Genomic DNA, 115,863 nt, shown 5'->3' on the forward strand with positions numbered 1-115,863 from the left:
TATCTATGTACAATTAATGCAATGCGCTTGCTTGCATTACCAGAGTGTGGAGTATGAAGAGACTGTTTTCCCCAAAAATATATCTAAATTCCCAAAAATTTATTTTCCAGTGGAAATTAGACTTAATTCCCAGACAATTAATTTAATGCCATGAAACCAACACAGCAGTAAAAGTCAAAACATCATTATACACGTGATTTAAGTGTCATTAAGTCGTGTTAATAATGTTGATGGCATTTGAAAAGAGTGACTATTTTAATGGATTTGTCCTTCCTGGAGGGATGCCTTAACAGTCCCCTGAAGGGTAGATTAAAATGAGTTTATGAAGGTCATTTTTTGATCCTAGTCTGGCTTTAGGTCCAACTGGCTGAGTGTGGAGACCCGAAAGTATATTTGAAATCAACCACTTGGAGGAGGGTGGCTGGTAGCTTCCCGTGTAAATGGATTTTGCGTGAAAGGCTAAAGCAGAAGACAAGCTGCACTGTTGTAGCAAACCTCCAGTGCTCAGAGGAGTGCTTATTTCAAAGCTAAAATCTCACATTAAATCAGAGAGGTGGAGCGTTCACTTTAAGCTCATAAGCAAAAACTCATGGACCCTTTAAGCTCAGCTGCTATAAGTGGTAAACATGCTTCACTGGCGAAGAGGAATGACAACAAAATGCTTATTAGGTTTAAAGGAATTACAGTCACCAGGACTCTCTTTTAATTGCCTTTTTTTTTTTTTTTACATGGACATTTTGCAATGAACGTATGAAATAAAGATTCGCTTGCCCATGGCAACGCTAACCCCCACCGTTATTAAAGCAACAAGCGTGACATTTGGTGAAACGGGACTTGTACAGCAGCACAGTCTGTTTCTCACTGCCTACAGTGATTGAATAATAAAGGTTGAAGCTATGCAAGAGAAACAAATGCAAATACACTGTTGGTAATAGATTCAGATTTTCCACATGCCTGCCTGTATCTCCTCCGTCTGGCCTGCTGACCTGAGTTTTTTGTTTTTTTTAAATGATGTGAAACCGAGATGCCTGCCTTTCCTCCGAATGCAAATTCAAACCCTTCATTGCACATTTCATGAAGCACACAGGCTCTCTGCAGAGATTCACTTCACCTCTGCAGCACTGATAATTACATTCAGCATTTCTAACCCCGGCAGATTTTGGTCCATCCTGCACACTGTCTGGAAACAAAGATGTCAAGTCAATTTGTTTTTTGTGGACCAAACTCATGCTCGCTGTTATTACTGAGCTTATTAGGGAGGCATTATTTCCAGCTGGCCTGTCCTCCATCTGAACTTATTTTTGTACAGACAAATTGCTCATTTTGGTTCATATCCTATGGGTCTTGACATGGCATCCTCTTTAAGGAGTTTTCTTTCTTAAATTATTGATGCGCTTAACATTTGGCTCCACTTTTAATTTGTTGTTCTGCTCAAGATGTTGTTACAAACTGATGACCATGGCTGGAATTTGCATTTCAAATAAACATTGCTGTACAGCAATATAAATTCATTCTGGGCATGACTGATGAGCCTAAAATTACTTGTTTTGTCTTGGAGGGGTTCGCAGATTGCAAACACAAACTATATTTTTAGTATTAGATGAGGGGGGAAAATATACCCTCAGAATATTCACAGCAAACAAACGGAGGAACTTCTGGAAGCACAACAGAATGGTTTCCCACAAGAGGCAGGTAAACACTACCCGTTAATTTATGAGAAGCAGTTGCAATTTTACAGCAACACAAAATATGTAGACTAAAAAATTATTATATCTGTAACACAGTTTTACTCCAAACCACTAATGATTGTTCAATTATCATATAGATTGTACACATTGTTTAATCATAATAAAAGCACCTTGCTTTGAATGATTTCTATTCATGGTCTTACAGTCAAATCAAACAAGAATTTCAAGACTCATCCTGAGGTTTATTAATTTTCCTAGTTAAATTTGAACTGTAATGTCTTGTTGAACTGTGTTAACAGAACTTTGTCCTGGGGGAAACCCAGGACTATACATACATACATACACACACAGACACACACACATATATATATATATATATATATATATATATATATATATATATATATATATATATATATATATATATATATATATATATATATATATATATATATATATATATATATATGTGTGTGTGTGTGTGTGTGTGTGTGTGTGTGTGTGTGTATATGTATATATGTATATATACATATATACATATATATATATAAATCTAGACACCTTCCTTCTTACTTAAACTTGCGTCATGTAGCTAAACCAGCCACATTGCTCCAACATAGCTTTTACTAAAACAAACAAATGTCAGAAGAATAGCCTGCATCACTGTCACACAACTGCCACTCATCAGCATCTCTGTTTAGGTGAATAAAGCTCCCCTTGGGAACGTATTCATTTTGGTCCATTTTTGGTGAATAACTGGAGTATATTTCTGATGAGTGGGGTTTTAGGATTTCAAAAATAAAATGTCTCTCCTGTGTTTCAACAGGAAGGTCAGAGTACAAATTTGACTGCCAACTGAAGACCTGCTGGGCATTCAGGAGCTTTCTCAAGCACACTCTCACAGGAGCTCATGTGCAGGAGCGAGTTCTTGGTGCTTGAGCATGGATGTCCATGCTCATGGCTGCTCGCTGGCTTGTGTGCCACTGGGCCAGTTAATGAGCAAAGGGGAAGTCCAGCCAAGCTCTCGATCTGCTGCCCACAACATCACAGCAGAGTCTGGGCAGAAAGCCAGTTCTCTAACAAAGTGCTGGACAGCCACAGACACCCTGTGTGTACGCTCTCTGGCTGCAGGCAATGGGTGGGCTCTCTGTCATCCCTTTAAGCGCAAGAATATGAACAGGCATGAGCGACATTTGTGTGTTTATGTTTGGAGTGTACCAACAAGTGTACTGAAGAAATCTTTTGTGAATTTGTCAGTGGATAAATAAGAGGGCGTGAGCTATTGATTACTTTTTTTGATCTGGATACTGGTGCCCTTCACTGTGTGAGTCTAACTAAGTCTAAATGTAGATGTATGTGCGTGCGAGTGTGCGTGCGTACATACGCCTGCACTTAAGAGGCGCCATCTGTTCCAGTCTATAGATTTAATGTATTATTCAATCTTACTGTCAACACTGGAGCCTTGTAAATTCGGATTGTGCAAAGTTATACTGTGTGCAACAGTGCCGATAAAAGCAACTGACTTGAATGTAAATGGTTGTGTGTGCAGGTGCATGTATGGGTCCATGCGTGCTTGTGTACGTGTATTTTATAACTGGTAGAATGCTCTATGCACGTCTTATAGGAGGTCGTTCTTGGTTAAATATCCTCCTGCTGAAACAAAGTGTAAAAATAAAATTGTTGTATTTCAGAGGGAGTTCACACAAACAGGCCATTTTTGCACTCAGCAGGCAAGACTGTTCTCATCTTATCAGACAGGAATGACTGACCTGTCTGTAGCTCGTCACCCAGAGAAAGACACACTTCAGCCTTCATTAATTCACCTTTCTTTCTTTCTGTTCCATTAATCTGGACTCAGGGCCAGCCTGTCTGTGTTGTCTTCAATTGGAGCAAATGAACTGTCCATTTCTTCAAGAGTAGAAAAAAGATTGGAAAGCTCAGAGTGTCAGAGTCTGCTATTGATGAATCTCTGAAGGAAAGCAGAGAGCGAAGAGGAAAACAGAGATATCAGCAGGGAGAGTCAGAGGGAAAAAAGCACCTTTCTTTTTTTCTTGCTTGAAGCTGGCCGGCAGTAAAAGTGAGCACGGTGGAAGAACGGTGTGGAAAATGTGATCACAGTTTCAATTTGAAGCTGTCAGGAGTAAATAAGTGTATGTGGCTTGCAGGCGCACAGGGCGGGATTAGTGAGCTCCAGCCCTGCTGCAGATCATTTCCACCTTGACTGCACAAAACCCAAAGAGTGAGAGACTTTAAATTGCTTAATGCCAGCAGGCGTAGGGATCAGCCCACTAAAAAATGTATAGATCCTCCATATAAAATTGCAAATAAACCACAGTTGAAACTAATGAGCAAAATGTGGAATATTATGGAGAGAATTGCACATCTTTTGAAGCCTGTGCATCTGTGTTTTCCCTTTCAGAGAATCAGCTGCAGACGTGATGTCATTCTCCGCAATTTCTTAGCAGAGACAAAAATAACTTCAACTGCAATGTAAAATATGCATCCTGTGGAACATGTCAGGGAGGATTATGGAAGCTCGGTCATACTGAGCAGTAAGTTAGAAATCTCTGAAATGCTTAGCAATGGAGAAAAAACTGGTTAAAGTTGGCGTAGCAGTAGCTCTTTTCCTCTCAGCACTTTTCTGGCTTATATTTGAATGAATGAGGTCAGGCATGACAAACAAGCACACATTGAAAATCGGACATTACCATAGCGCTTGCACATAGCTGTGGGTCACAACTGCTCATGAAGTCTCCTCTGGGCTTTTTGTGGCATCTGTGTATGCATATTGAGATAGATAAGCTGCATTAAAATAAAAACCGAGCAGATATTGTTTTGCAAACTGAATTACAGTCCATCAATATCCCAGGAGTCTCATCCGCCTCTGGCTATATTTGCTTCACATGTGCCATAACAACAAAAGCTTTTGATTGTCGGAAAGCTGGGAAATGCTTATGTGCAAAAAAAAAAAAAAAGTGTAGGTGGTGAAAACAGAACTAACTGTGCAAAAGCATGTTAAACATGCAAAAATGAGACTGTATTTTACATTTGGGGCCACCGTTCAGATACTTATCGCTCACCCTTTGTAAGTCATAAGTGGGTTTGCCTGTGAGATGTGTGTGTGCTGCCCATTTTTAATGTGGCATCAGCTCAGTGAGTTCACACAATAGCCTCCCACATCGTATGCATATTGAAAGGGAGTAGAGGATAGTGGGTGGATTAGAAAGCTCTGGGGTTATGTTCTCTTTTACTGTGGTTTCCAGCCAGTTTTAACAGCTCAGACAAGAAGAATCTGAATCACTCCACATGATACAAGTGAATGAGCCCGGGATGATACAATAAAAACCAATTAGATATACACAAAAGAAGACATTTTCCATGATTGGGGTCTAAAGAAGCTGTTATCAGTAAGTGTATGTTACAGAAATTGGACTTTTTCAAAAATACTTTGAGAGCAGAGATCATGTTCTTTCATTGGCCTTACTGCTCTTTTTAACACCCACACAATGCACTGCTGCTGCTGATATGTATATACATCTATTTATATGCACCATGTCTTGAATCCATAAACACACAAAGGAATTCATGAGCTTACTGTTTGCAAACCGAATACAACATGCAGCACCAGTGGTCAACCTCAAGACGAGCTGATATTTTCTTGCTGACCAATGCTCCATTTTGCCTTAAGCTTGTTAGTGATCAGGCCAGGAGAGCCGATTAGGATGGGTGGCCAGTTGAGTTTAATCCGAGCGCTGCAAAGCTCACATGAACGCCGCAAATGTCAGGAAGTGAACGGGAGAGACAGAGAACGCGCACAGAGACTGGAACCCACTCCTGTAAATCAAACGTTACACAATCACTGGAGGTACAATAGTTTGCATCGCAGCAGGCTGCCGCAACAAACTAAACTCAGCCCGATGACTCAACAGAAGCCGGTGTGGTCTCCTTTTGGCCCCTTATTACACTTCAAAGAGATGCCAAACACGACAAAATAAAAGGTGTTCTTATTGTTCCTCTTCCCTCTTTCCGTCACCACATTGTTCTCACCTCCTACTTATTTTTAGATTTGATAAATGGCCTCTGCTTTGGTGCCTCCAGGTATCAGGGAAGCGGTCGGTGCCCGGCAGTTCATCAGTCTTGCTTGCATGCCTCTGGCTACTCACTTCATGCTTTCCATGTTATGTAAGGAGGTCGGAGCAAAACAGTAAATCCACTGCAGCGAGATGCAGTGTGCTGTATTCATCATTATATCTGACAGGTTTATTGTCTCCAAGAAAACAATAAAGCTACCTTTTGACCCCATCCTCTTCCGTCTCCTCTCCCCTCGCCTCCCCTCTGTTCTGCCACTCGCTGATTGCTAATGGACCAATAAATATCAGGATTTTATTCAAATTAACATCAATTAATATTTTACCAAAAGCTAAGGAAAGTATGTGGCAGTATTCAATAAACAACAATTAGGTTCATGTTCCCCATGTGGTACTTTGACTATTTGACCCCTGAGGTCTCACATGACCGGTGCTGATGAGGTGAATCCTCTCATCATGGAACACTGGCAATTATGCAGTTTTCTTGTTGGGATGCAATTTCAATTGTGTTGTGGACGCACTGGAAAGGCCAGTCATTGCAATTAACTGTGGACAAAATAAAGGGTTGGTGTTGCACGAAGAACTGGTTTATGACAATCCTTGAACATCATGCAGCGATCGGAGTGGTAACCAGGAGGCAGAGGACCAAACTGCACATCAGCCACACCAAACTGGGGTCAGTGTTCCCTCAGTAGGTGATATAGGACCGGCTCCTTTCAAAAGTAATGTTTACTTTGAAATGTTTCAGAGACAGATACTGTAAAATGATGGCAATCTGCATTATTCATTAATTCAAAGAGTTTATGAAGCTCCCTGTGTTTTGGGGGTTTTCTGTGTAGTTTCCACATATTTAAATTTGGAAATAACATTTTTAGTGACAATTTCACAATATTACAAGATTAGATTGGTTATTTTTTTAATGATGAAAATCGCCTCCTCAGAATTTGTGACCTGCACTAACCGTTGAGTTCTACTATGAGCACTCTAATGTGTTTTTCAATCAAAAGCTGGATGAGTCCGTTTATAAAGGGTTTGTGTTATAAAGGTAATTATTATCATGGACAACTTGTGACTCAATTAATGACAACAGCTGAATAATTCATAACTTAGAAGTTAAGTGACTGACTTGCTCCTGACTAATAAAGACACTGGACCAGGACCAGAGACCCTGCGTCATCCAATTGAACAGAAAAAACCTGAACCTTCCCGAAGTGTTTAACAGCACTTGGTTGAGAAGACTTCATTTAAAAAGCTCACATAGAAACTCATGGCTTTAATGTTTTATTTTTTTTTTGGTATTTAACACTTATTCTTCCTACTTCTTTTCAAGCTTGTTAAAGTTTCCATTTTAATTGTGCTCATTGTTTTTGCTTGGATTTTCCCTTTTATCCTCAACCTTTCCGTCAGTGTTCCTTTAATCATTTAACAGATGTTTTGAATTTTCTTGCTGACAATAGACAACATTTTTCCCAACTCTCTTCTTCCTTACAACTGGAAGATGGACTGTCTTTTTAACTGCTCTTATATTTACCCATAACTTCTAAGCGGCAGTTTCCTCTCATCCTTTTGCGTCTTTTGCATCTTAACATTTCATTTTACTTGGCTTTGACCACCAGTTTCCCTGAATTGTTTTGTATTTTCCTTTAGCTGTTCTCTTACTGCTGTCCGCTTTTAATTATTCATGTAACTTTTCATTTTAACTGTTGGCTCAATCATCTATTCAGCTGTTATTTTATCATTTTACCAAAGTAACTTCTTCAGTTTTCATTTAAACTGGGAGCTCTCTGACCGTCCAGCTCAAGACATGAACTACATAGATGCAATGCTTTGTGCCTACTACAAAAGCTACAAGGCTCCGCTGATGCTTTTCTCCAAAGTTATCAGCCTTTTTTTTCTCCCTGGACTGGGTTTTGACATCACACTCATCCTCAATAAGTATGAGCTCGCTCCGCTGGTTGCAGTCTTTTGTGTGTCATGCCTCACTAATTCTGTCCTCGTTTCCGCCACAAGATATTGAAATGCAAATGGTAAACATTGCTGACAGTCTTTTCTAAAGACCCATCAGTGTGGGTGAGCAGCCAGTGAAGAGGCCAAATGGGCTATTGCATTTGGTGACCCAACGCAGGTAAATCAATCACAGAGCCGAAAAACATTTTTGAAAAATTGCAGACATAAACTCAAAGCAGTCAATAACCTGTAGCAAGACAGCCAAGGTGAGGAGAAATGAAAACCTATTAAACGCCGGGGTCTCCAGACAACCGGGTTTCCAAAGAAATATGTCACAAAAAAGACCAAAGTCTGAGGAGAATGTTATTTTCTGTGGTCCGCGGCTCTTTGGGTTGTCTCAGCCTTGAAGTTGAGGGCGTAAAGTATTACGTCCTGGTTTAATTTCCGGCAGCCTTACCTACCACTGATATGATCGACACAAACAAGAGCCCGGGCTGGTCCACTTGAATCAACAATAACCCTTGAATCAACAATAACCCCCTCTCATTCAGACATACACAAATACATCTCCACAAAAACACACAATGTCAAAAAACATTATTACACATCTCAGCACAGTGGTATAGTAAGTTTGGTTGTAATAAGATTAATTACTGAGAGCAAGTCTCCCCTATACACTACGTTTCATCAGGCTGAAACCTTGGAGCTGTGCGAGTGTGTCCCGAGCAGGCACTGAAGTAATTTTGTGTGAAAAAATGACAAATCTCATTAGTGCCACTGGCTACATACATCAAAGATGAGTGTGTGCATGTGCGTGTGCAAAACATTTACACTGCATGTTATCACTGCTGCCACTCAGCTGCGTCTGGCACGCTCCAAAAGCACAGGACTACACAGAGCTGCAGGGACAAACTATAATGACAAACAAAACGGCATCCCACACTGAAACACAGAGCACAGCATCCCAGAAGAGCCTCTGCATCTCGGAGATGCACTGCACACGCAGGAATGTGTAATTTCTTCAAGATATGTCACGTTATCTCACAACTAGATTAATGCTGTTTTATAATAAGCTGAAAAAAAATCTGAAATCCTCTGCAGTGGAAGCTCAGCCTACCCCAGATATCCTCACCATCAAAGCCCTTCTGCCCTTTTATTTCTCTGTCCTACTTCTTCTGCCAGAATAATCAATACAAACCCGGATCCTGCAATGGAAGCACTTTCTCCACAAGAAAAATGAAAAGAAATATGGGTTAATTGGAGAACAGGTAATTGGGTAGCGTTAGATTCTTTTGCTGCAGCAGAACATATTCTTTGTGAAAATGAAAATTGGGGCATTTGTGAATCCCAAGCTGTTGGTTGCCTAACAGCCCTCACGCTGAAGAGTAAAACACAGGAGGAGCATGGCCTTCAGAAATACGCAAAGAGCATCACAATTGAAACATCACATCAAAGAGCCAGCCGGTCCCTGCACTTGTTTTTGTCAGAAAGAAAACAGGCTGTCACTGCCAAGCTGATGTCAACATTACAGATCAGAGACAGCAGGAGTCGACGCTGTTCTCACACCTGGGATTGAACCGTCTCCTTCCAGGATTCTCCCTGAAAGCTCGTTATTCAAAGGAGATGCTAATTCAAGGTATTTAAACACTAAATTACATTTGGAATGTCAGGCTCCACAACAATAATTCTTTGTAATTCTTTTTCACCACTAGCAGCAGACCTAACTCCCTCGGTAATATGTGCAAATTATACTCAATTTGAAATCTTCACTTCAATCTGTGAACACAGCCCGTACATATCAACTTGTGACAGCAACCTAAGGCATCACAATGATGCTGTGGTTACTAGCACATTGGCCTCCTAATGTTTTGTTAATTTTTTGTTAGGAGTTTACATGTTTTCCCAGTGCAAAAAAAACATGTATTAGAGATTACATGAAAAACAAATTACCTGCAAGTGTGAATGTGAGCATCTGTGATTGTCTGTTTCTCTGTTTAAACTGTGATGGACTGTCCAGTGTGTGTCTGTTATCATCAATAGTTGGCTGGGTTTAGTTCCAGTTCTATGAAAGATGGAGGGATGGATTGATCTCCGTGCTGTGAGAGTAGGGAAAAACTGTGAAGATGAGGATGTATAGTCTATTTTGAAACCATCTTAAATTGCTCTGTTAAATCAAGGGCAGCTGTAGATTCAGGCAATAATTATCTTTCCATCATCAATGCAAGTGATTCATCACTATTTCACCCAGGTCAGTGTTTATTAAATCAGCGAATGATCGCTGCACTGAGATCTGTACTTTGATGATACTATAAAAACACATTTAGCACAGTTTTTTTTTTCATTTTACTACATTCAGAGATTGAAAATAGTTTTCACTGCATTGCATTATGTGACACCTGCAGTTACAAATGTCAGTAAATGCAGTCAATTATTCATGTAATGCCACTCTGGCAGAGAATGCTTTGTATCCTGTTAGGTAATATTTCTAAAGCAGGACTTGAAACATAATCTGCTCAGGTACTGTGCCTGCCAAAAACAAGCATTTAGAGAGTTTATATATGACAGAACCAACATTTGCACCATCAAAGTAAATCAGCAATTTGGTGTATTTCTGCTTGTAGCTCTCAACAGCATGTTCAAATGGCACCAAACTGCTGATAGGTACATTGATCTGAGTCGAGATGACAGCCAGCGCCAAACTAAAAGTGATCTGTGTTCACACTGTGCAAACACGTGGGTGCACTACTGGCAGCGACAGAGGAAGCAGCTGCCTCTCGTCATCACTTGAGGAGTATAAATCTCTGATGTCTGTTTCTTGAAACAAGAAAAGGCCATGGCTGTGCCTGACAGGCTGCACGGTGCCAAGTTCGTAGAAGGATATAGTCACAGTGCAGGCACTGCACATTTAAAGCTGCTCCAACTTTATGACTAAAATATTGTTTTAATTTCAAAGCCAACCGCGTTCCAACAGGAATAGATAGGTCCGGGACTATTTTTCAAACAATTCTTCAAAGTATCCACCAACTAGTACACTTCTTCTGTAACAGGAAAACAAGGACATGTTAGTGGTTGAATTTCAGCCCTAAATTCTTTTCTTCTTCCCTTAAAGTACAGCATGTCTCTCAGCAAAATAAACCTTTGAAACGAATGTTCGGATTTGTCCCTTGCTAAAGAACGGAGAAGCAGAAACTAAGAGAAAATGTGGACGCGTGACCGCCGCCGTCTTTATTCAGGGGCTGCGCTCACTGTCAGTTTAGGTCTGCAGTGCCGACACTTGGATTTTTTTTCAGGCTAGGATATTTCATAGTGTTCAAGCTTTAACTTTGAAAGTTTTCCACTTCAATCTTTGACGGGTTATTCGTTTTATACTTTTTACAAAATCTGACACATTTAAACTCCTCATTCTGCAGTCGCTATAACTACAAATACTTTTATAACAACTTCATCATGCTTAGGATATTTGGTTCATTAAAATGTGTTTCTAGAGAAAAATATGGAAAAAAGCAATGATGAAGGCTGAAAAATATTAAAATGCCATTAAGGAGTTCATAGAAAAAGAAACTCTGCTGTCCTAAATGGTTCAATACATTTATTTAAGATGGAGCCACACTGCTTCAAAACATCTGGAAAGCTCTTTTCACACCTTTAAAGCATCATAAATAAAATTACAGGATTCAAAACTACCTTTAAAGGCCACCTGTTAAAAATTTGCATTACTAAATAATCATGCCTTCTTTCAGTGTTTCAAATGATCTGTAATTAGTGTTTGCATATGTAGGAGAGGATAATGCTCCCAAACTGGTAGCAATGTCAATAAGGACTATATCTCTGTATAAAGACTAACAGAGTGCTGGAAATGATAATATGGCCCTGGGGTATGTATGAGGAAACAGACAAATAGGCACCAGTGTGTTTAGTTTGTAAATAGTTTTTTTTAGTCTAACTTCCTGCAGATCACTTTTAAAAAGTGTCTGCGATTTTATGGAGGAGAGCCGCTGATTTATATTTAGTTTATTCACATTATGCAGTTTTAAGCAGTCATTTTACTAACAACTGTATCTTTTTCTAGGACATTCTTTCCACTCTTGCCCAAAACTATTGTACAGTAGTGTGTATTATATATATATATATATATATATCTTTGACAAAACTTCAACCATATAGCGAGACTCACGAGGAATCTTTGGCAATTTCTCCTCACATAACTGCTTCAGCTCATCCATATTCTGACACTGCCTGACATGAATAGCTGTCTCGAGGTCTCACAACTGTTGGTCTCAGGTTTGGACTTTGCCACTCCAAAAGGAAGATTTCCAGAGTTTAAAGCCAGTCTGTTGTAGATTCAACTTATTCCATGGTCTTCAGAGTGTCATCGAGGAACACTTTTGTCTCTTCTTCGGGTGTGCTTCTATCAGACCTATGTTTCATCATAAGCATATAAATCTCATGCGCTGATCTATCGGTCTCTTCTGCACTATTGCTTTCAGCTTGAGGAGGTGCTTTGGCCTGGCTCATTAACCATTGTTTTGAATGTATCCTCCTCAGCAGGGAGTCAACACAAGTGAAATGTTGGCATGGAGGTTGTTGCCATTTTTGCATCTTCTCTGCTCAGCATGCCACAAAAGTGTTAGTCACTTGCCTCAGTGACTGCATGGATGATGTGTGCTGTTTTGATCACATGTGTCAGTTTGTCAGAGAGTTTAGACATGAGGCTTAATATGGTTGGAATGAGGAAGCCAAGATAGCACTTAATTTATCCCTCCAGAAGATCAATGGATTGAGAAAGTGGCTATGATACTTGCGCAGGTGTAGGATGGTTACTCCACAGATGTCACCCAGCTGATCTTTTTTTAGGTTCTATCAGTTATTGCTAGACATTCGGGGATCCACCTTATGCGCACACTTGCCCATTACACGTTGGCACTGTGGCAGACCCAGCCAGAGCAATGATAAAGCATACTGGTGTTCCCATGCTGGTCACCATGAGCCTAATTACAAGCCCTTTCTTCAAAAATTAACCATAAGCACTACACAAAGAATAAAAAAAAAACACATACAATGACCTATTTCAGACTATACATACATTATGAAGCAATAACAATATTAATGATTTGGTCAAAGCTCCCCCCCCCCCCATGTCTGCATGTTTTGGCTCCAGTAGTGTTGGTCTGTGGGCCGCGACTCAGAATAGCATCTGAAATGTGTAAATGGATTTGTTCAGTGGCATCAGAAGGACATGACATCACACTTTTGAGGGCCCTGCACAGTTTGCCGGATATCTCAGCTGTGACTCAGAGGTGTAACCGACCCCCGGACAAGACAAGGACAATCGCAGCATAGACAGCAGCAAATATTTTCGGTCCTGCACTGCACTGATCAAGAAACATGGAGAGACATAAAACACACACATCCGAATGAGAAACTTGAAGAGACACCATGTAGTGCCTCTGGTAAACTTTGAAGGTAAGCTGGCCTGTGATATCTGAAAGCATGTCAATAGCATATAAAACTGTGTGAAGGGGATAAAACCTCCATTAAGGAAATGAAAAACAGTGACATTATCGTTATGAAAAATTGTCTGGATTCCGACTTGTTACAAAAACTTCATCTCATTTCAAAGAAAAGGCCTCAGGTAACAGTCGTTCCATCAACAACAGCTGGTCCTGCCCTCACTCAACAGTATTTGGATCAACATCAGAACACACAAAATCCAAAACTTTCTGATGGCCTTCACCTTCAATCGACATGAAAGTGTATGACTAACTGAGTACTGCATGTGTCTGCTTCATTTTTCATGCCTCTTTTCCTGCTCTACTTCTCTGAAGATGATGGATGCTCTTGAAATCTACGGGGACAGCTGGTCATTAGGCTGGAGGTAAAGTGATTCATGCTGCATGACTGTGCTGTGGGAAGGTGGAGAATGTTACAGTGGAAAAGTAAGAGGCAGAGGAGTGTGTTTGAGTGCTTTTGTTGGCTGACATTACAGAGCCACGTTGTAACGCAGCAGATAATAGCCTGCAGGTCAGACTGGGGGCCTGGGGAGCAGCCGGCACCTGCTGCCGTTCATTCAAGGTGACAATAGCTGATGTCACCAAGTCTTGGTTGTAGCTTTGCGGTGTCCTGCCCCAGAATGTGTGTGTGCTTGCTTTGCTAAAGTTACGAACACGAAGCACATAAAAAGCAATAAAATGAATACAGTAAATTAAACTGTGCGGTAACATGGAGTTCCCTGCTGCCTGCGCCATTACCACCCTGCACTCACTGGTAATGGTGTCCAAGTGGTTAAAGACCCGGACCTTGAGAGCGGCACTTTGCAAGTTTTCTGGATCCAGCGGAGAGTTTACTGCTGTCGGCCCTAAATCAAGACCCTCAACACCAAACCGCTCCCCAAAGCTTCATAATGTGGCCACAGTACTGCAGTAACAGAGTTAATGCAGGAAAAAATTAATTTCCTCAAACGATTATTGTTGTTGTTGCCATATGCTTTCATTTGTGGGAAATGTAATGAGGCCTGTAATGGTATTTAAGTTCCTCCCAGTAAGCGCAGGTGTCGCTGATGAAGCGAAGCAAACAGTTCTTGACTCAGCTTGGAGTGAAGTGTAAATGAATTATCTATTAGAATTTTGTGTTTTTTTCCAAGTGATCAGTAGTTACAGACATTTGTAAGAAAATAATGGAATGATGATTGACAACACTGGGACAATACAAACAATTCAGCCATAGCTGCTTGTTGTTGTCAAAACTGATCACGACTGTCTCTGCAAGAGGCAGCAAGGCTTTGTTCTGTAGCACCCCTGATTGTGTGCGAAAAATGAATTGCCCCTTCTAGACACAGTTGGGTTTTTTTTTCACTTTGCAGTTGGAAGCCAAAGAGCTTTTGGTTTAAAAGCAGGTCTCCAGCTGGCTCCAAACACCAGAGATAGAGGTCGATGTTCTGTATTGCTGCCTCTGCTGAGCCTCTACCCTTCAAACAATCAGACAGCCATGAGAACCCCTAGAGACCATCAGTTCCTGCTCTGTATCCCGCTCTCACTGCAGCTGCCCTCCCCAACAAACGCACACACAAACATCAAGCATTTAATTCGTACTACTGTGCGCTCTGCAGCTTCAGTGAGGCGGCAGCTGCCTTTGCACCCGAGCATCAGGAGGTGAAAAACATCTCAGAGGGAAAGAAAAAAGGAAGTCACAAAGTTCACTGTTAAAAGAACCTCAAGTGTTTTTCAGGAATTAATTGAAGGCAGCTGAATGTTGGTATCAACAACAGAAGAACTTCTAGCCTTTAGTACATTTGGCATCTCATTTAAAGGGATTAGGATATCAGTGGAATCACTGAAATACAGAAAATTTGGACAGGGAGCATAAAAAAAGAGCTCAGAGGAGATAGAAGCATTCTTTATTAGTTGATATTGTAGAAAAGGTTGACTTTAATGTTTTGAGAACATATTCCAAAACCCTTAACTCATATGTATATATCACAAACGAGTAGATATAAAAACTCTTGTGGAAGGGTTATAGTGAAAGTAGGTTGGTAGAATATGTTAGGCAGCCAGTTGACATTTATCGTATCTTCAAAAATGGAACTTTTACCAGTAGGAGAAATAGTTAAAGATATGACCAAGTTTAAGAAGTTGGTAAAGCTCAACAACTGGGACAAAGCGTCTCAAAACTGCAGCTCTGGTGAGGTGTTGACAGTCTGCAGTGGTGTGTAAACACATCTATGCAATCTGTTCTATTTTTCAGACACCTGACTAATTGAAGGGCTGCCAACAGATTCTGTGATAAAATGAAGATATTCATAAAGACCTCTTCATGCAACAAATGTTCAGTGGAAGAGAATTTGTACACAGAAATCTATACCCTTCAATATAGTTTGTTTTTTCCCATGGTGTTATAATGTATTCACAATAATTCATAGATACTATTTTCATACATACAACTGCAACTGACACTACTAAATGCCACAGGTTTAACCCCTTGAGGACTATCCTCCCCAAGGACTGAGTATTTTTGGTAACTCTATTCTAGAGGATTCATATTTTTTCACTATATGCATATTATAGTTAGGATTTACTTGCACACATCACCAGAAACTAGAAGATCTTAGTTTGAATTTCATGTATGGTACAAGCATGTAGGTGATACGTTCTGAAGACAATAAGCTTTGGCCTATAGGTTTGTGCAATCCCAGATAAATCAACTGAACATAGGTGTAAACAGAAGTGACACTTGCCATACAAAGCTAACATCAAATTTTGAGTTTTGTTTTCCCCTCAAACTTTGCAACATTATATAGGATCAGTAATATGGGATGAAGGTTGCTGCAATTAACTCAAATTGTATATATATATATATATATATACACACACACAAACCCATTTCTCCTCAGAAATACACAGGGGCAAAAATCAAACATGTCTAGCGGACAAGGACACTTAATCTCAAAACGTTTGATACAGAGCCAGCTGGAAACATTGGGAGCCAATTAACCACTCAGATTATTAGCTCAACACACTAATGAATCTTTTAAATATTCATCTGGACAACTTAGTTTATCCTACATTGTTTCCAAAGCCGACTTCATTTCTACAAAAGGTTGCGCTCTATGGGCAAATACTAGGACAGACAATCTCATGTCTAGCAATAAAAAGAGCCCCAGTTAAACCGAGCAGGGCCTAATTTTTATTGAATGAAATGCAAAAACCAGACAAGAGACAACACATTGGTAATAGTTTCAGCTTCACCATCATGAAAGAGCAAGAGATGACATCCCATTCAATGTATGAAAGCAAACCTTAAAACAAGGACATTGAGGTTTTTCCACAATAGCCTGCCACCTACTCATACAGATATGGAGGTCAAGTGGACTCAAGACGTACACTGAATGAGGAAAATTACACTCCACAGGCAGGCGCTTAGACTTTAGCGTGCATTAAAGGGACTGAAAATTACATATTTTATTAAGCCACACATTTATACTCACTGATGTCATCACTTTTTTTAAAGGGAAAGTGGTTCTTACAAGTTTGGAAGTTGTCAATTTTCTGGAAAAAGCAGTTACTCCATCCTTAAAGCCGGGATTTTCTTCTGCTCAGAAGAGACTTTGCCTACACGGAAAATAAAGCTGGAAACCACGCTTTGTGGCTCCAGAACCACTCATTTTAGAATACATGGCATCCTCAGAGGAAGAACCTCAGGGTTACCATATATTCAGACTCCTTAAAAACACAGCTCTGATGTCTGACCACGTTTTACATTACTGTAGTATTTGGATGCAATTTCCAAATACAGGAGTTCTATGAGATTAAGCCACACTTTGTTTACAGGAACCAAAAACTTTAGCATCTTTCAGAAAACTCCGACAGCACAACAGCAAGAAACCCACAAAATTCGTTTTTAAAAAAAGGCATCAATTCAGCAACTCAAACCAAGACAGTCACAATTGAGCAACTTTATTCATAGGCAACCACAATACAAAAAAGAAAAAGAAAAAAGTTTGGTAAATGAAAAGGCATCACTGCCATCTAGTGGAAAGTTTGTCATATTAACTTTGAGGACAGTTTCTTTGGTCGAACAATGTCAGTGCAACAAAGCAAGAGCCTTCAGGACTGATCTCCAATCTGTAAAGCAAACAAATTATTGCATCAAAATGATAAATGCTGGTAGTGGAAGACTCTGCATAGTGATACTCACAGATTCAACACCATCAATGATGATGCAGACTTTGTCTTCAGTGTCAGTTTCTGTACTCGGCGCCTCACAGCTGGTCTCTTTACTTTCAGGATCTGTGGCATACTCCTCACTGTCCGTCTCTTCAGAAACGGGCTGAAAAATTTGCAGATTTCCTTGGAATCAGTGAGGCAGCCAACATTGAGAGTTTGAGATTTGTTAAATCTGATGTGGCTATGCACACTAGAAAAACTGAACCTACACGCGTTTCAGGAGTTAAAGCAATACAGAGTCATATCAATGATCAGAACGCAAGACTATAGTATTGAATACATGATCTCTCAACCAGCACTAACCTCATAGTCAGGATCCACATCAACACTTTCTTCAGGTAGTTCCTGGTCAAGCAGTTTTATCCAGATAGGAGAATCATCTTCCTCATCCTCCATCACATCCTTCTTTCGTTTGTTGCCTTTTCCACCAGGTTTACTGGGAGAGATTTTGACCTCTTTGGAAGAGGAGGAGCATGGTCTACATTTAAAAACATAAAACGACTACCTGCCAGGTAGACACTACGCTTTTCAGCATGTGGACCAAGGATTTCAAGAACATACTGCACTCATGTCAATTTTCAAAACTGACCAAAATGTGATGCAGAAGTTCTCAGACGGGAAAAGCAATACAGTGCAAGCTACAGCCATCATTTTTGGTAGAAAATCAGATTACATTTATGAAATGCCAAACATCCAAACCCTTTTGAAAGTACGTTGCACGAGTAAACATTCCAAGGATGACATTTTAAAGTTATAAAACTTCCAATCATGGGCCTGCAAGACTCCATCGAAGCACAAGCTGTACTTCTACCTGCCCTCAACAAACCTAAAATAAGACCCTATAGGTGACCTTGTAGGAAGTAAAGGGAAGACATCAATTATAGACCGCTGTTGACTGGAGATCAAAAACATGGTTTTGGCCCTGCAGGATGAGGTACCAACTTTTAGATTACTAGAAAATATATCTACAGTTCTACATGTTCAAAAAGAATAAAATCATATGGCCACCAAGTATTTCAAAAATAGATTAGTGACACATGGGAATTTGTATCACAAGCAATAAGGCTGAAAGCAATACCTGGAGATAAGTACAGTCCAAGGCTGTGGGACGTTGAGTAACCCAGGACTGATGTGAGCCAGTGAGGCAGGACAGACACCAGCATGCGGTGGAACCAGTGTGAGCGCTTCCTGAGGGAGACAAAGGGCCGTCCTGGGAAAGCAGCAACTTCCCGCTGTGCTTGGTGAAGTCCCATCAACCTCAAAACTCTGTTAAACACCCTCATCTGCAATACAATATTTTCAATGTCTCCCTGGTGCATCACACTCCTCAATGGGCTTTCTAGACAGTTGGTGATTAGCTTCATGCTGAAGCAGGGAGACATTTTAAAAACAGGCAGGGCAAAGCAGACCAGTACAGAGCCCTCCAACCCCCCGGTCCAACGACAAACTGAACTCAAAGTGACTCACTAGAACGCTGAAAGGAAATACGGCGATGCGTGACACGACCTGCAGTGAGCCATCCCTCCTTGTGACTCTGTCCTACAAGAAGAAGATGAACATAGTCAAAATCAAAAACACCTGTGCTAAGACAGCTATAGCCCTTTGTTCATACCTCAATCTCATCTCCAACTTCCTGTACAAACTCCACGTGGTCTTGGAGGGGCTCATGAACCATCTTCCTGCAGGCCAGGACCAACTGACAGGTTCCAAAAGAAACAAAGTAGAGAGCAGCAGGTTCTGGGAGCAGTCGTTGGAGGGTATTTTGTACAGCCAGTTTGGGACTGTGTGACCAATCAGGGTGAAGGAGTGCACCTGGATTAATCAGCGAGGAACACAAAGCAGCACCCACCAATTACACACCAGAAAGGAGGAGAAACAGGGAGGTCTTTCTTTCTTTCTTTCTTTCTTCCTTTATTTCTTTCTTCCTTTTCTTTAAAGTAATATCATTGTTGTTGTAAGGGAACAAAATCCTACAAACATCTGTATGCTCTGAAATTCTCACCTTTATGTGAAGTCTAACATCAGGTGGACTATTTATTATTTATTATTTATTTATTTACAGTGGTGCCCAGTCAGGGGCTGCAGGGCTAGCAATGCGAGCCCTGTCAAAAATGATTTTTCTTCTTTCTTTTTTTTATAATTAAAAAGTGATTCTGAAATCTGTGTCTGGAATCAATTAGGCTGTTTGTTCAGTATGCAACTTTATCCAGAAAACGAATGGTTATATTCTGTGGAGCTCAAATCTCCTATGTCCTATAAACGCATCACAGCGATAATAACCTTTAAATTTACACTTCAAAGTTTTTCTTTGTTGTCGTCACAGTGTATGTAATGCAATTGTCTATATTTTTGCAAGATCAAACAGTTAGTTCTGAAAATTATTACAATTTCAACATAAAGTCAATTTTAATGAAACATTCTGGTGCAAAATACAAAGAAATGTCAAAAATAAACTTGTATGGATCCCATATAACCTCCTTGCTTGGTGGGACCATATTGGAGCCTCTTGCCGTCGGTTTTGGCCCACGGGCCTTATGTTCTGACGTCAAAATCGTCATCCACTCTGTGCGCGAGCTCCACACCGTCCCACTGCGGTCGAACGCGCGATCTGTGCGCACCGACTGCGCATGCGTCAGAGCCTACTGGACACGTGTGAGGAGTTCCTCCGTCTCCCCGTCTGAACAATCACAATTTAAAAGGAAATAAAGAGCCAGACGGCTCAGAACTCCTGAAGTGAAACATAAACTACTTGAGGAAAGGTGGAGAACGTCGGGCAGCAGAAGTGGAGATAGTTTTGGTACCTGGTCCGCTCCTCTCAGATTCTACTCTATATGGATGACTATATTGACATATATTGGAATATATGTGATAATATACTAAATATATTACACTTAGAGTAGAAGTATAGGAGAGAGCAGTCATGTCTCAAGTTTAATTTTTTCTTTTTTTAAATAAAACACTACTGTGAGGGGAAACAAAATCCTACAAGCATTAAAATGCATTGTATTATTATTATTATTATTATTGTTGTTGTTGTTATCTCATTCCTTTTCAAAGCAAGGTTTAACCTCTGATTATGCATCCATTGAGACTCTCATAGCAGCTGGGAGATGCTGCTCTTCTGTCTCCTTCTTTGCATATGAAGAGGTATATGAGAGTGCATTATGCGTCTGTACAGGGAAATGGCCCGAATTGGTAAATGTATCCGGTACCGGTTTTGGTCACATCTACGTCTGCGTTGATGCAGTGAGGGAGAACACAAGGTGGGAAGCAGAGAAGTATAAAAGCTGCCTGTGACCACTCTTCTTTTTAAACTGCTAACAAGCCACGGTGGAGAGCAAGTGCATCGAAGGCATCTTGAAATGGATAAGAATTCAGTCACCAGAGCATTCAGTATTGGAGCTATCAGTAGTAGGACAGATACTTTCGATTTGTCCATTGCGCGCAGACACAGCAGTGCAGGGATCCGAGCACTCTTGTGGGCTACGAGCAGCGCAAAGTCCTTCGGGTGTTCCACAGACTCTCAGACAAGCTTCGAGAATATATATTCAAATATATTGACACCCAGCAGCATCCCCCAGTTTACGATCCCCACTCTGTCTGTACAAACTGGCTCAAGATCGTGGAACAAGGAGACAGAGGAAAAGGATGCAGAGTCAGAGGGAATCGTTGGGATTTCAGGGACAGAGATGGAGTCATTGGTTTCATCAGCCAGTGCCACCACTTCCTCATCATCTTCTGCCTCTCGATTAAACTTGACTCTGAAAGACCGCAGAGCCGAGCGGAGTGTTTCAGACCCTTTAACAAAAGGTAAACCTCTCCTTCATCGAGACGTGTACTATCACCGTTCCTTCAAGGAGGACCAACAGTGCCTGGACCCTGTGAGCAAAGCTGCCCTCTCCCTGCCACACCTCGCCAAAGTAACCACCCCGTACGGCTTTGTCACATTGAGCCAAAGCCCTCAAATGGCCAGCGAGGAGGCACTGCTGCACCAAGCTGGTCTCCGCTGCTCCAAAAAAGACAACAAGGCTTTGGGCTGTGTCAAAAAAATTCCAGGAGCAGCCACAGAGCAAGGAAAAGGCAAGTCTTCACATCTGTCAGGAGCTAAGAAGAAACTATCCAGAGATTCAGCGGACTCACAAACAAAGTCCAGAGTGGTACAGGGAGAGTTGAAAACACCTTCTGCTTCCTTCAGCAATTCCTCACAGTCTTCTATACCAAAGCCACCAGAAGCCAAGCTGAAGCGCCGTTTTTATGGGGTTATAAGGAAGTATTTTATCTCTCATCATGTGAAATGAATTTGGAACAATTTCACCAAGAAGTCTGTAAAGGAATAACAAAAGATAAGAAGAACTACTGTGAGAAAATATAACCTTGACAAACCCATGTTGTAAAAACTCGCTAAAAATGTAAAAATGAATGCACCTTGTGCAATAATTTTTGTTTGAATTTTTGTGTTGCATCAATTTGCATTATAAGTGTACATTTTGCCATAACCAGAAGTAATTTGTTATAAAATTAAATCCAAATGCTTTGAGCTTTCACCTTTTGTTGATCCCAAAAGGGGCCTTTGGTATTTTGTCCATCAGATATAAGACGTTACAGTGTTTGGTGTTCAAATTAAATACATCTAATGTGTCAAGTACACGCGTAAATGTCCCATGTTTTGTGGAGAAAGTTGCTCTGCAGCTGATCACCAGCTGGAGCTGGACTGCTCCCCAGGCCCCCTACAGGCTGTTGCATGACATGTAAGGACGACGGAGGCTGTACTGCTGTTTTGTGCATTTATTCACCTCCATGTACATACATTGTATTCATCTGTGAAACAAAATGGGAATAAATACACACCACCCCTTGTAATCAGTTCATTGACATCTACAACTGAAAGGCAGGACTGACAAAGGAAGGTGTGTTTGATTTGTGCACAAACACAGTCATGCAACCCTACGGGCAATTTAGAGTCAAAAATTAGGAAACCACCAAAAACTATGGGATGAATCTTGTGCCAGTATTCACATTCTCATTATAACTCCCTGACACAGTGAAGATTCACAGCCACCGTAAACATTCAGCGGCAAACAAAATCACATTCAGGCCATAGTGCCTTTGTGCTGGTAGATTTGCATATTATAAGTGGAATATTTGCTTTGTTGTAGGGCTCTGCTTCCTGAGTGCCCATTTGGTTGCATGTTTATTTATAGTTTCCAGAGTTGGCTTGAATGCTTTTTCCTGCAGCACTGAATGTGTCCCTCAGGCAGTGAAACCAAGAACTTGCTCTTTAGCATATGAAGAGGTTCAGTGGAGAGGCCCTCAATGATGGTCACCAAATGCACCCTCGTAGCTCGTGGTCCTTTAGTCTCCCACAATTCAGTGAGTAAATATCATTATGACTCAAAATACCCAGCTACGAGCAAAAGGAGAGGAAAGCACAAGGGTGAGTGCTTGAATACAAGATTAGAAAAAAAAAAGCTCATTTAAAATTGAAATGGCTTTCCGTGCAGTTTGTGCGTGTGCATGACGTCAGTGAATGCTTTAAGGCAAATAAAGGTTTGAGGTTCAGTGACCTCAGCATCTGAATCATATCATAAAGCAGCACAAGTAAACTAACCAAGTGTGAACTTTAATGAGAAATAAGGGGTTTGCAATGAAGAGGACAAAATGAAGGACACCCCAGTTCTTTAAAATGTAATTCCATTGTGTGTCGGACCTATTACTTTTAAGGGAAATGTAATAATAGCACATGCATCTTCTATGTATACTTTATCCAACTCAGGGTAGGGGGAGCTGGAGTGGTTACCAACTAAGTGCATGTTGACAGATTGTGGGAGGAAACCAGAGATAAAACCAACATGCATAGAACATCCACACTCCACAGAGCAGCGATGTGTCTTTGAGACCAAAGTGGTAACAACTATACCACCGTGCTTCACATAACAATGAACTTTTAGAATTAATTGTTAAACATACTTTGAAAATTAACCAATATTGTATACGTAGAAATACACACATTTGGAGGAATCTGTGTTTTAAAAGTTCAGTAGTGACTCTAACAAAGGTTTATTACAAATTCCTCACTATGTCTGTCACATCTGTCAGTGGCAGTCGAAGACAACAATGCTGAAACAGCAAAAATCCTGTTGGGGATGAAAATAAACAATATATGTTAATCAGTGGTTAATATAGAGATTGGATAAATATGTGATTTATATAACAAATGTTATTGAACTTCCTTTGTAAGGTGGAGTCAGTCTGAAGTCGAGTCCACAGTAATGAAGCAGCTTTGAGATGCTCTGTTTTCTGATGCCGCTAAAATCGGATTACCACATGTTACAAAGAGCAGATGGCTCAGAGCGGGCCTGAGGTGTTCCTCTTTCTACCCTCACATGCAAGTGAAAATTAAGGGGAAGTGTATAAAGTTTAACAAAGAAACAGAAAAGCTGGAGATTAAAACTGAAGTGCTGCTTCATCATGTCCTGAAACACACATCATCTCTGGAGAAATGCTGCATCGTGATTACACATTTTTTTTATCATTTTCTTTAATGAGACAAAACAGTCTGACAGACAATCTCCTATGAGCCTGTGAGTCAGTTGGAGTACTTCATTAGGCCAAGAATACACTTGAGGTAGCACAGCAGCAAAGACAATGACTGCACTGCAGAATACCATGGCCTCTTGAGCAAGTGTGTTTATATACATATACCGTGAAAAAATAGTCATTAACTCAGACACTTGTGGCTCTGGTGACAGTGGCAGCTTTCCTGACAATAATAGCAATTTTACACTTTGTAACTTGTATTTTAGAATCTTGGATTACGCCAAATATTTACCATTATTACCAGTCGTGTGTATGATACACTGCATCGCCTTGGGTTTGGAAAAAAGAAAAATGTGTACTGAGAAGATGAACTTTTTTTCTTTTTTTTGTATTTTACGATCCTCTGATTTTTCCAGCATGACAGTGAAATTGACTTGATGTGCTGTGTTTCTGAATGATTATTCACATCACTAACTAGTGGAACATCTTCAAACGAGGTGCTAAATCAATGTCCCAATTGATTCCGTGTTGATTCTCTTCCAAAAACATAAAAACAACATGTGTTTTGACAGTAATTTACAACTATCAGCATGTCAAACCACATAATGTTCTTCTCATTTCAAAAACTCCTGGAGTTATCTGGTCCTCGTACACCTGTCCTTATCTGTCTAAATATTTTTGCACTGTGAAGTGAGTAAAAAGCAAAAGTTGCAAAGCAGATATTGCAAATGTAAAAGCTCAAACGGCATCATCCCAAATATCACGCTGCGGCTGCACATGGCGAATGTAGATCACCTGCAACTGAGAGAAAGAAAGAAGAAAAGCATGGGGTGCAAATCGAAGGGGCTCTGCTGTAACTGCTCTTCCCTGTTCTGGCAAGCTGAGGTTAGCTCACAAAGCACATTTGCCCTCAGTACAAAAGTAACTTTTCCGGTGCAAACCTCAGACTCAGACTGAAAACGATTACAGCAGAGGATAAGCAGCAGAGCAACATTGAGAAAGAAGTAAGAAAAAAAAAAGTCACTCTTAAACATTGCCACAGTGAGAGGAAGAGCAAAAGTGACAGAGGGTGTAGCTGAATTTCACGTGAAGTCTTTCAGAACAAAACACTGAACGGGCCACTTGGGTTTCATATACACTGACTTCAGTGACGGGAGTGAAGTGTGAGTAGGGAGAATGTGCATGATAGGGGTCCTAACCTTTGTACAGACCTGATGGCATCTTGTAATCACAGCAAATCAAAGGACAAGCCACCAGAACTGCCCATCAAACAGCGCAGGTAAGACCAACATCAAAGTATTTTCTCTGTCTCTGAAACGTCGATGGAGAAGTTATATTATTTTACAGTTTTTTGCTTGACTTTACAGGTAAACGCAATCATGATTTTCACTAAAACATACTCGCAGATTTACTTGCATAAATCCAGTTTGCACATTTTGTCCTTTGCTTTTAATCAAACACCACATTACATGTGAAATGCAACAATAAAAAAAAGAAAGAAATGTTTTCTGAGCTTTGTATGCAGCTCCGATCTTTTTGAGCATTTATTCACGGACGAAAGGTAAAGAGATTTTATTATTCTGTGCTTTTCTTTAGATACTCCAGTGCAGAGTCTGACCACGTTATGTACAGCCCCGTTGGGCACGGGCAGCAAAACTACGAGAACAGTGATGTCTTCCCCGAGCCCACTGATTGTCACGCGGCCCACTGCCCCATACACCAGCGCTATGGTAGGTTAACAGAATGATCATGTGGGTTTTAAGATAGGAACTCCAATGCATTGTTCTACTTGTAACCACAGACATGCTCGTGTGTGATGGGAAAAGCACAAGTTTCTACAGCATGTGGTTTACTGTTCTCAGTTCACCTTTCAGTTCGTGAGAGGTGAAGAGAGGAAGTTAAACAATGCACCACAGTGGCTGCTCGTAAGAAGAGTGATTGTACTAAAGAGCCAAAGCCTCTTTTTGGTAACACTGCTGCATGTTCACTGCCAGGAGTTCACGTCTGACCTGAATCTTTCTGGCTGTGTTTTTCAGATCCCCCCCAGACACCAGGCGATACTTTTCTCACCCCACCGCCTGTTCCCAAAAAGAGGTTAGCCCGCACCCTCTCTCTTCCAGCCACCAACTCACCTTCAGTCTCACCTTTGTCTCCTCTGGAAAGACATCCACAATTCTTTGACAACCCCGTGTACATGATGGCTCCCACACCCGACCCCTGCGTTCATGAGAAGACACAAAACATTACGAAGAATCCTTCTCCAAGCTGTCTTTTGACACCCCAGATGAACATCTGCCCCACCACTTCAGCAACTCCATGAACCAGAGGATTGTTTCTCAGGCGATTCAGCAGCGCCGCCGATTGTTTTTAATAAGTATGACACAGAGTGCGGCGATGAGGCTGCTGCTATGGGACGAGGCCTCACAGCGACATCAGTTTGTACAAGACTCAGGATTTCCTGCTGACAGAGTGCAGCAGGCCAAAAAAGATTGGTGACAAGATATACCCCAGTGTGCATTGCCCCAAAGTACCAGGGCAGGCTCTCGGGTAAACAGTGAGTTTTTTCCTTTCCTCGTTCACTTCGCACAGTTTGCAACACGCTCTATTTACTGCATGACCTGATCTGTTGTAGTTCCTTTTATGCACACCAGTTTCATTTGTATGCAAAACAAGGCGGCATGCGTGTGGCAAACACCAGCCAATACCTCAAACTTGATCTTTATCAAGGCTCCAACTGTGATACATCGAAAGTACTTCATCTAAACTGTCAGTAGATGTCACAGCTGCAACACAGTATAATTGATTTATTTTGTTAAATCTCCTAAATATAGTTGCTCTGCAGGTGATTGCAAATTTAGTAATAGGTTTTCTTTGTTTTTGTGCAGGTGCAAACAGACTAATGAAGCTTCTCCAGCCATTGCGCATTTTGAACCCCGCTACAAGCCACACTGCAAACTCAAGGTGCCAGAGAAGCTTTGTTGTCTTCAGCTGGGTGCATTACAGCCAAACAACCAGGAGGCGACAGCATTGAGTGTGTCACCGACTCAGGCTGCATGATTGCCCCCACAGTTGATTGTTTCCCCTGGAAAGGTCCCTCTGTTACCACTATGGAGGACCTTTTTCAGGAAAGCTGCTTGATGCAGAGCACCGAGTGTTTGAACCACTACAGACTGGTATGAGTTCTGCTGTTGCAGGAACCACTGGGCTCACATCATATGTTCAATGGCAGTGCCACAGCAGCTGAACGCAAACCCCAGGAGGTCTTTCTGATGTTCCCCAGCAGAGAGGCAGACAAGGCAGAAAACAAACAAAAATGGGATGACTTTGAGGGGAGGAAAACCCCAGCAGACAGAAAGAATGAAGGGACGGGCGGACGGCAGCTGGTAAAGACAGGATTCAGACATTATGGGAAGTGGAAGGGTTTCCTCGAGCTGTGCTGAAGCTACAGTCATCTTCACGTTGAAAACCAAAATGGAGCTTGAATTCAATTCTGTCTGCATCTACAAGACAGTCTGAATAATACGCCCAGGTCTTCATACCAAAGGGGACTTCTCCATCTGTCCTCCCTGTGAGCTGGGCTCAGATGACAGTATTGGCAGGCCCGCCTCAGGTGCTCCTCTGGGGCCCACACGTCTCTCTCTTCAATCATGGAGGTTGTACAACAAACACTCTGCACGACTGGCTGAAAATCAAGCGAGTGCTGTTGGTGAGGAAGTTGGCAGAGAGGGGGTTAATCCTTTGTTCTGAGTTGGGAGGACTGCATGTGTCTGTAGTATCTGTCATGTACCGGCTGTAGGCAGTCAACTGTGGCATGTTCTAGATCAAACGTCACTAACAGTCAGACTGTGGTCTTGGTCCAGACCCAGACGCTGTCCGTTTCGGAACCAAATCTACTTCCAACCAAAACAGATTTAATCTGGAATGGACCGAGTCATTTCTGTTCATGCTTCCCACAGGGAGCACTAAACCACTTGTGTGTCTCATATGCTCAGTGGCTGCGGCACTTATTAAAAGTGCCAATGCAAAACCGCATTATGAGACAAAACATACAGGCTTTGAACAGACTAACCCACTCCAATCAGAAGTAAGATCACAGAGAAGAGGTAGTGTCAGAGCCCAGTAGGACCAGTCCGCCAGGGTCCTGAACCATGTTCATTCAGGACCCATTTCTCCTCACAGATGTCAGGGGGTCCTCAAAGGAAGTCACACGACACTTGAAATGTGTAAATGCTGGGCCGCCCAAGATGCAAATAGTTGCTCTCCAAGCAGACGTGGCCCTGAAAGAGCAGTTTGTAAGAACTGACACCTCCACTTTCTCCAAACGGTCACTGAGACACTTTCCCACGTCTGAGGAAAGTAGCCCTTTAAACCATGATCACGTTTGGTTTCAAACACACCCGTGAGGCAGCTTTCTCCACCACAATCAAAGCTCAATATTGTTTCTGGCTCCCCAATGAGCACCTCCACCTGTGTCTGAGAACGGTCCTGACTCCACTGAAGCCTTTCTCCGGAAGCTGGGATGTGTTTAGATGAACTGTCTGTAAAGTGTGTTTTTTTTTATTATATATATATATATATATATATATATTGTTCTGAAGTCAAGCAATGTACATGCACAATTTTCACAATTTATATATTTTCTCTTATTTTGAAAATGAGTTGGGGTTTTTTTTTTTTAGTAAATGACAGAACATTAAGTAGTCAAAGATGTGTTTTCAGTTCCATATGATGATGAATATTGTAAAAACGTTTTTGAATTGCACTGAATTCATTCGATTTGACAGTCAGGTGTTGATTCCAGAAGTAGTAGCTCAACTACTTTAATCATGTCACTTTTCTTTCAACTGTTGAGCTCCTGGGTCGCCACAGTGCATTGTGATCCATGTGTTTTGTCACATTAGAGAAAAAATCTCTGATGTAAATATAAAAATGTAGCCCCTTCAACTGTATTTTCAATAGCTGTGTCAAGTCTGTCTCTGTTGTCACAAGTTCTCACTTTCACAAACATTTTCAAGTTCCTCTTTTTTCTCTTATCAGTGTTGCGCACATTTTTAGAAAAATAAACGGTTAATATTTTCTTTTTTTTTTTTAAATGTTGCTTTGACACTCAGCTCTATGTGGGTCTGCACAAGAACTGATTCCTTGAGAATAGTCGTACATAAGAACATTTTGGTACTTAACCATATTAGGAAAAAGCAGCTTCAAAACAGCTATGATGAACTATATAAATGCAGACAACCTTTATTTTTAAGAAGGTAAGCTGAATTGTTCCAAGTTTGTTAATGCATCACAGGTACTGAGGATTATTAAAAGCAGCACACTTTGAGTAGTTCATGTGAAGTCAACCATAAAACCTTAAAACGACCATAAAAGCAGAGGGGAAAAAATAATCCACATCATAAATACAATAAATATAATTATTATGCATTTGCCGGATATTATGCCAGAAACCAGATTGAAACTGCTGGTTTGATTTGAGGTGGTCGTGGAGTTGAAAGGCAACAACTCTTTTTAAAAACCTTTGAGAGAAATGTGAGGTTTATGGGTCTGTAGATTGTGAGGATTTCTAGGTGAATGGGAGGTTTTTTGTTTTTTTTTCAGAAGAAGCCTGATTATGGCCGTTTTCAGTTGGGATGGAGGACTGGAGAGACTGACTGATACTGGTGAGGTTTGTCTTGAGCAGGCCAGATGGAGAGGGCTCTAGGGTGCACCTGGTGGGATGTCCAGGATCTCCTGCTGGGAGACGGGGAGGAACGAGCAGAGGCTGGAAGATCCTACAATGTGGCTCCGATTCAAGTCGGCGCCTCAGAAGCTACCCGTTTAGTTAATGTTTGCTCTGGGTACTCTTCACATGCCCAACACAACATACCTTTGTGATTAATTCAAATGGTGGCTGTTAGTTTATGACTGCCACCGGACATGTCGACACAGTGAGGAGGCCCCATGACAATACTTCCTTCGGTATGAGAAGCTTGTTCCCATCAGCGCAAGCAGTGAGTCGTTTCATTGGTTTTTCTGCATTTAATAATAAAAAGAAAAAAACAGACACGGCTGTATAAGGTGAGCAATTTTATTTAGTACAGTTACAACATGCAGGTTTTCCTATCAAGTGGAACAACACAAATTAAAATCATGCACACAATAAAAAAAAATAAATTCAATATCAACTGATAATTACTATGAACATACATCTACTTACATGACTATGATTTCAATTCATCATAAATATACTGGGGAGATGATTGGAGTTCATTGAGGGTGAACAACGATTCAACACTACACATCAAGGAGAGTAATAGTGGCGAGGATGCATTGCCCAGGTATTGTGTGGCCACTTGCTTTACATTCTTGGTATATTAACATCTTACCCTAGTGCAAATATAGAAACACAGCACATGGGAGGTAAAACAATGAAAATCCTATGACAGGAACCCTCAACCACAGTGAAGTTGGATAATGTATTCAATTCCCCAAAAAATATAGAGATGTGTGGTATGAACCGAAAATAAGAACAACAAACATTTGTAACTGCTCAGCGTCATTTAATCGTCATCAGAGGAGTCCCGCTCGATGTTGTAACCCATAAAAAGAGCGTCAGGGCGGGAGGGGATGAGGGGATGACCCGGTCTCACAATCTCAAAGCCCAGGAAACTGAACGTACGCAGCATGGGTGCTGAGCAGAGGAAGAGGGAAGAAACACATCGGTGACAAAACTGTTCACGTCAAGACAAAAACAAAACACTTCCCAGTCAAAGCTATGAACTATACCCAGTCTAGACAAGTGAATAAATACGTCATCGTACATTCGGTGTATAATTTCTAGCATTCACCTTTTGCCAATTATGTAAAAAAAAAAAGTAGCATGCAGCAAGGCTCGCAGTTACGTGCTGAGATGTTCAACTAATGAGCAACATCTGGTGTTTCAGATGAACTGGTTTCCCTTTTAACTGGTGACCAACTGCCTTGAGCACTTTGTCACTCCTAAAAAGGGCTAAAGTTAAAAAAAAAAAAAATAAAAAATCCCTAGTTGTTCTGGCAAACTCTGTTTAGCCGCATTGACAATTAAATTTCAACGTGTTGTGGCGTTTGAGTCTTTTCCATCCCTACGAAAACACAAAAGAACCCGTCTGATATTCGGCAAATGTAGAAAATTCATCACTAGGTAAAAAAAATCTATGATAGTGTGTTTTCTCTCATAATCCTTTTTTTTCATGTTGCTTAAATAACATCAGACACAGTAAACCGATTAGCAATCGCAATCTCTCACCTAGATCGTCTCTGCGCTTGTGGATAAAGATGAACACATGATCAACCTGCAGCTGCTCTTCTGCAAACTCCAGCAGGAGGGTAAAGCTAGAAAGGAACAGACGAAGACAAAACAGTCAATATTCCATCAACTACTGAGTAATATTCTCAAAGAAATTAAATCATGAAATACACCTCCAGACATCAATACCAGGATTTGTGGAAATCTCACAAATTAATCTTTCAAGTTTACACACATTTATTGCACAGGTTAAAACAGACAAGACAAATGTACTAACAAGTTCTAGAATCTTTGTCCTACAAAGAAGAAGCTTTCTGTTACCAACCTGTCTTTACTGCCTTCAGGCAAAGGTCCAGGTGGAATTTCAACATACAGATTGCCCCCTTTCAGTGCTGCCCTCCACACACTGTCCTTTGCTTCAGAGCGGCGGGGCTCAATGAGCAAGAAGCGCACTCTGCCGTTAGCAGGCAGAGGCTCCTCATAAACGAGCAACTGATCATCCTTTGGGGGGGGGGGCAGACATGTAGAGTTTAGATTAGATAAACCGTCAAACTGTAGATAAAAGTTATTCAAAAACACAAAAACAGAAGTTGAACTTACAGAGTAAAGTAGCTTAGCTGAAAGATTGTGATCCCGCTGGTCATTCCCTCGCCCACCTGGGATCCTCAGGGGTGGGAGAGGGGCATCAGGAACACCACAGAGGCCCCGGACACAGGTTACTGCAACAGCGGGAGCACCTCCTGGGACTGGAGATTCTGGAGGGCGAAATCAACGAACACACAGATGGAGCCATTACACTGGAGGTTCTGCTACCAAATGAAAAACACACTCCCCTTATAGAGAATCAGTTTGGCACGCGTCACACCTTCCAGGGACCAGGTGTGGCAGTAAAACATTGGCCAAAGCTCAGAGTCTCCACTCGCAAAATGAGACACTCGGGTAATCGGTAACTGTCCACGGCGTTGTCACGCACGTATACAAGATGTTTTGGTGGAAACGGAACATCTGGGTTAGTAAATCACAATTAATGGTGACTCATTCAAATCCAAACGTTACTTATTCAGTTTGGAGACCTGCAGTCCAAAGGAACATTGTGGTTGTTGCACTTCGGGGGAAAACACTGGACGGCAGAGCACACACAGCACTCCTTCACAAAACGGGGTCACTTCAGATTACACCACAAAGACAAACCTGAGCGAGCCATTCTGGTTCAGCACCGTTCCAAAACACTGTGTCGGTTCTGCTTGGCTTGCTTGTGCAGATGTGCGTCATTATATATTAACAATGTTGGGGGGCATTGGGAGCAGACTGAATCCATCAGCAGCATAACAGTGTGAATGCTCTCAGACACAGAGACGCTCGCTTGCGTAAATGCCACTGCAGTGCTACATGTGGAGCAGATGTGTGAACCAAATGAAATACACTGTTGTTCTAACCAGCTTCAGAATGCAACGTGCTGCCTGACCTCGCAGGCCTCTGGAGATTTAAACCGACTAGCAACTACCTAAATCTGATTATGTGATTAGGCAAAAAAAAAACAGCCCCGTGCCTTCCTTGCATAAAACCCTCAGTGGTGCCAGAGCTACGATATAACCGAAGGCATTACGTGATCTCCAACTCAGTAATCTTCAAAATGTAAATTGTATGCTCCAACACTTATTCAAGCCTAGGCTCTTATTTGTAGTGATTATTTGCCAAAATGTATATTACATTTTAACTGTTGAAGGCCTCTTAATAACACTAAATGTAGCAGTACTGAGAAACCGTGTGGGAGTAGGTACAAAATTGGCCTGGTGGCACTTCAGCAATTCCAATGCCCATCAGAAAAAGAAAAAAAAAAGAAAATACCGCAAGTACAGAAACAGAACAGCTTGCAGCAATGGACCTGGTACCCCATACTCACAAAACACCTCCCACAAGACATCTCAGCAGATACAGTTGTAAGCCTTCTCCAAATCCACAAAACACATGGACTTGATTGCCAAACTCTCACGACCCTTCAATAATCTGTGAGTGTGTGAAAAGCTGGTTTGTTGTTCCCGACAAGGACAGAAATTGGCTTGTTCCTCCTCAATCTGAAGCTGAACATTAGGCTGGAGTCTGTAATGGACAGATATCAAGGACCGTATGTCTGACAGGGATGATCGACACGCGATGCCACTTCTGACATTCATGCTGTCACCCATTTAAGTACACAGTTCACTCAAGAGTATCACCTACTGATATACACAGAACTGGCTCTCTGTTCTCACTTGGGTCACGCTTACACACATTCACAGGCTCTTTATACATAAACAACCCGATAGCACAACACATGTGTTGAAATAAACCTGGGAATTTCTCATCAGTCTTTGGACAACAGAAAAATCCACAAGGCTCCTATCCAATACCCTGGCATAGACTTTCCCTTAGTTCAACTTGTTATATAACAGTACCAATCATTTTGTCCAACTCTTAGCCTCGACACCGTTGCTACATTTCTGTTGTTAATACATTCATACTGTTGTAAGCCTTCGCTTACAATAAACACACACAAAAATACCGCTAAACAAAGAAAACAAAAGAGTATAGACAAACAAAACTATAATATACCCGATTACCATCATTCTTGTATGGATATGGAAGCCAATAACTATTATTAGTTACCAGTAAATATTAAGGAAAAACATTTCCAGGTGTTTTCAGTGAATACAATAATAACTTCCTGAACCTTGATTCAACATGAAACACACCCCTTATCAATAAATACGGAATTTAAACCACCTTCTAACTGAGCTGAAGCAAAGTATGAAGATTATAACCAGAAGGACTCTGTGGGAGGCAGATGTATTTGTTTAGGAGGATTGATAATTAATAAATAAATAAATAAATAAATAAATAAATGATTCAAATGTTACACAATTCTATTCTGGGTGCTTAACATTACACTACAACCATCTGCACGCAGCCACAAGGAAGAGCTGTGTACAAAATGTCACATCACTGAGCTGATATTGCCCATACAACCCCCCTTCCCCTTCGCAGTGCAGTGGAAATTTCCTACGAGTTGGTCGTAACAGTATAGAAGTACACGGTGGACCAAAATCCTGTCAGGACACGACCGAGGGAACCACAGCCCCCCCCCCGGGCGCAAAACCGCTCGACATTTCTCTCAAAATCATCCCGAGAATAAAAGCCTGAACTGTTTTAGTTAGGATTGCTTTTCCTTTAGTCAGAAACCAGGCATTAAACGAGCCATAATTGATATATAAGCGATTGCTTATAATGACAATGAGTCGCGTTTAAACGGCAGAGGAGAATATTAATTTAGTGTTTCATAATCAGGAGGTCGCCATCGAAGTAGTCTAAGCTATTCGTTTTTTGTTTGGTTGTTTTTTTTTGGGGGGGGGGGGGGGGTCGACGTTACATCGCTAGTTAACACCTCAACAAACAAGACAGAAACACCTATCAATACAGCTAAAATTGTAAAAGCAAAAACAAGATTAAAGGGATCAGATCTTTATCAGACTCGAACGAAGACGTGAAGTAGTGCCGAAGGAAGGCGGTCGAAATGCCGATATTGATTTTAACAACAACAACGACATGAAAACATCCGTGATGTAACAGCAGCGGAGCTTAGCTTCACGAACCAACAACCGTCCAATGTTGATATTTACGTTATTCTCACCAAATGCAACACACAGGGAGGGGGGGGGGTCACCTGGAACTACCCGCGTTCAGAAATAACAACTGAACGTGTGTATTTTCATTAAAAGTTAGGAATATAATTCTAAGTGTAAATGTCGTTTAGCATTGGCGTGTAGCACATTAGCTTAGCTTATAGCATCAACCAAGCCAACAGCGACATTGGAAACGTCTATTTGCTGGTTAAATTATCTATTACATTAGACGTTAATAGTTTCGATACACTAAATTGCACTGATGTGACTATAACTAAAAAATTAAGATTATGTGAACAAGTTAAACGTGGCATATAGTTATTAGTTCATGAAGAAAACTGTCTATAATGCAAGCATTGATGATGCGCAAACAACAAACACTGGTTGTGCTTCAGGAAATACACGGCGCCGTCTCCAGCTAGGCCGCGGATTGTTAAACGGAAACCATTAAAAACAAAACAAAAAAACTCATACCTTTCACTTTCGGGTTTATTACTGGACTGCTCGATAACAGGCATCTCGGTTAAGTTTCTCTCTTTTTCTCTAACAAAACAATGACTATTCAAAATCGTCTGTAGGTTGGATTTAACCATCCGGCCAGCGTCCACACCAGCAGCCTCCTCGGTCGTCTCTGTGCTCGGAGTCGGGCGGAAGGCTGGGAAAAGAGGCTGCGCTATCCGGGGGAGTGTCCTCCGATCCGGCCTGACGCCCACTGATCCACGGTGACACATTTATCATCTAAGATCGTTATGTAGATTAGGAGAGAGGTGGTGGTTTGGCTTTATTGGCATTATCTGAACAGTAACAGTTACAGATTGGATAGGGGAATAGTATGAGATAAGATGGTGGTGGATGTGATCAATGGGAAGATGCTGGGCTTTAGAAGGGAAAGGACATCAAGATGCAGGAATGATATAAAAAACGTACCCAAATGTGCCTTATTATTTTCATATGCTTGAAAGAAAGCCCTATGGATAGCAAAGAGCCACTTATAGTACACAATAATATCTCACAGGAAGGCAGATTGTTTCCAGGTCCATCCAAATGACAAATACATGGAATCAGATTACCTTAACTATTAATCCTGCTCTATGAAATTTAAATTAATGGGCATTGCCCAGTTTTAGACAATTTATTTTAGTTTTAGTTTTTCTGTGCTGGTAGAAACTGATGGTAAATCTTTCTTATGTCTTATAAACATAGAGCTAGAAGAATGGCTATCAGCTATCTTGATTATACTGACTGATTGTGATAAATCTTATATTCATGTTGACAAATGAAACTTCACCTTGGTCAGAGTTTGTAGCTTATTTTTGTGTAATTAAAAAAAAAGAAGTTTTGAAAATGAATTACCTTGTCACTTTTCCTCTTGGTCGTTACTTGTAGAACTATTCCATTACTTGTTTTGTACTTAATATGTTGTTTTCTATGCTTTTTTCAATAAATACACTACACCTTCATAACTTGTCTCTATCTATCTTTGTGTGTGGTGGTAAATCCATCAGTGTTTTCTTCTCTTCAGGCAAGTAGTCTTTTACAACATCCTATTGACATGTCTTCATCAGAATCGTCATCCAGTGGTGGCGGATGGTGTGTCTTTATATCAGCTGGTGTTCTGAACTAAACTGTATTAGGTTTAACAGTCAACGTGTTGATATAACCGTTAAACTTCATTTATTCTTCTTCATAGCAGGCTCACTTTCTCATCTTATGTTAGAAGTAAATTACTCACCTCCAGATTATGAGTCAATGTGAGAGTGTTACGTTGTCTTTGTGTTTGTCCTGTGATGAACGGGTAGCTTTTTCAGGGTATTTCTACTGTCACACATAGTCATTCAGGAGGATTCAAGCGGAATGAATGAAAAAGTGAACTGCACAGTTGTTTCAATCCACATGCATTAGACCTGCTGTGATTTACTTCGGCAAATAATTTGCTCCTTAAAGATTTCAGCCAGTTTTGTTGGAGTTTGACGTTGAAGTCCTTTGGCGTCTGAGCCTGCTTTAAACCTCAAGCCTCTATGCAGTCCTCCAGTAGGCTGCAGCCTGGTGCATTATGGGTAGATAATCTGTGAGAGCTCTGCAGTCGAGGCCGTTTACTCTAAATCCTGCCAAAGGACTGAACTCAGGAATCTCCCATGTTTCTTGAAACAATTTTCTATAAAATACTGCATGTCACGATGAAGTCCATCTGCAACCCTACTCAGGATCAGGGCCATTGCCTAGTGAGTGAATTTCAAGTAAAAAAAAAAAACAAGGCAAAAACCAGCCGGATCTCCTCAGAGTCATTCCTACTGTCACATACATCTCAGCCTCTTCAGTGAAATCAGGCTGAGTTGAGTTGAGTGGAATGGCTACAACTTCCAACATCTTCATCTCACAAATGCCTGTTTAGATCTGCATCTACAGAAAGACAATGGATGTCTTTGTCCCTGGGCTGGCTCTGTCTCTCTGTGTGTTTGGACACCTTCCTAGAAAGGACAGATGAGTACTACAGTTTGTGTACAGTGATCTCTGATTGGCGAAGCCACGGTAGGTTTGAGGTGCAATAACATCAAACGCCAACATGTGTGGTGTTGTTTTAGGCCAGACGCCTCAGAAACAAACCTATTGAAATACACAAACCAGACTGGTGGTGTCAAAATACCTCAACATAGAGCTTCAGACAATACCAGAAAAACATGTTTACTTGCTACCAGCCAAATACCAAATTGACAGAGGAATGGACCATTTGTGTGATTCTTCTCTGAAGATTTGTGATGTACAAGAATGAGCCTTGGCTTTATCGCTTGCTGTGCTTGTCCGTGAGTCTCCTCAGAGACCTTGACTGTCTGCAAAACACGACAGCAGCTGTGAGAAAGGTGGAGGGAGGAAGAGCATATTGAAAGGATGCAGCACTCTCTCTCAAAATGAGAAATTGCTCAGTGTTGCCTTTTCGAGCAATACCAGATAAGGAGGCACACCCTCGCCGGGGCTCAAGTCTCTGAATGAATCTTTTGTCTTCAGCTGCAATGTAACTTTTCGTGCTCAAATTAATCTACATCCCATCCTGTTCTTCGTTGTTCAGATTCAAGTTTCTGTACGACAGAGACAAACATGAACAGACTCATGGTGAGAGAACGGAATGTTTTCAAGCAACATTTTCTAAACTGTACTCCTTTGGCTACAAAACTATCCGTCAAAACATCTGAATATGTACCCAAGTCCGAGTGAAGAGAAATATTCCTTAATTGTTGTAATATAAGTATTTGTAGTTTTCAAACCACCGTCAGTACTGTCTCCTCACAACAAGAGGATTCCTGGTTTGAAACCTGTTGGTTGTGTGGGTTTACATGTGTGCATAAGTTTAATCCTCATTCTTTGACTTCTTCCCACAATTGTTAGACATGTTTAATTGGAAGGTGGCTGTGTCGCTGTGTGTTTTGTTTCTCATCCTGCCTCTCACACAGCTTTGGCTGGGATATGCTCCAGCCCGGCCATGTCTTGATATGGTACATTTAGAAAATTGGTGGACTTTACGTGTAATTCCAAAAGGCTTCTAATTTGAAAATAAAGGTGGGTTTTTTTATGTGTTATATGATACAAGCTGTGGTGCACATTTCAGTGACAATGGTCTACTTCTCCTCCAAAGGAGTGTTTCAAACCAATTCGGTTGATACAGCACAAGTACATTTCTTTTGAACCTCTGTGTCCATATCTAATGTGATCACTTGCATCTCATTGCAATGCTTTCATTAATTCTCAGATCAGTTTGCAAGCAAGCCCTAATCGAACTTGATTCTTATCACAAACATGACACTGGTACCGAATGAATGCAAAAGTGCTTCAGTATTGCAGGCTTTATAGATCTATCTATCTGTAGTTATTGTGGTGAATAACAGATCTTAAATCATGTAATATAAATGATTTCCTTTGTTTGAAACAACTCCCCTCGTCATGCAGCCAAGGAAATCTTTAAAAACAAAAAAAACCAGAAAGAAAATGGTTGATTATTTGAAGTTTCTTTACCTTTTCCCCTTTGTTTTCAGGGTTTAACCTGCTCTCTGGAGGTGGCCAGTAAACACCTCAGGCAGGATCCACAATCATCAAGGACACATAATATTCCTATTTTGGCTGCCTATCTTGGAGTTAGCGAGATGGGAAGGTGGGAGGATGTGACTCCCATCCTCCGGAGCTTGACCCGTTCAAAACAAGCAGCTTGGAGGTGTCTGACTGTACACGTGTGCATGCAAACAGTGAAGGATGTTGGCTGTGTTTGTCCTCTGCAGCGCACCATTACTGCTGTGCTGGACCGGCCGCTGTGTGGCCCTGCAGGCCCCACACAGGCAGACCCACGACCCCATAGTGACAGGTCAGACTCTGTGAAACTGCTTCATGCTATTTTCCGCTGTAAATTGAAAAAATCTGTAAAAATGTAAAAATCAGTGTGTTTAGATTGTGAAGTGTTTAATGTTGCCATTTTCTTTTTGAATCCATCAGCTTCCACAGTCCCTCCCAACAATCCATGCTTTGTGGACAACGTGTTTGCAGTGTTGCGAGAAGACGTGGGAAATGGTGGGGGACTCACAAACAGCAGTTTGACTCTATTTGGACTCTGCATCGCAGCCAACAACTCGTCGGGCTCAGTCTTATTAGAGCTTGCAAAGGAGATGAGGAGGAACCAAAGACATGGACCAGAGGTCTTGTTCCCACCTGCAGGTAACCAGACGGTGCGGCTGAGTTGTGATCGTTGCTTCAATGCAGCGTTTCATCGTGTCATATCTTGTTTCCTTCCACAGTGCTCGTGTCGGAGGAAAGTGAGCAAGGAGGGATGGTGTTAAACTTTGAGCTTCCACAGTTTCCTTTGCTCAAATTGAACCCTGTGCTGCTCCTGGCACTGGAAAGTCCCCTCAAAGGAGAAAACCTGGATGTGACTTTCAATAGCCCATCACTGGAGCCGGACTCTCAGGTAATGATATAGTTCAGTGTCATGTAAAATCATGAGCATTTGCTTTGAAACAGTAAGTTTTTCTGGTGTTGTCTTGTGTATAGTCTGCGTGCATTTCAGGAGAAACCCAGTACATACTACTAACAGGAAAACCATCAGAGGGCAAAGCTCCACAGAAATTGAATATTTCTGTCGAGACAAGAACCCACGATATGAGTGAGCACTCCTCTTCTATCGTTTTCATTTTCTGATGTCCTCTGCACCCTCCCTCATGCTTCCACTCTTTGCAGAACAAAACCTAAGAGATGCTCTTAGTGGCGGGAAATCGGGAGGCAACGTCAGCATGACCGTACTTCTGCTGTGCTCTGGAGAAACAGGAACTGATACAAGGTTCTCTTAACTTTGGTGTTTCTTGTTGAAATTGACTGTTGTTGAAGAGGTCCATAGTCACGCCTTTCACCGTCTTCCTCGGACACAGATCTGAGGAAGACACAGGTCCCTCCCTGGCCAATTTGCAGACCTCATTCCTCTGTGAGCTGAAGCGGTTCCTGGGAGCCATCCTGCCTCAGGAATCCTCCCCGTCACCCTTCGTCCAGCTGGACTCCTTGCAGTCTCTGCCTCCCCTTATGCTCGGCTTGTCCTCCAGCGAGACTCTGCTGGCGGGAATGATCAACTCCTCAGCTCCCACCATCTTCTCCTTCAACAGCTGGGGCTCCACGTTTCCACTGCATCACGAGAAGCTGGCCCTGTCCCCTGCACTGTTGGAGGAGCTCAGGCAGAGGTTGGATGAGATTGTGACGGAGATCATGGAAATGATACGGGAGGAAAAGGTGGCTGCCAGAGCTACAGAGAGGCTGGGGAGGCTCAAAGGACTCAGTGTGTGGCAGGAGCAGGAGTTGGCAGCAGGTGATGTGGCCCTAAAAAAATAGCAATTTCTGTTAAACACCCCTAACAACTCTGCCAGATGGGAGCACGAGCCAAACAGAAAACACATATTGGATCCATTCACTTATTTTGTTTAATTACATTTTTAAACTCTTAATATTTACTTATCTTAGCCATTCGTTTATGTCTTTAGACAATCTATTTCAGCTGTTTATCTGCTACTTTAAACTACTAGGATAGTGATACACTTGGTCTTTTGGGTATTTTTTACATTTCTCATCCATTACCTTCTTCAAATGATGTTTATTTTCCATTTTTATTTAATTTTTTTTTACATTTACCAACAAAGTAATGTTAAAATGAATTGATTATTTCTCTTACTCCTATTACATGTTTTCCTTCTATATAAGACTGCCTATACATCCGTCACTTTTCACTATGGGTTTATCCAACTCAGGATCGCAGAGTGCTTGAGTCAACCCCAGTGGACTATGAGTGAGCGCAGGCTGCACAGGCACAGTTCTCCAGTCCATCGGAGGACAATCACACACTATAATTCACATCTGCTAAATTCATTCGTCCATAAATCATCGTCCACCTAGATTATGTGTGTATGTAGACCTGCGTCATGTCTGTCACTGTGCTGCTGTGGGTCATATGGATATAGACATAACATGATAATAGTGACTGCCCTTTAAAAACCCATTGCAAGTTTGATCGATCAGCGAGGCTCCATAGTTAGAGTATCAATATTAAAGTTTATCTGTGTTCATATCAATACCTGATATCAGTAAAATGCTATTTAAAATTTGAATTTCAACGTTTTTCTGTTTTAACATTTGACCTCTGCTAAAAGCAGAGATTGAATGATTTGAGATTTATTGTTCACAAGTAAAAGTCACCTGTTGCTTGTTATTGATTGAGAGGCACAAGCACAAATAACACTGCTGCTGAGGTGTATTTTTATTTATCATAAAGAGGGTGTGTATGTGACGCATGATATAAAGTGCAAATAAATGTGTGGAATTTTGGTTCTGCCGCTCAAAGTCTATTTCTACTATCTGGCTTCAATCCACCCTCAGATTCCCTTATCCCTCAAATCTGTGCTTTGGTAAAAGTTGACAAACGCACATTAAGTTTGCTTTCATAAATCTGACATTGGCTTGTAGAAGTGTGTGTGTGTGTGCCATTTTTATAAGCAGTGTTCATAATTGAGACCCCTTCATTACCCATCACCCATGATAGTGCACTGAAACAAGGCGGGAATTTTCCTGCTGTTAATCAAGAGCGCGTTCCACCACTCCGACAGGCAATACTATACAGACTCTCCCTTTTACTTATACTTTGTGATTGTAGGTATAAGATCATTTACCAACCGTTTCTAACACTCGGTTTTCTTGTTTGTGTCAAACAGGAGAGAGGCAGTACTGTGCGTTTCTCCTGCTCAAAGCTCTGCAGACGGTGGCTCACGCCTATGACTTACAGAGGAGACTGCGGGCGACCAGGGCACAACCCAGCAACCCCGCGACGGGCAACGTATGTGGGCTGCGGAGCCTCACTGTGTCCCTTGGAGTTGTTGTGGTGGGTCCAAACACAGCAAACATCAACAACTGCTACGGCTCCTGCGCTTTCCCTCTGACCAACGGAAACAACCACGCCATCCAGCTAAACTATCACATCGAGAGCGGCGACGGGGACGAGCGGGCGCCCTGCTGCGTGCCCGTGGCCTACGAAAGCCTGGAGGTGGTGGAGCTGAACCAACACGGGACCTACATCTCCACCAAGCCGGATGTCATAGCGAAGGAGTGTGGGTGCCGCTGACAACCCAGTAACAACAATCATTTGGTTTAAGCTCACGAACAGTGGAACGTTTGGTGTAGAAAGTGTTTCACTCACTTCTGATTTCTTGAACCTCGTTTTGATACGTAAGCGACACACTGCGTGGAAAAGTATGTTACGTCACAGAGGTCCTGTAAAACTGTACATGTTCACACTGTTTCATGTTACAGTGTTTCTCCCATCAAAAGAATATGTTTACAAAGACCAAGACCGCAAAATTGTATATGAGTTTTACCACTTTCCGCTGTGTGTGAATATTTAATTGAAAAACAGTATTATCACGTGCACATGCTCTACCACTTTCACATTTAAATAAACAGCATTGTGTTGCATCATCACTGCTTATGTGCAATAATTTCAATTCACAATATCAATGAAAATGGTTTATAAGTTGCTGATAACACAGGATTGTTTTACAGTCTTCTCAAACGCTTCACTGGGTGATTCAGAGATTGAACATACTGTGTTTTCATTAGACAAGTTCTGACGGACGCATGACACTGGGTGCTCAACATTAAGAACAAAACAGTTCACGTAAAACATCTTTACGTGACTAATATTACGACAAGCGCAACATGTTTACATCACTCATGTAACAATACAACGTACACTTAAAACTTGTTGTTTCTTTAATTGCCAAAATCCTGGTAGTCAATGACATTTGTTTGTGGACCTGTTACACATTATTCTTTAGCTTTGGGTTTCAAGACCGCTCTAGCAATTGGTTTCTTTCTTCTTCTGATGGCTCCAACTTCCTCAGATCCCCACCACCACATGAAAGTGTCCCACAGGGAAATCTGTCGGGGACAACACACAGTGTGATTCACACAGACATGGTCCAGGTGAGGTGGGTGGCGCTCATTAGTAGTGGCTTGTAATGCAAAAACTCACTGAATCGATTGATATTTATGTCACATTCCAAAGGTTTGGCTGAATAATCTAATGTTCACACTGTGTTCAGCGAGGATAACAGTGAGAGACGAAATGTGCAGCTGATTCACAGACAGAACAGCAACATTTAGAACCTTTAAAACAATAAGTGGCTAAAGAAATACAGATAAAGCTACTCCTGTCTACAGTATGTATAGTTCAGAAAGTGTGTTACCAGGTGGACAAAGACGTCTTCAAGAGTCTAAAAGTCTGTTCATAAAAGATTTAAGACAATTGGTGGGTTTGTTTTATTTTTAATTTGATTTCTGCAGCCTCTCTCTGACTGCAGAAGTGTAAAAAGTCAATTTTGCAGGTGTGTGTCGTGTGACTCTGACAATGTTGTGGTCCCTCCTCGTGATCCTGATGATTGGTAGGTTGCTCTACTGACAGACTGAGCTGTTATATCATGTTATATTTTATGGATGGTCAGTAGTTCTGTCTGAGCAGCTTCCGTGCCATACTATGATGGAGCTCATGATGACGCTAGAAACTGTAGACTTGTGGAAGTTACTGTTGATCCTGGTGTCTCTTCCTGAAGTTCAGGATCTCTTCGGGAGCTGGTGATGGTCTTGGGAAATTTCAAGATTTCCAACTTCAACCTTATCAAACAGTAGGGTGTGCAGCCTCTTGGTCCTCCTCTTTGATCATTAATCATCTCTTTGGTCTGAAATATGCTGAAGGACAGATTGTCGTCCTGGTATCCAGACACCAGGACCCCAGTTCTGCCACTTGTCGCCTGTACAGCCCAAAGCCCCATCGGTAATCAGTCCTTCTGCTAATATGCCAATATGAGTATTTGCCGAGGAGGCGCGCGCGTGCACGCACACACACACACACACACACACACACACACACACACACACACACACACACACACACACACACACACACACACACACACACACACACCTGAAATTGAATGCAGGATTATTTTTTCCAGCTGTGAGGCAAGAGTGTAAACCACCACACGACAGTCGGACCAGTGGTCCGGGGCTCAACAGAACAACAAAAGCACAGAAAGCAATAGGAGGCGCTATGGGTACAGTACCTGAGGCAGTGAGCCACTCTGCAGAGATTCCACCACAGACCTGATGCCTGTTTCCTCGACAACGTACTCCACTGCTTCTAAAAAACAATAAAAGACTCGAGAGGTTGCGTTGTATTGATGATGCCTCCCTGCCCCCTATGTCGTTATGTTTTTGCTGTTTATGAGATCGTTTTCTGTAACTTACAGGTGAATATAACTCACCATGCACTTCCTGCACCCCTGAGCTCACAAGCAGTACCACCAGAACCAGCACCAAACATCGGTTCATAGTAACGGATTTCCACGGATTAGGGACATCGCTCAGGCTTTCAATGGACAGAATCCGCTCATAAGGCACTACAGAGAAACATAAACAGCTCCGATGGATTCATCATGCAGTTTTTTTTAACAACGTTTATTCAGATTGTTCTTTCCGGCGGATGTTTGTCTTACTTGTGATGTTTTCTGAAGATCCAACTCAGACTTCTAGATCATTTGAGCAAATAAAATGAATTAAACAAACAAGCCTCAAAAAACAATTATGTTCCTTAAAGTCTGTTTTGTAAAGTGTCCGTCCCCTTTCTTTTCTCGATATCCCACATGGCCAAGACAGCTTAAAATAGGCACAGGCAACGCTTTACAAAACTCAAAAACAATCTACACAAGCTTGGATATTTTTGTGTATACGTCTGAATGGCAAACAAGAACAATACCTTCAGTTGTGTCTGACCTGAAAGCACACTGGTATCGCCGGTAATTTCTGTTTTGCAAGCCCAGTAGACGGAGCCATGCAGGCATAACCCCACACCCCTTTACTCTGTGATTGACAGTCACAGATGGGAGAGTGGGGAAAAAATGACACTGGCAGTGTGCACACACACACACACACACACACACTACTGAGAGTGTGTGTTCAGCTGGAGAAGACTGGGAATAATCATGGGGGCAGTGTTCAAGTTGCTGTAAAGTCAGTTTAGTGAAGAATTTATTGAAGTAGATTATCCCATAGGGAGAAGAGCAGTGAGATCATAACAGTTTGGTAGAACTCCCATATTCAATTTGTAGAACTTGCAATGTTGTGCATGCGTGCGTGTGTGTAAATAACCAAGGTTTCTAATTAAAAGTCTAAAAGTCTCTATAAAAGTGTCAGGAAATGCACCGGTGAGCCTTCATAATATAATGCTTCTCTCTTAGTGTGAATAATGAAGGACAGAGCCTCTGATTTAACAGTGAGCCTTTGGTTTTCTGCTGTTTTTGAAACGTGTGCTTAACTGAAACAGTCTCGTCTACATTTAATAAGGATTTCAAAACTGAAAAATACTGAGTTTATGAGAAAAGGACAATAACACCATTGACACAAACTTTATTCGCATGCTGTGGATGAAGTATTATTTGCTCTCTGGGTAACGAACATCATGAAATAATTTTAAAGTAGGGAGATGTTTTTTTTCCCCCCAGCATGTTGTGATGAAAGAAAAAGATCCAGTTATTATTTTATAAAACACCCATTTTGAAGTTCAGTGGGTTGTAAGAGAAATGCAGACAAGTTTAGATTGCGTTTAGCTTCGGTCCAAAACTTGCTGGAACAATTACAGATGATATGTATAGACTGAAAAGTACCGACCGAGTAGGAGAAAAGTTGTGCTTTTTATTGCCTCTGTGCGTCAGCAGCCGTCGACATAAATATTACACGATGAAAAAAAAACCTAATTGTAGGAAGTCTCTGTGAAGGCCACATTTTGTAATCCTGTGCTTTAATCAGTGAGATTTCATCTACTTACCCAGAGACGAGGAAAACCACACACGGCATGTACGTTAAAGTATTCATTAAGGTGTGTAGATCAACTCCGATGATGACGACTGAGTTTCAAGTGTTGATTTTTATATTCATACCGACGCATCTTTATAATTTACGAAATAGAAATAAATCCTCCAAGTTAATTGTGGTTTAATGTCGGAGGAATTTTCTTGATTTATCTTCACCTCTAATGCGCTGCGCTGAATGCCTTTGTCATCTTTGTTTGTAAAGAGGGTTTCATATTACTTCATTTGTCGGTCAACTTTTTTTAACATTGGACATGTGCCCTTAAAACATTCTTTCACATTTGCTTCTTTAATGTAATTAGCAACGACTCTAGAGCAAAACAAGACCATTTAAAAAAATGTCCAGTTATCATAACCCTTATTAGTTTTTACAGTGAGAAAACACATAAATATCCTCAAAGTAGAATCAAGGACATAGTTGCTGTCGTACACACTTACTGTCCAGATGTTTTTTCAGACCCGAGTTGTGTTTTTGTGAATTAGTGACAAGTGAAAACTGTATACACTGCAGCTGCCCACTGTCCCTCGTGCATGTAGGTTAACTATGAATAGGGCCTGACTGGCTGCAGGGTGGGGGTGGGGGGGGGGGGGTAGGGGGTTCTTGTACAAGTGGACAGGACAAGGTGGGGATCAAGCTGCCCACACTGTCAGTGGAAGAAAACCCACTCATACACGTTTGTTTAACAATTCTCTTTTTTGATATTTTAAACATTGTACTCGCGCTGGCATCTGCCTCTGATTTGTATTTTTCCCAAGTATACCATTTTAATTACCAACATTTGCACATTTTTAGATTTTGTTTTAAATCCTAACATTTAAACATTGACCTTGAGTGTAAATATTTAAATCAACATTATACATACATAAAAAAAAAAAAAAAAAAAGTGGTTCTAATTTGCTACATTGAAGTTATATTGAATAAACTACATCAGTCTTCCTGTATTTAAATGTATATGAAGATGGAAATCTGACACGTGAACCAAAACATGGACAATAACGTTATTTCAACATTATAAGAAACATTTTTATTAATAATAAAACGCAGAAAAAAAACATTAATTCCATTTGTTTCATTATAACATCTTAGGATAAAAGCACCAACATCAAACAGTAACAAAGTTTTCCATGGAAAACCCAGGGCCTTTTGGAAAGTAGGTTTGCCATTATTGCACCTCAAACCTGCCCTGGCTTCACCAATCAGAGATCACTGTACACAAACTGTAGTTCTCATCTGTTATCTCTAGGAAGGTGTCCAAACACACAGAGAGACGGCGCCAGCCCAGGGACAAAGACATCCACCGTCTTTCTGTAGCTGCAGATCTAAACAGAGGCATTTGTGAGATGAAGATGTTGGAAGTTGTAGCCATTTCACCACCGCTTGAGATCAAACCAACTCAGCTTGATTTCACTGAAGAGGCCGAGATGTATGTGACCGTAGGAATGAATCTGAGGAGATCCGGCTTGTTTTCTTTTACTTGAAATGCACTCACTAGGCAATGGCCCTGATCCTGAGTAGGGTTGCAGATGGACTTCATCGTGACATGCGGTATTTTATAGAAAATTGTTTCAAGAAACATGGGAGATTCCTGAGTTCAGACCTTTGGCAGGATTTAGAGTAAACGGCCTCGACTGCAGAGCTCTCGCAGATCATCTACCCATAATGCACCAGGCTGCAGCGTGCTGGAGGTCTGCATAGAGGCTTGAGGTTTAAAGCAGGCTCAGATGCCAAAAGGACTTCAATGTCAAAACTCCAACAAAACTGGCTGAAATCTTTAAGGAGCAAATTATTTGCCGTATCATCCCCAAACTACTCCTATTTGCACATTCACCACTCTGACCCCTCAGATCGAAAATAAAAAAAAGCTCAGAAGGAGAGTCGTGTTGCAGGTTTTTTTTTTTTTTTGAAACCATAAAACCCAACCGCACAACAGGAGAAGAGTAGTATTTCATGAATAGCTGCAATTTCCTTGTTTTAAGTGAAGGAGAGCACCATGCTGTCTGTCTGACAAGTAGTATTTCAAACATGAATAACATGAAACTGCAGCCGTATCAAACACCAATAACAGGAAACTCAAAACAGCATCAACAGTAACTACAAAATACCTCTCAGCAGTATTGGTAACAAATAGACTACTCTCTATTGAAGCTCTAAAATCACTTTTTTTTTTTTCCTTCCACTTCCAACACTCGTGGGTGAGAAACATGTTTGTTATTGTCGTAGGGGAGCACAGGACAGGACATTTTACTATAAAGCTTCCATTATTAATCTAATCTTCCCTTAAGATATGCACTGGCAAAGTGTAAAAATTGAACACGCACACAAGCTTAAGCGTGTTTCCCACTATCGGGAAAAACAGGAAGCGAGGGTGCTCTCACTCGTACACAATAAGACAAGCTCATCTGCAAGTCAGCGGCAGTCACACGATATGCTCACATGACATCTATAAAAGACAGTGCGTGTGTGTGTGTGTGTGTAAGCACGCTGACACGTAGGTCTGTATGCACCAGTGAAGGATTAATTAGCACAACATTTGAATTGCCTTCGTTTCAAAAAACAGAAGCACCATTTATTTCCTACAGAATCTGGGTCGCGGAAAATAGCAAGACAAAATAAGCCCATCTGATAGTAAAAGATAACAGTCCTGCTGGAATCTAGTCGTGTTTTATGCTGCAGCACCTCGCAGTTTTTGACACACACACATCCTCTGAGTTTCTGTGTGTGTGTGTGTGTGCGTGTCACAGGGGATTCAGGTGGTGCTGTACTGCCGTGTTGTCAGGCGTCATGAGTTAAGGTCCTGTGGTGGCAATGCTTTGCTCTGCTTGGCTTCAAGCCTCCTGTGTAACAGGATGAACATTTGGGTCACAATTTCAGCACCAAAAACACCCCCTTGTCACCCATATATAGATAGACCCATATATATATTTATAGACTGTATATAGATACATATTTTATATACCTTTTCTGTTTATGATGGGAGACAAACAATGAAAAACGTATGTACAAAACAGTTTTTACTGTTCACTAAGAGACGAGTAGTCTTGAAACTGCAGCGTGGGAAACGCCAAGAGAGCCCCCCCCCCCCCGCACCCCTAAGCAGAGCAATTTCAATATTTCAACGACGGCGTCTACAGTTGGACAATAGGCATTCAGAGAACAGGACAACAACATGTTAAACATGAGGAAAGAAAGGTTAAGAGAGAGAGAGAGAGAGAGAAAAAAAGGGCGTGTTAAAAGTCCTGTTTACAGCACCAAGTATTCAACTTTTTCTTTTTTTTTTTCTTGATGTATTTGTTAAAGAATAAATAAGTTCAGGCACAGTCCAAACATAGCACCATTGTTTTCAGACTGTGAGTCAAGTACACACACTTTTTGCATTCTACACTGTCAACACAATTCAGGATTTAGGGAAAGAAAAAAAAAAAAAAAGAAAAAAAGGGGAGAGACTGACAGCATAAATATAATAATCTACATTATTCACAACTACACAGTCAAAGGATGAATCACATTCACAGTACAAACATTGTTTACAAAAGAAATCTCACAGATAAAAAGCTAAACCAAACAAAACAAAACGGTGTAAAAAGAGTCCAGTAGTTTGTTGTGATTACTGTTGATTATGCTTTCCCAGTGTGAGGATTTGCATGCATGAGTGTGTACGTGTGGGGGCTCGTGTTAGGTAAATGCTGTACACATACACAAGCACGTCACCTGCGGTTTTTTTCAGCAGCAAAAGATTAACACAGAAATTTAGCTTAAGATCTTGCTGTGAGAACATTTCTGCTGCGGTCCCAAAAAGTAGTGTGATTTACTAAAATCAATACAGAAACAAGTAAAAAAAAAAAAAGAAAAAAAAAAAAAAAACGTTGTTATTTCACTGTAATTCATTTACACCTGAATTTCCCTTCAAAAAAAAAAAAAAAAAACTTAAACGATAAAACTTAGATAACCACAGGTCTCACAGGAGAGAGTGGCCAACAATGTGAATAAAAAACGATTCAAGAAACAAGATTCATTCAGGGCTTTAAAGAAAAAAAAAAAAAAGTACTGTGCCCTGCTCAACAACACTGTCACCCCCGCAAATGTTAATCATTTACCTAATATTTAAAAACAGGAACATTCACTGACATTCCTTTATCCTTTGGTGGTTTTTTTTGTTTGTTTTTTTTAAACAGAGAGGTTTGAACGCAGCAATATTCTAGGAAAACATTTCAAATCTCCTTGATTGAAATAAAAAGGTTTCACAAATACGTTAAATATTTGAAATACATGAAAAGCGCTCAAGAAAAAAAGAGAAATTAGTTAGGAGCAACACAAGGAAAAAAGTGACCTGTGATCAAATCAAGTTAAAGTGGCTTTTTTCTCCCCGCCTCTCAACTTATCACCATATAGCAACAACCTAATCTAGTTTGTGATTTTGTGGCAAATTATCCACTTAACGGGGGCGTCAGGGAGGTGAACAGGACAAGTACATCTTTAATCAGAGCATCAGAGCACGAAAGCAGCCAAATTGTCTGTGTTGCTTTATTAATTCTGCAAACATCAGCAGTACCTAGGAATTCTGCTCAAGGTGACCATCGAGGTGGTGTGTGTGTGTGTGTGTGTGTGTGTGTGTGTGTGTGTGTGTGTGTGTGTGTGTTTCATCCCAGTACAGAAGCCGGTTTCGGAGGCGGTCGGGAGTAGTGCAGACAGTTTGAAGCACCAGTGAATGAGGAGAGTGCCGTGGTCCACACATGGACATTTGCATAGTTCTTTTTTTTTTTTTTTTTTTCTTTTTTAAGATTGAGGTAGTTTTCATCAATTACCTGAAACATCCGAAGATAGAAAAAAAAAAAACACACCATGAGTAATTCTCTAAACTTATATACCAGGCAAACCAAAAGCATTCAAAAATACACAAACACATTTTATACACTAAATCTAAAACCTAGTTGTCTTACCTTGTTTAATCGGAACGGCACAGGGAGAACAGGCAACCTGTACTTCTCACTCCCTACTAGTCTCTCACTCTCTCACTTCTTTACTCTCACCCTCTATACTCCCTCTGATTGCCTTCCACCCTTTCCATCCTCCCCCACTTCCCTAACCCTATCGAGGCCGGGAGCTAGGGAGCTGTGAGGTGGTGTAGGTGCCATGCATGCCCTGAGTCCTCCACATGCTCCCAACACCACCAGAACTACTCGCTGGTGGTGGAGGGGGCAGCCGAGGGGAGTAGTGCACTGCGAATGGACGAGATGAGGAAGAGGAGGTTGACAGACAGGAGGAGGAGAGCGAGGCGGAAGCAGTAGCCGCAGCGGTAGAGTCATTGGCGGTAGAGGTGGAGGAGGTGATGGAGTGGGACGATGACGCTCTCTGGTGGTGATGAGAGGAGTGGGACAGGCGTGAGGAGTGCATGGCGTCTGATCGAGAGGACACAGGGGAATCGGAGTATGTGGATGATGAGAAGGAGGAGGAAGAAGAGGAGGAGGCTGAGGAGGAGGAGGGGACACTGTGTAGAGGTGGGGGCGGGGGCAGGGAGAGTGTGGGCGGAGAGGGGCTGTGCAGGACGGACTGGGTGCGACTGTGCTGGGTCTGTGACAGGGAGAGGGGAAGAGGTGAGGAGACGGAGGCCAGGCGCGTGGATGCTGGTTGGGGGGTGGAGTGTTGCTGGGTTTGGGACGTGGTGGAGGAAGAGGAGGAGAGACTGAGCAGAGAGCCGAGGCCTCCCGGGGCGGGCAGCGTTGCCCCGAACTGATGGGAGGACACTGAGGGAACCACGTGGTGAAATATACCTGCAAATCATACAGCAGAAGTCGAGGCAGGGGGAGGGCGAGAGAGTGGAGAGAGAGAGGGAGGGAGAGGAGGGGCAGACAGTCGTGGCAAAAAGAGCGAAGGGGAGGGGAGGGGAGGGGAGGGAGACAGAGAGAGAAGCAAGGACTGAGCCAGATTGTGCTTTGCGCCAAGCAAGTCTGAGACAAGCACACAGTAAGCAAAAAGAGTCAGTCCACGGTGACTGCGGCGTCACGCAATCAATTCAATATGGCCAATTTGAAACGGAAAGAGAATTGCTGTGGTAATTTTGATCACGCGTGAAATGACTCTGATGTACAACTTCAACAGACACACCCAGGGAAAATAACACGAGCGTCGTGATGCACGGCGACTAATTATATCGGATGCTGTTTTAATGATTTTTAGACATTTTCAGGTTTTCACTTTTCTTTCAATATCTCTTCTATTCAAATTTGGTATAGCAGCATAAATACATATTTCAAAAAAACATTTTCCAAGGGTGTTTCCAACTGCATCACCCAGCCAGCCAGCCAGCCCATGTCAAAGCAAGGCAGCAGTCAGCCAAACTGTGCGTGAGAAGAGGAAGCAGCGCTGCGTCAGCACTTACCTGCCTCTGGGTTTTACTACTCCTCATCAAGGTGGCCCCAGAATAAGACTCAGACCTCACTGTCTCCTGTTAACTGACCCTGAGATGAAGCCTACTGCCACCAGCTTGTCGTCAGTGATGCTCACCTCCAGCGGCTCCTCCAGCCAGCCCGGCGCTGGAGAAGCTTCCCAGGGCGGCGTGTCCGTTGACGAGACGCGAGTTCCCACTCGCCGTGGAGCCGCCCGTCTGGGCCCCAAACAACGACTGTAGGACTGAAGCCCCTCCGAGGGGGAAGTGCGAACCCAGGTACTGCCCCACGGACGACCCTGCGGTTGAGGAAACTGCTACGGGGCTTCCCGCCACCTTCCCACTCAGAATGCCCCCCCCGCTGCTGGTCGCAGCAGAGATGAAGAGGTTCTGGGTGGCCATGCTGCTGGTGGTCTTCAGCTCCCATTCACGAGACGCTTTCTGTTTCTGGTGCGCCTGGCGTTGGTCTGAACCGTCGCCTCCGTGGGCCCCACCTGCACTGCCGCCTCCACCCCGGGACCCCGACTCCTGACCGAGGAAAGGGTTGGGGGTCGTGTAGCTAGACGACTCCCCGTCACTCCCTCTCCTCACGTGTTGCTTGTGGTCGGAATCTGAGTCCGTGCCCCGGCTTGATCCGCCCATGCCGAACGGAGAGCCGCCCTGCCTCGGGTCACAGTTGGGTTGTTTTGGGTCGGAAATGGGTGAAAACGTAGATTTCCACTTGCTGGTAGAGGGCATGGATGAGGAGGAGGAGGCCTCGCTGCCCGTGCTGTTGCCACTGCTGCTACTGGATTTTCTGCCTACTTGGGGAGAAGAAGAAAAAAGAAGCGCTACTAACCGGGATCAAAATGCAAAAAGAAAAGGTTTGAGTTTAATATATTATTGTTATTTTTTTGCTTACTTCGTTCACTATCACCAAGTCTACTTGGTCCCTCTCTGCTCTCCAAGGATATAGTGGCTATTTTTCTTTCAATTCTACAAAGAAAAAAAAAAAAAAATGGCATGACGTCATGGTCAACACTTTTACTCGTACAAGAGCATGGAGGGGAAAATAAAAAAAGGTTTTCTGTCACATTCTTACGAAACAGAAACCTCAGACAAAAGAGAAAACGAGCCAGCAGCTGTAGTGTAAACATGCCATGTTATCTCACTATGAAGTAGTTTAGATTTGTTCCAGAGACGACATCAAGCTTCATTATGCAGCTCTCTCCATGGACTTATCCAAGTTTTTGAGACCGTAAACTCTGAAATACTGAAGCTTTGATTTGTTTCTGCATCTTTCCTTTGTATGTATTTGTGAATTCACCAATCTCACCAGATATTTCTATTTTTTCAGAAAGGTGACAGCTCCCAGTGTTCCTCCAGGTTTTGATTACTTGATTCCTTGGGAGCGTTTGGCAAAAAAACTGCTACCTAATTCTTGACAAGCTTATTTCAATGAATTGAAGTGACTCTAAATGACTTTGAGGCAGATGACGGTCTAAAAGTCATGCTAGTGATATGTAAAAAATATATATATTAATGAGATGCTACTATACTTCATTTCTGTCTTCATACAAACTGGATTATATGTGTCAACAAAGCTACATATCTTTTAAAATCTGACTTTATAGAAATGAAAAACTTGATCTTAAAACTGTGAAATCGTTACAAATCAATTCCCGTATTACCGTGAACTGGAGCTTTCGGCAGGATATCCCGAGTCCTCGTCATCAGAGCTGGGGGCTGTGGAGTATCGACCTGTGCCATTAAGCTCCAGGGGGCGCTCTCTTTTCAAGATGGGGGGCTGGTCTAGGTCAGGACCGCCGGGGCTGCGGCTTGATTGTTCTGGGGAGGAGATGGCAGAGATCTCCAGAGGCTGGTTGATGTTGTTCACCTGTTTGGATGGAAGAATTACATTTTAAACCCTGATGACACAAACTGACATAACAGCAAACTCAATCATGAGACGTTCATCACATTGTGCTCATTCAAGTTCCCGACTTTCTGAATAATGGATATAACGACGTATGGCAGCGTCTTCGGTATCAATATGGTGACATCAGGTTTCCTTCTCGCACCTCAAATGCGTTGGCTTGTTTGTGGCTCACCATGGAATTAATGTTGAGTGGCGATCCTGAGGAGTGGTTATGGGAGCCGAGCCCGGGGAAGGACCTCCTCTTTGGGGATCCGCTGGCCATGACAGGCCCTGCGGAGCTGCGCTTCCTTCGGCCCCGCTTGCGCCCCTCCTGAGGGCCGAGGCTGTGAGAGGCGTGCGACGATGACGTATGTGGGGGCGTGTGAGTGTGCTGCGTGCCAGGGGATTGGTGGTGGTTGCCATGGTTACTGTGGTATCCCTGCTTGGCTGCTTGGTTGCCAGTGTGATGGTGGAGGCGTGATCCTCCCGTCACGCTGCCTCCGCTGCCCGACGAAGAGGAAGACGAGGATGAAGACGAGGAAGAAGAGAAGAACATCCTCCGACGCAGTTCACTGTCCTGGGCCTCCGTGTCCGACTCCTCTCCCTGGCGGTCTGGTCCGTCTTCTGGCAGAATCCTTGGGGGTCCGTCAGCATATTGCAGCACCCCCCCTGTGGCCAGTGGGGGACTCTGTATGGTACCTCCTCGACCCATTGGTCCCGTCAAATGAGTGTTGCTGTGTGGAGGAGGTGATGAAGAAGCACCATTATGGTCCTCCGGGTGGGGACCTCCGTTCATCAGCCCTGAGCTGGAAGAATATCCTGAACCAAGATAGAAGAGGACATAGTCAAGCATGTAGAAGAAGAGCAGACAAAAACTAATTCCACTTTACTTGGCAGCAGATGTGTTCACACCTTCCCAGACTGGACGAAAGCGGTAAAAATAAAACAAAACGACGACGAGAGAAAAATAAGTACATTTTTTGTCTTTGTGCTTCGTGTTCACAAAATAAAAGAGGACTACAGATGGCAAGCTGGAGGCTTATGTGATTTGTATTATGCAACAAACTTCCCAAAACTTCTGCAACAACACTGTGTGCTGGAATAAATGCACTCGTAGGAGTACTGTGGTGGTATTTTTAACGGTTGGGAGATGACAATAGGTTCTAAATATTACAGAGCCTCTTGTGCTGCACATAATCGAGACATTTCTGGCAACTATTTAGATGCGGACAGTTCAGACAGCGGTCGTTTGTGTAGGAGCAGGTTTGAAAACAAGTTGAGGCTACTGCGGTTTCTTTGGAGCTCGCTGGGGTTTATAGGAGAAAAACTAGAAGATGGAATAACATAATATTAACGAAAGAGTTCAACTGAACAGGATCAAAAGTAACAAGTGTGAACACACCATATTGTCTCCAGCATGTTCAAATGAGTTCTTCAAGTGCCACCACTATGACCAACCTTAACACACATACATTTTTTATGCTTTTTAAATTGTTATTGAACGTGTACCACTGGGCCAGTCCAGAAAGTGAGCGCCAAATGTCAGAACAATAATTAAACAATGACAGATATTGATTGGCCTCACACTTAACCCGTGCTTTCTTGTTTTTACAAGTGTATAAAACTAATCTTCATCAAGACTGTTTCAGATAACGAGGGAAGCTAAAACGAATGTAACAGGGTCGGAACCAATAGCTGTCCATCTCACTACAGCTTCCGCAGACTTGTTAGCCAGAGCAAGTTGTTGCTGGCGGAGCGACCCGTTCCATAAGTGAGCAACAGCAGATCATTCAGCCTGACCAATGCAAAGCATAGAGTATTCTTTTAATTTCACATACAACATAAGATCTTCTCCTGTTCATGTCGACCCCTGAGGCAAAGTCGCCATGGGGATATTGGATAAGTTCTGAGAACAGGATTGTGCATACCATTTTGAAAAATGTACCACTGGAGGGTGAAGGCGCACCACAGTTTGAAATGCAATGGTTTTAAATAGTATGAATAAAATAATGTGCAATGTTACATATGAGAATGATGTAAGGTGATTATTGGCTGATCCTTACCATTGGTCTGACCTGCCTGAGACACCGGACTTGGGGTATTTCTCTGAAATGATTAAAGGAAACAGTAAATCATAATGGAGCTGCCGAAGTAATAAAAACTAATAGATTGTGTGTGTGTGTGTGTGTGTGTGTGTGTGTGTGTGTGTGTGTGTGTGTGTCATAAGTTTATAGATATACATTCTGAAATTGATAAACTTGTTTTTTCCATTCTGATTCAAAGCATTGTACTATTGTGACGATACTTCAGTGTAATACTCACCAGTCTTTCGACACGGCTGGGCAGCACCACACTCGCCAATGGGATGCTGACAGGTAACTTACTGGGGTGAACAGTACTCAGAGGGATACTGATTGGAAGGCTTGTGATGCTGTTGTCACCCTGAACAGATGGACTCCTCTCCTTACCACCCTGCATCAAGGGAAAATGATGACAATATTGTTACGAGGACTGGAATCACCATGAGCTTACAGACAACGATACAGGAAGAGGCAACCTTACCCTCTCAGAGCTTTTAGGATTGTTCTGAACATCAGATGCATTGGGGGAAGGGCAATTCTGTTTGGTTCCAAGAGGTGAATTAACACCGATCATTTCCCTGAAAAAAGCAAAACATGTACATCCGGTTTCATTAGTTCAATGCTTCAGTTAAAAACGGGAGACGTTTAGGCTAAACATCAAGTTTATCAGTATAGGAATTTAGTAGCATCCAACCTGTGTGTGGTCAGGCCTGGACCTCTCAAGAGAACAGAGGCAGTGGAATCCTGGTTAAGGTGCCTCCGCAAGGCAATCTTGGCAGGTGAGAAGCGTGTGTAGTCAGGGAGGGCATGGCAGAAGCTCTGCTGCCTCTGTCGAGTATCAGCATTGGCAGGCACAATCTCGTGGTCGGGCGAGATTGGCAGGTAGCGAGAGAGAAGCTCCCCCTTTGCATTAGCCCGGTCAAAACAAGGTGAGCTGGTACCATTCATGGAAAGCTCTGGGCTAATGCCATTGAGGGGTGGGGCTGAGGAGAGGCCGAGCTTTGACGAGTCCATGTCGATTGAGGATCGAGACTCCAGTCCCTTTCTGTACGGGGAGTCTTCACACGGGCTGTAAGATTTGAGCTGAAGCAGCTCCTGCTGTCTTTGACTTTTCTCCAGTTCAACGATGCTGATCTACAAATAGACACCAGGAGGAGCTGTTACACTGGCAACAGACATGTATTAACCAAGTGGGGTTTCTAGGAAAAGGTTTTGGAAGAAAAGTTATTTCATTGCTGCCAAAACAACTACGTTATTCATAGGAGGAGTGACAAAGAATAATTTTTCTGAGGGGCTAATGGAGAAGCTGAGAATAGAGTAACGGGGGGGGGGGGGGGTAACAAATGGGAGAATCACTAGAAAAAAGATTGAACTAAATGAATAAGTGATGTGTGCACCTGCAACTCCAGGCAGTGTCTCTGCTTCTCAGAAATCTGCCTTCGAAGGGCCTGCTTCTCCTTTAACAAACTCTCCAGACACAAAGAGCCCCAATCAAGCTTCAGCTCCTCACATCGAGACTTCAGCTGGAAAAATAACAAGCACACAACCTGCGTTAATGTATGCACATTTTCATAGTGCCATTTTATGACTGTGTGTCCCACGGCACGTGAGCAGCAACAATGGTGCCAGGCGTGAGCCGCAGGGGACGATGCTGTAACCACGCAGTGAAGGTTACAGCGGGAGTGAGCGGCTCTCACCAGTAGCAGGCTGTGGTCTCTCAGTAAGGCCATGTCTCGCTCGAGCTGCTTCGTTTGTTCTTTCAGCTGACAATTATGGGCTGATATCTCTTTCTGGGCCTGAAGTAGGTCTTCCACAGTCAGGGCTTTAACCCCGAGCTGTTGGCCGCACACATACACACATACAAACAAATAGTGAGTTAAATTAGTCCAAAGCAGAGAAAGCTTGAAAAGCAATGAATCAAATCAGTCCTCCGGCTACGTTGTCGACAAATCTGATAGATTTATAAATTTTCTTTCTGGAAAATGTACTTCACTCAATCTGATTGTCTCCTGGATCATTTGTCTTCGTCCACACTGGACATCAGAACATATTAAATGATCTGTAATCATTTCTAAAGTTGATCGAAATAAACCAGTGAGATTACAAAATAGGTATTAATAACAATTCAAGCACATGTCCAATGATCAGAAATATTCAGAATGGTTTTTCTTAGTAAATATTTCATCACGATATATAATATATTTGGTGATATATCATACAAAATATTTTGTGTGTTTGTTATACTCATATGTAAGGTTCTTTTTCTATTATAGAAAAAACAAAAACCAAGTTGTTGGACCTGAGGTCAAGGAGTTCTCGAGACCATGGAAACCCATTAAAAGTTAAATACGTTTTTATCAGAGCTGATAAAAAAAAAAAAAAAAAAAAAAGACTGAGTAAATTTGATGGTCATCTAAATCTCTGAGCACCATGATACTTAAGCGAGCAGAGCAATATTTGGATTCTGGCCACTGCTTTCTGACAATTCCCAGAAAATACAGATACTATATCCAGCTTACGAAAACAAATTGTGTCTGATGAGGAGCAACAGACTAAACCGATCAAGCAGGTAATATTTCTGCAAAAAAAGAAGGTAAGAAAAACTACTCTTCCCTTATTTAAGACGCAAGCAGTTTCATTGTATATTCAACCAATTAATTCACAACACGGTGAAATGTACAGTACTTTGCAAAGCACATTACCCATAAGTTCTCTCCCCAAAAAAGAGGTGAGTTGAGAACAAAGTAATGCAATTCATGATTTCAAGCAGCAACATTTATTGTCATCGTGGTGATCATTTGAATGCAATAAAGTAAATAAAATCCCATCCTACCTCATCAAGCTTTGCCTGAAAGAGACCTTTGATTTTGTCCTTGTGTGACATACACACTGTGTGCAGCTGCTCTGCCTGCCCAGACAAGTCTCTGTGTTTTTGCTAGAGAGAAATCAAAGAAAGAAAACATATAAGTGGTGGAATAAAACGCTTGTGTTAGATGTAAATGTCAGCATCAAGTTTCTTTTTTGGTCTCGTTATGTCTGAAATATACTTGGAAACTTGTATTAGAAATGTCTTCTAGTTACCTTTTCTTGCTCTAGAAGTTGCTGCAGGTTAGAGCGGTACTGTGGCGTCTTCATGTAAGCCATGAACTGGAGGTATTGAACTTTGATGTTATCTGAAAAAGATGTAGGATGGGGATCAGTAGGGTGTGTACATATCTTGACAAACACTGCCAACACAAGGTACTAAGAGATAAAAGGAGTGTTCTTGTTATAAAAAAGTTCTTCTAAAATCATCTTGAATTCATTGATTGATCACTGAAAATCACTGAAGCTTGCCTTTCATATACAGGTTAATCTCTCCAGTATAGCTGCATTGTTTTTTTTGTTGTAAAAATAAGTAATTCAGCATTTCATTCATTTCTCACAATCTACTACATTGCAGCATTTACATTAGTGTAAATTGTAGCAGGTCTAAAAAAACAAAAAATAAATGACTCATCAAATGTTTTAAAATATTGCGAAGATGTGGGTGTGTTTAATCTGAACAGCCTTTCTCAAATATACACAAAAGTAAGCTTGCAAAGGAAGTAGTGGGTGAATAAAGTGTCGAGCTAAAGATGAATCCAGCAAAAAGAAAAAGTGTAAGAAAAGATTTACATAGAATAGTTTGGCAGAAGCAATGGACAAAATTAAGAGACAAATTCATCTTTTGTGGTGAAAAATTGGCGAATGAAAGTATCATCTGAGTTTTTCCTTAGAGAAAAGGAAGTCATTGTTATAGTATATAACAAATAAACTGTATTTCACATAAAGTGTCTTATGAAGCTTCTTCAAACCTTTTTTTTTTTTTGGAATCATACAATCGTAATGGGGGGGTGGCCTAAGTTTTGGATCCTTCAAGAAATATGCTGGGCATCACTGTAGTATAATATATACAACTCTGAGATTATACACAATAATCTGTGTCGTCATCCTACCAAGCAGTTGTTGCAGACCAGGAGGAGTTGGGCTCAGCAGCAGTTGACTGGGAGAATAGTGCTGCACCTTCGGAGGTAGCTGGTAGAAGGGACTCTGAGGTGGCCGGTATGCATCTGCGGGACGACAGTTTTCATTCAAGACTTCAAGACTTAGGATTTTATATTGTGAATGACTGGTTACTTGGTGCCATGACGAGAAAAACACATTGTTTGTATGTGTGCACGTGTGTGTCAGCCCTCTGACCCTGAGGTGGTGCTGCAGAAAGAGTCTTGGCGTGCAGCAAATCTAACGCACTCTGATTCTTCTTGTTTTTCCTCTCGACAGCTGGAGTGGCTTTCTTGGGTCGACCACGTTTCTTATTGTTCAGCTTGCGACCTTTGGACAGCAGTCGCGCTCTTCTTGGTTTGGCGGTGGGCTTGACCACAGTCACCAAGCTCGGATGCTCCTCCTCGCCACAAGAGTCCTGCTGCAATACACATGAAGAACCACACAGAATCTCTATCAAAGCTCTGAAAATGGCTCTTTGAGTATATAAGTATAGCAGGACAAAGAACAAACAAAATACACATTAGAGTGATATAGTCTTGGTCATCAGAGCTTGCTAACCGTTTTATTAAAGTTATTCCATGTCCTACCTTGGTTTGCTCTTTAGGTTTGGTGGGGGTGGTGCTATTGCTTTTACTCTCCTTTGTATCCTTCTGCTGACGTCGCCTAGCTGCCTCTTGTTCCTCCTAATGTGAAATGATGAACAGAATGAATCGTGTTGGTTCAGAAGAAGCACACAAACGAGGTAACGTTATCGCAACATGAGACAGAGGAAGCTAAAAAGGCCGAGAGTGACTTACCCTGAGTTTAGGATTTTTGAGACTAGCAAAATAGTTTTCAAGCTGAAAAACAGAAAGAAAATGAAGATATCCGTTACATTTTCATTATTATCAAGAGGATTCACGTTCCATCCAAGATCAAGATGTGTGTATTAACCTTGTAAACCATCATGTGTACTCAGATTGCTAAACTCCTGAGTCTGAAAACTCGTTTCAATATTCAGGGTCCAAGCACTGACAGTGCATAGAACCCTATTGAAACTGTAGGGTTTACGTTATTATCATAGTGTATTTATTGAGAACAAATAAAAATTACAGTTTGCTCTGCTTCAGTAGACAAATGTATTTTAAGATGTTTTCGGGATTCTGTAGACTTGGGTAAGTCTCCTTTACTCGGCTGTTCCCAGTGCTTACTATGGTGCGATCGATGGTATGAAGGTAGTAAGAGACCGGCTTTCCAGTCCAGGACACAGACCCCCTTAGTGGTGAAAGCTCCACCACACGCATTATTGTGCCAATATCTGCAATAGAGAGAGAGAAGAAATGTAAGATACAAATCAGAAGATGATTTAGAAAGTGAAACGAGTTTCTCCATCATGTCTGTGCTTACCACTCAAGTTTCGACTGTTGATTCTGAAATTTAAAGGTGCAAAAGGTTTGGAGGACACAATTTTCCCCCCTGAAAAAAACAAAACAAAACAAACACTAATTAGAGATATACATTACTTACTGAGACAATCATCACATGCACATGTATATAAGCGCACACACAGACACACGTTGGCTCCAACAGCTCACTAAACAAAGCTAATGCGTTTATATTACAACATTTTGACTTTAAAATGTAATCAAGTGGCTGAGTTGAGTCCAGTGCCAATAACCACCACGAGGCTACTGGCTATTTTGATGTTGAATGGGAGCAGGTGAATATATTTTAACTGGGGCGCCATGTCACTCCTACAGCGTCCACTAGAAGACACTGTGAGCACATGCTATTCACACGCCTTATGTTGCCAGTGGGTGCTCATAGTCCTCCTGCGCCTATAATGTCTCTTTTCTGTCATATAAATCAGTTTGTGAAAACTAATAAAAATAAAACCTGCAGAGATTAAAAGACCAGGGAAATCACTCCTTGGATTCGCACTAGAAATCATGATAGAAACTGCAACTCACAAGTGTGCACAGAGACAAGAGGTTTGAATAGTTTTTTTGAATTTAATGCCCAAAGTCCAATTTAATGTCTCTGCAGGTGGTGAGGTTAATGTGCATGTAATTGTGAACGGAATACTTCACATGATATATATATAGATATATATATATATATAAAACAAAGTACTAACCTTCCTTCATGTTAGCAAAGCGCTCTTTCAGCTGGTGATCTACTTCTGGACCAAAGGCAAAGTTATTCACAAAAATAATACTGGAAGACAGACAGAGAAATAATTATTGCAGATTGTATGGGTCTCCCCCAAAAAAGATGGATCTTTCTTGATTTCAAATTATACTGAAAAAAATAAAAACAACATAGTATAAGCAGCTCATGTTATAGAAGATAGTGGCAAGAAATTGTTTTTAAGAAAAGTTGTGGTAAGACTTATAATAACACAGGATTGAGCACATTCGGTTTATAAATTGCCTTGTATAAACTGAATATAATTATATATGTGTGGCCGAGTTTGGTGCAACACCTTGTGTTTGCAATCCTTTCCTTCCACTCTTCAGACAGAAAATCACCTCTCTCCAGCTGAAAATAATAGCATGGTTATAGTAAAAGCCCTGCTTACTGGCAGTCTGCAGAACACCTCCGATTTGATGTGTGCCTGATGGCATGTGGTGCTGCAAAGGTCACACTGGGGTCAACTTACTGTGTACTCCCCATGTTTCTTCCCATACCATTTCATCCACTTCTTAAATTCCTTGTCCATGCTCTGAAAGAAAGCACATCAATCTTAATATCCAAAAAAACATACAACTTGTGAAATGGTTCACACGGGTGAAGATAGTTCCATATAGGGCATTTAGCAAATTCAACTGTTTCAGTAAAAATCTGGATATATGTTCCGTGTTCATGGTGTCACCAGAAGGTTATTGTTTACCATTTAAAGCAATGCAAAGAACTGGATGGTTGGTTTCTGACTTTATTTCTATTTTGTTGTACAGCTCGGCCATTTGTATCTCCATGGGAGGTGTTAAGGCACAACTGAGACACTTGAACATTAAAACACACTCCTGGTTGGCGCCTCTGGCCAAAAGCCTTTTTCTGCCATCAAGGAGTCAGTTTTATTGTGCTTTGCTCTATTGCTATTATGAATCACCGAGGTGACATACGAACAGAAAATTAAGACCAATTCAAAGACAAACCACTGCCATTTCTTGTCAGACTATTTTTACTTGCCACAAATTTCCTTTGTGGCCCAGTAAGTACAGATAATGTATAGATTTTTCACAAAGCCCTACTGCCTGCGAGATTCTAGCATTTATCTCACATCTGTCTGCTTCTGTTCAGCAATACCTCTCTCCTCCGGTGAGCATCATACTGTCAGTTAAAGTTACCTCTGCATAAGTAGCTGGGGTGTCTGCTTTCTCTACACCATAGTAGTGTTTGCAGTTGGTTGCTGCTGCAACCTGTAGCACCACTTGCCCCACTCCTGCAAGTGAGACAAAACAAAGTGTGTTAGACTGCGTTTACCTTTGTCAGGTGTGGCCCAGTTAACTGAACCCTAGTACAATTGTTGTGTTCGTTAATTTGTGGAAGTCCGACTGCTGCCACCCGTCCCCTGGTGCACACCACAATAAAACAACAAGTCAAGCTTAAAAAGTAGGTCTCTGTACAAACTCTGATGTAGTTCAGTGAAAGCCTGATGTCAGTCTGCAGGCATCACAAAGCAAAGGGAACCAATGCAAAACAAACACAGGATAATAACGGACTTATGGAAGCGCTGCCCCCTACATCATAACTGATGTGAATAATTAAGGAATGTATGCGGTGTCATTGAGTTTGAACCTGGTTAACTTTAGGGATGCAGCAAATAGTCAATTCAAGCTTGTCGGCACCAGAAAGATTAGGTAATAATGTAAAAAATTTATTAAAAAAGAAGCTTAACTGTCAACCGCCTGCCATTAACTAGAGCCACAGAGCCGTCAGACAGCGGTCCTCCCGGCAGGGTTTGAAAGTATTCATTAAGAAAATGAAAATAAGGTAGGCCAGGAAAAAAAGTGGCACATAATCACTCCACTGGAGTAATGTACAACCACACTTAACTCGGACATTTGGATTTTAACCCGCAGGTAACTATTGAGGATTGTTACGTGTGGTAGCAAGCCTTGCACTGGACCATTTTTCATTCATAGTCTCTTATCGTCTCTAACTGGTTTGCAGATTAATGCATCATGAAGTTACTGAATACACAGACTGGGACACAAAATGACAGAGCAGATATGACTATTGAAGATGGTGGTGAAAGAGTTCAAAGGGCATTAGAGACACACAGCCTCCTTGGGGTAAATGTTTTAAAAAGAAAATGCTCAAAAAAACTGATTAAAACAACATAACATCTATAGTTAAGCATTTTTGACTTGTCGACAAGTCTAAATTATATTTTTTATTTAGTTAATAAGAAAAAATCTTCAGCAAGATGAACCCTACTAAAAATCCCACCACAATAATTTGACTTGCATTTATCTCAGCGCAGAGCGTTGATATTAAAATAATATGCCGACAATGTATCACAACAGCACATGGCTTGATTGGTATCTCGTAGTCAAATGTGAACAACGCCTTAAAGTACCCTGGTGAACCTCATGAAGTAATTCATCCAGACATACGCAGTCGCTGCCTGAATATTTACTTCACAAGTTTGGCCGTCCCCACTTCAGAAAATGTGTCTCGATGTAAAAGAGAACGAACCGCTGCCAAGATCAACAAAGGTGTCTTCTTCCATCATCTCCATCTCGTCTATGATCTGAGCCACCAGGTCAAAGGAGGTCTCTCCGTACACCTCGGGGGAGAAAGGCTCGTAGTTGTTGAGCTTCTCTGGGTCCGTCACTGAGTGGTTGTACACCTGCTGTAGGATGTGTCTCAGCAAGCCATTAGAAGGACGCTTGTTTAACTTCATGGGCTGGGTGGTCCCTTTCCACTAGAAAATAGATTATACACATATGGAACAGTTTTATTTAGCCAAAACAAAACAAACTGAAGCAAAATGGGACTAATACACAAGTAAAGTGTGGAAGAACGGGGACGTTTTACATATTGCTAGGGTGCTGGTATAATAATATGAAAAGATCTGAAGCACGATGTAAAACAAAGAAAGTGTCGATTTTGGGGTAAAGGAAGGTAAACAAGTTATTCACTTCAGATGCTTTAATATTAACTGACAAACTATTTATCAAGCACACAAGAAATGAGTCACAGACATATTGAAGAAGCAATGAAGCACAAAAGTTGGCCAAAACATATTTTGACCAATGCTTTTATGTTCACTTCCCCTTGATGGCAAATAAACCTCCTAAATCACCGACTCACCAATTGATGTATGCTGTCAATGGCCCTGTTGTACTTGTCACAAAGTCTCTGCATACTCTCAAAGCTGCAAGAGAGAGGGATTAAAATAAACCCACAAATTCAGTTTCATTGTTGATTTCAAATGAATAACCTATTGGGAGGTACAAAATTGAAATAAATGAAACGTGATTTACTGAAAAAAAAACAAACTTAAAATTGTTTCAATGATGACAAAAGAAATATCCATCAAAGTTTCTGAGACAGGTTTGACTCAGAGAAATTCAGTTTCCTGTTAAAGGTCACTTGAAATAAATGAGAAACCTCACCACTTTGTGTCATAGTCAATGAGCACATAGTTTTCCATTGCCAGTTTGAGGTCTGGGATTTCCTCACACACCCACCTAGAGAGAAACACGATCATCAGTAAATCAAAGACTTCACACTTCAATTGACCGTGGGTGTAAATGAGGCTTGACTCAGAGAGGAAGAGGGCGCCTACCGAATGGTCTCGATGATTTCGTGAGCAGCATCATGGTGTTTATCCTGAAAAGACGAGAATGCAATGACAAAATATCATGAAATGCTCGGGGAAAAAAACACGTAGTTTAAATTGGCACAATCAGTAAAAGCCTTAAAAATGACCGGAGTTAACTCTTGTGTCGTAACTCTTAAGAGTGTGAAGTTAAGACGCATCGAAAAAGCAAACTTAGAATAATACTGGTCAATTCACCGACAAATAACCAAAAGAAAAGAAAACACGCTAAACACTTAGCCATGCAGTGGAACACAGAATACCAGTACCACTACAGCGTGCGCATGTTTGAATTTTCACTGTAACGTTTAGTAATTTTTGATAGTCGCTTCAGCACTTTATATAATATTTGTTTCTTAAGTCGTCGTCAAACTGTTGGGCATGGAGTCTACGGCGAGAAACAAGTAATTGAAAGCCATGGAGTGCAATTAGGGGTTTACTTGGACCTAAAACCAGGATGATGGATCATCCGAACCATGGATGAGATTTGTCGAGCGGCACAAGTCCTGAGCGAGATGAACAAGTACCATTGAACAGTCTATTGATCAGTGAAAGTTATGGGCTTTGCATTCTGTCTGATGAGTCTTGACACCTTCTATTTTGGTCATGACAACACCTGCAGCAGCCATGATCACATCTGAGGAGGAAGCTAAAACCTTAAAAGTTCTGCAAGCTCAACATCTTGCAGTGTTATGCACCAACCAATGAGGCTGGAAGCTGAAGTAGAACTAGTGAAAATAGCTTCCAAGTGGCAACTGCTGACTTTACAGCAAACGTACAAACCAAACCACCTAATTAGGGACAAAAATGGGCAACACCTGTACATCAGAATGGGAGCAAGCAGCCAGACAGGTCCAACACTTCCAAGAGGTTGAGATGCCCCAATTTGAAAAATGTGGCCAATACCAATAACCAATATTCACATGCTGAAAAGTTGATGTAAGCGGTGAATTTCAACAATCTTTCTGTTTATTTCAGCGCAAAGCGTGTTTTTTGTACAATCAACATCTATGAAATATGTAAACTGAGCTTTTTTTCTGACTATATTCATGACTCTTAACAAACTTTAGACCATTTTATTTTTAACAGTCCTTGATACCCATATTTGAAAAGCACTTGCGATAATTGAAAACTATAAAACAACATTAAAATAAAAAAGCCATATCAAAAATATGAAAAACATGTTCCAACTATAAAATAGCAGCATTTATTACAGACTGTGGTCTTAGCATCCCCAACTCGAAATACTCAAAGTAAAGGAAACACTGAAATCTTCTCACTTGAAACCTTGGAGAAATAATGGCCTCATAACTATGAAACGTTAACGAGGAGGTTTTTCTCTGTTGTTTAATAGAGTACAAGTTTTGAAAAAGTCTATGTTTTTGTAATATGTTTCACCGTTAGTACAGAAGATTACTCCAATCTAAACATCAAGCACATTTTAAAGATACTTTCCGCTGAAAAGTCCAAAAATCTTTCCAGAATGGCTGCATTGCACAGCTTTTTACGCGTCCGGCTCGGTTTTTGATTCTGTAGGCGTGCTCGCTGAGTGAGTTTGTCGCTCCTGGTATTGCTTTTAAACTTTTGGGTGGTGGCCTTCCAAATGAGCATTACTGGTGTTAAATGACTTGGCCCGACTTCCTCCTCGCGTTACGCTGATCATGCAAATCGTGCACGTCACAATTCAAACGTGCTTCTGTAAAGCGGACATCGCTCGTTCTCTGGCAGGTAACATGCCATCCTTTGCACAACTTGTCAAGTGTCCAAACAAACTTCACTTCGAGAGAGCGCCCACACCGATATTTATAATCGCCTCGCTTTTGTCGAGTGGACCGATAATGAATTTTTCACAAAATGACTGATTTCAGAACATTTTGAGATGATAGCTTCCCGACACAGAAGTCTTCAACTTCATGAAAGAACAACTTGAGGTTACATGAAACGTCGTTGTCGTGTGGAAAGGGCCACTGATACTTAGAATGAGGAAAACTCTTAACTGCACTGATCTATTTAAGTCATTATGTGCACAGTTGTCTTTGTGGAAAGACGGAAAATTAGAAATGCACGACTAAAGACAAAAAACATTTAAAGACTTGGATTACCATGTGATGGTCTTTTTTTTTTTGTTGTTGAAGGAATTAAAGACTTTCATGAATATTTCATCAACTGCTACTTGAATGGATTTACTTGAAATAAATTACATTAGTACACTACCGGTGACATCTGACAGACGGTATGTGGTTTGCCATAAAGAAATGACTGCTGCATTTCGAAAAAGAAAAAATCATAAGCAGACAAATGGTTTCTCACTGTATTAGCAAACTCAAACAAATCCAAAGTTTAGGAAAAAGTTCAAATGGGCAACCACAACTTCTCATATCTGGTCAAGTGGAACAACAAAACCTTATCTTTGTTTGTGCGTAAATAACGGCTTCAGGTTAAAAAGTGGCTGCCTGCAGACAGCCTACGTCCCCACTGGTCACACTGGAGAGACAATTTCCCTTGAACTGAGAGGGTCTGGCAACCTGGGACCTCAAAGCAGAGGACAGGCCCTCCAACACAATGGACAATGGAGCAAATGTCATCAAAGTGGTGGGACTCAATCAGTGGATCAGACTTCAATGTTCTCACCACAGGCTTGCCATTTAGGGGCCGTCCACACGGCCACCCAAAACAGGTTTTTTTCCTCAACATATATATAACCTATATAACTCGGAGGTAGATTGAAGTCGATGAGCAGGAGTCTACTTCTAAATTTCTATGTGCTCTGTCTTCTTCTGCGATTTTGGTGTATTTGGTGAGTCACAGCGCCCCTAATGGCCTGGCATATTTACTACATGCCCTGAAGCCCTGTGTTCATAGTGACATGTGGATGGAATTCTTTTTGGCGAACCCCGGGGAGAAAAAAAGATCGTTTTGGCTCGTGTGGATGTGGCCGTAAGAGATTATTTATCATCAATATTCAAGGATGAATGTGTTATGTGCCTTAGATATTGCTCTCTTTGCGGTTGTCTATATTATAGTTTTCTTAGATTTGGAAAAAAAACAAAACCTACTCAGTTATTGTCAGAACATTTTCAGATTCGAATCGCGAACCCTTCGGTTATTGGACAACCCATTCTACCACTGAGCTACGGTCGCCCCACATTGCACGTCGCTGTATTGCTTTGCACTGTTTTGAGCGTAAAATGCGTCCAAACAGTGGACACGTCATGAAACGTTGGATAGCCGCAGTGCTACTACATTAGCCTGCTAGCTGGCTGGCAATGCTTTCTGTGTAGTTAAGATGGTCAGTTAAATGCTGCTGTTAATTACTACTGTTCCAGTAACAGGGTACAATTAACCAGTCTCACAACAGTGTAAATGGAAAGCTATATTGAGTTAAAACTATTTAGACCAGTGTGTTTGTGTTGACCAAAACTTAAAAAATAGGAACCAATTCTGGCATCCTATAGTTAATAATCTTAACTGCAGCGTGCCGAGCAGCTCTGTGGAGTAACGGGACTCAAGTTTCACCCAGAGTGCAGCTAGCCTGAGCCTGTTGCCTGAGCTGACCCACTGACCCACTTTTCCTCTCCTTCTTAAGCGCACTGCCAAGGAGAGCCTCTGGTGGAGAGAATGAAAAAAAAGAAAGAAAAAAAGGCGGGGAATGAGAAAAAAGAAAGTCAATCTAACGGTAAAAGAAAAGAGAGTTTTATGAAAATGAAGGAAAACAAGTAAAAACTAAAACCCGCTGCGGGTGACAGGAGCAGATAGAGGAGAGAAAGCATGCCACTGGACAGCTGTTTGAGGCTTAGTAGAACAGCAGCAGCGGCGGCGGTGGCGGCAGCAGCTAACGGCTCACAGGATGGACCTCCCGACTTCCCGCTCAACACTGCCCGCCATAACTACGCAAACTTCCGCCAGAGCTAAAAACTGCATGCATGCATGCGCACACTCTCAAATATGCATAGTTACGCAGGAATCTCTGGCTTCCTCTTGCAGCAGTCATCTGGTTACAGCTGCAGCGTCAAGCTAACGGCTTACTGTGATGCCATTGAGGAACACGAGATTCAAATCCCATTATTGTTAAAAAAAAAAAAAAAAAAAGCACCACAATAGCTTTACCACATTGTTCAGTTAAATACTAATGCACTACGAGGTATGCGAGTGAATGAAAGAGACTGTGCGTGCAAGTGAACCAAATAAAACGGATGCGGGGAGGGGGTTGGGGTGTCACCTGCTCGCACAAAGACGGCACACAGCAACACCAGCACATGGCTGCTGCTAAAAATAAACTGTCTGAAAACGAGAGTCGGACAAAAAAAGGAGCAGAAAGAGAGGACCCTCCTCTCCCTCAACATTGTGGCTCTGACAGACGCTTGTGCTGCTGCTCCTCCTCTCTACACCTCTTCAATCAGTCTCTCCTTGCAGCACCACGGTGGGTTGAACGCCACACGGCACTCCGCTATGTGCCGCTCTCCACCCGGTCACCATTGGAAGCAAACAAACCTGTACAACATTGGCGTGAAAACGAGATACTGATCCAAGAAAACATTTCCAGGGAAATATTATTTGATATCGACGACATCCACCCATGTAAAAGAGCTTCCTCCACATACAGTCAGTTAAAACCAGAAGCAGAGGTCACATATGTTACAATACTGCAGATTAAAATCACTACCATAAGCACTAGATCAACGTGGTAAAAATGTTGAATGGTCACTGATTTTTGATTCGATTTTACCGCATTTCTTAAGCGCACAGGAGAGCAACCAGCCAAACACGTTGAACTATGGTGTGTCTTTTCGATATTGCGTGGGGCTCGTTAGTGCCCACACCCCGAACCAGATGGACAAAGAGCTGAAGTGCATCAGAGGTTCACTTCATACGGAAGCATTTACAAATACTCAGATGTGGGGATCTCGTGAAAAAGTTTTGGATGAATCAGAATCACGTTATTGTCATTATGCATATGCTTCTATATACACGACAAACCGAACATATCAATAAAAGAAGTGATGCATATTTTCACGGGCTTGGTTCTAACGGCGTGCCTTGCTCTGCAACAGCCTGCACACCCGCCAAGTTGTGTGTATCAAAACACAGAACATCACTGTGTCCCAGCTTTGTGGGTGAGATAAGAAATCGTAATCCTCTGTGGGAGTGAACAATGAATCTACATGAAGTGAGATCTGTTGTTACCAGCACGCAGTTCAACAGGGATAAAAACCGGCTCACCAAACATGACTGGAAATAAAAGATACTTGTTTTTAGATCTATTAATAAAGCATTGCTGAACAGGAACTGTCTTTCATATCTTCCTCCCTGCAGAGTTGACCATATGGACAAGAAGAAAAAAAAAATGGGGGGGGGGGGGGTGTATTTCCTCTTTGAAAACAGGAGGAACGCATGGCACAAATAGGCTCCATATTGCCAAAATCCACATGCATCGGCTGTTTCTAATTCAATGCTCAACAGCCAGTCTCAGTATAAATAGCTCTAATGCAGATCAGCAATATAGTACATTCCTGAGATGCATGGTCTATTAACCCCCACAGGACCATAACATAAAGAAAAGGGGCAGGGCAGTGAATCAGGAGGAACTGTGAGTTTTATCAGAGTCCACCGCCTGGTGTAAAGGGAGGGTCAGCCAAAGCAGAAAGGAGCGGCCTATTACATCAACCAGCACTTCTCACTCAGTATCTCGAAACTCATTAACAGACCACTACTACTGTTGAGTAACAAGGTAAATAAATGAGAGAAATTAAATCAAACTGGCTCTGTGTGTGTGTGTGTGTGTGTGTGTGTGTGTGTGTGTGTGTGTGTGTGTGTGTGTGTGTGTGTGTGTGTGTGTGTGTGTGTGTCAAAGACCCCACTCAGACATACTGAGAAATAGTCTGCTTTTTTTTTTTTTCCCAGCCAGCGCTGACTGTCTCCCCAGTTACTATAAATTGAAAAGCAGAGTGAAACCAACTATACACCCCTGAAAAAGATCACAGAATTTGAAACCGCTTCCTTTTCCGTTTCTATCAAATGACTCAAATGCAATCTGACTCTGACGTACGGGATGTTAACACAGAAAAGAAAACGAGACAAGAAAAAAAAAAAAAAAAAAAACCTTTCTAGGTATGCCTGTACTGAGAAGGAAGGGACAGAGTGGGGATCAAGTATATGTGCTGAGGTTCAAGCTGGCACACACGACTCAGCTGCTTTCACTTATTAGAACGACGTGAGACAAGAAATCACACGAGGTACTCGAGGAATGCAACACCGCAGAGCAGATGCGTGCAGAAACACACAATGTCCATCAATATGTACGGGATCATATTATCAGAGCTTTTTTATTTATTTATTTTAAGTTATGTGCGGCATGCCCGGTACACCGTGTACATATGGCCACCCGCAGATTCTCAAGCACGAGCGGGTTTGGCACGTAGCACGTTCGGGGAAAACCTTCTCCACGAGAGACTCTGGATGTAGGGGATGTGTGTTCAGGTCGCTCACATTTCAAAACATCTTGATCTCGCAGGATATCGCATCAAGTTTTACGTTACAGAGAGCTTCCTGCGATCAACTCGCGACGCCGCGGCAGAGGGGTAATGTCACCGGCATAAAACGGTGCTAATAGGTGGTCGATAGTCGCTCGTTGCCTCGTCTGCCACCACACCGACCAGTGTGACCTGATTTACCGGACGAGCATGCCGTGTCTTCCCCTCGGCAGCCAGCGTTAGCATACGGCTAAAGCAGCTAACAAAAGGCAGTCGGCAAAAGAGGAGGAAAAATAGAAGCGTAACCGATCGCTTCACGGGGTTAACACTCACGTATATTGGTAACGGCCACGGGTAACCAGCAGGTTCTGCTCCGACCGGCGATTTGAGCTTGAGCTCCAGCTTTTCTCCCATCCTCCACTTCACGGCGGCTTGGCTGTGGTAGATAGCTCACTGGGCTAGTAGCTGCTCCGCGTTAGCCAGCTGGTGGGTGAGCGACTCACAACGTGAACATTTTTGGAAGAGGACAGAAAAAACAACAGGCCGACGCTGGTAACGCGGTGAACACAAACACGGCACGGCCTATAGTGTACAAATATATCTGACCCGGTTTTTATATATTTTTTTGAATCAAATGCCGTTTTTATGTCCACTGGCAATAACACCTCGTCCGTATCGCCGCCATCTTGCCCGGCATGAATAAGTATGGCAGGGGGCCACGGGCAGGAGAGGGAACGCCGACGTCACGGACGGGGACCGCGAGCCCAACGCGTGGACCGGAGGCACGAGCCGAGTCCCTGCCCCATTCCGCCGCCACGCCTCGTCATCATGGCTCTTTTCCACACAAAGTATGTGTACAGCTAGTAGTTTGAAAGTTTCGTTTTCACCATTCAAGACATCACGCGTCAACAAAATAAATGTTCTAAAAGACACAACACAATGGGAAATAGGAGATAAAATAAAAATTTAAAATAATTTATTATATTATATTGGAAAATAAGATTGTGTAGTGTCCTCGAGTGACCTTGCGCAAAATGACCCACTTCTAATTTTTCTATCCATTTTGATCCACAGAAGCCATATACTTGATACAACTTGTTAAATATACAGTAGGCACACGCAAGAGAAAATGTAAACCAGGACAAAACTAAATATTCTGGACATAGTAGGTGGAAACCGGTTTTATGTGGGAGGCGGGCTTCCCCTAGGGGGCGACAGAGAGCTTCAATTGACGTGAGTTGTGGCATACGTGCGGCAATTTAGAATAGAATAGAAAGTTAAAATATCAAATAAGACAGAATACAAATCAAATAAGGATTGTTAGATATTAATAAATACAAGGCTTCACGGTGACTAATATAAGCATAGAAATAATGCAACTGACAGAAACACAAGAGCAGTTATAGAGTCTCATGACCACAGGTCGGGAGGATCTCCTGTGATCTGGACTGCACTTTGGTGCTGCTGTTGACCAGGACATCATAGAGGAGGTGAGAGACATTGTTTGGATCGGCCCCTCCTTTCCGAGACCACCTGTACAGAGTCCATCTCCACCCCATCATATCATGGCTTTCCTAATGAGTTTGTTGAGCCTGTTGGCGTCGGCCTCCCTCAGCCTGCTGCCCCAGCATGCAGGACAGCGCTCGCCATCACAGACTCATAGAACACATTCAGTCTCGTGCTGCAGTTGTCGAAGAACCTCAGCTGCCTCAACAATTACAGTTGGCTCTTCTTGTCGAGGGCTTCATTGTTTCTTATCCATCTATGTACACCCGCAGATATTATACTTCTCCACACTGGACCCCTGGATGGTAACGGGGCACACGGGCTCCCTGTTCTTCATCAGGTCCACCACCAACTCCTTGATCTTGATCGGATTGAGCAGATAGTTCTGCTCACACCAAGTCACAAAGGTATCAACCGTCTTTAGTCCAGAGGGTACATACACTGAGCAGGGAGATCACGCCATAACAACCACTGAATACAAATTGTCAGTCAACTCCACATATTTCCCTTTGCTTTAGTAAAAAGATCTACAATTATATCATGACAGAAGTTGAGATTTACAAAGTAAAACAAGTGCTATAATTAACAATGATATCCTCGGCTGAATACAGTAAAATGTCACAAAGCCACGTCCTTCCTCGACAGAATTTTGTTGCCTTTAACGAGCGTGTTTTAATAAACACAAGTTGAACAAGATAGTTCAGGCGTCACCAAACTTTGTGAAGCAAGGATTACTTCAAGGCTCGCGAGTAATAAAACGGAATGCTATCTGAATAATTTGAGCACAAAAAAAGCCAGGATAACAAATAAGTGCATTAGATTTTAGACAAATTAAGTGAAATATTTCACCACCATTGAGTATTCTATAGTTCTTTTTTTCCTTGTGCTTAATTTAGTGCAATGTGTACTGCAGAGATGTTCTTTAGAGATGAGTTATTTATATAAACATTGTGCACACGGAGCAAAATGTCCAACTCAAAAAAATATCAGAAAAGGCCAAGTTGATTATTAATGTTAATAAATGTCTAATACTACCATAATAAGTTGGTGCCTCATATAGGGTGGTACCGTAGTTGTGTTGTAAGCTAAATCTGACTAACATGTTCAGAATCATCATTTGGCTCGATGCTTGTACTCCTGAAACAAAGAGAAGCTTTACAAAATAATTATTATGCCACTTCGCTTTCAGTGCTCACACATGTTACACTGCTTACCGATCCAATCAGCCAGTCTCATGGTGGTAGTAACAAGACGTGTATAGGTGTTTGACACGGTCTGTGAGACCTTAAAAAGTTTCAACAGAGGACCAAGGAGGACAAACAAAGGTTTTTCCCTATTAGGAGAGAGTGAGATATGTCAAACTTTGGTTTGTTGATTCCAGTCTGGGTCAATGAACTTGATGAAAGTCCTCAACTAGAAACTGCAGCACTGAAACGTTGATGCTTCAAACACTCATCACCTCAATTCTAATTAAAAAAGAAAAAAGGAATAATCCAGAAAAACAATAAATCCAGAAATAAAACCCATCAGTACTCCTCATTTCACAGCATAAAATATAATGAGGCAATAAACCATCCGTTCAACCATCATCGTTACCACTTAATCTATATGAGGTCGCTGGCAGAATAGAAAGAAGCCCAGACATCTCTGTTCCCCGCAACTTCCTGCAGCTCGTCCGGGGGGACCCCGAGCTGCTGCCAGGACCAAACCGGAGATAGAAGACCTGGGCTGGCAAACAGTGATCAGGGGGCATCCTCATTAGATGAACCACCTCAACTGGCTCCTCTCAGTGTGGAGGAGTAGCGGCTCAACTTGTCTCCCAGATGGCTGGACTCCTCACTCTGTCACAAAGAGAAAACTCTTTTCAGTCGCTTGCATCCATGACCTCATTCCCTTTTGATCACAACTCAAAATTCCTGATGATAGGTGAGGGTGGGGACGTAGACCGCCTGGTAAACATTTCAGCTCCCTCCTCAGCACCACAGTTCAGGACAGTGACTGCATGACTGCAGCCGCCCGTCCGAACCGGTGGCTGATCTCACGATCCCTCCTCCCATCACTCGCAAATAAGACCCTGAGATACTTGAACTCCCCACCTGGGGGGGGTCCAGAACATACGGTCTCAGGTCCGGTGAAACGACGAGAAAATTAGATTATCGACCAGAGACCCATGAGCATCCTTGTGTTCGACATGGTGTTTGTTATGGACAATCCATGATAAGCACAGAAGTCTAATAACAGCTCACCTCTGACTCAGATTCGGCAGGCCGTTCCTCCCACTCACCCCCTTCCACATTACCCAGTCACTGCCAGCGTAGGCATTGAAGTTGCCCAGTAAATCTATGGAGTCTGTTGGCGGTGCCCTTTTCCAGGACCTCACCCACGAGCTCCAAGAAGGCGGAATACTCTGAGCTGTTGTTTGGTACAGAAGCACAAGTCACAGTTTTCCTTTCTGCCACCTTAAGCTGCGCGGGGGCAACCCTCTCGTCAGCAGAGACAAACTCCAAACATTTAGTCATTATAGCCACGTTCAATCGATGTACTTGTAAAATCAGAAAATAAATATGTCTTGTTTCATTCACTAATGTACAATTATTTTTCTATGGACATATTGTACCAGACATTATCAGGCATTACTTCAGTTGCTACACACAGCTGTGTATATTGTCAATGAACGACTTATAATCGATTGTGTAACAAAAAGCATAGTTGTGCCACAATAGAACTTTCAGAACCAGCTTGCAATGTTTTCTCATGTAACAACGTGTTTTGAACGTCAAAGTAGGAGCGGTTTCTGCTATTTTCTAGGGTAGTGAAGGGTGTATGGCGAAGGGCCGATGCCAATATTTTCAGGTTGTTTAGGGGTATTTTTATTGACATAAAAAAACAACTCATTCACAAAAATATGACGGATTCAAGGCCTCTAAATTTAGATCTATGTTGACATTATTTACAAGTATTTTTTTAATCATGCAGAAACACACTATGAACTGAGTAAGTCAGTCTACTTATTTTTTAACTGGACATTAAAAGAAACTAGATTATATTTTGAACTTAAATATTCAATAAAAAAAATTGTTCCAATATTCTATAAAAGGATAATGTGATTATTCAATTTTTTTTAAAAACAATATAAATATGAATTCGACTTTGATTAACTTTTGCAGTTTGCCTAATATTAGTTCAGAACTGAGAAGTATTCCTGTTCGAGAAGACAATGAAGGTCATTAAAAATGCTAAGAAACTATAACAGTGAGCCTTCATTTGAAAGATGATCCACAGTCAACCAGCAAAGACGGAGGGTCCATTGTAGCGACCAGTGAGCTGCAGAGATCGAGAAATGGCTTTTAATACCCTGCAAACCTTCAATGTTTTTAGACACAATTTCATTTTTTTCTTGCACCGAATCGACTGAAGGTGCATTTTGTTGTGCTACTGTTGATTGATGTCAACTGATCACCCCAGCTCCTGAAGATTCCTGTGACTACGACAGTTCCATCTGTTTTGTGGATTCTTTTCAAGCTGCCAGCATTTCAAAAACCCAGGTGCTTTTAATGAGTCAGGATTGTTTTTGCTCTCAGCATTTTCAGCCTACATGTGGTTGGATGCAGAAATATAGAGGTTATAGAAATGCAAGACACTTACAATTTTTTTTTTTTTACATCTTACTAGAATCTGTGATGAAACACCCTCATGGCGAATATGTCTACCTCTAAATATCGATCGACCCTCGTATCAACTATGACCTACATTTTCAAATCAAGTCATTGACCTGATCGGTTAGCACATATTCTCAAAGCAAGCAGAGCCCTCACTTGTTTTCAGCACAGATATTCAGAGAAATCAAACCCTGGCAGGATATACATGAACCTTTGCGAATAGTCTGCAGCCTATCCGCTGCGGGTATAAACATGGCAGTGTATATGCTGCTGTATGTTGAAGAGAGGAAGAGAGATGGCAAGTTGCCACAGTGAACTCACTGACCGCCCCCCCCTCCCTCTCCCTCTCCAGCTCTCAGAGCAGCGTTGGGGCCAGCTTTGGGATAGGAGCCAGCATAACAAGGCTCAGGCACAGCTCAGGCCATCCAACTGGAACACAGTGCCTATGTAGCTTTCTGGGATCTTTCTCAGTGTGTCAGATTACAGCCTCGTCTTCTCCTTGCCTTGTTGGAGCATCTTCCGCTCACCCTGCTATGCAAAGGTCTTTATTTGGACCCTTGCTTCACTGCATGGAGGTGACTTGGTGGTAAACACACACACACACACACACAACGGCTATGAGAGGATGCTGATGACTCTACACATAGGGTAGACAAACACTAAATGTTAAATGAGAGGTTTGACCATTTCTGTCATCTTTGTTTTTCAATCCAATTGATGCCCGAGGGCTTCACTGATCACATGCAACAGTCTGGGTTTTACATGATTTGATCAATTTGTGGCTTTTATCAAGGAAAACAAGTGAAGTCAGCACCGTGTAAATGCTTTGGGAATCATGTGTTTGAAACTGCTGCCATCTACAGGACAGCTCCGGTACTACAAACACGTATACTTTGTTATACTAGCAACTGTTTAAATCTATATAAATCCTCATTTTTAATTACCTTACAAAATGAACTATGCAAGTATTACTTCGTCAGCATTAAAAAAAACCTTTGCCTGGAACCTCAACTGACTTTTTTGTATTTCTTCAGTGAAGACAATTGCAAGAATAATCAAGAAGTTAATTCACTTAATGATTGTCACCCCCTCACTCAAATGAACTTATTTTAGTCTTTTGTTTTTTGGGGGGGTCTAGGGGTTCACTTTTTGTGCCAGCACTGTGCATGTGTTAATCAGTTAGTGGAATAAAGATATGGAATCCAAGTTTTTGCATTATAAAAGTGAAGGTTTTGTGTTCATCTATACGTGACTGATGTAGATCAAATCACATTTTGTGATTAATACAGACAAATTAAAATTCCAATTGTTTCGTACTTTTTCTTGGCACAGAAACATGAGCATGTTATCAAAGTGAAAATGAAACCTTTTCTGAAACGAAACCGTACATTCACATGACATCCCTTAAAATAAAGATTGTTTTAATGTTTGTCATACTGTGGAATAGTTTAGGAATTCATTAGAATAAAAAAAAGAAAAAAAAAAAGAGTCCCCTCTTTAGCCATGCAAAATATACAATTCGATCCATGTGAACTGAAATTATTTTGACAGTTGACCATCAAAACAGGATTACTTCATCCGAGTAAATTTGTCTGCAAAATGGCATCAGTGAGACAAAGTCCCGAGGAAAGCTTGACAACACATCTTCAGCATGTGACAGTTGCAGAGCCGTCATAGAATTAGAAAAAAAATAAATGGACACCAACTGTTCCCCAATTTCACAAATTAATATTTTAAAGACTTTTATTAAAACAAGAATTTCAGTCCCAGTCCCTCATGGGTACTCAAAAGGCGTGCTTTGGGTTTTAGCGCCAACGTTTTATGACTATTCTCCAAAGCCCTCTTTGTTTAAACAGCAGCATGTATATGATCAAGAGAAAAAGAAGAAGAAAACAGGTTATTTTGGCACGGTAAACTCATACAAGGACACCTCTGTGCTGCATGAACTCACAATAAAGTCTGACTGTAGTAAAAGTGTAATACAGTAATGATGACCGAGCTTTTCCATAAAACGACAATGAGAACGGTGTAATGCCGGCGTCTTGTATAGACCTGGGCGTACGGAGACTCTGGTAGCACGCTCTGCTTCACATCCCTCATTTATTAAGTTACAGACTCTCCCAAACCAACAGTGTTCAGCACAGAAGTGCCCCCACCCCTCCAGAATTAACCTTGATGTACTGTTTGTCATGATTCAGTCTGAATTCCAATGCAAGAGATGAGAAAATCCCACCTTTATAGAAAACGACCGACCTTGACAAAACATACAGAAACCTTTCTGTGGATCGTACATCATGTCGACCAAAAGAAATGAAGTAAGAAGCAAAGAATACAGAGACATGTTCTTTCACCAACATTTGGTAATGCATCTTGTTGTCCCACTCTGTAAGCACTTTGGTATACATGCTGGTCAGAACCATGTGTTTAATTGATTACATACCGATTCAGATGGACAAGGCCGTTGCTCGGATTTTCAGATCCTTGGGCAGTTTTGTTTTGCCTCCCCCCCCCCAGTAAAAGGTACGAAGACTGTTCCTTAAAACACATTCATAAAGCATGCATTCTGATGGGAGAGAGAGAAAATGTCCTTTGGACACATCCTCAGGTAACAACATCAGGAGAGAAAGTGCTGATTCATCATATTCACATAAAAAGATCAATAGTAGAAATGCATCCATCGACTCGCCCGCTTGTTCCTCGGGTTCAGCTGTGATGCAGCATAGTTTCCACATACGCTGACCGGGCCCACCTCCACTTCAGAAAGGACAGTCGGTCCAAGAAAAAAAAAAAAAGTTTCTCAGGTTCAGAATAGGCATCACAATTGAAGAAGGCAGAAACTGGTCTTTCACTGACTGGGAGGTCTACGAGGCTCCGCTTGGAAAAATGAACAGATGGCTTAATCTCAACAGTGGTCTCATACAGACAAAATTTAAATTTGATCTCCTCATAGACACTGTAAACATATTAAATATCACAAGTGATAGTCCCCAAAACTGAAGTATTCTTACTCGTATTTCTAATAGTGTGGACATTTACAAGTTAAAAAAAAAAATAAAAAAAAAAAAGCTCCTGGTGAATAGCATCCCGTTCGATTCATCTTACAATTAGAGGATCTTCCATAGTGTGAGGACTGACTGCAAAAACTGAACATTACTTTGAAGTATTCTGTTGCTACAAAAGCCAAACCAGTTCAGTGTACGTCGTTATGAAATGAAAATATGAAATTACAGTTGTGTTCAAAATAATAGTGTGTTTAAAAGTAAAGCTCAAAAGCCTTACTATATATATATATAATTTTTTTTTTTTTCCGTGCATTGGGGAAACTGCACATTATATTGTGAATCAAAAGAAAAATTGATAAATTTTCTCATTAAAAATCAATATTGGTTGTTCAATAAATCTGAGTTTGTAAAGGAAATGAAGAAATTCTTTTTGAACTGAAAATACTCCACGGCAAATCATTTATCAGCAGGTGTATGAGAGTCATAGAAAACGGTGATCGATCTGGTTCATCATGTTGGGACTTTTATTTTGAACACATCTGTATAAAAAGAAGCGCCGCTAACAAATAAGAGGCGCTGGAGAAACCTGCGTCTCTGCAGTGACTGAAACCTTGTCTTCCTTTTCTTAGGCCGTATACATATAACTTTTAAAAAGGAAAAGTCACACGTACAACCATTGCCTGTGTGCATTTGTTTTGATTTAATCAAAAGGGATATCTGCGTCTATTGGAAAGGAAAAGAAATGTCAGCAAATAGACAATCGGATCTGCAAGGCAGCGTCTGAAGAAAATACTGGCAGACATTCAAGGTGCGAGAACAGAAAATGCAAGACGGTTTTTAAGTACTGATACTGAGGAGTGTAGAAAAAAAAAAGTGTCTCAATCCTCCAAGTGTCAAAAATAAATAAAAACAAAGTTCAACATTACAGCCATTTGATTCACTGCACAGGGGGAAATTGAAGCGTCATTCACATAAACTCTTAATTTGTAGGGGTGGTTGTTTTTTTTTTCTGACATAGGATCTGCAGGTTTGAGCTCAGTGTGCACATCCTTCCAGTTTCACAAGCAGGAAAAGATTTTTTGGGAAAACACTCCGAGTACGTGGGATTGATTCCAAGGTTTCCCCTCTCAAACCTCTTTGCACCTCAAGTAGGGTGGACTGTCGAGGGAAAACCACACGGAGCAAGTTATTCTTCTGGATGCACACAAACCATAATAATGACAGACCTGGTCACCCCAAGAAACTCCCCATCTCATGGAGAAATAAAACGATAAAAAGAAATCATTCATCCTGCTTAGTCCCCAAAAGAGCCTTTGGCTCTCGTGAGGGGAAATACTCCCTTCATGGCATTTTTTGTTTTTGCAAGAACCAGAGTTTTCCTCTCTATCTGCCTGGTTTCCAGAGATAAGAGGGAAACAATGTCCAATTACTACGTCTTTTTAAAGATGGTGTTGATCGTACTCTGCAATAAGTTTCTTTATATGTGCCAGTTTTTTGTGTAGATATTCACAGCGGTTCTTCTCTTGGCTATAGTTCGGATTAATCTGCAAGAGACATGAGAGCACAAGGTCATAATCCCATTAATCCAGACATGTCGTCTGAAAGCCGTCAAAGCAAAACTTACTTTTTTTATTTTACGATACTCTTGGATAATCTGATTGTGGATTGTCTGTTGAGAGAATACAAAAGAAAAGAAAAGTGAATGATCATATCCAAATTAAAGCCACTGAAGTACTAAAACAAACGAGCGCTCAAGACGGAGGTTAGTCTCGTGTGTCCCGGAGGATGTCTACCTTGTACTTGTCTGTGTCCTGTTGCAGCGGTTTCAGCTCATTGTGGAGCTCGCTGAAATGGCGGGTGATGCTTTCCATTCGAGCATGAAGTCTCCGGTATTCACTATACTCAGAGTTGAAGTCATTCTTATACATCTGACGCTGCTCCTGGGTTTTCACCACCGTGTACTTCCTGGAGAGGCGAAGGCAAGAAACTGTCACAAAGTCAAAGCGTGCGTTGCAAGTTTAGTCGGGTGTTTTCAGCATAGTCATGAGAGGAAGGTTCAACGAAATGCGTGAAGGATTCGCTCATTTTCCGGTGTCAGCATATCATTTCTTACACGGAGGTGTTACGTTGGACAAAACGAGACAATTATACCTTCTAAATATCTCATCTGACTCCATGAGTCCTTTAACTTTATGATCACCATAGAGCCTTACGAGCACCGAAACCTGCGTATCAGGTCTGGAAATTCTAGCTCACCAATTGTGAGGAAGAGTATAATTTCTGGTGAATATTGCAGCAGTGATGGTGGTGTGCCAGCCACGTCAGCAACTGTGGTGTGTAATAACACGGAATTCAAAATTGCCATGAACTGGTCTCCTTCACCTTTGTTCCCTCGTCACGGCGTCACATGCCGCCACCTCACTGACCTCCATCTCTGATTCTCTCGGAATAAAATACCTAACTTCAAATGTGCCCTTCTCACTATTAGTGTCAATCTGTTGATTACAATCAATGAAGTTTAAGTAAATAATAGACTCAATGATTCGCCTCAAAAGTTTACAACAACATGATTTGAGTTACTAATTAAATGAAATTTAAAGCATAAAGGAATCGTTTCCATTTTCTCTAGATGAAGCAGAAAAGAAGCTCTTCAGAGCATCAGTACACGGCTTTAACAAATAAAGCAAAACTAAATAAAAAAAAAAATCCTGAAATATCTACAGTACATAATGTCATCAGGAAGTTCCACAGTCATAAAACTGTCAAGATATTTCCTGAAGCCAAGAAAGAACTCGACAAGAGAAGTCAGTAAAGGTCATGTAAAGAGCTCCAGGCTGATTCCGTGGTGCTGCTTTCAGTCTGCACCGTGTGACTCTCTGGGAAAAGCACAACGTCGGTAGCCAAGATTAAATTAATTTCATGTACAATGAAATGGGAACCCTGAACATCTATTCTCACATAAGGACAGAGGGTGATGCCGTGTATCACTGTGTGTATATTCAGAATGAAATTATACACTGGAATGTGTAAACCAGGATTTATTTCATAATCACATTTCTGAAGTGTCTGTTACTGGATGTTTATGGTCATGTTAAGTAAAGTTTTAGCCTACAAACCAACTAACCCATGATGGAGGTATCGTCATCATGCCGTGGAGCCTAAAAGCACTGGATAAATCAAAACCAATGAAATCGGAATGTTACCAAGACAAATGTGTTGGTCAGTGTTTGATGTAAAGGTCTGACGAGTCAGGAACAATCAGCACATTTGTGTGCTGATGGCAAGAGGCTTCCAGGTGGATAAATCATCTTTCAAATCCCCCCCCCCATAATCAATCTTCACTGAAAGTAAATGAGTTCTTGTTTTTCGGTAACTTTGAACATTTTCAAAAAAATTCTGAAATCCTTTATTTGGAGGCATTTGTGTGAATGCCGTGGTTAACAACAACAACAACAACCTAGACGAACCACTTATGGATCCTCCAGCAAGTATTGAGCACAAAACAGCCAGAAGAGGAGACTTTTCCCCAGAGGTCTGCTGAATCTGATGTCTGACTGAGTGGGAACAAGATGTTAAGGCAATAAAACCTTTACTTAAGCCGACACGTTTAAAAAGTAAATGAAAAAGCCGAAAGCAGCATTAGTGCTTTAACAATGATCTATTCTGCTATACAAGTAAACAGTGTGGGGACATTTACCACCTCTGCAGAGACCGAAGCACGATAAATACTCACAATAAATAGTCCGCCACCTCAGCTGATGAAGGAAGACTGCCGTCGCATGCTCCATTCCAAACTGAAACAAGGTCACACAGTGAGAGGATATAAATACAAAATTCCTGTGAATTCAGACCTGTGTAAACCCAGAGGTAAAAATATTTAGTATAAATATTTGTTACAGTTTCACATTAATATTTTAAGCTCGCTATAAAAAAAAATTCCACCCTTCAGGAGCTTTAGGCGAGTTGAATTCACATAGATTAAACTGAAAGCATGAAGTTGAACAGCAGGGGTCTCAGTTTGATCAGAGAAAAACTCACATGACGAATCACTGCGAATACTAGTTTATCCAGCGTGTGTGTGTGTGTGTGTACCTGGTCTTTTGCCTGGAATACTGTTGCTTTTGAGGCTTGGCTCGCTCATCTCATTCGCTGCGCTGGGCTTAGGCACTTGCTCCTTGAGACTCTTCACGTCCTGCTCCTTTTCCCTGTCTTTGTTCTTCTCCTTGTCTTTATGCTTTTTTGAGTTCTTTCTGGATTTGTTGTTCAGCGGTGAAGGACCCAGGTCCTGTGGGGCCTCCATGTCCGTGAGTCTTTGGGATGACCTGCTGTTGCCCTGTGCCGTTGCCACTTTTGACACAGAGAATGGCGAAGGTGATTGGCTGAGCCTCTCGGAGACTGCCGGCTTATTAGAGTCGCAGTTGGAGTCATTGCTGACATCCGACAGTGCCTCGAAAGGACGAGGGATGTCCAGCATGGGAAGCTGGTGGGTGCCAGATGTTACGATGCCATCAGACATAGAAAGCCCCGCGCCCGACAGAGTGTCTCCTGCCTTTGCTCTCCCATTGGAAGAGCTGATTTGGCCATTTACTGGGGCTGTTGCAGCCTTGCTGGCGAGGTGTAGGTGTGATACCCGGGGCTTTTTGTTGACGAGGGGGTCGATGAATTCAGCAGAGGGACGTTTCTGGCAGAGAACAAACGAGTCATTTTCAATATCACATCTTCAAAAATGTTTCAACATGAACTCACAGGATGACAACAGAAAAACGGGAAAACTGTCGTCCAGCGCTGAGCCAACAAGCGGCTCCGAGCAGATAGTTGGACAAAGGAGAAACACTAGAGCATATTAGGAGCTCTTGATTCACAGTAGCACAGGGACGATGATCCATGCGCTTCCCTTTCATAATACTGGAGATTACATTACAGACAGGCTCAGCCCATCACTCAAGACTATGGGAGTGGCAGACCAAATCACTTCATGTTGAGGCTTCCGACAGGAAGAAACAGCAGCAAGATTCTAGGAGAACTTCTAGTTAGACCTGAGACGCAACTGTGTTCCAAAACTAAAGAAACTCATAGCCTTTGTTTCCGCTTGATTATTCGTTCACACTACAACTGAAGAATGACCGCCGTAATGAAAACATGCTTCTTCTTTTTTTTTTTTTAAGTAGTCAATGGAGGGAAGTACCATATTATACGTGCTATTTTTATCTGTATTATATGGGACAGTCTCGTCTTGTTTACATTGCAGCACACCCCAATTCATCCTTTCCCTGTGTGACGTTTGAGAGCACAGCATTACCTCCTGAAATGCACAGCGCAACAAGGAAGCTATCAAGGAAGCCAAAGTATAGTTTTGTGTGTTTACCGAGTGAAAGATCAGAAGCAAAGCGCTATACAGTAGACGTCTGTGTTGAAAGCAACCCGAGAGGAAGCAGCTATTAATACATCAGACCAGCACTTTCTATATCTGATGTTTGTGCAAATAATGGCAGACTCAGGAGTTCACATCGACCAAAAGAGGGGAGAAATAGAACAAACAGCTTCAATGGCAACAACGGTACCACAGGTATTACATATTCATACAATCATTGATGCTTGGTTGAAGTTATTGAACAAACAGTTCGCAACACTGCTCAACTGAATCTAATCATGAAAACATGCAGCGCTACGGCCTGCCAGTGAGGAAGCAGGACAGAGGAAACACACATGTAGAGCCTAATAATTGAGAAAATTTAGGAAATACCAGGAACCAAAAAAGCTGCAAGTTAGAACATTGACAGGCGAACCAAACACTGACACCTTTGGCTTTTTATGACACATTTGTGATGGAATTTAGATGACTCCAGTTTCCTTTAAGTTACTTTGGGATAAAGAGGAGAAGCAGCAGAAATTCATAGATGGTCTGTACACTTAATTATGGAACGCCCACCCTCCTCAATGAAAGCAGGGCTTTTCCAAAAGTTTATATATGCTTTGTGTGGCTACAACTGGGACATTGAAAGAAGAATGGCAGACAAGTGCAGTAAAGTATATGAAGGTGAGTGACAGGCAAAGGTGTGAAGAGGAGGCTCACCCGGGATTGAGAGCTGCTGGCTTGCTCTTTGGGGAGGTTCTCTGGTGAAGGAGCGGCACTGTTCTGAGGCTGCTTACTGAGGAATATGCACACACAGACATGGCGAAAGACACGGGCGAGCGAGTTATCATTTCTGCAGATTGTCAGACTTTGCATACCATCACTGCAGAAAGCTTCACTATTTGCACTGGCACAAACGCAAAGCCATACAGACTTAAAGTGTTTGATCAGATTCACTGTGATGATATCTCCAAGGCTGAAACTATCGCCAAATCAGAGTTTGAAAGATTTGTGAACTTAAGGCTTAAAAAGGCTGTTCTAAGACACACTTCTCTGCAAATACTCTAGCGGTCACTACTTCAGCAGCAAGCAAGTTCTCTGTATGGGGAATTCAAAGCTCCAGATAGCTATGACAACTGAGTGCAGAGGGGCTACTCCAGGCTGCATTTTGTCATAAAGTAAAATCACTAAATCTAAATATGTGCCAACTTTATTTCTATGGTTTACTTTCTACTGTATGTGAAAATAAGACATGAGGCCAATATTGTGTAATATCACAGAAGCTGCTGCATGTTTATTCACTAGATGAACAATTTTGGCAGCCAGCTTAAGTTAAGTGAGAAAGCGGCATGACACTCTGACTGAAAGAATGAGAGAAGAAGAATATGGCACCATAGCTCACTTTGGTTCACATGCTGCTTTGTTGGTTTACCAAAAGGATTTTTACAATGTTAGGAACATGGTCACTCAAATGAAGATATACAGTACCTGTATTCAGCCCTGTATTTGGACATTTACTCATGATCAGCTAAGCACCAGACGTGAACAAAACCTCATTACGTAGCCGATTCAGTCACACACCAGCAGCCAGAACAAAAGAGACGTGCCAATATGCAGTTGTCCGAGGGGAAAAAAATAATAAAAAATGCAACACACCACCATTGGTTAAAAATGATGGATGCATCTCAACAAACAGTCCAAATATTTGCAGTCAATGCAAAACAGTCTCAATAACTGCGATGACATGTTAAGGGGGGCAATTGGGTACACTGAATCTGATCAATATTCTTCTTCTGTTAAATAGGGACATGTGTACAGTAGACACTTTGGTGTTGTTGTTTAAAGGGACAGGATGGGGCCGGCATGCAGACTGTCAAAGCTGAACCTTGGGCCAGTGCCACCTCGCACACAGATCAGCATGTGCTGGACGACTGTTGCATCATGCCCATTCCAGTCATGTTGCTCTGCTACTCCTGCGTAACCGACTACCTTGGCTAAAAACTCTGGAGGCGCTTCAGAGGGGGAGGTTGAATTAGGTGGGCGGCTGTGGTTCTTAGTCAGCTGACCAACTCACGAGCAGCTCAAAGTAAAACCAGCGAAACAAATGGAGATGTGTTGATTTCTGTCCCTTTCAAACTAAACATGCACATCTAGAATAAATACAGTTTTGTGTGGCCACGTGTGTGAAATTAAAAAAAAAAATGAATACCACTGTGAGACATTATTTTGAACTTTATTGTATGTAGTGAACAGAATAACTAGTTATAGTTCAGAAGTTCCTTTTTTACTATAGCATTAACTATTACTGTGCAAATGTTTCAGCATTTTGATGTTTTGCTGCCAATGTGTGATGGAATATTTGCATTTTAGATTTGTAGAGTTACTCTATATGATTATAGTTCTTGTATTTGGCCACAGAGTATCAATCATTATTATCTGAGAGTACGAGGATGAACCTGTGTCCCTCAGAGCCCTGATCTCAAAACCATACACCGTCTGTCAAGGATTACATTAAGAAACTGAATAATATGAGCCAGCCGACCTCAACAGAAAACCTGAGTTTGGTTCTGAAAGGTCCTTCAGACAACCTTCCAGTAGGGTCCTTCAAACAGTCTGCAAGTTTACTGAAATGAACTAAAATGGAAATAAATAAATGTATATATAACAGGGTCACAATTCAAACAATCCCAGAGAAGATAAACCAACTTAAACCCTCAAAATCAGACGTTACAAAAAACAAAAAAATAGACGCAAAATGCATTGCACTGCAATGAAGAGGAGCATAGTCTCATTTCTATTCTTCTGATCAGTCGGTGACAACACCCTGGCTCCAGAGTCATGCGACAGGTAAGTTTACTGTAGGGAATAGGAGCTATTGTTGAGTCTACGACGGGAGCAGTGAACATTGCAGCCTGGTTTATATTTAGCTGGTTGGGAGCCCTCTCTTCCTTAGTGTCCCAGATCCTGAGAAAGCAGATTTTTCCACTGGGAAGACGGCCAACGGGCCATGCAGTCAACAAACACACTTAAATTAAACTCAGTGGAATACACAGAAATCCTCTCAGGGACACCTACACTCATTTAGCATATCCAAACTTAAGATAAGCCAGAATATTCTATAAGAGTATCAAATGATTCCTAATGTCAGACAAAGTAGTTTAAGGAGCAACAACACCAAATGAGCGCAACCTTTAACATACAGAGATCATATCTTAAATACAATAGCTTTAAAAAACAACACAGACACAGAAAAAGTTGCACGACACAGTAAACATGTCCTCCTCCTGATGTACCTGAACAGAATTCTCTTGAGAAGCTGCTGGTCTCCTTCCGTATACCCAGGCCAATCCTTTTGTATTTCGTTATACCAGAAGTTCTTCAATGTGAATGTGTTTTCTTTCCCATTCAGATTTGCAACCTAGGATCAGAATAAATATCTTGGATGAGTTCACCCGTTACTACTACATCAGTGCTTCTCAGTTCTGGTCTTGGACCCTCTGATGTTTTAGTAATTTCTCCGAATCAAGCAAACAGGTTATCATCAAGCTCTGCAAAACACCTACACATCATCTAAATTAAGGTATTTTTAAGGCCCAAATATGCTTCCTCTACGCACATAAATTGTAACGTGCACGTTGTCATGGGTCAGTGCCTTTATTCTCATGGGTCCTTCATATTGGTGTGGTTGTTGAGCAATACATCCAGTAGATGACAGTTCATGTAAGTTTCATGTGGGACATGGTTTCTAATTTAAAAAAAACAAAAAACAACTATTATTACACAGATTCAAAACTGCTGAAAAGAGTATTTGTTTACCAAATAGTATTTAAGATTTAGTTTGGGGGCATAATTCGCTGTCCTATGTCTTCAAATTTGCTCCTGAAGATATTTACAAGCTATTTACACAAGTCTTCTGAACCTTCTTTGTCCCGATGCCAAGGTAAGGTAAAGTCAAAGATATGCTTGTGCTCAGGCACACCATCGTACAGTCTTTCCTCGAATCGATTGTTATTCATGTCTTCTCAGTTAAGTTTTCTTCTTCATTCCCTCCCACTTGTCACACATGAGCATATGTCGCACAACACTGCCCCCACAGTCATCCGTGGTATTACTCCGCTTGCTACGCATCCATAAGCTCACTGGAAACATACCAAATTATGCACGTAATGAATGCAGAAGACAGAATGCTCCGTCCATATCCTTCAGCGTAATTAGATTCAAGCATATTTGGGCCTTTATGCAGGATACATCTGAAACAAATATGGAAGGTTTACGACAAGGCCAGAACCGAACAACAGATTTCTCTTCATCATAAGGGCTAACTTCACTTAACTTCCACTACAAATCAGTGGTTAAAGAAGAAGTGTAAATATGTGTGTGTGTGTGTGTGAGAGACCTGTTTCAGGTGGCTGTCCAGGGAGTCTTTGTCGACTGGCGTGAGGCCATCTTTTTGCAACCTCAGGATGAGCTCAGGCTTTCTGTAAGGCTTGAGGGCCAGCAGGTGTATGAGGCGCTCTCGGAGGGGCTTGTGCTGAATTACGCCCTTCTTCCGGATGTCGTGAGAGCTGATGACAGGAAGAGCAGGCCTCAGTCTCTGGATCAGGACCCTCTTAGCTGAAGCAAGACAAATTCAGGAGGAGGATGACTTGATGAAGACACAATATTTTAAGAAATAAAACATCAATTTGACCAAATTTGTATATTCTTTGATGTCTAATCCACAAAATGTAAATATTGCAAGCATGGGGTGCCAAACTCACTTTAGTTTAGAGGCCAGTTTAACCTCAAGTGGGCTGAAAAACATGTTTACTTTGCTTTTAGTGCAAACTCTTTCCAAAGCAAGGAAAAAGTGCAATTTCAAGATCAATGAATATTTAAAATCCTTATTGGTGCAAATTACAATGAAAAGTTAAAAAAAAAATTAAATGTCAAGAAAAATGCAACAATTCCTTTATTGCTGTGTCACAAATCTCACAGTCAAGACATAAGATTACTTGGTAACTATTGAAATATAAGTCATTCTGTAGGCCAGAATACGTCCCACTAATACCGGGTTTCTGTATATTTCACACACCTGCTATGAAGAGAAAAAAAAAAGTCCATGTAATGGTTCTGAAAATCGTTCTGAAAATACAATTTATTGTATTATGTGCATATTTACCACTAAAAGTACTGCAAGATGATGACTCATACAGAGTCTTTGGTTCCTTGTTTATTCAAGACAAAAACATACATTTTTGTATACATTCATATTTAACTCTGCGAGTAATATCTAAAACAACAACCAAACCCAACAACTGTTATATTATGAACTGATCTTTAATGTTGCCTCACTCGAACTTGCCTTCCTCGGCATATAGCAGCCATCATCGTTGTTTCCTGCCAACAACTCTCTTTCAGGTCACGAACCAAGTCTGAAATTCAGGTTGTTTGTTTTTTTCGGCTGAGGAGTGAACAGATTCTGAATGGACCGCCTTCATCTCAAGCAAGTAGACAAGAACAAGGAGTCTTTTTGTGCTACTTCACGTTTTGTTTTTTATGAAGACTGCACTCGCACAAAAACAGAAAGTAAACATGTTTTGTTAACCCAGTGCCATTTTTGCTTCGTCCATAAGAACAAGGACGATGCGTGCGAGTTTCATTGTATTGAATTTGAGGGTTGTTGGTTCACTGCTCAATAATAGAGCTGCGGTTATGAGTGATGTGTTCTGACCGTCCGCTGTGCAGACTCAAATGACCTGTCAGCTCTGCTGGTGAATGAGCTCATATGGGACCAAAGGTTTACAAAACACATGTTAAGTGGGTGTTTGCTGGTTCGAAAATTTCTTCCAGCCTGTTAAAAATAATAGGGTGTTGGGAGTTCAGTGGAAATATCTCCCCTCACTGACTAAAGCTACAGTTATTTTGGTACTTGTCCTTGCGAGAATGGGAGTCAGGAAATGGACCCACTGGCTGAGCGCACTCATGAATCAGTATCAAGTCTTCTCACCTGCGCCGTGTCTGACCCCCGGCTTGATGACGATGGCACTCCTACTGCGAGTCTCCTCCTCCACCTGGGCCATATTCTCCCTGGCCTTTTGGTAGGAGTCATCCGTGGCACACACTGTGATCTTGTGCTGAACCACACCCAAACAATCCAGATCAATGTTCCCCTCGCTACAAAAACAAAGAGGAAACAAAAGGGGAAGAAAATCAGGGAAAGTGTGAACGGAAGGTCGATTTGAAAAAAAGAAGAAATCGCTTCACTTTCATCCGACCGTCTCAAATGGTAGGGATTACACAACATACTAGAAAGTACTACCTTCAATCCCTGGGCCGTCTGAATTTATGGATTATAAATGTAAGGTCAATCCTTTTACAAAACTTTGCAATATTCATTCCCCTCAAAGCAGTCTTGCAACAATGCAAGCTACTAATCAATTCCCAGCAAACTAGCGAGTCGTGGATCTCCACAATACAATTTACTGCTGGAGAAAATCCCTTCTTTCTTACGTTTTATGGCAAAGCCGGTAATACTTCAGGCCTATTCAGTCAGAGCTCAGGTCTGTCATTTAGTTTTTGACTGCAACTCAATGTTTTTTTTTTTTATGATCTCATATTCAAATGAAGTCTACCTGACCCACTTGTTAAATATATGTTTACAATAATAGGGTCAGAAAAACAGAACGAGGAACAACGATCCACTTCTACTTCTGTCAAATTTCCACTTCCTTCCTCTTCAGGACAGACATCTGGTGACAGTCCCGTAACGTTGTGTTATCGAAAACGCAAAGGAAGTTATGAAGGTTGATGCGTGCACATTTTAAGCGGTTCATTTGCTTTTCTACAGCAGATGGGCCAATTTGTTTTGAACTGATTAGTTAGAACTTACAGAGAAAAGGTATGCATGGTCTCTACTTTGAACACCGTCTTAAACGTCAGACACACAACCCTTTTTATGGGGTTTTGCTGGAATTTTGGCCTGTACCACCTCTCCACACTTGTTCAGCTGAAGATGCAGACGGCATTTAAAAAGCCCATAAACATCACGGTGGCATCTTGCCATTTTTGTGAGCGTTACTTTGAGCCAGAGTTCCTGTTTATTTGATACATTTGCAGCCACCTTTTTTTAGAGGGTATGCACAGCAAAGGGGGGGGGGGGGGGGGGGGGGGATGAGTAGACAGTTATTAAATCAACTGGGGAGTTCAGAAGTAGGGCTACATAAAGTTGAAGTTAATAGACTGTGTGATACAATCTGTGTTATGATTTGTATCATAATCATGACAACGCCATTGTGTTATTTTTATATTATGCTGAAGTTAAAATCTGGTATATTGGCAATTTTGACACCTAAAAACCATTAAAGATTTTTATTATTTTTTTTAAAACAAGTTAACGCTTACATTTCAATAAACTGTTTTGCATTACTAAACACTCTAAAACAACAACAAAAATGCCAAATCAGAGTATCTTGGTCACCTGGTGATGTACTGCTGGATGCAGTCGAAGCTGCCCTGGGGGTTGTCTTTGCCCACATTTGACAGGTAGAAAGTAAATGTCTGAGGTTCGCTGGAATCTTCTGACCGTGGTAATGAAATTTTCTGTTGAAAACAAAGATGAGCAATATCAGTATCGAAAGTTACTGTATTATTATTGGCAATTTGGTGTTAGAATGACCAAAACAAAAGTGAGATTTTCACATGAAACATTTTTTAACGTATGACTGCATAAATGTTTGGTTTCTTCATGATTGAAGCGTTTACTTGAGAAGTATTCCTATGAGTCACGTCGCACAATATTAATAGATAAAAAACAAACAACAACAAGGGCATACCAAACAAATGTTGACCAATAACACCTTGAAATTTTAATCTAAATGTCCACTTATGCACAATGTTATATGTGTAGACAAGTATGGACACAACCCGCCATCCAGCTGTTGTATCCAGGGAGTTTGCAGATACATAAGGTGCACTACCACTGATGGTAGTGTAGTACGGTAGATCTCATGTGCAACCAAGACAACAGAAATGTGAACCTCTTGGAGGAAAGACTGTGCAAATGTGTGCATGGATACAAGAGTGTCTACGACATTACCTCACCTGGCCATTGGGATAAAGGAGCAAAAAAATTATATTTGGGAAGACTATTAATATTTCGCATTACATTATTTCAGACAGCTTAACAACTACACCAATGCAAGGCACGCACAAGAGTATAAAGCAGTGGTACATGAAGTTTGAAATGCAAATACCACTTTACGTGCCTAAAGGAAGTGTAACTGGGCCATAACTCGACAAAACTGAAAAACTAAAGGCATTTTCTTAAAGTTTTCTTGACTTTTGGAAAAATCTGATAATAGAATGTATGTGAATCCAAGTACCTTCTGCCTTTTATCTCGCTCTGCAGAATTCCAATTGTGTTCCCACAGTGTGATTTTGAAAACCACCAAATCACTGTGGTGAACAGCAATGATGGGTATTTTTACAGTCTGCAGCATTAAGCAGTCATGCGCATCCTTTTGCACCTCCATAATTATCTTCCTGTGGTGCTACAGGTGTTGCTTTGAAGGCTACAGAGGATGGGGAGTTAACCACCGTCAACGACCTGCTAAGCTTCAACAGGCTGTGATCGGAAGCTGGGTGCCGATAGTGCCGCTTAAATAGAGAAAATAAATTCAATGACCATTAAGATCAATGTGCTGCAGTCTGACTTTTAAATAGCCCTTACAGCTCAGCAGTTAGTCAAAATGTTTGACTTTCATTGCAGGGACAAATATGCCCTCTTATATTGCTCTTTGAGAGCAATGTGAGGGTAACCACACACCAATTTAGATTTTGCCTCTTCGAAATTGTTTGATTACAATAAACTCAACATTAAATTAACAAGTTTTGTGTTTAAGAACTCCAGTGGGTGTACAGCAAGTTTTAAACCGACAGGACTCCTTACAGTGGTGTAAGTAGTCCCTCACTGGCTGACTGAAGTCAAGATGAGTCACAGCTTGAAATCACTATATCACACAGAGGTGGTACGACAAAAGACGCCTCTAAACTCATTCCAAAAAAAAATTTGGTTGATCAAAGATCAGATCCAAGAGCCAGCCAGTGACTCAAAGGCTTAAACTTTATGGCTAGGACTGACGTGCAGTTAAAAAGCAGACAACCCAGCTCTTTTTTTTTTTTTTTTTTTTTCTTTTTTTTTTAAAAGCAAAGACCCCACATGCAAAGGCTGCCGCTGCTCATGAACACAATTGATTCTCTGCCTTAATCTCAGACCTGTCATGCCCAATCATCTTTAGCGCTACAAACAACTTTCTCTGATGCAACACAGAAAATACATCATTTATTGCAAACATGTTGCTTCAACTGTCTTTCAAAAATGCTCTCAAACAATGAACACAGGGAACCTTTCTACCCGGCAGCATTGTTGACTGGATATTTAGCATCATTGTAGGAAATGTGTATACTAAAGAAGCTCAAACGACCCTCAAAATGAACGCTGAATACCCAAATTGAGAGCTGCACTATGCTGAGCAACAATAGCTTCTTTCTCTAATGCTGGGATCATTAATATAGTCTTGCACAAGGAAGTTACAAAACAGTTTGCTCACATCACCAATTACAATACTATTATGAAATATAGTGAACAGCTAACAGTCAAAATATATGAGAGAATAGAGCCTCTCTCTGCGTTCGTTTGACAAACTGAACTGCAGTGTTCCAGAGGGGAAAAAAAATATGATGTGGCTGCTTGGAAAAAAAAAAATTTAAAAGAATTGCTAAATTGCAGTTAGAAACAGAATACTGGAGGAAAACAAAAATCAATACTTTAGTGCTGACAAACAATATTGTTGACAGTAATATTTGAATGAGTTTGATGCAATTTCAAGCAGAGCAACCCTGCTACAGACAGTATATATGACTGGCTTGGAATAAAAATAACCCAAATATTACATTTCAAATTACTCTCAGAAAGTGGAAAGGGACCGTTTACTTGTGAAATGGTAAGTGGCCTTACAGTGAGTTTATCTTCTGAGCAGACTCCACACGCTTTGCATCAGTCACATTCACCTATCTTCCCACAAAATCATTCACTCTGCCATACAAGGTGCTCGCATACCATTTGGAGAAACTTTAGGTAAGGAAAATAATCGTATTTTAATGAGCATCTCCCCACCAATCTCATTTGTACAATTTATTTCACCTTTATGGTGCCAAGAAAGACTTTTGAAACGTGTGTATAAAGCACAAATAGTTGTTTCCAACTTGAGATCTTTGTGTAGATTGTGGATAGAACTCCCAGCCGGTCTTCTCAGGCAGTGAGTAATCGTAATGTAGTTGTAGTGTTGGTATTCATCTCCATTTGCGAATATACATGAAGGTTTCTGGAGCGAAACAACGGTAGAATCAGTGTAATGTCATGATGTTTTCAGACAACTTTGAGTCCCCCCCCGCCCCCAAATAAAACCAACCCCCCCCCCCAAAAAAAATAAACTAGAGTGCCAAAATTGTCTGTGTGATATAATTAAGAAGCAGAGGAGCTGACTGAAAGGGAGGGCACAGACGTATGACTCAGTTGACTCACTGACTCACGCTGCAAAGGACCAAAAAGTGAAAAGAGGCTCCTCCACACCAAATGGTTAAAGATGTAATTAACAAACGTGTGAATGCTGAAACCACTGTGTGCTCGCATTTCTCACTCATCCAGGAAAGAGAACGGTTTCCTTTTTTTCTTCTCCATGTCGTCAGTAGCGGCATTTACTTGGTCGTTTTCTTGTCAATCTCAATAAATTCTTTTAGTCATGAAGAGATCAGATTGTGCCATCCTCATGAACACCATTGTTGCCATTGTTGATGTATGTAAACTGGCATATCCATCCGATTCCCTTATTCCACCAGCTCAGTCAGTGGAGCAGTCCCATAATGCTTTGCATTGGGACATTGGGCATGCACACATGAACAAACCATCTGCTCTACCTGGAAGCCAGCCAGTATTGAAGATGGATTTCTTGGCTCCACACTTCATTAGCTTCTCATTGGCTTTGTTAAACAAATCATTATTGTGAACTTCACATCCACTGAGCCTTTTACCTACTTGGCCAAATTTGTGTAATTCTACTCCAAATACCATGTGTGAAGAACCCCGCAATGTCATTACAAGACAAACATGCACACAAACCTTCAACAATGAGAAACAGTTTGATGTTTCAAACGGTGGTACCGCTGGCTAGGGATGGGGACGAACCTGCGATGGACCAGTGTCCCACTCAGAGGGAGTTATAAACCCTCACCCGCTAAGCACCACGGAAACCGGATATAACGTCGGCCCTATGAGCCCCAAGGCTTGGAAATGGTTTATTTATTAATTAGATATTATTTCTATATATATATATAAAATTATCAAAATAGAAAACTTGGAATTAAATTTAGATTTAAAATATCCAATAAGTCCATAGCCAATAGGGTAAAGGCCTCCCCATGCTCTCCACAAGGCGCATCTGCAGACCGTGCATAGGCTGCAGTTGAGCACATTATTGCATCCATACTACACTCTGGGTTCACTTCCATGAGCGCTCCATAACGTAACATAACAATCCCGAAAATATCTCCACTTCTGCTGCCTGGTGTTCTCCACCTTTCCTAAAGTAGTTTATGTTTCACTTCAGGAGTTCTGAGTCTCTAGCTCTTTAATTGCTTTTAAATTGTGATTGTTCAGAAGGAAGGAGGAGCTCCTCACACAAGCGCCCAAGTAGAATCTGACATATGCGCGGTCACAAAATTTAGGCTGTGCTCGGCCGACCGCAGAGGGCTCGGTGCGCACCCTAGCGCACGGTGGCGATTTTGACCGCACTGCGCACATGCGCCTTTGCGGAGAGCATGGGAAGGCCTCAAGTCTCCACTACTGCAAGTTCAGGTCAGCCATAATGGTGGAGAGCTTCATATTACTTCAGGTGATTCACACTGAAAGCCGGGATTCTCGAAACTGTGATACATGCACCACCAGTGGGACACAAGCTCCCTCTAGTGGAACGTGGAGGGAAGTCACAATACATTTCTTAAAATAAAATGTATTTGGAAATATATAAATTCCAAAAAGTACAAAACTTGAAAAAGAAAAGAAAAATGGAGTGCAAGATAAATCATAAAAACCAATAAGCCACACTCTTGTTTGAAGAAACGGCTCCATTACCCAATACAGAAAAGGAACTCCCACAAAGCAAGAATGTGTTTCACATTCACAAATTCGCAAACTGTATTCAATGAATCCAAGAAGTACTGCTAAAGCCAGAGTAACCCAAGAAGGAGATTTAAAGTCCAAGTTAAACAGTCTCCTCATCCTAATAATTGTGTCACTCTTTACGAAGCAGACCTCTGTGTTTTCAGGTCGTTCAAGCAAACCCGTGTAAAAGTGCACTCCACCTCTTGAAAGCATTACGTCTTTAGATTCTTCTCTTTAACAAATTTTGCGCAAGCACCTTGTACAGAGCTCAGAAAGAGCTACATTCGATGAATGAATATAAGTGAATGAGTGTGGGCTCTCGCTGCGACAGCCAGGCCATCTGTTCTGCAATTGAGCCACTTTCACACTTCTGACAAGCATTCAGATTAAAAAGCAACAGACTCTCTCCCCCCCAAATGAGCCTGCTGCACCAGTTAAATGCTTTACTGAAAATGTCAGTAATAAACATCAGGTCCCTCTATGGCACAGGCGTGTGGGAACATATGCATATTTTCCACTACATTTCAATGCATATTTAAGAGAAATTATGACCTAGGATGAGCTTTCTCTGCAGCACTCAAAAGAATAAGGGGGACACTAATCCGGCTGTGGAGACAAAGTCAACTATCCCGATGCACACTTAGAAAAATTAATTGTACTCCGTACTTTCACGTTCCTTCCCCTTCATGTTGTATCAATCTTGGCTCTTTGCAGGATCTCAGCACTTCGCAGTGCATCGATTCCAATTCTGCACAAAAATATCGACAGCAGGAAGGCAGCGGCAGCAAGTCTGCCAGGGAACGCTGAAGAACCAACATCGCTCAAGGCATTTTGTCAACATGCAAACAAAAAACTTTATGAAAAGTGAGGGTAAAATCACCATCTCTTGTTGAAGTGTGGAAATACTAGAGCCAAGCTAAACATTCCCATATCAAATATCTTGCAACAAATGTTAAGACCTTGTGCGCTTTAACCATTGAACGGAGTGCAAATTAGCCAAGAGGCTGCAAGCCGACATCCCTGTGTCTCAATAACACCTTCTGCTTCTTTCCAGTTACAGGATATGACTTATAAACAACTGTACGAGCTCAATGACATTTTAGTTTGTGTCACTGCTGAAACAGCCATTGTTGTCTTTACTTCCATCTTCTTTTCCCAACATTATTTTACTCAAATGGATGTGTGAACTCGATCACATTGTATAGCCAAATAATGCGGAAATTCATTGATTCTAAATCTGAGTACCAAGTGTTAAAAGTGCTGAATTGAATGCTGCACATTTGTCATTTTTTGAACATACCATACAATATATCCGATAAATATCTCTACAAGATACTTACAATAAAATACACAGCACAACAAAGGAGCAACTATGTATATTGTGAATCAATATTGTGATGACAATAAATTTGTCATTGTGTAACCGTAATAATATATACATTCATTGAATATTCATAATGGTATTAGGTCAAGCACTTTGTCTTTACTAGATGTAGAACAGATTCCACATTATGTCCAATTACTGCTGGAAAATAAATTCAACTTATGTTGAGATATTTTCATAATTTCAATTTGTCCTAATTACATTAAATTGAGGTCTGACGATGTCCATCAATACATTTTTTATTGCAATTAAACTCTTATTTATCATAATTTATCATAAGTTATTACATAAAATCAAGCATGCTGGAAAAATTCCCAATGCAAACTCCCACTTGTTTCATTTTTGTGAAAAAAGAAAATCACACCTTGGTGAAGCGTCACTGCACATTAGTGACGCCAGAAAACTTTGTCAGCATCGACAGCAAACCATTTATCATGACAAAATGTTGTTGTTTAATGTGTTGACACAGCAAATCACTAGGAATCTGGCCAGTGAATGTCACACTAACCTGCAGCCGAGAAGCCAATACAGCAGAGCAAACAGGACATGCATGGCAGAAAGGGCAGGCTCACACAAATTGACCCCACATTTCACCCTCTCGGGGAGCTGCTGCTTGTGAACGCGAGGGTGTTTATTGTGTTTGTGGGAACAGTCAGTCAATTGCAGATATATAGGGAGTTGAGGCACCCATGTGTGAATTCTCTTATCATAAACAAGTAGGAACCAGCTGCATAAGAAGAGGCAGATTTCATTCGCTCCTTTTTCCAAACCTCTACAGATGGCCCCCCCATGGTTCTTTTAAATCTTGCCTGATTCAGCAAAAACACAAGGCGCACAGTGGCTTTAGTTTTACTTCAGCTGTGGTCATCGACAACACAAACATCTGCAATTGCTGCACTTGCTTTGTTTACTGAACTCCTTGCATTCTTTTCATGCATTATGACAAATCGACTCTACTTATATAGCAAATTCAAAAACGAGGTTGACCAAAGTGCTTTACAGTTCAAATGAAAAACAAAACATTATCTTATTTTGTGTATTTCCTCACAGATTAACAACGCCATATATCAAGGTGTCACCGTTCAGTTAGAATTAAAAGCCAGAGAGTATATATGCGTCTTCAGAAGAATTAATAAATTAATTCTCCTGTGGGTACTACAGTATTGTAGTAGTAGTACTATAGTACCTATGGCAGAGAGAAAAAAGTGAGGAAAAAAAAAATCACATTATGTGAAAGGACTCTACAATATCCTTGAGCTATAACAGTGACGAAGGAACTGGGATCAGATTTCATCATGACACTATACAACTATAGTCAGAAACATGAGCAGGCCAACAAGAACACAATAACAATCTTCCTATAATGTACTTCACTATATACCGAGTAGTTAGGGTGGGAAAAGATGACATTGTCGTTGTTCTTTGGCACCCTTGGAAGCCAACCAAACGGAATTGCGTGACAAGGGAGGATGGGAAATATTCACTGAATACATACCGACAGTCATGTATTCAGGTCAAACAGTGCCGACACAGCACATGACACAATGACAAAAAGTTCATTATTAAATTTCGGCCAGCATCTTTCTCACTGCTTTCTGACGCACACGTCCTAATGGCAGTGTGGTTTCATGTTAGAAAAGAAGAAAAAAGATTAAAAAATGTAGGCGACTCAGTCGAGACGTCCGTGTTAAAAGCTGCATAAAAGGTGTGTGCACATGTCACCTGCTGCTTTCATAAAAACAGCTGTGGTCACGGAAAATGTGACAGTATTTCAGGCAATGACGAGTGAAGTTAAACTATACAGGAAACAGAGGCATATTGTGTGATCAATTACGCTAGAATATTTTAATCACCTATTCAACACACAAAGCTGTGCAGGTGATGTGGACGTTGTTCTTACCCCTTGGTTTCCATTAAATCTGATCGATGGTTGCAAGGACTGGCCCTAAAAAAAAAGACCAAAAAGAAAACATAATTAGTAAACAGCAAGCACATTCAATCTGAGAACATAAATATGTTATGGAGGCATTTAAAAGCATATACCACTTGCTATCTGAGAAATACATGAATTACCATGGCTATAACTTTACATTCACATTGTAGTTTGACATTTTCAGCTAATGATAAAAAAGAAGACCTGGTACTCTGACTTTAAGCCATCAGAGTATAAGCAGACAGATTAACCCCAGTTTGACTGATACAGATTTCTATTCAAAACTTTAATTTTATGTGGCTGTGGGCCAAAGGATTTATAATTCTATAATAAAAACTGCAGCAGCTCATTTCAAATCAAATGGAGAGGTTACAGCTTCATCTTAGTTTTGTGGGTACTTTATACCTGCAAGCTACATTTACATCTATAAGCAACATAACTACAGTTACAACCGTTTCCTGAATTCTACCATCTCTTTAGCAGTTACTTTGTTATGAAGACATCACTTACAACTCATACAAATGTATATTTATCCACGACAAAGACCAATATAGCCTTGAAGTAGTTTCTGATACGCACAGACAGTATTCACTGTGTATGCGAGGGGAGCGAAGTGACTGCGTCTTGAGAAATATGGGACAATCGCATCACAATTCAGAGGATTGATGAATCACTTATAGGACATCCAAACACAGACAACAAATTGATTCTTAAAAGAAGATGAGCTACAACAGTCAAAAGTCACTCCAAGTGTTGATTGTGTCAGATGGGAACAGGAATCCAACACAACAATTTGCAATTTACCGGCTTACCCGAATGTGAAAAATGTCTTGTCTCAAGTGTTCTTCAGCAAAATGTATATGTAGGGTCACAATTTGGTAGAAAGACCAATACACACGCTGCATCCTACTTCAAGTCGCTTTTTCTACTGTGAGGATGTGATGGATTTTTTTTTTTTTTTTTTTTTAAGCATTTTTCTGCTCTTTACTACCAACTGCAACCAAGTCCTCTTTATAATAATAAAACAAAAAGAAAGGTAGTTCATATGAGTAAGAAAACATTTTTAACATATCCAATACAATGGAACCAAGTGAAAGCGATGAGTGTCAGGATGAAATTGAGCATATGTGGGATTATGGCTGTGCAATGAAACTATCTAGATAGAAGATCCCAATAAAATTAAGGTTGATTTTGAAGAGAGGCATTTGCCTTATTTTCATTATAACATGACCACAGGGTACAGACATGACCAGAAAAGGTCAGGAGAGGAAACATGAGTGGAAATGTCAGGAGTGCCATTAGCCCACCAGGAGAGGTTACAAACTGTTCCAGGGACATCATAAAATATGCTCATCTTTAGGTGAATAGATCATGACGGACCAGCTGCTAAATTATCCTGCAGTGCTCCTTGCAGGCCCATATACCGACTCGGGTTGCTCGATATTTGTTAAGCAATAACCATTATGATTGTGGTATGACTTGTCATGAATAAACACCGAAGTACAAATCCAAAAGAACAGAGACTACAAAGACATCTAAATCATATCCAACAATTCCTAAGTGGAGCGGCCGTTTACTTTGTTGTTTTAAGTCCTCATTTCTGGATTTATGTGCTTGGGCCTGTTGCCGCCATGTGTGATGTAAAATTGAAATAATGAAGGGTGTCATGATCAGTTAACACAATCCAGGGCACTGGAGCTCCATCCGACTGACCAAATATGTCTGTATGCATAGAACTTAGAAACAATTCATTGCAGGTCAGTCAGTCTTTTTTGATATTGATATTGTGAACGTTGATACGTAACACATTGTGCGGCTCAGTCAAATGTCACATCGTGGATCAAGCTTCGGCTGATTACTGGCTGAATGGGGAGATGATCAGTGACCCTGTTCATCCAATCCTTCTGATCTAAACAAATCGCATCACAATGAATAACAAACAAACAATCGACTAGTACAAAATAAAACCATTAACTGCTTTATTTAACAAAGTCTGAATAGTCAAATCATACATAGAAACACTCTCATGGAGCCGTCCTCCCTGGTTTACCCCAGCAATGTTGAGCACACCACCAGTTTTAGCTTTCCCTCCCTCTACCCTCCTCACCCCTCCCAACACTGCTAATATAGTGCTACCCTCAGCCTGTTCATTTGAATGGGCTGCTGACATGTCACTATTCTCTGGGACCCGAGCCCAGAATGTTCCACCGAGCTAACCTTAGCAGCAGAGTGCAGGTCCTGAGCTCGAAGTGAGGCCGTGGGTGTTCCCACACTGCCAACCAGGAGCAGAGTGGACATCAGCTGGACACAGCAGAGAGTCCAGCTTTGCAGCCTGAGGTCTTTTTGTTTGTTTTTTTTAAAATCACTAAATGAAATCTTTCCACTATTTGTGTTAAAAAAAAGCAAATACCAACATTCATCATGAAAAGCAGGATAACTAACTCTCAAACAATAAACTGCTTGTTCAGGGTTTATCGCAACTACAAGCAGTTATTCAGATTTCTGGTAATCAATTTCTCTGGATCAAAAAATGTAATTAGTTATAAGTGGACTGGTCTGAACAAACAATTCTTAGAAAACAGACAATTTAGTCATGTTTAAAAAAACAAAACAAACATGGTCCGCAAAATAGTATGAAACCTTTAATGACGATCTTTTGCAACATCAGATCACATTTTAAATGTTGAAGTACGTTGTGCTGTGTATTACGAAAACATGCAGTAATTTTACCAAGTGCTGTGATGACAGTAAGACACATGATAAAAAGATTAAGTATATGATGTCTGTCTGCACTGGATTCATACTTTCAAATTAAAGAGAGGCCATTTCAATCTGCCTGAAGTCATTTTTCACCCTTATTTACCTCGACCTCATCTAATATCCAACATTTATAGACACTAAAGCGCTCACTAAGCTCTCTCCACATTCAAATATAGCCACTCCAATCTACATAGGGACTGGGCAAGTCAGACAATATAGTTCCATTTGAGTCTGTAATGAAAGCTACAATATATTTTTTGACAATGCCTTTTCTAGTCTACCCAAATTGTACTGGTTATGAAAGTCGACATCTCATCAATTCTTACCTCACTGGTTCAAAACTGAAATCTACTCGAGGAGGAGAACTGCTGTCTGTTGGCTCTGTATGCCCGACGAGTGGTAGGGGACTACAAATTTAATAAAACGGTAATTACCAGTGTCCAATACGATTGGAATAGTAAATATTGAAATGTGTTGGATGGGCAGTTTCAAAACACCTTACTCTTCAGCCAATCTGCATTTGAATGCCATTGTCACACGACACCCAGTATATCACAGAATTCTAATAGGCAAACAGCAAAGTCCCTGCATCTGAATACTTAAAGCAATTTTATATTGCCCTGAGTGAGCAAACATGGAAAAAGTACATGATTGTGATGCTTATCAATTATAGGCTATATTACCTTTTTTCCATTAAAAACTTGAATATTAAGGACAATTAGTAATGAAGTTCAAATAAGAAAATAGAGAAGATTGGCAGCACTACTAGCCAACAGGGACACAGGTTTCCTTATTTTCACAAAAACAAAGTATATTGAAACAGAGTTTCAATATACTGTGTTTGCACTGCTGAAGTATTTCATTGTTGTGTTGTAAATGTGCACAGGAATAGCCAGGTCTAAATCCCTCAGGGTATGACTAGAGCGCCCAAATTACCAGGTGTTTAGTTGCATCACCGTCACACTGATGAGATTTTCCACATGTCTATGATTTCAGTGGTGGAAAGAGCCCTTTGTGGCATGCACTGCAGCAATGAAGCAGTACTGGTGCCCCTGCCCTCGTCTGTGTGCATGCAATACAAGCGTGGTCTACAAGACCTTTCAAATAGTTCTGACGGAAGAGTGGCAGACAAGTGTTTACAGGAACACACTTGCATGTAGACTTAATTGGGCCTATTTACTGCAACTGGCTCTTCACTGAAAGAAAGTGTCCCTTTGAAGCTTTAGGTTGTTTCCACCTGATTAATGTGGAGCAACATTTGATCTTGTGCTTGAAGTGGAATCATTAGTTTCTTGTGTGTGCACCTCTTTGTTGTGGGGCTAGGCTCTTATTTTGTATGACATACAATACACCATCAACAACAACTTCAAGTCTTTTCATCTTCCAAAAAAACAAAACCTTGTTACTCAGAAGCTACAGTGTTTCCAAATGGCTTCAACAGAACACTGCTTATAAGACTCAAGAAAAAGCAAAATTTTTCTAACAGTTGCCTGTCATCTTGCAATACATACATACATACATACATAATACAAAATGGCAACGCTCAAAAAGTGAAAATCCAAGTTCTTTCTCAATGTAACCACATATTCTTGTGTTATCAGGACAGTGTGGCCACGTTTTTCCCTTCAAAACAACCTACATCTATAATATAGCTTCAATAATACCAAGTTTTACACAACTGAAGGGTAAACGGCTGCCTTTCTCAGAATGAAGTTCTTTATCTTTCTGTTAATAAGTGGCAGGATTGGAAATTATCTTTAATCACTTGTTACAGAGAGGGGGTTGTTGCTTATATTGAACATGCAAAAACATGGAACATATATGGAAAAAGACAAAATAATAAAACTATTGTGAAAATGACAGAAAATGTGGACTTTCAAAAAAGGAAAAGTAGTATAAGCCATCAGCTCTCACACACTCTTCAAATTACCAATCAGTTCCCGTGCTGCATAAATCTTGGTTCAACTTCACAGCTAAAGTGCTGCATAATGAAAGTCTTGCTGAGAAAACCATCTGAAGACCTGGTTTGTTGCGTAACGCTGCAAGTCACATGTTCATTGTGACCACAATGCGAATGTGTACAACATATACATTTGGGAAAGACATCCAGAAATGCAATGAGTAAAGATGACTCACACCATCACACTCCACATGCCAACATCAAATGTATCAGCTGGGGCTCTGAAGACCAGACGTGGGCCACTCATTCTCATCACTTCACCTGCCAGATGGGGGCCAGCGAGCCGTCAGCTCCGCTCAGATCCATTTGTGCCAACGTCATGACCACCGAGTCATCAGCAAGCATGATTGGTAGGGACTTGGCAGCGAAGTGGGAGGATTGCCACTGACGAAGCCCATAGGCGCACTTAAATATTTGTTTCTTTCCCATGTAGGTATTGGAATAATAGTTCATAAACAACATCTACATTAATCTTGGTTCTGGAAATCCACTTGCTGGTATTACAATGTGGAATTTAAACAACACAAAGATTGTAAAAAGACTAACACACCCACCACAATTACTTTGCACAGAATAGGATAAACATGGCTTAATGTTAATTTTTTTTCTTCTTCTTATTCTGTTTTACTTGCAAACAGTAGCACTGTGCAGAGAAGCCCATTTTCATTACTGACTGTAATAAAGGTGCGAGGTGAGAAGAAGCAATTACTGAAGCCCCAATTGTTAGTTAATAGTATCTGTGACCATATGTCTTTGCAAGTACTTGAATATTTAATTTCAGGACATTAATTAAAACAATAAAATTAAAAAATGCAGTCAATGATGCTTCTGTATAGAGTAAGCTTCCAGACAGAAGAGACCACTGTGCCAACAATCTAGGCATTTCAGCTGTCACTTCCCTGGTGTACTTGCATGTTAGAGACTCAAATATTAATTTCATTATTCCTCAAAGCATTCACGTTCTACTTTTAGTGCCTCAAATGTTTGCAGTGAACGATGTATCTGCTGTGTTCTTGGTCCAACCAGCATGGCACAGGGCCGACACTGACAGGAATAAACAGTGGTTCAGTGAAGGAGCGTCACAAGAATAGACTGTACCATTGCAAAAAAAAATAATAAAAATCACCTTTTATAAGTCTTTTCTAAAATGGAAAAGCCTGCACTCCGCGAGCAGAAATTCCTTCACGGTTTTACTTGATTCATTTCTTTTTAAATTGACACGGAGATCTTTCAGGCTGAGTCACATTGATTTATAATAGTTACAACCCAATGAGTGGCATAAATATGTAAAAAGAAAAGAAAAACCTTTAAAGTCAAGGCTAGAAGCAAGCAAAACAGAAATATGAATACATATTCAGGCAGAACTGCACACTCCCGCCCATTTCCCCAAAAGTGTTCCAAACAGAAAGCACATTCGTGGACCAAAACACTGAACTGTGCACCGACCGACATGTTGCGAAAGATGCTGGTCAGGGATGGTGTTTTGTGTGTAATGACACCAGGTGGACATGGTCACTTGTGGATGACCCTGCCACAGGACAGAAGAACACCGTGACATTTAGAGTCATATTTGGCATTAGTGGTAATGGTCATCTCTTGCAGTGTCCTGTGATCCGCTGAAACTGCAAAGTAAGCATTCCTTAAATAACCATAGCACAGGCCAACCAGCATCAAGCAACAAAATCTCCACCCAGGCTCCATTACCTCCCATAGCATTCCCATAGGGGCTGATGGTAGGACCACAAGCTTGACACCACGTACACTGAGGGCGAGAGTTTAAGTAAAATTAAACTTTGTGATCATCTTATTTTTGTGAAAAAAGATCACAGAAGAAAGGATCTCATTAAAGCAATGTCTTTATTTAGAATTAAAACGCCTTTGAACGTTGTCACAAATAGCATTCATATATCACAAAGGTGTGATATGCAAACAGGTATTACTTTGGCCGGGCACTAAAAACAAACTATATGTAGTTTTTATAAAAAACTATTTCCAAGATTGACCATAGCTGATCGGTATCGACACTATAATGATAATGTTCACAAATCTACACCAAAAGTGTCAGAGATGCCAAACTACTGAAATATATCTGACAACCTAAACGTTTTTTTAAACAGTGAAATATCCAAGATTCTTCTTAAAAGCATCGTGAAATAAATACTTAAAACTATCAAAGTTTAAATGTTTGATTATGGTAATAACAGATAATATTTTAGATCAAACTAAAACTGCACATTCTGCACTAGAGGCTGTTTACTAAATCAACATTCAATACAAATGCATCACGCGGCTTTGCTCCGGTCGCCGCCTCACTAATGGCAAAGTGAGCTTCAGTTTTTAAAAGAAATACTAAATTATACAGAATTAAATCAAATATGGCTCAGAGATTGTTCCATAAGTCTTTAAAATATTATTTATCCCACAGGTTTAGAAAGTGCATAGCATTATGTGGGAGTTATACTGCAAACACATAACACACTTTTCTTGATCTTATTGTGACGCATCGCCTTCATAATGAAAAGTCTTCAGAGATGGCTTTTAAACAGGGGGGGGCAATGAAAAACTAAATTCCACTCGACACCAAAAAGTCCACAGTCTATCAATGATTACATTACGTTACGTTTGTGGGTGCGATCCTGAACATGATAGAAATTTTGTGACAGAAGAGGCCAAAATGTCTTTATTCAAATGTTTGACGCATTTGAAAATCAACTAATTGGTGAAATCTCCTCTGTGGGCTTTTGCTAGAGATGAAACTCAGCGGGACACAACAGGAAGATGAGTCACACAACTTCGCGAGCTCATGGGATCAGTAATTAGTGATGGGAAACGTTGGAGAAACGGAATTGGGATCTGAGGTTTGCAGGTGTTGGAATCTCACAGTGGAAAAGTTCCCACTGTGGCAGGCCACCGCTCCGAGAAACAGGATGAGTTTAATGTGGAGCAATAATTTTCTCAATATGGATCAATATAGTATATAAAATCCACATTTTAAAAAACAAATAATATATCAAGCAAACAAATGTGTGACTGCCTAGTTCAGAATGTAGTCTTACTCATTTCCTTGCTTATGTCACAGCTATTAAGAAGGGGGGGGGGGGGGGTGGGGGTGTAATCTGGGCTGCCAGTCCTGCACAAAGCTCCAGTTCACTCTGTCCCCAGATGTACTGACAGAAGAAAGCCAGCTGACAGTCACGTCTCAAACAGGAAACGGCTAAACCACTCCGCCACTGCTGCTTATCATATCGGATATTCCTCCTAATGAGCCAATGAGAGTTAAACTCTTCTAAAATTTAAACATGAAAAATTATTTCCAGTCAGACCAACAAGTTCATCTTAAAAACTGTGCAACAAGCTGACTCTTCTTTAAGTTTCCCATCTTGTGGAAAGATATAGTGACTTTTACAATACCACAATCAGGAGTTTACCTCTCTTCCTGTTCCTTTTCCACCTCGCCCCTGCAGTTGGGTGACAGCCAGTGTTTGAAAGAAGACAAGCAAATAGTTGGAAAAACAAACCTGAGACAAGGCAAGTATGAGGATGGTGGCATTTCAGCTGGACAGACAAGGAATCTGAGGCAACATTAACAGTCAATCTTGTTTTAGGCAGTGTTTTTACATGGAAGTATTCACAACCTTAAATAAATTAAAGGTTATTTTTTCTTATTGACAAAGGAAACAAACAGTAGTGTTAAAGTTGTGTAAGCATGATTCTATAATGTAGCATATGAACATTTATCCAGAGGAACTGTTTGAAATATGTAAAACAATAACGCACGACTACTGTCTCACAAATGGGTGTTTGATTTATGCTCAGCAACTGCAACAAGAGCTGTCGACAGTATCTACTGCAGTGCTTATTGCCCAATATAATCCTTGTGCGTTTGCTAAATGAAAACACAGCTTATGGAACCATGACATATCACTAATATCCAATCTGTAAGTAACAAAATCTCCAAAAGCCAAAAGGCGAGATATCGTGCATGAACAGTCACTACGAAGGTCTTGCTGATATTGTTCGATTATTCAAACGTTTACATCTGATCAAACTGTGCCTGCAATCCAGACCGTCACACATCACTGCCTTAGACATGCATCACTTTTGGCAAATTTAATCCTAGAAATAATAATAGGTGGTGTAAATACCTGTGGCTGTGTGTTTTTAATGTTGCAGTCAAAGTAAAGTGAGATTTACTTGTTTCTTCTGTGCAAATTTCACACTGTCGCCTACAAACACGTCTGCCACCGTTGTGTTTTCTTCTACCTATGCGCTGGAGGGTCATTCTGCCATTACACCCCTAAAATGCAAGTGGGCCATGGGGTTTTCTATTTCACTGTGCTGGGTGGTACTTCTTCTGTCGACGTCTGTTGATTGTCTGTGCTTCTATTGAGCGGGACTGAACCTAACCAGACTGTGTCTGAATTCGAGCACGTAAATGTCCCTTTATCTGAAACCATAGAAATATTTATGAAAGAGAATATGTCTTGGGATGTGACAACTGACTGAGTGGGACAAGAAGGTGCGGCTCTTTTATTGCAGAGGATTCTTCCATTCACAGGTCGATTGAGTAAAATCAGGGATTGGCAACTTTTATCATTGTGAAAAATGCTAATTTTATCGTCACTTCTCAAAGTGAACCAGCACTTCTAAAGGCCAATTCATGCTGTTCATGGCTACGTGACGTCAGAATCGCAGCCCAAAGTCATAATCGGAGTTTGTTTATGGCCCAGATCAACATTACTTTAAATCATAGAAAATAATCACAAATGTTGGATGGACCTTTCCCTATAGGCAGAATTGGTAATAGAAAAAATGACAATATTTACAATGATAAATGATCCGTTCCCCATGATATCCACGATGCCACATCTTTCATGAGTATAATCAAGGGAGTAAAACTATTTCTAAATTATGCTGGTCAAAGAAAAAACAGTGAAACAGTGAAAAGTGAAGCAACATTAAAAAAGCCAAAATGTCAGATTAGGCAACAAACTTCCTCCATGACTACATTGCAAGAGCAACTACAATGTGTTTACAAATAGATTCACTCCAGTGGTTCTGAGACCGAGCACACCACGTCTACAGAAACTCTTATCTCAGACTGACCATCAGTAGATCCATCACTCGGGACTCTGTTCAGAAATTCTAGCATACCATATTCTCAGACAGACAAATCTTGCCAAAACGGTATTTATCAAGCAGCACAAACATGAAAGTGTTTTTTCTTCTCTCACTTGAATTTACAAAGCATGTAGAGCTTTCTCTGCAAAATACTTCCAACCAGGCAGATTACATCTGGGGTCAAGTGTGTTTTCTGAATCCGGACTTTTCAACCACGCTAACTGGGGCCATGTCTTCTGCTATGTGGTGGGTTACCGCGGTCGTCATCTCCTTATGTTCTAGACTTTGTCGTACGGTATTGAGCTAGAAAGAGACGACACCAGAATCAAATGCATCAGCGCCGGTTGCTTCGGATTCTTAGTTCTGGAACCGGCAGGAGATGTTGACATGCATAGTTTCAGACACGCTTCATTTTCTAGTGGGCGGATTTTTAAATGGTGGTATAAATTTGTTGTGCCGCTACTTTTTGTGGCGACACTACTGCGGCATATTTTGCACAACACCATTTGTTCAACAACTTCCTTCTTGAATCCAAACTACCGACATACGATTGGATCCCGTGCTCTTTTTCTTTGGAATCAACTCATCTTCTTCCAGCTGCCGTGTCTGTTTGCACATTCCGCTATGTTCGATTTGCGCATCGTTCGCTATAAAGTAGGGCTGGGCAAAAAAAAAGTAAATAATTTTTTTTAAATCAATTTAACAAATTTGTGGCTAAATTATTTTTTTTATTTTGCAATTATTTTTATTATTCTTATTTTTTTTTTTAGACCAAATCGCCCAGCCCTACTATAAAGTCACAGAGACAAAATTCTTTGTATTTCCTTTTCAATCTGTCCCACACTACACACAAAACGCATGAATGCCTAAGGGTCTGCAGCATTATGGAGAGTGGGCCAGTGTGCAGAGGAGCACCTCCGGTGCTGGAGTGGCCCGGGGTCACAGCTGGACACCTTGCGTTCCACTATCTCAGTTTCCCATGCATGCTTCACGTGGCTGGGCTGCTTCTAATGGGACACTTCACAGACGCTACCAAGGGGAGATAGGCATTCCCTCTCCACCATGAGGATTACTAATAACGATTGCTTTTGTGGTCGGGAATCCAATCTCTCGTTGCATCAATGTCTCGTGGAGGGGCTCCCACAAATCTATTGACTAGTCATTCGGTCATGTTTTGTCTTTACCCCGTTCCTCTACATGGTTGTATGTCTAAAGGCCTCTATTAACAGCCTTGTAGTGTTTTGTTGTGTCTGTCTGCTCTTTCACTACCCTACTCTGTCTTTGCACTATGTATATTAAAACACAAAGCACTCATTGCTCTATGCGACTGAAACGATATGAATCTCTGGTGTCTTAAAAAAAAAAAAAAAAAAAAAAGGAATGAAACTACATTTATCTTCACCAAGTAGCAAATCACTTATCAGTCATAATTGAACAGCTATGGTTTACCAGCTGTAGTCCTGCTGTACACAGCAGATGAAGCTGGAGATAAGACCCTTTCCCCCTGCCCTGCCAGGTTTTCCCCGTCAAATATTTATAGAAGCTGAAACATTAGAAGGCCTCCATCAGACTTAAAGCTCCCGACACAAGAAGCCAAGCAGGAGAGAAAGAAAGGAGCAGCAGGGCGATTTCAAAGATGGAACCTTGAATTGGGGCTCTTCTTTAAAAAAGAAAAACACTGCTGACAAAATACATGTGTTGAACCTCTTGTTTATTAGCTTAGAGGCAGTCCTACAGCTGTAAAGTGAAAACAAGCCTTTACTGGCAATGAGGAGAGGGGGTTGGGAAGAAAAAAGAAAGAAATGGCCATGTTTCACATGAAGACTAGGTACTTTTCCAAATTATTCACTGTGCTGTCATTCAAACAAACCTGGGTTTAAGGAGCAGTTTAACAACCTAAACCTAGTTAAAGTCATTAAAAGGAGGAGGATTGTTAGGCTTTGTAACGGTAGCTCTTTACATTGTGTTGGGGCTAATTTATTTAACCCTCCCCTCCCCTATAAAAAAAAAAAAATTATAAAAAAAACAACTGATTAAACTTTATGGAAACACCTGTTAATGTGGGTCGGTGATATTCGTTTGGGTTAATATTCCTTTAACTTAAAGTTTAAAACAAAACTGTTGCGCCAACTGATTCAAAGGCAATACGATCAAGTACCAAGCAGAGGCTGCGCACAGCCAGAGAGCCGGAGCACAGTCCGGGTCCGGGCGCCGCCGAGCGGCAGCGACAAGAGGCTGAAGCACATCCACAGCGTGGAGGGCTGGTGGCGGCTCAGACACTCTTCCAGAGCCGAGGCGGGCGGGCAGTGCCCGGTGCCGAGTATCATGAAGCAGCGGCAGACAGAGCGGGGAGGACAGGAGAGGAGAGGGGAGGGGGGGGGGGGGGGGGGGGGGGGTGACCTCACTCTGCCTGTCACCAGCCAACAGGACCACACTTTACACCCGAACCAGAACCGTGAGAGTAAAGAAAAACACAGCAGCCCATTTACCTTTCCGCCGTGGAGGCCTTCGAACGCCCTCAGCGCGCTGTCAGTGAGTTTCACGTGGAAGAGCGAGACATTGCTGCCTCTCTTCACTCTCCCACAGGAGAGTTGGTAGCACTGCTCCTCCTGCAGCGCCGCCATCTTTACTGCCGTTCCCACCACGCGCAGTCGCGCACGGACGCACTCGGGTCTTAAATCGAGAAATCCCGGTTTGCTTTCCAACGATTGCCCAATGACCGGTCACTGCTGATGAAACCACTGAGCTGCGCTCAAAATGTTTCTTCTTATATATTTAAAATTTTAAAAATAAATTATAGTTTTTTTATACAATCAGAAAACGTACACACCGTGCATCATACTGCAAAAATATACCGTTATTCTGCTGGAAATTGTTAGAGTGACTTTTCTTATCTTTTCTTTTCTTTTCTTTTCTTTTCTTTTCGTTATCCCCAAATAAATATCACTACACGTGAATACGACTGTCAGTGTACGTGGCATTGTTTTATTATTTAAAAAAAATAATAATTATAATATGAATGGCATGAAAATGTGGAGTTTCATTGCAGCTCATCAGTGGGAAGAGGAAACAATAGATCATCTGACTACGTCAGAGACACGTCAACGATGTCTCGAACACACACACAGACACTGACACACACACACACACCATACACACACATTCTGGAGACATTGCATTTACTTGCAATTTACAATTCCTGCAGACTACATAATAAACACATAACTACGACCCGTCCACCTCTAAACTGATTAAATTTGAGGGAATTTGTTTATTGATCCACCAGGGATGGACAGCCTTCATAATGTGAGTGTATTGATAGCTTTAGGTCTGTTGATGGCAAAAATAAAAAAATATCTTGACAGCCTGAGGATATTAAGATAACTTGGCAATGTCCATCTGTAAAGAAAAATGTTCAAGTATTATACATGCACAGTAGTGCAGTAGTTAGTGACATCACCTCAACCGCATCGTTCTGTGAGGAGTTTTCATGTTCCTCATTGTTATTATTATTATTTCGATGAACGACATCTATTGTTTATGTCAGTACCAAAGCCTTATCCAAGCCAAATAATTTGAAAAAAGTGTGTCACTATCATTTCCATTATTAAGTAGGAATTTCTTATGTCTGAACTGAACATAATGCAATTTCCTCAAAAGCAACACCAAGTGGCAAATTGTCTTAAAGTAAGTTTTGTTAGAAGAGTGCAGTCAATCTAATGTTCACATAACAGCTTAACTCCTTGGTTCTTGTGAGAAATGGAAAACTTTTTTTCCTTTTTTTATGTTGAATGCCTGGTGACTCACCTGTCCTCAAACATTGTTATCCTGGGCAGATTTTTTCTTAGTTAATAGTAGATAAACTTCTCTTTCAGGCTGCAGTGAGTTTATGTTTGTGGCAGAGCTCTTGATATGACAAACACAACAGAAATTGTCTGTCTACTACTCCATATTTCTCTCTAGTGTAACCTCTAGTGATCTTA

General features: G+C 41.3%; 7 protein-coding genes and 1 long non-coding RNA gene across 11 annotated transcripts; 2 read left to right on the forward strand and 6 right to left on the reverse strand.

The window, feature by feature from the left end:
• Nucleotides 1-16,382: 16,382 nt before the first annotated feature.
• org (oogenesis-related gene) lies at nucleotides 16,383-29,994 on the reverse strand. The gene is made up of 9 exons (XM_080473625.1): nucleotides 29,849-29,994; nucleotides 26,112-26,196; nucleotides 25,191-25,290; nucleotides 19,055-19,254; nucleotides 18,910-18,981; nucleotides 18,521-18,725; nucleotides 17,746-17,897; nucleotides 17,414-17,545; nucleotides 16,383-17,340 (listed from the first exon to the last, which is right to left on the reverse strand). The coding sequence occupies exons 3-9, from the start codon at nucleotides 25,198-25,200 to the stop codon at nucleotides 17,323-17,325; spliced, it is 789 nt and encodes a 262-aa protein (XP_080329751.1). The 5' UTR covers nucleotides 25,201-25,290; nucleotides 26,112-26,196; nucleotides 29,849-29,994; the 3' UTR covers nucleotides 16,383-17,322.
• Nucleotides 24,924-27,277, forward strand: LOC308115829 (uncharacterized protein). The gene is made up of 4 exons (XM_080473626.1): nucleotides 24,924-25,258; nucleotides 25,576-25,709; nucleotides 26,016-26,533; nucleotides 26,865-27,277. Exons 1-3 carry the CDS (start codon nucleotides 25,194-25,196, stop codon nucleotides 26,297-26,299), a joined length of 483 nt encoding a protein of 160 aa, XP_080329752.1. The 5' UTR covers nucleotides 24,924-25,193; the 3' UTR covers nucleotides 26,300-26,533; nucleotides 26,865-27,277.
• Nucleotides 29,995-30,035: 41 nt separating the features above from the next.
• On the reverse strand, nucleotides 30,036-35,540 carry oaz1a (ornithine decarboxylase antizyme 1a). Its single transcript, XM_080473627.1, is given in 6 exon segments — nucleotides 30,036-30,652; nucleotides 31,247-31,332; nucleotides 31,572-31,747; nucleotides 31,847-31,933; nucleotides 31,935-32,001; nucleotides 35,380-35,540. Coding segments are annotated over 6 exon segments (666 nt in total). The 5' UTR covers nucleotides 35,499-35,540; the 3' UTR covers nucleotides 30,036-30,521.
• A 3,604-nt stretch (nucleotides 35,541-39,144) lies between these two features.
• amh (anti-Mullerian hormone) lies at nucleotides 39,145-42,887 on the forward strand (the record flags this gene model as incomplete). The annotated part of the gene is made up of 7 exons (XM_080473814.1): nucleotides 39,145-39,253; nucleotides 39,337-39,600; nucleotides 39,681-39,850; nucleotides 39,934-40,045; nucleotides 40,120-40,219; nucleotides 40,308-40,735; nucleotides 42,129-42,887. 7 exons carry the CDS (start codon nucleotides 39,145-39,147, stop codon nucleotides 42,533-42,535), a joined length of 1,590 nt encoding a protein of 529 aa, XP_080329940.1. The 3' UTR covers nucleotides 42,536-42,887.
• LOC308115933 lies at nucleotides 42,774-45,342 on the reverse strand. The gene is made up of 5 exons (XR_013935743.1): nucleotides 45,224-45,342; nucleotides 44,964-44,996; nucleotides 44,733-44,867; nucleotides 44,532-44,608; nucleotides 42,774-43,350 (listed from the first exon to the last, which is right to left on the reverse strand). It is a non-coding gene; the product is annotated as an uncharacterized lncRNA (long non-coding RNA).
• A 5,709-nt stretch (nucleotides 45,343-51,051) lies between these two features.
• On the reverse strand, nucleotides 51,052-73,704 carry dot1l (DOT1-like histone H3K79 methyltransferase). Of its 4 annotated transcripts, XM_080473939.1 has the most exons (28): nucleotides 73,337-73,704; nucleotides 66,501-66,544; nucleotides 66,328-66,402; nucleotides 66,023-66,086; nucleotides 65,405-65,633; nucleotides 64,051-64,145; nucleotides 63,363-63,425; nucleotides 63,186-63,241; nucleotides 62,838-62,917; nucleotides 62,108-62,176; nucleotides 61,912-62,018; nucleotides 61,519-61,560; nucleotides 61,309-61,404; nucleotides 60,917-61,139; nucleotides 60,673-60,786; nucleotides 59,777-59,868; nucleotides 59,529-59,630; nucleotides 58,393-58,530; nucleotides 58,093-58,218; nucleotides 57,390-57,829; nucleotides 57,177-57,273; nucleotides 56,937-57,086; nucleotides 56,678-56,720; nucleotides 54,808-55,433; nucleotides 54,388-54,593; nucleotides 53,619-53,692; nucleotides 52,837-53,520; nucleotides 51,052-51,137 (listed from the first exon to the last, which is right to left on the reverse strand). In XM_080473939.1, exons 1-28 carry the CDS (start codon nucleotides 73,415-73,417, stop codon nucleotides 51,130-51,132), a joined length of 4,224 nt encoding a protein of 1,407 aa, XP_080330065.1. In that variant the 5' UTR covers nucleotides 73,418-73,704; the 3' UTR covers nucleotides 51,052-51,129. The 4 variants fall into 4 exon arrangements, 3 of the variants coding, with proteins under 3 accessions (XP_080330065.1, XP_080330066.1, XP_080330064.1); XR_013935747.1 differs by lacking the exon at nucleotides 53,619-53,692 and having other exon boundaries at nucleotides 51,111-51,137; nucleotides 52,837-53,517; XM_080473940.1 differs by lacking the exon at nucleotides 51,052-51,137 and having other exon boundaries at nucleotides 52,724-53,520; nucleotides 60,968-61,139; nucleotides 73,337-73,695.
• Nucleotides 51,352-52,738, reverse strand: LOC308116168 (uncharacterized protein; the record flags this gene model as incomplete). Its single annotated transcript, XM_080474190.1, has 2 exons — nucleotides 51,352-52,103; nucleotides 52,729-52,738. The coding sequence occupies 2 exons, from the start codon at nucleotides 52,736-52,738 to the stop codon at nucleotides 51,421-51,423; spliced, it is 693 nt and encodes a 230-aa protein (XP_080330316.1). The 3' UTR covers nucleotides 51,352-51,420.
• Nucleotides 73,705-81,475: 7,771 nt separating the features above from the next.
• Nucleotides 81,476-114,523, reverse strand: ell (elongation factor RNA polymerase II). Its single transcript, XM_080472968.1, has 12 exons — nucleotides 114,370-114,523; nucleotides 102,007-102,051; nucleotides 93,983-94,104; nucleotides 92,513-92,679; nucleotides 90,920-91,137; nucleotides 89,817-89,941; nucleotides 87,244-87,319; nucleotides 85,263-85,851; nucleotides 84,904-84,964; nucleotides 82,964-83,135; nucleotides 82,795-82,839; nucleotides 81,476-82,714 (listed from the first exon to the last, which is right to left on the reverse strand). Exons 1-12 carry the CDS (start codon nucleotides 114,502-114,504, stop codon nucleotides 82,610-82,612), a joined length of 1,860 nt encoding a protein of 619 aa, XP_080329094.1. The 5' UTR covers nucleotides 114,505-114,523; the 3' UTR covers nucleotides 81,476-82,609.
• Nucleotides 114,524-115,863: the final 1,340 nt, after the last annotated feature.

Source organism: Lipophrys pholis (assembly GCF_963383615.2).
Source record: "Lipophrys pholis genome assembly, chromosome: 10".
Taxonomy (NCBI): domain Eukaryota; kingdom Metazoa; phylum Chordata; class Actinopteri; order Blenniiformes; family Blenniidae; genus Lipophrys; species Lipophrys pholis.

Excerpts from the sequence above, each read along its gene's own strand:
- LOC308115829 (XM_080473626.1), top strand. The coding sequence starts at position 25,194 with ATGGCATCTTGTAATCACAGCAAATCAAAGGACAAGCCACCAGAACTG. Across the intron at positions 25,259-25,575 it reads CTGCCCATCAAACAGCGCAG|ATACTCCAGTGCAGAGTCTG; the intron begins GTAAGACCAACA and ends GCTTTTCTTTAG. Across the intron at positions 25,710-26,015 it reads CCCCATACACCAGCGCTATG|ATCCCCCCCAGACACCAGGC; the intron begins GTAGGTTAACAG and ends TGTGTTTTTCAG.
- org (XM_080473625.1), bottom strand. Across the intron at positions 18,982-19,054 it reads AAGTTGGAGATGAGATTGAG|GACAGAGTCACAAGGAGGGA; the intron begins GTATGAACAAAG and ends TTCTTCTTGTAG. Across the intron at positions 18,726-18,909 it reads TATTTCCTTTCAGCGTTCTA|ATGAGGGTGTTTAACAGAGT; the intron begins GTGAGTCACTTT and ends ATTGTATTGCAG.
- dot1l (XM_080473938.1), bottom strand. The coding sequence starts at position 73,417 with ATGGGAGAAAAGCTGGAGCTCAAGCTCAAATCGCCGGTCGGAGCAGAA. Across the intron at positions 66,403-66,500 it reads GAAATCATCGAGACCATTCG|GTGGGTGTGTGAGGAAATCC; the intron begins GTAGGCGCCCTC and ends GTTTCTCTCTAG. Across the intron at positions 65,634-66,022 it reads TTGACAGCATACATCAATTG|TGGAAAGGGACCACCCAGCC; the intron begins GTGAGTCGGTGA and ends TCTATTTTCTAG.
- ell (XM_080472968.1), bottom strand. The coding sequence starts at position 114,504 with ATGGCGGCGCTGCAGGAGGAGCAGTGCTACCAACTCTCCTGTGGGAGA. Across the intron at positions 83,136-84,903 it reads GAGGTGGCGGACTATTTATT|GAAGTACACGGTGGTGAAAA; the intron begins GTGAGTATTTAT and ends TCGCCTCTCCAG. Across the intron at positions 82,840-82,963 it reads AGGACACAGACAAGTACAAG|ACAATCCACAATCAGATTAT; the intron begins GTAGACATCCTC and ends TTCTCTCAACAG.